The 144,179-nt window shown below is 43.1% G+C and overlaps 3 protein-coding genes across 12 annotated transcripts; 1 reads left to right on the top strand and 2 right to left on the bottom strand.

Annotated features, from left to right (window-relative positions):
• Positions 1–17,099: 17,099 nt before the first annotated feature.
• p2ry1 (purinergic receptor P2Y1) lies at positions 17,100–20,197 on the bottom strand. The gene is made up of 2 exons (XM_047595101.1): positions 19,732–20,197; positions 17,100–19,534 (listed from the first exon to the last, which is right to left on the bottom strand). Exon 2 carries the CDS (start codon positions 19,503–19,505, stop codon positions 18,438–18,440), a length of 1,068 nt encoding a protein of 355 aa, XP_047451057.1. The 5' UTR covers positions 19,506–19,534; positions 19,732–20,197; the 3' UTR covers positions 17,100–18,437.
• Positions 20,198–46,754: 26,557 nt separating this feature from the next.
• LOC125013304 (muscleblind-like protein 1) lies at positions 46,755–107,865 on the bottom strand. 10 transcript variants are annotated; one of them, XM_047593835.1, is made up of 11 exons: positions 107,674–107,865; positions 88,220–89,237; positions 64,014–64,184; positions 59,905–60,123; positions 56,745–56,984; positions 54,681–54,734; positions 53,754–53,904; positions 52,969–53,004; positions 52,210–52,301; positions 51,789–51,862; positions 46,755–50,594 (listed from the first exon to the last, which is right to left on the bottom strand). In XM_047593835.1, the coding sequence occupies exons 2-10, from the start codon at positions 88,391–88,393 to the stop codon at positions 51,806–51,808; spliced, it is 1,194 nt and encodes a 397-aa protein (XP_047449791.1). In that variant the 5' UTR covers positions 88,394–89,237; positions 107,674–107,865; the 3' UTR covers positions 46,755–50,594; positions 51,789–51,805. The 10 variants fall into 10 exon arrangements, with proteins under 10 accessions (XP_047449791.1, XP_047449790.1, XP_047449792.1 ...); XM_047593834.1 differs by lacking the exon at positions 107,674–107,865 and adding an exon at positions 102,189–102,343; XM_047593836.1 differs by lacking the exon at positions 107,674–107,865 and adding an exon at positions 93,563–93,847.
• Positions 107,866–137,136: 29,271 nt separating this feature from the next.
• On the top strand, positions 137,137–139,713 carry LOC125013804 (succinate receptor 1-like). The gene is made up of 3 exons (XM_047594705.1): positions 137,137–137,296; positions 137,881–137,960; positions 138,191–139,713. The coding sequence occupies exons 2-3, from the start codon at positions 137,958–137,960 to the stop codon at positions 139,139–139,141; spliced, it is 954 nt and encodes a 317-aa protein (XP_047450661.1). The 5' UTR covers positions 137,137–137,296; positions 137,881–137,957; the 3' UTR covers positions 139,142–139,713.
• Positions 139,714–144,179: the final 4,466 nt, after the last annotated feature.

Below are 144,179 nucleotides of genomic sequence, written 5' to 3' on the forward strand. Positions count from 1 at the left end.
CCACAGCGGTGACTTCGTCACCAAGAGGGATAGCTGGGAAAACCGTGTTGGATCAATAGTGGTTTAATTCAGCAACAAATCTCCACCACAGATACAACCCACAGATGAAGTTAATCTGTGACTCATATGCTCACACGCCAGCAGACAGATGGAAGCACGGGCAGATGCAAAGTCATGGGAGGGTTTTTGCCACAGGTTAGATTTTAGGTGACATGTGGATTGGTCTGCCATGAGGACTGTAGTGCCCTGCAGCCAGCCCCTCCCCAAATCCCATTAAGAAACAACAAGTCAAAGACTAGACAATCAGCACTCTGCCCCATGGGGAGTGGAGGGTAATGTGACCTAAAGCCTTGTGATGTGGATTGTCACATCTGTGAGAGTGATCACCCTGACTTTAATAACCAGGACGTCCTGTCAGAGAGTTTATTTTCACACACTACTGATAATTAGATAGACATGGCCACTTTAACAGTTAATGCTATGCCAGAGCCCCGGGTTAATTCTCAACAAGAAACTATCAAAGAGTTGGATAATGGCTCCCTTCTGCCCTGACTGCATCTCGTCTGCTTGAACAAGGATCATTTTTCTAAAAAAAAATGTAGGTGCCCCCTTGTGCACATACCACCTCCCCCAAATGACAATCAAAACCAGGTAAGAAACAAAACAAAACCAAAGACAACATAAATTTACACTATTTCAACAAATTAAAATACATTACATTTTAAAGGTGAAAGGCCGGCATGACAGTAAATTAGCCTCAATTAATAGTATTCAAGAAATGAAGAACACCTCGTGCACACATGTACCACTGGAAAAATACCTTCACACGGAAAGAGAAAAACAAAAAAAAAGGAAAGAAAACTGAACAGGGTGAGTGGAATCAAACCAGGAGGCCTTTGTCATTTTACTCCATATCAGTTGATTTATTTTATCTACATGTTCCATAAATTCTGAAATGTATCATGAAAATGAGTTTTATTGCCACATGATCTCCAGCAAGATGTGCATCCTCTTTGAGTCATCCTTTGAGCCGGGGCTCTAAAAAGCCGAATTATATTTTTCCACCCAAATTCTCTCCAAGAAAAAGATGATGTGCTTCTCCATTGTTGTGAAATTATTTTTTCACACATCTGAAGCTGCATCGTTATGCTACTGTCTTTCTCCCATTTCTATATATACATTTAGTGTCTCCCCCTTCTAGCTCTTGTAACACCTGAACAAGGATAAATTTGACACAAATTTGTGTTAAAGTCATTGTTAGTAAAAACAAAGGTTCCAGAAAATACTGAAATAGTACTTAATTTTTATCTTCAATCAACAATTCAAATCCATACTATGTTACATCCGTTGCAAGTCATTCAGTTATTTATCTATTTTTTTATTTTATTTTTTCAAGTGAGTGTGGAACTTGACATTTCTTTTAAGGTAAACAATTTACTGGTGTCACAATGTAAAAAAAGTGTATATGGTCACCAGAAATCAAGGTATGTAAGAATACGTGTTTTATTTCAATAACACTATGCTGGGTGAACATTTTAGAAGAAGATCTTGCCATTTCATGTTTTAATTTATAGTGGTATTGCTAGGATAACAGGGCCAAAGTAACCTGATAGGGCTACTGTTGGGCTACAGGTTTACTTTGATGCTGGAGGTTTTCAGTGACAAGGGCCCTGTTAATGAAGATGTGCTTCAGGGTATTGATAGAAAATTCAGTGTATGTGCTTGAAGTAGATCATTTAAAAGCAGAGCCAGAACAATGATTTATCAGTTCTGTAAATACTGCAGCGAGTCACAATAACCTAAACTAAAATGTCTATATATGTAACGGGGACTTTCAGACTATTATTATTATTTTTTCTTTTATTTTATTTTTTTCTTTCTCTTTTCCCAAGCAAACATCACTTTCAGACTATTAAAGAACCACTGCACAGGATTTACTGGCACCTAGTGGTGAGACTGAAGATTGCAACAACATATAGGGGGAGCTGTGGAGTAGTGGTTAGAGCTTGGGGGCCAAAGAGTCACAGTTTCAGAGCCCTGTGACCACGGTCCATGGTCGTATTCCTGTATATATAAGCCTTTTCAATTATCTGCCATTTTTAAGACAAAAAAAATATGTAAAAGACTTACTCTCGTGCCATTGTTGAGTCTGCCTAATTTGGGCTACTGTAAAATCATGCTGAAATAAAATGGTAGAGTTGAAGAGGTCATGTTACCTTTTACGAAATTACTGCAATTTATAAAGGTGATTAATATACACTAATTAAAATATATTTAAAATACCATATTCTGCAATTTCAGTGGTCTAACACACTGGTCCTTTAAGTAACTTTAATAACATACCATGACTAAGGAAAATAACCCCTTTCGCAGCCTAACTCAGACTTCTGCTTGTTCTGAGGGTCATGTAGGTTTGTTGGTTTTCAGTATCGTGCTTTGTTTGCACTGCTAAAACTTTCCTAATCCACAGATATTTGCTTGTCCACAGATATTCACTCCTTGTAACTTCTACCAAGGGACCTGAGCTCACTGGCCCTTGCCTAATACCATCTTCATCTCATACTGTATCATCCACAGCATGCTCTAATTGAAAGAGCCTGAAATAGCCATAGGGCTGCCCTTGTGAAATCTATTCAGGAAAAGGTGAACATCTACAACAACACAATAAGATGCACTGTGACAGGTCTCTAATCCTCACTGGGGGTCCTCGGAGAGCGACAGTAGACTAATTAAAACGTCGGAGATCTCTGAGCTAATTAATGACAGAGAAGCTGCCTGCAGAGACCTTTCAAACAACAAGTTTCAGGCTATAATTTGAGAGGGAGAGAAGTGGTGTGGCAAAACTGTTATCACTCGGTTCTGATGTGCTCTTTATAGCCTCCTGACCTTGAAATAATTACTTTATTTTCATCGTTTGTGTTTCCACTCGACAGTCCTCCGTGGCGTGTGTTATGATTTATGAATTCAGATGGCAGAAGATGCTCATTCATCATTTCAGGGGCAACGGAGCAAAGCCAAAAGTCATTTTGTGATTAGACTTCACAGCTAACAGAAATAAAAAAGCCACGCCTGTGCTACAGTTTGCACCCCAGGTTGTATTACTCCTTTTCACTTAAAAGAAAGCAACGAAAATAATAATAATACTAATAAAAATACCCTGTGTGAGTCAGTCCAGCTGGCCAGACCACATGAGTGAGCCCATTTAGAGGGTCAGGATGTCAGCTGAAAAAAAAATTTGCAAAAAGTGAATTAAGACAGTGCTGAAAACCTGCAGGTAATTATGTAAAGTTTGGTGCCTCACAACTCTTACTTAGGTTGCACACAAAGCCGATCACTGAGCACAACCGGTTGTGACTCCATTTAACATCTTCCTGTGCTTTGTCATCAGCTATGCTGTGTCACCAAATATCTAAAAACAGCCTGAGCGGTGAAACGCCTTCCACAAAACTAGTCCAGTTGCTTTTGTTGTAGACATTTCGTCACTGAGATACTTTCCTGGTTCTGTTGTTGTTGTAATCGTTTAGGAAAAAAAAAAAAAACAGTTTTAGATGAAAGCCTTTTATTCTGAAGAGAGGCCAGAAATGGGAGAGAAAATCGCACGTTTAATCTTCTTAATACTTCAAGTGTTACCCGTTGCACCTATTAAGTAATGGCTATAAAAGGCTGTTATAAGCCGCTAATTCTTTTAATGGTTCCCGCTTCAAAAAGTTGATCACTTCCTGAGTATTTGTCTTGGCCAAGTCTATAAACCTGTTCATTGCTGTGCAAAAGAGAAAAGGGAAAGTGCACTCTTGACCTTGGAAATACCAGTTTGACAAAATGGGCTTAAGCCTAATGTTGTGTTTGGCATCCTGCGCACGCAGGCTCTGTTTAGCCGTTCCAAAATGCACTTGGTGTTGTTTCTTGGAGCTGTTTTATCAGGTTGATGCTTTTCCAAATTCCCAATAATTGCTGGGTAGTATGAACACACGTACCAGAAATTGGTTCTTTGTTTTTGAACCGTCCAAGTCTACTTACTTTGAAGCGTTCGCCATCTGTCTGTGAACAGACAGATTCTCCTGTGTTCTCTATCAGTGGAGCTCCGTGACATCTCAAATGAGTTTACTGAGATTTCTATTGGTGGAGTAACCAAAGTCAAAAAAAGAAAAACTTTGTCCTGTCTGCGATCTATTATTTACTTTTTGTACATCAGATCTTGTAGATTTTTTGATTATAGTATTGTTTTTTATTTATTTTATTGTTTTACTACGTTATGGTTTTCAAGAGTGTTTTTTTTATGTGCAACTGAGCTTCTGTGACCAGGCAATCTCTATTATGGAGTCTGATCTAATCTATCTGACCCCACACAAAAGAACCATTAGAATGAGATGAATCAGAAAAAGAAAAGAAAAAAGAAAAATCAAAAGAAAGAAAAACATTTATTTTTTTTATTATGACTATTGCACACATTACCAGGCTCAGTGGGATCCAAAATAATAGTTTCTTTGTCAGTTTTAACAAAACAAAGCACACATGTTAACTCATACCTCTTTCAAATTGAAAATACTGGGCTGACACAGGATTTTCAGACCTGCCTTTGGTGTGCTTTCACATTGCCAACAGTCCTGAGTCTGACCTCCCTCTGTGAGAGCTGCGTACCTGCTTTTTTCCTCCCGTTCATCATTGTGTCGACAACATCATCATTACACATTTAAGTGCGCTGAATCTCCTCTTCTCCACGGACAAAAATCTCTGCCCTTCAGAGATTGGTCTCTTATAGGAGTAGGCCAAAACTTTGCTCTGTTTTTGGGCTGCTCGCAGCCCTGGAGCTTCTACAATGACACAGTCTGACAGGCCGTCCAGAGACAAAATCAGAACAGTGACAGACAGGTACATCAACGTCATCGCGTAAATTAGCGGGTCAACGCGGCATGCCTTTTCCGAGCCCGATAAAATACTGGGTTGGCTTCCGAGTCGTTCGACCCTTTCACATCTAGTACTTGGGAGTTCACATGAACAGCAGACTGGAGGGTGATAGTGACAGTGATGCTGTGTATAAGAAGGGCCTGAGTAGACTCTACTTCCTAGGTCAGGTCTCAGGTCTTTTAATGTGTGCACCGAGTTGCTGGAGACTTTCTACCAGTCTGTTGTTGCAAGCGCCTTACACTTATGCAGTGGTTTGTTGGGGGAGCAGTAACAGCAAAAAGTAGGTCGACAAATTGATCTGAAAGACTGGACGTGTGATCGACAGAGAGCTGGAGACATGTGCCTCGGTGAGGGAGCTCCACTCCCACAGTGAACGCCTCAGGGCATCTTTCATACCATTCTCACAATTCACCTTTCTGTAACAGATGACTGCAAGTTATTCATGTTAATGCACATCATTGCACTTTATTAATCCTTCCTGCGTGTATAATATATATTTACTCCTGTACTCCATTTGTCCATATACTCATTGTGTGAATTTTTTGCTTATACTATTTTACATTATATTTTAATTTTAGATTTTTACTTGCATTGTATTTTCATTTTATTCTATCCTTATTTTTACATGTGTTTTTTTTTTATGTGGAGCCTTTTAGAGAATATTTTGGGGAAGTTTATAACTTCCATATTTGAGTACAATCTGTAACTGTTTTGTTTGAAGAAATATGGGAAAGATTAAAATACGTCTTGAGCCAGATTCAGATCGGGGATAACGGAGTAAAGAATGTGCAGGGTTTGCTCTGTGAAGTATATTTTTTAAGCTAATAATTTTCTTAGTCTGTTTGTGTATATAGTATGTTCCACAGCATTTTCCCTCTGCATTTTTATATACTGTACATTGGCGCAGCAATTCACAAAATATTAAGCTATTTAAATTAAATAACTGGAGAGAAGGAAGCCTTTCCGTCACATACAATAGCTAAACTTTGCTTTAAACAGTCAGGAGCTTCAAAGATAAAAGGACCAGAGAGGATATATGACGCTTTTGTGTAGTGTGTCACCGTGTCCAGTGGAGGGCAGCAGACTATCATCCAACCAGCCAATGTCTCCTGCCTGAGTTCAGATGCTGTTTAAGGCCCAGGTGAGCGCGTGGCTCCACACTGTGGTGCGAGTGCTGCGAAATATGCAGCGTGAGTGTCATTTTACACAGACAGAATAAAATTACCCCCGGGGGGAGACGTACTGATGGAGCGTTCACGTGAAGAAAAACAACCACTAATGTGCTATTTTTGATTATAAAATATGTGCCGCAGCTTTTTACAGTTTCAAAAAGAGACAGAAATAAACAGAGATAGCACAGAGAGGATCATGTGTTGGTCGCCTCGCGTGATAAGAATTCAGCATTGTTCACAAAGAATGAAGACAAAAGGCCGTTGTGTCGGGTGAAATGCCATTATTGCCATTCACCAACTAAACCGGAGCAGTCTGGAGAGCGTTGCCGACCGTGTGACGTGCAACGTTTCGACCAAAGCGATCAGGAAATGGACGAGAAAACAGAAGGGACGAGACTGTGCGATGTAAGGCGAGGCAAAGGGTATAAAACAGAAGGAAGCAGGGCGACACAGAGAGTGATAGAGTAGACACAGGGTCTTTCATCCGGGGCCACAAAGCTGGCCTTTCATGTGCGGAATTTGCCCATCATTAATAATACATATCCAGTTCAGTGCAGTTGACGGCTGGGGGTTAAAGTTTAGGCTTGAGAGTCCCAGCAACCATCATCATCACAGAGAAGAGTCTGACATTCTCGCTTCCCTCGCTGAAGCCAGTGGGGGAAGTTCACAATAATGAGAAACGTTCTGAGCGAGTGTGTCCATTTCATGGTGTGGCGCTCCAAGGTTGCCTCGGGAGACTGCAGCAGTTTTTGTAAAAAGTCCTCAGGCGGATGCGAATATTCTCGTCATAACCAGATGTCATTCTGGGGGGGGGTGAAGTCTGTTGGGTTCGGTGTTGCGGCCAAAAAAAAAAAAGAAACGGCTGCAATGTAATTACTGCCGCTGCCAACACAATGGGAGCAATTCATCTATTAAAATAGGAGGTGAGTGTTATGTGTGCGTGCTTCCTCCACACCCACAATCTCCAACACAGGAATTGGAATTGGAAAGGTTCCACTGGGGTTCAAAAGAACGCTTAAAATAGACGAGAATGGAATGACTGCCTTCTTACCTCATAATTATAATTCTACCTACTGCCTAGTGCTGGAATGGCATTCAAGACATGTCCACACTAATAAGAAAAATATTCCAATGTTGAAGGATGACACTTTTAGATTGTTCCCTTTGTCATTCCGTACGTGAAACGCTGCCGCATACGTCTTAGAATTGCCCCTTTTTCCCGTTCCTTCCCGCATTTTAAATTAAATGTCATTTCTGGGAAATATTTACCCTCCTGCAGAGAGTTAGATTGTCTCTGTGTTTCTAAATTAAACTACACCTTCAGGGGACGACTGTATTAGCTTTGTGTAAAGACTGTAGGAGGAGGAGGAGGGGGAGAGGGTCTCTGTGAAATAGGAAAAACAATCGAGCCAACAGCTGAAACGCTCACCAGTAACTAGTAAACCACAACCTTGACTCGACCATAATCACGAGGCATGCTCTTCATCAGCAGATTTAGAGAAGTCATTTGAATCTGCTGACACTGGATGTTCAGTAGATGTTTCAGTTTTATCTACTTTCAGGATTTCTCACTGCAAGTCCAAGATGTTTTTTTGCAACTACTACTGCGCAGCTACTGTGACCTAGCAATGTCCCTTGTGGATCAAATGAAAGTCTAAGTCTTACATGACAACTTGTACCGATATACAGTAATGCCACTGTGGTGATGTATGTAAATAAAGAAGAAAATGGTAATAAAGGTAGACAAAGAGTTTACTGAAAAAACAGGGTTCTTCCCTTCTCATGTCTGCTTTGCATACATCAACACAAACAACGGGAGGAATTATACGCGACACTACTATTTCCACTTATATTCGGTAATTTAATATGTTAATTCTTGTGATTTATTAGGGCAGCATTTTTTCTTTCTAAAAACAAAGCTCTTTTCTTGCAGCAGGTCTTTTCTCTTCAGGTGCCGTTTCGGGTTACGTGCTGTCTTTTTTTAATCTATAATTTCAAAGTAAGATGTGAAATTGTAGAATGCTCCACTGCAGCATAATGGATGAGGTATGTGTCCTAAGTGGAGGATGACGGCCCGACAATTTGGCACGTGTGGTGAAGGTGACTGCTAACGAATTTCAAACTTTTCAAACTCATTGTTTCAGTACGGGAACACAAATGTTTCACTGACACAAATGTTTCAAGTGTTATTTACCTGCATCTGCACCAATAACAACGTCCTGACTGAGGGGTTAACGCATGTAATCAAATATTGTCATTTTGAAGAAGAAGAAGAAAAAAAAAAGACATTTTGACTTGTCATAGCAAGAAATCATTGTTGTGAAAGTTAACAACACTGATTAGCGGCACTGCCAAGCAGATCTAAAAGTGAAATGAAAATGCAATAATGAGCCAACACGCTCAACGCCATGATCCTGAAAGAGCTGCTAACTGGAATCCAGCCATCCATAATGACTTCTGTGGAAATCGAAATCAAGCAATCTAAAGAGAAACGTGACAGTGTTTTCGTACAGTGGAAAGACAGGATGAGTGAAGGGATAGCCATGTTGTAACCAAGGTCAGGTTCCCCCGTTCAGGATTGGATTTTGAACTCTCCAGAACGTATACTAGATGCGCTGCCAAAAAAATTTTTTTTTTTAAAAATGGACTGCATTTAAAACGTATACGCATTAGAGTAGATATGACCTTAAAGCCCAGCTCCAGCCTCTGTGACTCACGGTGCAGCCGCCCCCTGCTCTCCCCATCTGGATCGATACTCATTTTTTATCAGTTGCTTCGTGCGGTGTGAGATCAGCAGGCTGAAGCAACAGGTACCTGGGGTACATTAGACAAAAGTGGCTGGCCTCTGCCAAAGCCTGCAGCTGAATGGACCCTCACGATGACCACTCGGTCATGATAGCAGCCCCTCGGCTAAGTTTAGCAGGGAATCCAGGACAAGTGGATCGTCTTACGCACGTCCACACACACACACACACACACACACACACACACACACACACACACACACACACACACACACACACACATACACAGCATACACACATGGCATGAGCCCAGATGGGAGCACAGCGAACATCTTTTGTGCATATACTGAAAAAAAGTGTAAAGCTTAAGACGTTTCTTTCTGTTTCGTGCAATCGTCTCTTAACAGTCGTTTTAAGCTATTTTCATGAACAGCAGTTTCACAACTTTATTCCTCTTTAACGGCGCACAGCTCCCTTTAAATCACATCACTTCCACTTCTTTCGCTCTACATCCCCATTTCACTTCCCTCCATGAAACGACCTTGCTCTGGAATCTGTTTTTTGCCCAGACACATGACCCCCCCTCCCCAGACGAGATGCTAACCGGACACTTGCATAAAGAATCCGGTTGTGTGTGTATGTATGCATGTGTGTGGGTCCACTCAAGCGTCTGCTGCCATTTTTCACCTCGCTTAACCCAGACCATTAATCATCCGCGGGACGTTCGGTGGCCACTACACTCTCACACTGGCACCGCTTATAGCCAACGCAGGCATCTGTGAACGCGCGCAAACGCGCACACACATACACACACACACATGCTGAAATGCTGCGATTAATAGGGTGAGGCAGTCAAGCAGCACAGGATAATAGAATCTAAACAGCAAGGCTGGACGGGGAAGGGGGGGAAAAAAGGAAATAAGAAATAAGACGGGGAGGCATGTGGAAAGGGACCGAATCACCAGAGGAGGTCGGAAAGGGGAGAGAAGAATTTGTGATTGAATCGAGGAGGTCAGGGGTGAAATTGACAGCATAATAATAATAATATATACAATAATAATGTTGAATATATACATAAATGCAAATTTCATTCCTGTTTTGTGTCTGTCTTTGCTTAACTCTCGCTCTTCAGATGTGTGTGCGGCACTTTCACAGGGGCAAACTGTTCCGTCAGCTGTTTTCGCCGCAGCAGACTGCACTCTTCAGTGGATTTTAGGCTAATGGATAATGGAGGAGTGTGTGCATATTTAATGTGTGGATGCGCCAGTGAGTGGGCTTGTTAAGATTTGCAAACACATTTGTGTGTCCGTCAGGAGGACTGAAATGTTCACACGGAGAGAAGAGGATTAGCAAGAACTAATTCAAGGAAGTTAATTGATTTTTTTTTTTTTTTTAAAGAGTTTAATTTGGGTTGTTTTGTGTGACTGGCCAGGAAGCGTCTTAATTTGCGTTTAATGGAGAATAACACGACCGTCCCTTGGTACATTTCGCGAGTAAAACACACCCAAACCAATACTGCAGACGTAACAAAAGTAATAAAAGAACACCTGAGAGTCACCTGCTAAGCATGCAAGGTGTATCTTTGTCTCAGGAGCTGGGTGAAAACAAACCTCCCATGATAGGCCAGATGCCTGACAATGCAGCGTTATCTGTGGTGGATTATTAACACCCAAGGACCAGAATAGGAAGTAGGACACATGACGTGACGTGGCGGCAAGAACACTCTCTCAATGTGCATGCAAATCAACGGCAGCACACCTACTGCATGGAGAACAGGGCGGGGCAAATAAACGGAGGGACAGGATTGAAAGCAACCTTGTGGAGATTTACTGTGAGAAGGTGAATCCAGAATACAAAGCTAATTGCCGCCACGTGACAACTTCAAAGGAGACCTACGGCCACTGCGTTTTCACGAGGATGTTCAAAGGCGCAGATGTTAATGGGATTGAGTTTTTTCAGATGTTCAAAATATCAGGAAGCTTCTTTTATGCTAAGCTCGGAGCGTTTAATTTTTTTCCCATATATGGGGTGGGTTAAGACAAGGGCACAGACGCAAAAATGTTATGCCTCACAGGAAGTGGTACATTTTTTTTGGTCTGTTTGTGTGCTTTTAATGAACTGGAGAATAACACCATGAGCCGCAAGCACCAGGAAACCGTCCGCTGTCACCAAAGTGACTGCAGCTGTGGATTCTGACCTCCAGATAAAAATGACATTATTTAATAAAACGCAGTATTATGCACTCTTAAATGTGCATGCCACACATTTTTAATCCTCGCCTACCAGATCGTTTCGGCCCTTGTGTTCTTAAAATATTTGGAGACAGAAAATATCTGTATGCTTGAAACTGTTTGCAGCTGTGTAGCTTTTCCTGCTCATCGGTCGGGGAAATAAGAGATGAAGTATGAACGCGCTGTGTTTTTCTGGAATGATAATAGAGCTACATTTTTACCATCATTATCATTTATTCAGTATTTCTAACACATATCGCTCATTACAGGCAACTATGTATGATTAGTGAGAATGAGGATGAGAAGAGGTCATCTAGAAATATGGCACATTCAAGTGTGTTTTTGTAACAAAAACTGTTTTTTTTTCTTATTATTATCATTAAAACCTGTTAATTTTGACTGCTTGAAGCAATTCACATGGTATAATTCAATCATGTATCTCCTTCTATTGTGGCATGTAAGACATTAAAGGTGAAATATTTAAGTATTCAAAATATCTTTTACTGCTGTGTCCAGGTTCCCTTTTCTGTGTCTGTTTCAAGTCTCATCGAAACCACTTTCATAATGATGTGCCGCGTTATGAGGCACTCATATTTGTGTTTCAGTACCGACTAATGAGTATTTAAAGGAGTGTAGCACATGGAGACAATTAACCATAAAGCTAACATCCGCTAACAAATGGCAGGGCAAAAATGCGGCGGTTTAGTGTCTCGACTCAACTTTCTATCATTTCCGCGCTGACGTCTGAGCGCATACCGTCACCAGACACAGCATAAAAATCATCCTGCAACCAACGTGCACGATGATCCGCAATATAAGCCACATGAGCTCAGCTAGCTGAAGGGACCAGGCCTCGAGCCAGACGCTGGCAGCCGAAGGAGGGGATGTTGGAAGTTGTGATTGTTCTAATTCTTCTAAACTTGAGAGGTATGATGTACAGCGCTCAAGTCTAATCTAAACAAACATTAATCTTTGTGGTAGGCTGTAAAAACAGGGTGTGTAGACGTCTCCTAATCCGTCACAGAAACACGGTGTCTCCTCCACTGCACACACAGCCCCAGTTTGACAGGAAACCAAAAGAATGGACCTTTAAAAGCGAACAAGACCCTTCCCCTTACTCTCCGATGGCGACACAGTTAAGTTTGTTCAGCATTTCCATTATTCACCTGCTGTATATGCAGCAGTGTCTACAAACAGCTCGCTGCAAAGCCCTTTGCTTTTTATACAGGCCTTCTCCTCTCTGCGACACACGCTGCAAATACGGCGAAGCGAATGAGATCTGCCGGTACGTAAACTTTGGTCCTGAGAGATTTATTCCCTCCACCTTACAGCAGGGCACCGAGCAGACTGACAGGTTGCCAGCTAATAAAAGCATTGCATCCCCGGTGGAGTGCATAGCTCATCACCCTTTACGGCCGTTTCACGATTCTACGGAGGAGCTGCTGGCTGCAGAGAAGCTTGCTTAATACTTTTTGAGAAATGTCTTCCTCCTTCTTAGTTACGCTCGTCTGCGCGGCAGCGGGTCTTCCAGTTAGGCCCTTGGTATTCATTTTAGACTGAATTAGTTTGGGTTGAATCTGGATTTATGGTTTTATTAAAAGTATTTCTTGAAACTTTTTCCCTATAACTTTATGGGTGGCCCATTTTTTTTCTTTAATTATATTTCACTAGGATTTTAGTGGACACAGAAAAAGAGAACCAGACATTAAGACAAAGAGATGGATGATATGACTTAATCGCCAGAGGAGGAGAACATCCGTAAGCCTGTGTAGTTATTGAAGTGATTGATCTAACCTACACCTTCATCCTTTATATTCTGTATACTATATTCCACTAATAACCATAGTCTAACATCACTCCTACCTCTCCTTTTTCTATCTTAATGCTTTTTTCTCTCTCTATGCCTACAGCACATTGTGTTATCGCCTTAGTTCTCAGCTTCTTGTTCTCACACCTTACCTCATCTTATCTCCTCTCTGTTCTCCCCGAGCAGCTGGAGCCCTTTAATTTAACCTCAGTTCATTTCAGAACTACGCTTCCTATCTCATAACTCTTATCAGACGGCCCGGCTCATTTCTGCTCCGTCTGACGACGCTCTCATCACCCGGGCCTGCCGCGCTGTTTGCAAATCTCCCCCCTCTCCGTGAAATCCTCTGAAACGGAGTCGGCCCAGCACCGGCCACTCCGCAGGCATTTTAGACATTCAGACACCCTCCCCGCAGTTGGGATTAAACAGCTTGATGGGATCCTTTTGTACGAAAGACGAAAGGTTTGCGGATGACAGCCAGCGAGGCGATCGTTTAAGTTGATCGATGACGACGCCAGGAGGAGGCAGAAAATCAACACGAAGCCAGACGAGAGTGGTTGCAGTGATATTGATCATAAACCTCATGACCGCCAAAATATGACAGCCCCTCCTCCGTCTCACACGCTCTCTCATACCTGCTCTCCTAGCCCCATTTAGTCCTTTTACACATTACATACATTATATGCAGTACCAGTTTGCCATTGTTGTTACTGGCAGCAGTCCAAGCCTGAAGCATGACTTTACAGGAGAGTTCAAATTTATGACAATTACAGCTGTGCTCCGTCTGTACATTAACACAGGAGGGAGGGTTATTGTTTGCTTGTCCACACACGTCTTAGATAAATAACCTGAACATCATGTCTGGCAGCATGATAAAGTCATTCCATCGGGTCAAAGTAGGCCAACACCGGAGGGAACAGCAAACACTTTGGCCCAAAGACACTCATCACTGTTTCATTTCAAATAGCTTTCAACATCAGAAACAGCTGCACTGCACAGGCCTCTGGTTCTGCTGATAACTTGTCACTCAGCGCCGCTTCGCTCGGTAAAGGTTTATCTGCTGGGGACAGTCCCTCTGACGATGCAGACGCATGAAGGCAACGAAACAGATGGGTTCACGGACCAAGATGGATGATCAATATTAATATAAAAACCCTCGGGATATTCAAAAAAAGAAAGAAAAAAAAGTACGCTTTGAGCTATTTAAAAAAAAATGCAAATATTGAATATTGTACTGCAAAATACATTACCAAAATGTATGTATGTAGGCCAAAAATCAATAAATAAACCACTAAATAAATAAATAAGGGGGGCCTTTTTTGGGATGGGTGGTGCATATTACACAGTATATCACGATATTATTTTTACTGATGCATTCATATGAAGCTGGAACCTATGATGGAATCGATTTTTATAAACTGTTGGGTGGTTTAATTGGTTGCTTAGCCTTGCATTTTATGGGCTCGTAAGAAAATAATCATAGCATTCACATAGAGATAGTGGACTATAAACAGGAAGCTGCATAAAAATCGAATCAGACTCCACAGTAAAGTCCTCATATAAATAAAGTTATTATAATTCAAGTTTGGGAACTGCGCCTCATATAATTATATTTGAGTGTAACATTTTCCACAATGCCTGTGCAATGTATAATGTAGTATTTAGACTCAACATTTTCATCCCATCCCCTCTGACTCAGTTCATCCCATCCCCTCAACCATTTTCATCCCCTCTGACTCAGTTCATCCCATCCCCTCCAACATTTTCATCCATCCCCTCAACACTTTTCATCCCATTCCCTTCGACCATTCTGATTCCTCCATCCATTTCTCTCGCATCCTTTTTATCAAAGCATCCAATAAGGCATAGTCCTTGTTAGTCAAATGGAATAAATGCAGTTTGTTGAGGTCACTGGTTGGACAGGCACATTAAGAATGTAACACATCTCGTTCCTCCAGTTGAAGAGTTTAGTGAAGAAAAAAAATGTGCCAAATAAGCATCATAACACAGAGAGACAGATCATAGGTTTAGTTTTGTTAATACCGCGTATTTAGTGACACAGTAAATCAGATCACTTCTTCCAAGTTAAAATTCCTGCTAACAGACTTACTACCTACAAAGAAATTCCTCCAGGCAAATGAACACCAGGCAGACAGGTTTGAGAACACATTCCTGCGTTACGGCTTTTAATCCTGCGTAACTTGTCATTTTAACTTCTGGCTGAGCAGCGGCCATGTGACGGTTTAGTCTCTCTCAAGCCGAGAGTGAAGTTGTGCTTTTGCTACAACGAGAAACTGCATGTGTGGCCTATCCTAGTTGCGTACGGCATTTCACTGTCCAGCAACTGTCAGTAGGCAAGCTGAGCAATGCCCTGCAGATTCTGTGAAGTCTGGTTCCATAAAAATACGCATACATGGGCACACTAGTTTGCATTTGGGCATGCATCAACAGCCTCTATCCTTTCACAAATATTTTCACTGTCAGTGAGGTGTGAACTCTCCTTCGGTGGCTGCCGGCGTTCGGTCATGTAATGAATTTGGGATCCACTTTCTCAAGCTGGCGGCCAGTTGACGAAGGCGTGGCCAGTGGAGAAGAAGTTCACATGCTTCTGCACTCACGGTCAAAGTTTTCAGTATCGTTTCTCATTACCATATAAGTGCAGCAGCAGTTGCCGGTGTCGGCCGGCGTGCTGATGCCTGACAGAAGCAAGTAAACACATGTTAACGCCGAAGCGCCACAGCGGCGCAGTGTTGTAACCAGGAGTCACTGAGCAAAATATTTTTATAACACGTTTACTCAGATGCGGCAGCTCCAAAACACGCCACCGTTTGAGTGACTTCTCTCGAAAATCGGCACCGTGTTGTGTACAAACCGACACTGTTACGAATGGCTCTCGGTGCCCCGCGAAGCCGTAACCGTGCATAGCGCATTTCCTCGTGATGTCACCATGATGTAATAAGTCAAAAACAACGTGGGAATTAACATGAAAACACACTGACGTGTGTGGTTTTTGCTGCAGTCACACGGTGCAGACGGAAACACTAGAATTAGCAGGCTAAGCACATCACTGCATCCGTCTCGTGATGTTTGTGTCACGGGTTACTCACCGGGGACCACACACTGACATTTTGATCATGCTCGTTTTTGTTTTTTTTGTGTGTGTGGTAGTTGAGATGGTGCCCCTGTGATGGAAAGAGATGTTGTGCCAAGGCGCGCTGTAAATCCCCAAGAACAAAGCTCAGTATTTTAGCTTGGTTGTCCGGACTGTGAGCACCCGAGGGGGCCCCCCCCACCTCAATCCTACCAACAACAGTCACCCCATACAAAACTATGCCCCTCGCAACCGCCATTACTCTTCGCACTCGACTCTTCCTTCTTTCGTCCTTTGAGCTACTGAACAGCAGCCTCTCTACCAAGGATTATTTGAACAGTTTTCCCCCTCTGGGTTGACGCAGTGCACGGAAGGATCGTTTCTGATTCTACATCAAAATAGAGAAAGAGGAGGATGTGAGGGAAAAGAGGTGAAAGGTGTCTGAAAAAAAAAAAAAGGAGGGAGGAGATGCTGGCAAGCATCCCAACCCTCTGCATGTCAAGGCTCAAAAGCACTCATGTAAGCTTGAAATTTGGCTTCGGTTGAATATAACTTCAAGATCAAATGCAAGCGCAGAGCATGAAGTGTGCGTTCCACAAATAAAAATATAATATATGTGTGCATCAATAGGTCAACAAAGAGAAACAACAGCTACCTACTGCAAGAAGGCCCCCGCTGCCTTCAGGCTCTCTGACAAAGAGAAACACACACACACGTTTGCCAAGGCCAGATATGCAGTGTGCGCCTCAAAGCCAGGAAATCAAAAGCCATTTGTATTCATGGGCCCCATTCGAAGGGAGGAGGATGGCCGGCTTCCTGTGCCCACGGCACCCCGTGAGGCCCGCCGGCTCCTGGCAACACACCTCGCACCCCTGTCTGCATCAATAACTCCGCGCCATTGTGACAGAAACAAAAGGCGGTCTGAGGATAAGCCGGGAGTAAAAGGTGCCACTCTTTATTCCTCCCTCGTTCTCTTTACTTCCTCCCGCCTGTGCTGGAAGAGACAGGCAGCGGCAGTGCGGAGAGCGAGGAGGTGGAGCCGCGGGGAGGCATGGACGTCTCCAAAACCAACAGTTTGTCTCGCTGGCAACGGTGGCGGGCGCTTTACCTTCGAACCGGGGCAAGAACAGCGCGAGCCTCAATCCGTCGTCTGTTTTAAATACAAAAATTTATTGACAAAGATACACGCGGCCTCGAACATCCTGTACAGCTGATTTACTTCCTTTCTTGACACTCACAGCTGACCACATTACAGATTTACAAAGGAATTAGTACGGACATCAAACATCTAGAGTAAAAGATATACAGAGAGACAAGAGAGAGCTCCACGATCAGTTCTCCAGAATGTTCACAACAGATACAAAGCAGAAATTATTATCTGCCTAAACACAGACACAGTGCACTTATTTACTTTGAGGTATCTCATAAAAACAAATCTTCAATATGTAGGTGGAGTCACATAGCAGGTGATTGAGTGTGTGTGTGTCTGGTCTGCCCCTTTACAAGCTAATATTCTCTATGCTGCAATAAACACTCGAGTGCTCTGATGAGTCAGTGTTTCTAGATTTCCTACTGGACTCATGCACTAGAGGTCTGAGGATTAGTGATACTGACGGTTAACAGCACAAACTAATCTGGAACGTCACAATATCCTGTACAGTACACCTAAAAAATAATAGTTCATCGTGGTATTATATACACAAAAATACTGCAAATATTATCTTCTTGGTTTGTTTTTTGTTTTTTTTTCTACGTCTGTAACAAACAGGTTAAGGAGAGAAAAAAGGTTGTGGCGACAAAGCCGTCACGGACCGCCACCTCACAGCTGTCAGAATGGAGAAGGAGTCAACCACATTCCTCACGCAGTCAGTAGTAGTTGGAGAAAGAAACGAGGAGTGATAGGTAGCTGTCGGAGCAGAGAGGGAGCCCCGGTCATAGTGCATCACGACGTCTGCACGGCAAATCCATGCAGCACTCTCAGGTTCAGTGCATTTACTTTTCCCTCTAAAAAGCCATCCCAGGTACACTTCCTTAAGCACAAGCTCTCACGCGCTTAACGACTATTGATTAAACATCAGCCCGTGGCCGGAGAAGGCGCCATCCATTCTCAGTCCTATTTTGGCTGAACGAATTGATGAAGATGGTATTAACGCCCGCATCTCCCGCAGTCTGGCTCGGCATTAATGTTCATTTTGTCCGAAGTGTAAGCAACACTAACTGCTTGACAAGGAAGAGGATCGATGGCTCGTGTACGTTTCGAGGACAATACGGGACAATACAGTACAATAGCTTATCAACATCGACAGGCTGCAAGCGAGCGATGGTTATCACAGGGTTAGGTGGAGTATTCGTGTTAAAACATCGTCCAGTAACTTCTACATACAGTCTTCAGTCCGCACAGTGCATTTCTTCTCTTTATTCCATCGTGGTTCCAAAAAGCTAAAAGAGATCCACAATCACGAGCGGGCACACAGAGGATGTGACCCGTCACAGCCTCCGGTCCCCATTCTCTACATACTCGGCCAAGCTGTTGAGCGCCGTCTCCTCGCTCTTGGACTGAAGGACATTGTCCCCCTTCCTGGAGGGCTTTTTAGTGGCCCGCGACAGCTTCCTCCTGAACGTGTCTCCAGCCAAGAAGTAAAGAATAGGGTCCACGCAGCTATTGAGGCTGGCCAGCCCCCGGGTCACCTGGTAAGTCGCGTAGACGCGGTTGTTGAACTCGCACATGTCGGGGCTCTGGAAGTACAGCCTGGCCCTCATGTTGAGGTTTTTCATCACGTGGAAGGGCAGGTATGAGACGGCAAATACTGCGAGGACTATGATGACCAGGTGGATGGATTTCTGCCGCAGGTGCGCATTGTTCATGTCGTTGTAGATCAACGCTTTGACGATCATACCGTAGCAGCAGAATATGATAATAAAAGGGATGCAGAAGCCAAACACAGTCAAAGTCATGCTGTAGATGAAATAGCCTGGCAACTCATCCTCGGTGGTGGTGTCGTAACAGGTGGTTGCGTTACGCTTCAAGCCGGTCCTGGAATAATAAAGGATGGGAGAGATGGCTATGATAACCACTATCCACACCAGGGCGCTCGTAATGACGGCGTTTTTCTTCTTCAGCCGACCCAGAGACTTGAGCGGGTGCACCACGCCGGTGTACCTGTGGACGCTGATGCAGGTCAGAAACAGAATACTCCCGTACAGGTTCACGTGGAATATGAAACGCTGCAGCCGACACAGGACATCCCCGAATATCCAGTCGGTTTTGTTAAAGTAGTAGAAGATGAGGAACGGCAGAGAGAGGACGTAGCAGAAGTCAGCCAGGGCCAGGTTGAACATGTAGACCGAGATGCTGCTCCACGGCCGCATGTGGCACACGAACATCCAAATGGCCAGGCTGTTGCCCACCAGCCCGGTGATGAACACCATGATGTAAACAGTGGGCAAGTAATAGAACTGGAAACCTGTCTTGGTGAGGGAACATCCTCTTGTGTGGTTGTGGAGGTCGGTTTCTGTTACATTCAGCAGAGAGGTCAGGTTCAAGTCTGTGGTCATGGTGTCAAGGGCAGAGGCAGGTCCTTTTTCTGCACAAGAGGGATGGACAGATAAGAAAATGTTTGATGATGGCAGCAGACACACAACACGGCAGGTTAAAAACACATAGCATGCTGTCTATATCCGACCGTTCCTTTGGTTTCACTTTAAATTCACCCGTGAGATCGGGCACCGAATTAATTGTGCAGAATGCGTATGTGCAACCCACACTTATTTCAACACTCACCGCTGAGATCGACTTGTGTTCCACATTCCTATAGCCTTTCACAGTTGCAAAGATTTCAGTGAAAGGGCGGACGTAACAAGCGTGTCAAGTCGGTCTTCCTTCAGTCTCCTACCAGAGTTGTAAATTGTTAAAAAAAAAAAAAAAAAAAAAAAGTTGCGATACACTTCAGGTCTGCGCTGACACTCCAAGGTTGAAAAAAAAAAGTCCGCCGTCGTTTTGGTCATGCGGGGCGACGGTTTTCCCACAACAGCGGCAGCGGGACGCAACAGAGACAGCTGCAGGCTCTGGCACGAAGAGCAGGAATTACAAACAGGCTCCGTAAAGCGAGAGGAGGCTCTCTCCGCGCAATGGAGAGGGGAGGTGCGCAGCACTCGCACTAAACCTCTGAACAGCTTCCCGTCTCCAAACGCGCAGTTTCTGTTCCTCCCTGCTGCAGTTGGACCCTTATCAGATCGGACCCGCCTGGTCAGGCACATTATTGATAAAGAAATATGGGTACTTTGTGGTCAAGCTAAGGGACTTTTTTTTAATTTCACGTTACTGACAGAAAAGATTATTAGAAGCTCGCATTGTTTTGCAATCGGCACCTGTTTTCACATTCCAGACATAAGTCATGCAGATAATAATGGTGCGCAGCTTGATGTATTGATATCATTACTGCTGCTTCAGTTTGACATTTAAAGGAAATGTGAAACAGCATTAGAATGAGAAAATGTATTCAAAATGTGAAGGTCTTATTACAGAATATTATCATTTATTTATTTTTTCTCTCGTCCCTGATGCATCCTAATTTTGCGCCTGCTCTGCATCCTATCATGTACAGTCGAATGGCAATAAAATGAAAACGAATTGGAAGAAATCATATATCATTCACGTGGGAAGTGAGCACAACCATAATGGACTCCAGTGATACGTCATGGTTATGGCTTTGCCAGTGCAATTGACATTTTGCATGTAATAATCGTCCACAATCACTGTCAATCCAGAGGAGTTATGAGCCCATGCAATCAACGAAGGCCACTCGGGCCGGAGGAGTGAGAACATAAAAACAAATTCCTGATTTCCACGCCAAGGTGGTCATTTTGAATCCCAAGAAAAGCCAAGACCGAGAGCAGGATGTGCGTGGCACAGCCAAGGACAAAGCAGTCACTGGCACGCCAGCGGCAGACAAGAGGATGGCGGAGAATAGTGAAGGGACCCGGAGGGGTATGTGGAGCTATGGAGCCAAAGGTTAAGTTAATTATGGTGTGATGCCAAACGTCTTAAAAATGGTGGAAGGTGGACTGAGCCAAGACTGGAGCAATAATCTAATGGATGTTATTAATAAGAAAGAGAATAAATGTCCGCCATGAACGTGGGAGGTGTACGTCACGGACCATCAGTGGACATTCGGTAGGTTATAAGGTAGCTATTTCATTTAGTCATGAACCACTCCTTCACAATGATCTCTGAAAATGTTATTATATACACAGAAAATGTCATCATATAATGTACTGTACATGTGCATACAATGAAATCTAATACAGCTGGATAAGCTGCTACACAAAATAGACAAAAACAAATGATGCAACTTTTCGCTTCTTCTGTTCTTAAATTTCCCATTAATTTCTAGCAACAAAGAAAAAGGAAAACAGAGCAGGGCGCCATAAATCGACTTTTAATTCCACTGTACAGCCCTATTCTGAGAGTCTTAATTATTCTTTCAAGCTATTTAAGCTAATACTAGAATAATCCATGATAATATTTCATGATTTCTCAACAGATATTTGCTTGAACTCATTAAGAGGAGGCCATTAATTCCCAGGAAATCCATAAGGAAACAGAATGGTAATTTTTAGATGTCCTTTATCCACGGGAAATTATCATCTTAACACGCAGTGTAACAACTAGTCATAAGGAGGCTATTTCGCCAAGTTATTTAGCACGGCCACGTAATCACAGTAACTTAGCCGTGTAATTGCGCCTTTCCCATAAATGTGACACTTGATTTCAGATGATTACACATGAGACATGCAATATTACTGCAGCAGAAGTATTAAACCGAAAGAACGGCCGAGAAGTCCCAATTAGAGGCCCCATATTTGCGTGGGGACATTAGAGGCGGATATTATTCGAAGGGAATTAAGTAGAAATGAGCACATGTGGCCGCAATTACGCTTCGTCTGTGCTAATTTGCACTGACGTGGACGTCTATGTAAAGACCTATTTAAGTGTCTGCTTTGGGAACTTGCATCAAAAACTCTCTGAAGGTACATAATCGGTTCAAGATATTTTACACTGTACATCTGCCAAGAGTGGTAATGTACCCTTTGTGGTTTATCTGTATTGCGCAGAGCAAACACAGCAGCGAGTGAGCTGTTGCCACATCAGCGAGGACTTCAATCAAAGCAGATTTCTGCAGAAATCGGGCAGGTTAATTCCTGAAACACAGCTGACATGCAAATTTGACGTGTGACATTCAAGGTGTATCTGTTTATTCAGTTAGATCCTTGCAGAACCGTTGTTTTCTACTAAGCAGCGTGAGTCAAAAGATGTCATATTCAAAGCTTGAAGGCAGGGTGAGCAAATTTAAGAAAGGCTCTCTGCACTTGCCACTAAATTTCCTGCCAAGGACCCTATCCGATTTGGCTCTGACCTCCATTTTCTTCCCCCAGAGGCCGACAGGGACAGTGACATATTGGACATGGCTGGGTGCACACTGTAAGATTAATTTAAATGTATTAACCACCAGCGCCGGTGAGGTCAATGCACCTACACGTGTTCTTGCAGTGTATTTAATTCCATTCCTTCTTGCATTCATACACTGCTGTGTTTGCAGAATCCGTGCTGTTCCTGATCTTCTGAATGAACACTGTTGCACAGGCAGGTGTTTCTTGGCAAAGCAAAGACCGCGACAAGAAAAAACATGTTCGTGCTCAAGTCGAGGTTGCAGCAACCAATGGAAATAGAAAGCCAAAAGTCAATAACTGACAAAGGTGATACATAAACAAGACAATGCGACCAAATCGTCGGTCGTCTTCAGCAAACAGAGTTGTGGATGTTTACATTTTTCCCTGAAGACCCCCTGAGCCATGTCTCTGAAAAGTTATTTTACTTAATTTTGGACATAGCAGCTAGCAAAACTATTTTACATCAAGCTCCCTTTACTTAGTGTTTTGGAGATTCTGATCCCACATACTTACTTAGCTAATGCTAATGCTTTCATGAAGTAAATATGAAATACACCGTATAGTACAAATAAAAATCATTAATGTTTATTTTTAAAAAAAAAAGTTCAAATATACAAGAAAAATAGAAGTCAGCCAAGTGACATTTGCATCCCTCAAAAGAGAAACATCGGAATCTGCCTCCTTTAAACTGAGAAGTTTGAATCAATAAACTGTTGCAGCTATAGCCCTAATAGCTCTAATATGACCAGTTCATTATACAGATTTATTAGCTAATGTTGGCAGACTAAACCAATATTGTTGTATGCCTGTACTGGTGCATTGTATTTATATGTAAAATGTCTCTTTATACATGTATAATCTGTCTAGTGACAGAGACTACATGACCTCCTGCAGCATGCATGTCGTCCTTATTAATAATGGGAATGAAGAACTGTAACAGTGCTGCACTTATTTACAGATAAACAAGGCGTGACTTTCGTTTTCTCCGCTTGCATTGTCACAGATTTTTGGTGAGTCAGGTGTTCTCGGTCAGAACCAATCCCATGTGCGAGGAAGCAGCGTTACCCTGCTCATGCTTCCAGGTGTGAAGCCAGATACAGTGGGGGAAATAAGTATTTGATCCCCTGCTGAATTTGTAAGTTTGCCCACTTCCATAGAATTGATCAGACTCTGGTTTTTATGGTTGTTTACTGGTTATGGGTATAGACAGAATATCAGTCGAAAATGCATAAAAAACACACAATCTAAAAGTTATAAATTGTTATGTATTTTATTAAGGGAAATAAGTATTTGATCCCCAAGCACAACACAAGTCAGTACTTTGTAGAGAAACCTTTGTTGGCAAGCACAGCGATGAGACGTTTCTTGTAGTTGGTCACCAGGTTTGCACACAGTGCAGGAGGGATTTTGGCCCATTCATCTTTACAGACAGTCTCTAAATCCTTCAAGTTTCTTGGCTGCCTCTTGGAAACTCGGAGCTTCAGCTCCCTCCACAGGTTTTCGATCAGGTTAAGGTCTGGAGACTGACTAGGCCACTCCATGACCTTAATATGCTTCTTCTTGAGCCACTCCTTTGTTGTCCTGGCAGTATGTTTTGGGTCATTGTCATGTTGGAAAACCCACCCACGAGGCATCTTCAGTGTTCTTGCTGAGGAAAGAAGGTTTTTGTCCAAGATGTTACAGTACATGGCTGCATTCATTGGCCCCATAATGCGGTGAAGTTGCCCTGTACCCTTTGCTGAAAAACAGCCCCAAAACATGATGTTTCCACCTCCATGCTTAACCGTGGGTATGGTGTTCTTTGGGTCATACTCACGTTTTTTCATCCTCCAAACACGGCGGGTCGAGTTAATGCCAAATAGCTCAACTTTGGTTTCGTCAGACCACAGCACTTTCTCCCAAGCCTTCTCTGAGTCATTTAGATGTTCACTGGCAAACTTAAGGCGGGCCTGTACATGTGCCTTCTTGAGCAGGGGGACCTTGCGGGCACTGCAAGAGTTCAATCCATAACGGCGCAGTGTGTTGCCAACTGTTTTCTTGGTGACGGAGGTCCCAACTGCTTCCAGATCATTAACAAGCTCCTGCCGTGTTGTTTTAGGCTGCTCCCTCAGCTTTCTCATCATCATCCTCACTCCATGAGGCGAGATTTTGCGGGGAGCTCCAGACCGAGGACAGTTGATGGTCCTTTTATGGGTCTTCCACTTGCGAATAATGGCACCAATAGTTGTCACCTTCTCACCAAGCCTTTTGCTGATGGTTTTGTAACCTATACCAGCCTTGTGCAGGTCTACAATCTTGTCCCTGACATCTTTTGACAGCTCTTTGGTCTTGCCCATGGTGCTGTAGAAGTTGGAATGTAAGAAACTGATTCTTAGAGCAGGTGTGCTTTATATACATGACGAGTTAAGATCAGGAGTATTGGTAATTAGTTGACTGAGCACAGCTGTGTGCCACATGCGCACCAGCCAATCTGTAGGAGCCTGAATTCTAAGTGAATTGTTGGGGATCAAATACTTATTTCCCTTAATAAAATACATAACAATTTATAACTTTTAGATTGTGTGTTTTTTATGCATTTTCGACTGATATTCTGTCTATACCCATAACCAGTAAACAACCATAAAAACCAGAGTCTGATCATTTCTATGGAAGTGGGCAAACTTACAAATTCAGCAGGGGATCAAATACTTATTTCCCCCACTGTAAGCACGAAGTTGAAATTACCTCCCGCAGCTCTCAGTGTAACTTATGGCTCACCGCCTTCCGGTCCAAAACACCCCGACCATTCTGCTCCATTTGGTCTGAAGCACGGAAAAGAAAAATCATGTGGCCCAAGAAGCATGACTTTTTTTGCAGACTGTTTAAAGCAGGTTGTTACTTTAAGGACAGAGTTGAGATAGAGAACACATTCTTGACTTTAAAAAAGCCCAGTGGGTTGTGTCTCAGTTGCACCGGCGGATTTAGTCCCATTGGCAGAAGTCTCTAAACTGCTTGACCATAATAAAACTTGTCCCAGAGGAAATCATAATGACAGGCGGAAGGTGCAGAAGGGAAACTCTATTTGTCTCAGGTTCTGACCCGCATTTCTTTACATCCTGCTTCGCTGGCTCCCCTGACAACCCAATCACCGCCATAGTGGAGATGGTTAACAGCGTTTCCTGCCTCCCGTTTAAATGTGGTGAAACTCGACATCTCCACCAGGAGACAAAAATACCTAGGATGACCAGGATGTATTTGTCTCTGTAGGAATTGTGACAAATTAGATTTGCGAGGGAAAAAAAAAACAAAAACTCTTTGCTTTTCATTCCTTCATATCTCCGCACCGGCCCCAATTTTACTCTTGTATGTTTCCTTCCCCCACATTCATCTTTTTTTTTTCTTTTCTTTGTCTTTGCACATATATAATTTCTATTAATTGAATTGTTTTTTCTCTCATCCACTTCCAGCTCATCCCCAGCAGACACATGATTCTGATCTCAGCTGGTATTGATGTCTCTTATCAGCTTTCCAGCAGACTAGGCTTGAAAATAATGAATTCTTCTTTTTTTCTCGCCGTCTTCTTCTGTCGGGCTGAAGCACTCCTCCATTGTGCCTTTTTTTGCGGTCCCTGTTTTATGTTCCTCTTGCTCTCTCCGTTCCATTTATACTTATTTGTTTCTGTTGAACATCACATTCGTTACCTGTCTCCCTGAGACATGACTTGAGTTTAACAAAGAGATTTACCAACGCGGGAACCCGTCTGTATTTTCTGATGTTTGTTCAGTGTTTCGAGGCCAAACCCCACAGAGCATTTATGTTGATGGTCTGGAAGACTGAAGACTGACTGGAAGTCCATGTGATAGCCCCGGTTAACTCTTTTCCCGTGAGACTCCGAACCCGTCAGCAGTCAGAAATGTTGTGTTCAAAGTCGTAAGTAGCAGTGCAGCAGGGCTCGTGGTCACAGCGTTTCCTTTTTTGGGGCACATTCTTGACATCACAGGCTTTTAAACTCATGATATTTAAGAAATGGCTGAAAAAACTGTGTAAAGAGCAGAATAAACTAAACATGCAAGTCAAGCTATTCCACATGAACACAAACTCATTTATTACCCATGTGTTTTTGTAAACAAGTTTGTCTACACTGTAGCACGGAATGAAAACTTAAGTGTGTTTACTCTACAAGATTATAGGTTCCATATGGAGATACTGTGTAATTGATTCAGTTCAATATTAATTAGTGATAGGTGTGTTCGTTGCCTTATTTTAATTGCATTTAAAAATATGAATGTCTTACATGATTATAATTTAATTCATGTTTTCATTATTATTATTGACGTAGTAGTAGTTTTGTCCCGCACTTTTGACATTATTCTAACCCCCACAGGCAAACATAACATAAACATACACACATATACTATATTGTATAAAAGTGGGCTACCACTTTGCAAACTATAGCGCAAGAAAAGAAACAGAAGTAACAAAAGCAGGCAAACGCTCATCTCATTTTTCATCAAAACGTTGACACTGAAGAATATTATTAAAGGAAATATTATAAAAGGACTTCTTCATCTGAAATGAAGAAGGAGTTGTAGACCGACTCCAGCATGATGCAGCTCCTCTGATTTCCACTTTCTGAATGAGAACACAGACTGCTGCCACCGGCTGGTACTGAGAGTTATATCTCTCCCTTCAGGTTCATGTGTACTAGATGACTTGTAACTTTTGACCCAGACCCTGTTATGTGAGGTTGCTGCAAATTCTTTGAGGTCATTTTCGTGTATCTGGGCCTTCATTTCAGTTTTTTACGGCCGTAGCAACCGACTCCGTGTTAAACTCCGAAAGCTAATTGTAATTGCTTCCAGCCACGGCCGCTTTCAGCAAAAAATAACCCCAAAACCCACGTGTGTGCTGCACAGACGCAGTTCGAGAATAGCCGGCAGTGGAGTATTTAGCTCCTGAAGCTATTTCTTGAGCAAGGAGGAGATTCTGGCCATAAAACACAATTCTAAATTAATGTACAGCTGACCATATGAACTGTTTGTAAAAGGTGATGCTAGCTAAGTTATGTCTGGACAGACATAATTACATAAAGTTTCATTGGTATCTGTAACTCATATAAAGTGTCAAGCTCTCCTGCTCACCTGTTATGTTTACCCAATATTCTAGCATTCACAGTAGCTGGACCTCAAAAGAAAGGTCAGGAAAGTCAGGCGCACTCTTTAGTTTTCAGTAAACAGCTCAGGTGTGTTCCCACACACACAGACACACGCACACACACGTATGCTCACACAAAGGTCAGCTGCTCCCTAGGGCTCCTCTGACTGCAGCTGTGATCAGCAGGCGAAACCTTATGACCAACCCCACATGTGACCTCTGCTCAACCTGCTCATCTTTTTTCATTTCCACTTTTCCTTTAGCTCTGTCTGCAATTCTTCCAACCACCATCTGTCTATCTTAACCAAATGACAATGTATCGTTTACCTTTGCCGGACCACATTGAATAACTGCCTTTTTTTATGGTCTGATCAATTCAGCTGAATGTCATGGAGGCTTTCCATCAAGTGTAGAGAAGGTCAGTGTGTCTGTCCTGTGGAAATAGCACAGTAATGCAGCTCCCAGACAGACCACCTGTCTGCCAGGGGCTTTTTCAGTGGAGAAAGTCGAAACGTGGTTATCTTTGTGTAGTAAGACAACTGTGATGCGAACGCAGTCTGATGACACGAACATCTAGTGTGAGTTAATCGAATGAAAGGTCTTCGCAAAGGTTGTTGGTGATGTGTGTAATGGTGTTGATGAATCACGGCTAAATACGGGACTTATCACATTATTATATTATTATCACATTATTATACACATTTCTTTACATTCACAAAGACCAAACATAAGACAAAAACACAAAAACCTTGCTCTAAAGCACATTTCTGACAGTTCAGGTTTAGACTTGTGTATTTTCTCTTAAGTATAGTTACAGTGGATTGTGTACCCTAATACTAACACTAGGTCCGAACAAAGTTATTCTTAAACTGTTATGTTTAAGTCTGATTCCAATCTCTGGATCTATGCAAACCTATTTTAGGACACTCTGTGAACAACATGGTGCTTCCTTCCTATAACAGTTTCTCCACCTCTGTAAGTCTTGGTAAAGCCATTGTGGCATTTAGGTTCCATCTCAGAAAGGACCTTAACTGAAGATAACAAATGTTTTGTGGAGCAGATCACACTTTATATTCCTCTTTAGTTCAAAGAATCAATTCAAAGTCGCATCACAACCTGGCGATCCACCGTTCCCTTTCACTAGCAGCACATTTAAATTCTTCATGAAGAATCCCAAGGTGTTCCCAGACCAGTCAATATATGTATATGTCATTCCTCCAGCCATTCTGGGCCTACCCTGGGATGACCTCCCAACTGACAATGCCGGGTAAACCTCCAAGGGTTGGCACCCAGGAGGCATGCCAGACTTGCCAGATGCCCAAACCACCTTAACTACACCCTTTTGCAGCAGCTGTACTCTAAACTTCCTCCAGATATGTGACTGAGCTCAGCCACCCTAGAGAGAGAACTAATTTAAGCCTTTCTGTGATGCCATTCTTTCAGTCTCTACCCAAAGTTCATAACCATCGGTGAGGTTTGGATCTCTTCAACATACTTGAACATGTGTCCTCCGCTTGGGGCGGCAACTCAAGGAGTCTGTGAGTCACTTAGTTTGGTGGATTTACCAATCACAGTCTTGTTTCATAAACAGTTCATTCCAAAGACTCTGCCTATTTCTTCTTGTTTATTTTCCTGCCGTATTTTGGGGAACAGTTTCTGCCCTAACTATATTCATATGTTAAATTACACCGTTCTGGACCTCAAACAACCTGAACATCGGTATGTGTTTACATCACCGAGTCAACAATCATTCATCACAGTGGATACAAATGCTCAATAAAATAAATGCACACATTTCTTTTTCAGTTTTCTGTGTCTTTACCATAGACTTTATAAATATGGACAATGTCTCCCCACCTTTTGCATTGGCCAAATTTTGTATTGTATTTTATCTTATTTTATTTGTAATTTTATTACATTGTCCTGAGCTGCATTCAATGAAATTTCATTCTGTATACACCCTGTGCATACAAAATTACCATTAAGTTAGTCTCAGTCAAATTGGCGCTATTTTAATGCGGCATCTTATGTAGAGTACAGTCCAAGACTGGAGCCACGATATCGATGGCCCAACCACAATTCCGCCAGACTCAGTCACATTTTCGTTTAATTAATACTTCATCTGCTCTACCTCCACCATTTACAAGGAAACAACCCTCACAATCCCACAGGATCGCTTTAGGCATGTTGGCATGGCAACTAGTAGTCGCCATTATGTCACATCCTGTTTCCATAGCATCAAATAACTAGCCTAAACAAAACGTATCCAAAAAATTAACACTTGAACATGCATCCACATTATATTAACTACCTAAAATGACAAGGGGGATAGGTTTCGGTTGTGGGGCTTTCCTTGTGATCCCCCTCTGAGTTCAAGTTCCTCCATTCTCAAGTAACACAAAGCCACGCGGAACAGTAGATGTTGATTCCAAGAGATGAGAGAATGTCTTCTAGCAATTAAGACAGTGGACGCTCTAATGGTGATGGCTGCTGGTGCAATTTAGTTAATGCAAAAATTGGGTTTGTATTGAAATCTTGACACATTGTTGTGGTAGCAGTAGGGAGATTAACGAGAAACCAATTTGCACTCAAGACACTATATCGTTAGCCTTTAGCAAGCAGATTGGTATTTTTATGAACAAGTCAAAAAACAACCTTAGGCTAATGATATTCACCATGGTTTTTAACAAAAGTGAAACACTTCAGCACTTCAGGTCTCTTGCATGACCCTTTATTCATGTAATGACCCGGCTTTTTTGATGCAAGTTGTCAGAGTTAAGTGAAAAAAACAATTTGTAGGAAATAAAGAAAATTTAGACCAGAGAGCTTCAGCAGCAAAAGAGTGATGACTTCCTGCCAGACTCTCCACCTAGGTATGACGAAGTAAGCCAATCGAGCCAATGCACCACCCATAGACTGTTCTCTGGGGGTGCGGAGACGCATTAAAGCAGCATTATCTAAATGGATGCATCAATCTGCAGACCATGACTGGCATTAAGACAGAAATTACTTTATGAGGTAACGTATCACCTCCCATTGATCAGTTTATCTTCAGGATTGGTTTCCCCACATCTAATGTGCTTCATACTGTCCATTATTTTTAGTGGCGTGTATTGTATGATGAAAATATTAGCTAAATGTAAAAATAGCAAATTAAACTGCGTCATAGTCTTAAAGTGATAGTCTGACTTATTATAAATAAATAATAAGAAGTTATTCTCAGTAATATTGACAAATAAATCTAAGTTTAAGGTAGAGCCTTCCAAAACTTTTATGCTTTGAATGAGAACTTGTCAATTTAAATGACCATAAACTTTCAATGACTTTGAGACTGTAAGTTTAGAAACTGCAGCCGAGCTATCGTCATCCTTGTTTGCCCCTTCCGTGAGGAACAACAGCCTCTACCTAGATGGCAAAACAAGCTCATTTTTTAAAACTCAATGTGCAGAGCTGTAAAACAACACACTTAAACTGATTTATGAGAGGAGCTGGGTCAAAGTGAAGGGTTTTAAATGTCAAATGTGAGGAATGTGGAGGGATGTATGTAGACGATTACAGGGGAGAGAGATTTTTTTTTTTAATGGAGAGGGTTCTGTGATACAATAATTTGTTGGGCCAATGGCTGGAGAAAAGGATTCTGAGATGCTTTAAGCAAAGTGGCAGTGAAAGGGACTAATGGGGCGCATTAGCGTAAAGTTCCGTGTGCAGCCATATAGTGAGGCTAATGCTGACTTGCAAAGACTGAGGAGCTTACTGGTACATACAGGATGTACATTATCGTGTTTTCAGGAGAGCCCCACATCGATCTAACACCACCCCCCACCAACCCTCCCCCATCCCATGCCGGAACTAATATTAGTATAATCAAATCTTTCCTTCCATTCCAGTACAACATAGTTACATGTCTGTGGTAGCAAGCATGATCTGTAATCGTGCTCATGCTTCTGTGTGTAAGCGAAGTATTATGTCAAAGAAGATTATAAGTAAACTGATGGCGCCATGGTGAATTTACCATATACTAGAATTAGCATTGCTGTCCTGACGGTGAACCATAATAAGTAAGACAATAATTCACTAAATCTTTAATGGAATAAAGCAAACTGATAAAACACAGATGGAAGGATGGTGAAAAAAAATTATCTTATCAATTCTTTTACTCTTTATGGGCCAAGCTTGGGTATAAATTCCTGAATATTTGGACTGAGGAAGGTAAACGCTGAGGCACGATTTATGAGCAATTTGAAAAGTAACACACAAATTATTATGCTATATTTGACACAAAGGATCACACGTGAGCGGCAGGTTGTTTTGAAGAACTCAGATCTACTGTACTGTGTGTAAAACAGCGTGCCTAAACATGCCAACGAGCGTTGCTGCACTTTCAGCAGCAATTTTAAAAGCGAGGGGGAGGAAGGACAAAAGCAAGAGAGGGCAACAATGGCAATGACATGATGCAACAAGTACACATGCTTACTCACATACTGTGCGTTAGTGTGTGTCTGCCTCTCTCTCTTTCACACACACACACTTGTTTAGGCACGCAAACTGTTAATGTGAGTTAGCACTTAGCGTTACTCACAGAAAAAGACTGATCCCATTCCAATCTGCGGTTCACTCACTTAAAATTATTTTTTAATTAGTTTGAATGCATACCACCACCGTGACACAGTGAAAAAGAAACAACACTTAATGGTTGTGGTTGCGCACACACACACACACACACACAAATGGTTTATAAAATGCCATGTTTGCATGAGACCACAAGGCTGTGAGCCAATTTAAATGGCGAACACAAAGAACACGTTATCTTACAGTATGTGGAGGTTTTACAGGAGTGTCGGTTCCCAGTTATCAATATTCTGCACAGCAACAGCAGAGGTGTGCAGATGGATGAAGCACAGGAGGAAGGAGGACTTAAAAGGTGGATGAAGGGACAGCACGCAGAGTGAAGAGATGTGAGAACAGGAAGCATTAGTGACAGAGAAGGGGGACTAAAGGGTGAGTGAATAAAAGAGATGAAGCAAAGAGAAAAAGAGAGGGGGCGAGGCACACAGAGTACAACACAGAGGGAAAACTGACAGCTATGAAAAGAGAAAGGAAGCAACAGTGTACTACATCTGGAAAGTAGGGAGTGCCAAGAAGCGAAACAATTCATCCTTTCTTGTTACTGGAGGCAAAGAAAGGGGCAGGAAGGCAGTGGTGTACCATGGGATTTCTAAAGCATATAACTGGAGATGAAGACTAGCAGGCTAAGTGCCAGGTTCAAATTGAGTAACACTGAAGGAAATAATCTGAGGTGGAGGATGAACCTTCAACTGACAAAAAGGCTACACCCACGACTGGGATATAAAGTTAATGTGAAAGTGCCAGATGCTGCAGTTCCTCAAAAGCGTCTGTTCCTGTATGTCCCAATGTTACAATGCTTAACGTACAATGAGACATAAACCGGGTGCCGTCACAGATTGCTAACTGTCGGCTTAGGCATCATCAACCTCAGCTCCACTCAAGCACCAACCCTTTGCTCGTTTTAGTAATCAGTCCAGAATTTGGTGGAGTCAGAGTCTGCCAAGATAGCAATGGGCCACCAGACCAAGCTTCATGATCAGCCTTCAGGAAATCTATTGGGTTAAACACATACAGGTAAAAGGGCAACCTTACCTTTGGTAAATAATTTAACTGATAATGACTGAGCTGGTCCACCACTACCTGAACGAGCAGCCGCAGTTTGTGAGATTGCAGAACGGGGTCTCGGACGCAGTTGTGAGCAGCCGTTCCTCTTCACCTTGTACACGTCCGACTTCCAGTACCACTCCGGTTCCTGCCACGTACAGAAGTACTCGGATGACACCGCCATCATGGCCTGTATTAGGAGTCGGGGGGAGGCGAGTACAGGGAAGTGGTTGGGGCCTTCAGCAGTTCCAGGGACCACTTGCAGCACCACCAAGACCAAGAAAATGGTCATCGATTTCCGCAGGTCCATGTCCAACCCCCCCCCCTTGCCAGTCAACATTGATGGGGTTGACATTGAGGTGGTTGAGACTAACAGGTACTTGGGGATGACACCTCGATGACAAACTGGACTGGACAAAGAACCGTGATGCCTTGTTCAAAAAGACACTTTATTGAACAAACACTGAGACACTTTGGATCCGGACTGAGATTATTTTATTTTTATCTTATTCTATTTTTTCTATTTGACTCGTTTTCTTATGTCTATGTCTGGTCACATTTATGTTCTCTGTTATCTTGAGACTCTTGGACAAAACAATTTCCCTGCGGGGATCAATAAAGTGATCTTGAATCTCGAATCTTGAATCATTTTAGGGACCAACTAAAAAAATCAATAACAACCATTGGACAGATTGTAAAAGGCGCTTTTAGAGTACCTAAACCTAGACCTTAACACTGTATCTTACGGTATGCAGTCTGCATCAGTGCGAGTCATTCAGTATGTTTACATGCACATGCAAAAATGTTATTATTGCCTTAATCCGACTCTAACTGGACAATTTAAGCATATGTAAATGCGTTACTCCAACTAATATAGTTGTCCTTATCCGACATGTATACACCTCGTCATATATACACCTTAATTGGAGTAAAACTAGAGAACACGTGTGCACATGCTCCACAACCGCTGCCCTGGCCAGTGACCCCAAAACAAAAACATCCAAGAAAGCCGTTTGCGGAGGAAGATAAACAGAGCCGGTAGAAGAACCACCTGAGGGATAGCACGCATGTTATTTGCATAATAAGCAGCGCACAAACTACGTACGTGTCACAATTCTGATTCTGTGTCTTTTTTCATGAGCTTGTTTTGAGTTTCTCGTTTCATTTTGTGAAGTTTCTTGGATTCCTGTTTGGTGTTGCTCCCTGTGTTCTTCCCTTTATTGCTTATTGGTTTCTCCTTGTGTGCTCTGCCGTCATCAGTTTCACCCATGTCTCGCCATCCCTCAGTCCTCTTGTGTGTATATATAGCACTGCCTGTCCTTTTGTTCCTCCTAGCGTCATTTTTCGTCTCCATGTTTTAAGTCTCCTTGTTCCATGTCCCCATGCTTCATTTTTGCCTTCATATTTCATGTCCATGATTCCTCATCTCCATCTGTCCTCCACCTGGGTCCGTCCGCAAAACTCACTTTCTCGACAGTGCGAGATTAAAAAAAGCTGTAATATTATCAATCTTGCTGTTTGAAATAACGGTCTGCTGTATGAACAACTTCAGCTGTTTATTATATGATGCAATAGGTCAACGGAAAAGGGGGTAGTATTAACCTGCTGAAAAGACACCTACAGGAGGACATATTCCCGTCAGTTATTGGATTTTCTCCATTGCATGTAAACCTGGACAAGGACCGCATTCCAAAAAGTCGAATTTCGAACATAGCTTGATTAAGCTGTGCATGTAAACACACTGATTTACACTTGTGAACTCATCAGTCTGGCTCGCCCTGTAACACCATCCTAAACACTAGTCATGTCTTTTTTCCCCAGTCAGGTTAATATTTGTTTCTACTTCCTGCATGAGTCACACGAACGTTTGTATCTCAAAACCTTCTCGATGTGTTCCATCTGTATTGATCCAAAGCAATCAATTTGAAATTGCGGAGATGGAGAAGTAGATGCAAATACGCAACAACCAAGCGGACCAATCTTACTCAGCTCTTCAGGTACGGTGCTAGCATCTGCGCTGCAGCTTCTGCGCCAGCTTAACGCAAAACTCAAAACCGCCTGTTACTGCTATCATAATTCTCTAAACTTTAGCTGATCCTAAGACTCAAGCCTAAGGGACGGTAGAGAAGCCACTTTTAAATGAGACATGTTACAATACTAGTGAGACAAAACGGGAAATATAGAAAGAAAACTTGTGCAAACCTGTGGAAGTATTAGTATCAGTTTGCCCAAAGGTAACCTGCGTGCAAAGTCAAACTTGCTCTCTATAAAGTCTGAGCCTTAAAATGGCTTTAATAGTTAATCCCAGATTTTATCCCAAAGCTATATTCTTATACAACTGCTACATTCTGAATAATATTCATAGCTTGTACCTTATTACTGGGTTAATTTTACACTTGCTGCTATTTGTACTTCTGGTTAAACGGCAAACTGAATTTCGTACCCGTATAATCTAATTCTACCATTATTTACAGTGTCATTTGTACTCATAGTGAACTGCTGAACTTCCTTCTCTTTTGCCTTTTTGCCCCCCTTCTCCATAATCTGTATTTGTTTGTCCTGCTTTCTCAGTGCCATTAACCGAAAGAGCAGTTATGCTTCACTTTAACTTCATATTAGCTAGCTGCATGGTCTGGTGAACACCAGTTTTCCAAGCCTATTAAGGTTATAGAAAGGATTACAAAAAGAGGTCAGTGCAACTTCAGAGACTGTTGGTTTAATCTAATCTACTGCCGCTGGTTTTTGCTAATGAACATTGATTTAACAAATACACAGTTTACTCTAAATATGATTAACTCCATAAATGGATCCAATCCTAACTCAGTCCAACGGTGGCTTAGATAAAAATAGAGCATCTTGAGCAGCTGTTTGTTCCGGTTTGATAAAGTGCCTCCTGAGTCACAGTGCTGCTGAGAATTATTCACACCCAGGTTCATGAGAAAAAGTGCCTGCCTAAGGTTTGGCTGCCTTCATAAATATATTCAAGCTGAAGGTCACACCAAGGAGCACGGTGGCGGAGTGGGCCCAGAAGCAGGAAATAGCTGAGAGATTAAACTGACAGACTCTAAATGAAACAGCAATTTCCTATTTTTCTTTACCCTAGTAGGTTTTATTAAACATATTCCAAGGCCATGATTGCTTGACCTGATCAGATTTCATTTCAGGGACGAAAGCAATGTGTGTCGTGTGAAGCTGGGGGTGGGGGTAAAAGATAAAAAAAAAAAAAGAAGAAGAAGAAGAAAATATAAGCAACAGAGACTGTGGCTGAGAAATAGTTTCTCTACAGTGATCACTATCTTTCGTATACACGGGAAAAAATGTTTCCTGTTTCCTGTTTGGTGCCAAGTAGTGAATTTAGGAACTACACGCAAACAGATGCGCATGTGTCGCAAGATGTTGCTGGGGCTGAATGCGCAGAAAGGTGGAAAAAGGAGGAAAAAATAAGAAATCCACTTTTTTTCTCAGAAAAAATAAATAAATAAGAATGTAAGTCTCTTATGTCCATCCACTGAACACTGTATCTTACTAAATGTGTCTCTCTGTTACGTCCAAAAGGAGTTTGCATGGTGTCTGCGTGGGTACTCTGGCTTCCTCCTACCGTCCAAACACGTAGGTTAGGTTAACTGGATTCTGAATTGGCTGTAGGTGTGAGTGTGAATGGTTGTCTGTCTTTCTGTGTTAGCCCTGCGGTAGACTGTCCAGAGACCTGCCCAGAGTATATCCCGCCTCTCGCCAGCTGGGATAGGCTCCAGCACCCCCGCGGCCCTCCAGAGGACAAGCGGTTACAGAAAACGAATGAATGAGTGTCATGTCCAAATAAATAAATAAAGGAAGGAAACACACAAGACCAGCAGCCCTCCATTCCTTTGCCGACTAAAGGCTCATTTAAATTACTGTGGGATGCTGTATCCTACACACACAGCCTTAAACTTGGAAACCCTGGATTCAATATTTACACACTGTTGAGCAATACAAAGGTTTCTGGTGACGTGGGACCCAAACAAAGGACCGCAAAACCACTTTAACTCTCTGGGGTCCAGAGTATAAGTGGCTGTTTCTGACTACTTTTGGTTTTACCTTTATATTTTATCTTAAAAACGGTTTACATCACCTTGTTGGATATCATTCTTTTCATTCTTGTCATTTTATAACTATTTTTTCATTTTGACAAACTGCATTAACATATTGGAACTAAAACCACATTAGAACCATAAAATCAGAGTAGGAAAAAGATTTTTCTCTGTGACAACCATGAACATGTTTAACGAAACATTTTTCATAACTTAGAATGTAAAGCTAAAGTGTAAACAACAAAGCTATTTATAAACATTTGGTCTGGTAAAATGCAGGAAATGCATCACACATTTTTCTATTTACAACCATTTACAAAACTATCCTTAGCAACCACTGACACATAATTTCCTTATTTGTTGGTGGGATTTATTTTTCCCACCAATAGGTGATTAGCTGTCATTTTTAACATTTTTTTTTTTTTCACTCAAAATCCAGAACTTAAGGCACTACAGGGCATGTAGGGAAAATACAAGATCTCAACCCAAAAAAGATCACCTGAAGACCAAAACAAGGAGACACAAGGAACTGAACAGCAAGAAGACAAGAGAGAGAGACCTAAGGGAAAGGCAGGGCTGTGTGTGCACATGGGCAGAGGGGCTAACGAGACACAGGTGAAACTAATGAGAGTGAAGCACGCCAGGAGAAACCAATCAAACAATTAAAGAGGGAAAACACAGGAAGTAAAGCAAGCCAAGAAATACCAAGAACTTTACAAGATAAAATCAGGAAACACAAGGAAAAATGATCAGACGTGACAGAAGTCTTTTCTACATTTTCATCATAATGGTCAACACAGAAGATTTGAATCTTTTACCTCTTGGTTTGCAACCTCTGCCTCTCCTATCACATGAAATGTACAGTCTGTTTGCACTAATATACAACCAGTATATTCACTTGCTAGTTATGCAGAAACACGACTCTTGGAAGCCACGTTTCTACACTATAAATAAGGTAAGATTTCTGATTTCCATTCTGGTGTTGTCAGTGTGTCTTCACTTCACTACATCAAAAGTCAAAGAGGTTTTTATTTTCATTTCAACCCTGTGTAGCAGGTGCAGTACACAGTGAGATGAGATGATGTTCCTCCAGGACCATGGAGCTACTTGAAGACACAGGGTTACATACAATGCACAGGACTGACCATAAAGTGCGTGTGTGCAAGTTTATGCAGACAATACAAAATGTTGCAAACTGTGCAAACACTGCATACGTTTATTTTTATATGTGTGTATGTTCAGTCCAAGCAATTAAGAGATAGCTTGACGGAAAACACTGTTACACAGTCTGGTTGTTTGGGCACAAATGTTCCAGTACCTTCTCCCAGATGGACAAAGGGAGAAGATTGTGTGTGTGTGAGGGGGTGTGAGAGACCATAAGATTAGCCTCATGCTGTTGTAAACTTCCAAGTTGAATTTACAGCCATGCAATCATGGCCTTTGATACTGTGAGCTTTTAATAAACGGTAGATGATAATGTCTACAGTTTAGTCACAAAAAATTAAAAAAAAACTTAGCCAAGCATAAAAACGGGAAACAACGGGAAACGCTTACTTGATAGTTTTCTCCCTCACATTACACATTAAATCTCATTAAATGTTTATTGCATTCTTCAAAACATATTTTAAGACCATGCCAGGCTAGCTGTTGTCATCCGTTTCAAGAGTTAATAGGCGTAAATTGAAGAAAACCTTCTAAAAAGACGATGAAGCTGATCTGTTTTGGATTTTTTTTCCTGAAAGTTGGGAGCGACCGATTCACTGCCATATTCATTAATTTGAAGCTGATGTGAGGGATGGGATCTGGGTAAAAAAGTTGAGATAAAACATCTGAGATTGGATACAAAGAGAAAAGTGCCTGTCTCAGCAATGGGCCCCTCTCACTTCTTAAATCTCAGCGAATTAATTACAGAAGCGGTGATTTAGGTGCCAGCTGCCTCTGAGCCGATAGCCTCGGCGGACTGGCTGCTTTATGAGCTAAACAAGCATGGCAGCGATGGACTTGATAAGAAAGAGTGAAGGAGGAAAAGACAGAAGGAGCTGACGAGGAAAGCCATTAATAAGAGGGATGGATTAGGGTTATTACGCATCCATGCACACGTAACAAGAGTGGCATGCTGATTTACAGTCTGTCTTAATCAGTGCAAATTTGTATTAAAGCAGCATGATCCCCGGCGCCCCTCTCCTCGGCCTCCCTGCCTTCACAAGCGAGACAGTTGACTTGGATCCATTTTGGCTTCTAACACATCTTCATTTCATCCTCTTAGCTGTCCACAGAGTCCTGTCATGAAGGCATTTAGCCTACACTGCAGCTGTTAAAACAGATTTTCTTCTTTCTTCCTGTGGGTTCTGGTGTCACAGTGGGATCTTTCTTTAGGGTCCGTCTCTCTCTGTCAAGTTCCCTTCCCATCTGCTCGCTTCAGTTGTCTTCAAATAAGACTGTAGCTCTGTAAAGAAAAATGAATTACAATAGAGGATGTCCTACAATGTGCTTATAGGACCTACAACGTGCCTTCCGTGACCTCCTCTCTCCTCCCTTTATTACTGCCTTTGTGCGCTACACGTAACGCAGAGGGACATCCTGCCACCAAGTGAATGGCGGCTGTTCATCTCTGGGTACAGCTGTGCCCTCAGTACCCTCTTTGTATGACCCATATTCTGTCCAGCAGCATGCCCTGCCAACTGGCATGTACCCCCTCACTTCGTCTTCTTCCTCCATTAACTAAGAGCTAAAATATTCAGAAAACTTCAAATTCTGTCTCAAGGCTCGATGTCAAACTATACAGCAGAAGTTTTTTTATTTTTGTGAACGTTATTTGCTTTAGCTGACGCGGGACAAATTCAACTAATGATAAACACACTTTTCCCCCTACTTTAAGGACAAGTAGAAACCCTTTGCCTACCTGTCTTTGAGCAAGACACTGAACACCAAGTTGTTGCCAGTGCAATTAACTGGTGTGTGAATTTGTGTGTCCTTGTGTAAACAGGTGGGTAAAAGTGCTTTGAGTATCAATAGGCAGAAAAGCTCCGCACAAATATAAACTGTTTACGACAGAAAGAATTATTCCTGGGAGCTGCTATCTTCCCATTCCTTTTTGAAGGATGTAGTTTGTAGTTTTATGTCTCATTTTACTCTGAAATGAAAGCATAGACCATATAAACAACTGAAGTTCCTCCCAGTTTTGTTGCAGAAGTTCTCAGAAATGTGTGTCACTTGTAGGGTGCTTTGCTTTCACTCTTCTGTCCAATTAATCACAAACCAGCTCCATGGGGTTAACGTTTAGATACTGGGCCATGGTCCACTCCATGTTTCCAAGCTTTCCATTTTGTTTTCATCCTGAGCTAGTTCTGGTGTAGCTTGGACTAAAGTTTTGGGTCATTATCTTGCTGCAGGATGAAACCCTGACCAACTATACCAGACGATACTGGTGCTGTTCTAAAACAAAAACTATTGAAAAGCTATACGTCAATTCACTGCATTCCAAACTGATCAAGTATCTTTGGGATGCACTGGAACAAGCCTGATCCACTGAGATCCCTCACTGCAACCCATAGGACCCAAAGGCCCCCATTAGCAGCATCCTGTTACCAGACACCACAGGAAACACCCAGAAGGCCGATGTCTGTTCTCTGATGAGTCACAACTGTTTTGGACACACGAGGGAGTAATACACAGAACATTAGGAAGTTGGTCATAATGTTATGCCTGATGCAGATTTTATCTCAGCTAAATAGTTACGGAATTGGTTACGGAAATTTATATTTATCATAGCAACAGTGTAACAACCTCAAATGTGTGCCAAAAAAAAGAAGTAAGTACTAGACATATAACATTTGATTTTGACTATTTTATTGCAACTGAACATATAAGAAACATAAAATAATGAACATGGAATTGTGTGTTAAGAGTTTCTAAAGTAGCCACCATATTAAAGCAGGAATCGCTTAGTAAGTCAGTAGACAGAAACAGCGGTTCATCTTTACTTTAAGACATGAACAACATCATTCAGACTAAAGTGGTTCACAAACTGTGAAAAGCGTTCTCTCCAAAATCATCCAACACAGACTCAGAAGACTGAGGGGCTGTTTCAATTGACTGGGCCTGCACAATGACCCGACCTAAACCCTGCAGGGACGGTTTGGAATGAGCTGGACTGAAGAGCGAAGGACACACCGCCAGCAAGTGCTCAGCGTACGAGTGAACTCCTTCAGGACTGGAAACGTTCCAGGTGAAAATCTCCTGAAGCTGTTTCAGAGTACTGAGGAAGTCCAAAGCTGCTATTAAAAAAAAAGGGGGGGTTGGGTGGGCATTAAATTTTGCTTTTGTAATGGGTCCTGCATATACTGCATCTAAATGTATTGGTTTCATAGTTTTGATGTCGGTGTTAAACTATAATCAACAAATAATTCAACATTGATTGATTAGTTTTCCTGAATAAAATATGCTCCAACAAATCAAAGGTTCTCATCAGATTTCAGTGATAACATATTTGGGTCATCATGATCAAAGTACTGCAGAGTTGAGGATAGAAACAAATCATTGACCTAATTTTTGATGCATCTTGGATATCGAAGGGTCAATAAATGCTATGTAGCGATGCCCTAGCAAAGGAGCTAGGACCGGATTTAAATAAGGCCAAGATCCATTTAGATTTAAGTAACTGCAAGTTAGGTTTCTTCTGCTGTGTTCAGGGCGTCTCTCAGCTGCAACATATAGCATAGCATAGGGTGTGTATCCCGGAGCCAGTCATCACCTATTGTGTACGTATAATGAACTTCAGGTTTGTGTGTACTGTTTGACGGATGGCCAGGCTGACGCAGGGGCAACAGTTGACAAAATGAAGCATGTCCTTCGCCCGCGTTGCCTTAAGTCTGCCAATTCAGCAGCTTCAGAGGTGAGTGTATGGGTTTTTGTGTGTTTTAGAACATAGCTGTGGTGAAACCATCAGATAATCAGGTTTAATCTCACCAACGCCGCTCCCTCTCTTCATTCACTTCCTAGCTTGCTTTCTTTCCTGGTCGTTGAGCTGGGGAGGAAAGTCTGAATGTTGTGTTTGTAAAGAGCGACCACAAATGGTGCCTATTATACCTCTAACATTAGATGCAGGCACAGTCATTTGCAGCACTTGTAGTAATGCATTGAACTGGAGCCAGGTACTTGCTGATAGCGTAAGTACAACTAAAAGCTAATGGTGATTTAGGTAGTTGAGTTGAGTTTTTCTGAAATTGGCAGCAATTCCAGAGGCCATTTTGGGACACAACTCAACAGTTACCAACTTTAAATGGTTGGCCCGAGATATAAAAGCAAACTAGGTTGTAGCCAAGCTTAAACTAGCTAAGTGTCTTTGGACAGGCTTCTGTTACACGATTCCATCAAAGCGCAACCAGATCATAGGAACCTTGTTGGCAGTGCAGCTGCTGTTAAATTCTGTGATGGACTTCAATCAGCTGGATCAATACCTCTCCTCTTCCAGGAGGAGATCAGATTAAGCTTAACCTGCTACAACTCCTCCACTGTCCTTTTTTCCCCACCAATGCAGGGGAAACACTCACAGACACTTACTGTAAACATATACACACTTACTATAATCACACACACACACTCTCTCCCTGAAAGAGAAAATTGGATGTTTGAGCTGTGTTCCAAGCAGCACTCAGAGGAAGTCAAGTGGTGACTCAGCAGTAAGATAACGGTGAGACAGAGAGAGAGAGAGAGGGGGGAGGGGGGGGGAAGAGACAGCAATAAGGTTTGAGTAAAGGTGGAGCGGGCGGCGCATAAAAAATAATGAAACAATTATTTGTAAGGAAATGTGTCAGGATGAGGAATACGGTAATCAAGCTGTCTGTCCCTTTAATCAACTTTCGTCACCCCTTTAAAATAACTCTTTTTCTGCATATCAAGTGCCTTATGCTCCGTGTTTTCTCCGCTCTTAAAGGAAACGTCCTCATTATTCTTTTATATATTACACCTCAGTGCTGCTGCCACAGCTGGCACTCAGTGATTTAAAGACTCACACCTCATCTTCATTTTTCACTTTGGCTTCACTTGTTGTTTTTCTTCCCTCGGAGTCACACTCAACCCCCCCTTCCCCTTTTCTCATTATTGTCTTCATAATGAGGTCAGAGCTTTAGTCCATTATGGGGTCATTGTTATAAAAGGAAAAAAAGGCGAAAAAAGCTTTCGAGTCATCTCCTTATCCGACCCCACAGTGGAGCAGACACGACACTTTTCCAGGTATCCATAACTCAAAAATAGATGTGTTTAAATTTATGCTTCTGGGTATTTTCCTCCCCTGAGCGATAATTCATTAGGCGACGTTTATTGTGTATCAATGGGCTTGTGCGGCTCAGCGCTCAAAGTGCAGCTCGTCCGTTTCCACCTCTTCTCCCGTGACAGCCAGGCTGCGTGTTCAGTCTCCTTACACTCCTTTTACGCACCATTATTGAGCCACCCTCGTTGTTTAAGAGGGGAACCTAATTGAAAAACCAGGCATGTTGAGGGGGCAGCGGTAAGTGAGATTTGCGCTGCGTTGCGGACACGAGGTCGTACATCACACTTTGTGAGGCGGGCGACAGAAGCTGCCATTATTGGATCAGCACTGCTTCATTAAGTCTCCACACGACACAGTCTGCCGCTAACGCCCGTGGACAGAGAGACGGGAGAATTAAGGGGGAGGGAGATGAGAGGGAGATTTGAGGAGGAAAGCGAGGATTTGAAGCTGGGAGGGGAGGGAAGTGAAGGAGGGGAGAGAACCAGTATAGTTGAGTTAAATGGAGCGGAAAGGGGGATTGAAAAGGAAACAACACAGCAGTCATCCACAATTTTCTGCAATTTAAGGTCATTTTAATGATTTCTTGTTCAGGCAGATAAAATTTGTCAATTGGGAGTGAAGCTATGATGCAGTGTGAGTAATGACCTGCAGCTTCCTCCCTTCCATCACAATTTAATTCAATTTAAGGCATTGGCAGCCCCCTCCAACCCTGGATAAAAGTTAGAGAAACTCCATCCGTCCATCCTGGGGATCACACGAAGGTTAAGTACAAGATCAGTAAGGTTTCATTCACGCATGGCTCCACAAAGGGACCGACAGGTGTTTCCTACATTGTACAGCATATTCAGTGGTTGACTGGGAGGCCCTGATTCACATAGAGAGGGTGCCATCTGGTGACGTGGCTGTGAATCACACATTTGAACAAGAGGCTTGGTCTATGTTATCTCTCATTGGATAAATCAAACATGCTCCTGAATCACACACAGAGTTATTACTATTATTCAGGCAGTGTTGGCTCATATACAGGACTAACTTACAGTCTAACCAGTAATATTTAACCTTAAAATGAATCCTGGCTCAGACTTTATAATATTTCTCATGCAAAAATGATGACACAAGCCTCACTGCGCACCATGGCCAGGAGACACCACAGTATGAGGTAATCTCGGAAAATTTATTGAATGGACTATTATCTTTGGATTTTACAGCTTTTTTTTTTTTTTTTAAAAGACTTCATCTGAAGTTTTGTCACGTAGAGATTTTATCAGCGGTACACGTTTCACGGAGAAAGAAGAAATGAGCCACACATCTCTATCGCAATTACGATCATTGCTCGTAATTAGAAGCTTCACTGGGCAGAACAAAGTGATTCATCATGTGTAGAGATATCTAAAATAACGTTTTAATGAGTGGAGCATCTGAGTGCTTTGGAAATATTAAAAAGATAATGGTTTTTAATGAAATAATTACACTTGTTATGTGCGTAAATGATGGGAAACCTTTAGCTAGTACTGACTTTATTCACCCACAGTGGTGACTTTGATTGTGTTGTCATGAGATGCTGATGGTCCACATGATCATATGACCCTACTGATTAGGTTTTTATTTGGGTTTGCACTTGAAAAAATACTTGCTTTTCTTCTTGGGTAATTACATTCATTTCCTTTCCTTGCTTAGAGAAGTCGTTTTCAGTGATAACACTTAAAACACATGAATAGGATTAACGGGAGAAATAAAAAATGCTTTTTTGAAGAATTTCAGTTGGGAGTCAATTTGGAGTCATTTATAAGAAAGAGGAGAAGAGTTTGTTAATGGGATCTTTTTTTGTTGTTGTTGCCACTGGGGGGTAGCTCAGTTACTTGTGCTACTTAATCCTGTATATGCTCAAATTAAATCACAGCCGTGCAAAGAGAAACCTCCATAAAATGAACACCTGCAGCTTAATGACAATGCTCCTATTCCTAACAGCCACGGTAGCCAAAATGTGTGCAAAAATAAATGAGAAGGAAAGGTTGTAGTGGCGTGCTTTCTTTGAATCATGAACTGAGGCCACAGCATAGTGCTATTTTTTTTAGAAGGCATACAATTTGTTGAGAAGTGAAAAGTAACATTTGTCAGGTATTTCTATGCAGGCAGAGCGGACACACACACACACACACACATATATACATATATGTGTGTGTGTGTATATGACAGGAAAGACCTAGAAAAAAAGTCTAAGCAATCTCAAAGACAGTATCACACACTCACTACTAGGGTTAGACATCAATAAGATTTTATCGATGCTAATATCGATTCTGCTTACTGATCCGATTCTTTATCGATACCCTTATCAACTCCTGTGAATTTTTGGTTTGGAAAAAGTGTGCATTCGTGGTTTCATGTAAACAACAGCAATTCTATTGAGTTTCTAAACAAGAAACTTGTGCAAGAAAACAAACAGGGAATTGGTGACGGGAACCTCACTAGCTCTGCTCTGGTGAGACTTCGCGGCAAATGCCCTCGTTGACTACCTCGTTGAGAACTACGGCTCTCTCGGTATTAATGCCGTGCGTCGTCAACAAAGTGCTTAAACATGTTGGTGGTGTTGCCACCCTTGCTTGCCTGCACCATTGCGCTGTTGGAGTCCCTGCTGGTGAAGTGAAGCCACACTTTCAGCCTCTCTGCCATCTCTTCGTCCTTGTAGTGATGTATTGTGAATGATGTGCTTCGAGTCAAGTCTTCTTCTTCTTTCGTTTTATCGCGGTTGACAAACAACATTTAGGTGCATTACCGCCACCGTCTGGACAGAGATGTAAAGGTTTGGCACGAAAACGATAGAAAAGGCGAATCGATAAGCACGAAGGATAATTATATTGATAAATTGAAACAGTTTGGGACATACAAGGAATCTGTTCTCTGTATTTAACCCAGACAAGTCGAAGAATGGGCAGCATTGGAGCATCTTAGGTGTTTACACAAGGCACCTCATTGATGAACATGGAGGGGATCGAACCATCCAAAGCTTCTCTGAACACTAACCCACAACACAAAGGCTAAACATTTCCCTCTCCTCCTCTAAGTGGCTGCCATTTGTCTGTGAGCGATTTATTTTCTAAACTTTCTAAAATAAAGCCAGTTGTGATATTTAAGACGGTGTCGAACTATTGCTTAAATCACACAGAGCAGCAACCACTATATGAATGAAATCACACTTAAATTTGTCTTTACTTGAGTTCATTTGTAAATTTTTATTAGATTTTTTTTAAATTCATAACAGCAAGAATCAAATATAGCAATGCAAGCCCCGTGAAAAAAAAAACAAACAAACAATGTGTCAAGAACTACACACATCCATCAAAAGTTGGCACAGCACACCACCAGGTATATTAACCACATTCATGACTTGAATTATTGCATGATGTTGCGGTTAATAAAACCAAGGCAAATACATTCTTATCAGCTCCCGAAGGTACCATCTCCCACCTCTCTGTCATTTCCGGTTTTCTTCTCATATTTCATTCGGATGAGATTATATTTTATGGCTTTAGACTGTTGCAATCAATGGTTTCGAGATACGAGCGCTTTCCAGACGAGGTGGCCGGCGTTTGCAAAAAAAAATGACACATTCTTTCTTTCAGGGGGCCTGGAACAGTAAAAACAAGCAGAAACAAACCGCAGCAGAAGACAGAATACATCATATTAGCACTACGAGCAGAGAAAACAAACGGTAAGAAAGGAAAAAAAAAAAAGAGTTCAGTTTACATTGTATCATAAACGCAAGCATGCGTGCTGGTAGAAGATGAGAGATGACTGAAATTATCAGGACAAAATTTCGAACGAGTGACCAAACTACAAAGCGGTATTTCAACCTGCAGTTAAACTTAAATTCTGCCTGATGTTGAACTACGTTCTTCTCGTTTGGTCAGTTTCATCTACTAGAAGCACAGCTTACATAAACAGAAAGAACGTACTTATAGCCATGGTGTTTGTGTTGCATGTATGTTAACTCTCCAAGTGGTGAAACTTTAGTGAGTATAGTCTCAGGAATCTTTTTTTTTTTCTTTTTTCTTTTTAAATAAACCACTATTCTATTTTTGTATTTTTTTATATATATTTTATTCCATTACATTGATAGAATATTGTATACTGTAAATACATCTTTCGTTGTAAATGTTTTCTTATTCAATATTACTGTGTTGTGATTTTTTATTATTTTTTTTAAAACGGTATATGTATTTCCTTTAACATGCATTCCTCTCTGAGTAAAGTAAAGAGACAGGACGTGTTGTGATTGGTTGGGCCTGGGAGGGCGTGGCCATGACACACACACCTGTGAGCACAGGCAGGTTAGGGGACCAGACAAACCCAGTCAGGCCCTCACGCTGGAGGGTATAGTGGACGCCTCCTCCGGAAGGTTACCTGGCAAACTACAAGCTGCTGACAAAAAAGAAGAGCAACACTTGGCCTTTTTTTCTGAAAGGGGTAGAAGAGTTAGAACTCAGTGCCCTTTTGTATGCAAGCAATTTTGTTCAGCCTTTCATAAGAGTTTTTTTTTTTTAGTTATCCTAGCAAAATTCCTTAATGTGTTTTTTTTTTATTCAAAATAAGATCTCAATATACATGATTCTCTCTTTTTTGACTATGTACAGAAGTGCAAAAAAGTCAACCTTTATCACCTTTATCGCCTCCAGATTTCCCCCACCCCGCCCCTCGGTTGTTTGCAGCTGACTGAGTGAGAGACGAGTGTACGGACTCCGTTCCCCACTCGCCACGTTCACCTGACCCCGCCAGCAACGCCCCCTAAAAGTGATCAAATATGCAGCTTGTTTTCCAACATGGCCCAATTTCCAGGGAGAGTAAAAATATTAAAACAATAGTTACTATTTGAAATGGATACAGTAGAAAATAACATCTTTACTCTAAACATCTAAGAACTAGATTTTTTTTTTATAATACTCTTTTTTTTTCTTATATGACTAGTTACAAACCTTACAATCATTAAAATATTACTCGGTTTATTGGCGACGGTTGCCACAGTGACAACTCAGCCTCTCTGTTCTATTATTTCATCACTGTTTAGATACTCATATAAAACATCTTTGTTCAAAGAACACAAAAAAGGACTAGAGAAATGAACAATATGCATACAGTTCAACAATATGCATAACGTAGAAAATATTGAGTTTACAATCATAATCATACTAAAATGAACATTACATGGAATTTCAGGAAACTGTGCATGAGGAACACACGAACACACACTGTACCTTATATTCATTATAAGAAAGATAAATAGAATCTTAACTAATACCAAAAACGTCATCCAAACAAAATGAAACACTCCTCATCTAAGAAAGAAGGAAAACAACAACAACAACAACAACAAAATGACAAGGAATCTAAGAAACAAAAATTAAAAAAAAGGAAAGTGACTATTACATAGTGCTCTGTGTGTGTTAATATGGCGTGGATTAGGCAACTGGATGGTTCAAAATGGCATGTTGCATTGTGCTGACCCGATGGTACATTCTAAGGCTTTGGATGAGTAATACAATCGTTTTTATTCTTGTCACTTTCCCTGTACTATCCACCATTTAAATATGCCTGAAGAACACCCAGAACACACACACACAAAAAACAACAACAAAAAAAAAAAAAATACTCTAAACACCCGATCCTTCTTTGGGCTGCTTTCAAATTTTTAAGCCCCGCTACTTTACCCACAATACCAGTGACACGGAAACAAAAAAAAAAAAAGTACTTTGGCTGACTATCTGAAAAGAAAACAGTTCTCGGGTATTAAAACGAATTCTCTTAAATACGTCAGACTATATATACACACACTACGCTGAATCTACTTTTGACAACCTGCCTTTAAAATATGCATAACCATACAAAACGAAAGACAAATCACTTATCCATCACCAGTTGCACTGTAGATTTTGACTTCCGTCTCACAGCAGTTTGGACACCGACTCATCGCGCCTGTTTCAAAAGCTATTCGCATTCGTCGTCGTCGCCGTCGTCGTTGTTGTTCTCGTCTTCCGAGAGAGAGGCTTCGGTCTTCCCCGGCGGGTCAAGACCCCTTCGCTTACAACCCAGCCGACCTTTAGAGTCAACGGACGCCATGACCGCGGAAAGATCTGTGTCAGTTCAGATCCACTGACATCAGCAACAAAGGCAGAAAACAAAAGCTTCAGTAGGAGATTTAAATAAAGCAGACAAACCGGAGAGGGGGGAGGAGGAGGGGGGATCTAATCAGCAGTGGTGCTATTGGGAATCACGGGTGATGACAGGTGAAGACGCTGGACACAACATGCTGTCCAAGAGAGACATATTAAAGGGAGTTGTTGAGTTTATCACTTCGTAACACGGCTTAGATACCATTCATGTATTTTGAGATGTATGGCACTTTACAGGGACGCCTGCAAGGTTAAAGACATGTGCTTAAGAGATAGAAAGGTAGGCTACAAAGGTTTGAAAGACACCTCACAGACATTCAGTTGCTTATTCTGCCTCTGAGGGCACTCATGTAATTTCCCTTATATCGCCGGTTTTTAACGAAACGAAATCACAAACGAAAATCCTTGTGCATGCATATGTGATTCAGTCAGATTATCAGTTTCTTTTACCTCAACGGAAATACAAGGTGCACCTTGGTGTAAACAAATGAACACATTTCGGGCCAAAGGCCGACAGCCGATGATTAACTAACAACTCAAGTCATGATTCTTGGTCAATGGACGTACCACGTATCAGTCGACTTCTCCGATGACCGCTCCGCACGCTTTACATCATGTTAACATTCAAAGTGTGTCTGGTGAATAAAGGTTAGTCGCCTCTACGGAACGAAAGGCAGTCTTTAATGCGATGATGCTTCTTTTCTGTTGTCGTGTAATAGTGTGCATGAAAGTACACATGAAAACACCCCTAACAAACTGTGCCTCCTTTTGTTAACATGCAGATTCGCTCCAAACCAGATTCAGATTTTCCGTCTCGCTCTTGATGTGACGGGCATGATGGGTGACCGCTAATCTTGGACTCGACACCAGCACGCTTCAGTTCCATCTGGAAGGAAGTTTACAGAGAACAGAGCAAAGTTAGATGGAAAACTGGGACGAGCGGTATCAAAGCTTGGCTGAGATTCTGGAGTTTCTTACTGCCTTGGCATCGGTTATAAATCTGCCAAATTCTTGTTTTTTTGTTGTTTTGTTTTTTTTTTACGGTGAATAAAACTCTGTTTGCTTCCCACTTTGGCAATGAACCCCCCCTTTTAATATTTTACACTCTACTTCACCACAGAACTGATTTCAAGCACATTTTTATTACAGCTGAAAAAAAAGCGTAGAAAGCATGTAAACTATGAGTAGGTCTAATCAGCCTTGCCTTGAAACTAAATCTCAGGAATTCTGAACACAACTTCTATCAGACAGGTTGGATCTCTGGTGGCACTGTGATAATGTATCATGTGCACGTTTGCATCGTATAGTTTGGTATTTTGGGAGGTACGGTTATTACTGCAAGGCCATGCAACCAGTGCAGACTCAAAGGGAGACTTGTATTACGTCCAAAATTCAATAACAAGTACAATTTTGTACTTACTAAAACAATAGTTTTTCTTTGTGTGTGTTGCATACTATTTAAATTATTTCAGATATCACAGTATGCAGACATTGGACACTACTCCAGCATACACAGCCATCAGTGCGATGCATTAGAGATGCAGCGGGCAGGTTACTACAGAAGTGACATTCCAAAAGACACACAATAATAATATTCATTCACACAAAAGTCGAACAACAGATACACACACTGAGGAGGTAGTTTGTGTGATTTAGGGTGGAGCTACAGCGTTGAGAATCCCAAAAAGGTTTACGTAAAAACACAGCTTGTCATTTTTTTGCTTTACTATTTTTCTTTTTTTTTTTTTGTTGTGCGCGAATTTCCCTAAATAAATCTAAAATATGTAAATGAGTGCAGTGCAGGTGTCAGTATGCATATTTGTGTTTCTAGGCTTGACGCTGATCAAAGCAGCTGCTGACTGCAGCACCGCACACTGAGGTATTAATCTCGTCTAACAGCAAAAGCAAGTGGATTTAAAAAAAAAAAAAAAAAAACTTTCCCACAACTTTTCCCTCCACATCTACATTATCGGCTGCGAAGGAGTTCCTGCAACTGTGTCAACTTTTCACCCCGAAAGCTACTGGCTGTTTTGTCCGCAGGAAGTGTGTGTGAGATGCTGGAACGAGGTGCAGTACATACTGTTCTGATTGAGACTCCTACATCTGGGTCACATACTTGTGACTAGTCAGATGGTCTGCAGAAATTATTGGAATCTGATTGAGAAGGGTTGAGGGGGAGGGAGGGAAGAGAAATAGAAGAGGGGAAAGGAGGGGGGTGGGAGGTGAAAAAGACAGAGGGAAATAAACAGACAGATCAGCTGATATGAGGACTTCGACTAAAACCGATAATAAAGATATGCATGGTGATTATGTTTATAATCACAGTATCAGAGGCTAAAACTGGCAGAGATCGGAGATGAGCCTTGAGCACTATTCATGCATTATTTTTTTTTCTCTCCATTGAGAAGTCACAAGATTAAAAATAAATAAATAAATGAAAAAAGTCAAAGCTGACACCAGGAGAGTGAAAGAAGGTGAGAGGAGGAAGGAGAGAAGCAAACCTGATTGGCTGTTGCTGTTGCAAAGGGAACACTTGTGGCAGATGTGGTGGCTGCAGACACAGTGGCTGGAGTAGCACCGTGCATCATGGGTACTTGGAGGGAAAGATCACACAGGCAGTTGAACCAGAGCAGATTTAAAGCTTTTTATGCTTCATTTTTTTTCCTTACGCAGAATGCTGATAAACATGAGAATACATCATACTTTTATATAGCTAGAAATATTCAGAATTTTCTTGTGATTTTCTTCTGTTCTTGCAGCAGCACTGAAAGGTGGCTAATGTAATTCGAAGAGCAAACACGAATATTGGATTTCAGCGTGTTTTATTTTAACACCACTTCAACCACTTATTCAGCCCATGATAATGATGATAACTCCTCATGTTTATTTGGCATTCCCAAGCAGACGGTATAATGAAGTGCTCAGAGGTTAGAGAGCTTGGGATGGAAGTATAATGAAGCAGGTTTTTCTGGAAATTTGGAACTGCAACAAGCATTAGGTGACAGACAGCAAAAAAAGGGGATTGGGGGGGGGGGTTCATTCCATACTTCGAAGATGAATCGCAGAGTGCGGTAAAACACGTAACCTCCAATTGAAATCACACATTTAAATTAAAGAATTTTTTTTGCAGTTGACCGTACAAAAAGATCCTTTTTTCGGAAAATGTCACACAATGGAGAATGTGCTCACGTCATGTGGTGAGTTGAATGAATGGCTACAATGGGCTCAAAGGTAAATCAGTAAGGAAAGCTGGCACCTACCAACACTTGTTGCAGGTGTCATGCACAATATCGAGCCTGCCCATCATGCATTGCAACAGGGAGTGGAGTGAATAAGAGGGGAGGGGGAGAAGAAATCAAGAAAACCCATTACAAGTGTTATAAAGTCAGACAATATTGGATTTAATGTGGATACGAACAAACTGTGATCTGAACATGTAAACCCGCCGGCTTCAATACAGTGAGGTTAAATAACGTGACTGGTCGCAGTTGCTGCAACCTCACACATGGTAACACGGCAAAGAAAGCGGGGAGCAGAGTTGTGGAAAACTGAAAAACTTCCCCCGGCCAGCCCCAGTTTACTCTTCAACTGCCCCATTAAACGGAAAGGGCAAATTAAACATTACCAGTGGCCCCATTTTCCTGTCAGCTGGATGGCGGCTGTTTGCTCTGTGAAAGGTTTAAGTGACCTGCTTTTCGAATCCTCAAAGTGCGCCGCGGTGACCTGACAGTCCGGTAGCGCGGGACATATGAGGATCTGAGCGTCCGAATCTCCCACAGAAGGGAATCGATGGCAGGCTATTCTTAGGCTGTCAGACGAGAATATGGGACGCGGTGTAAGATGACTACGCAGAGGAGCGGTTCAGCCGAGCCGTGAGCGCGCGAATGATACTTCCGCCGGTCCTTCTCACTTTTCAAAGACTTTCCAGCTGATTTACTAAATCACATGCATTCGAAAGCCAAAACCGAATCAGGAAGCGATACGCTGAAAGACACCGTCAACGGGATTAACTGCCTCGGACGTGGGTGCAAAAGAAGACTCTTACCTGATGGTATGAAGGCAGCCTGCTGCTGAAACTGCATGTTGGCCAGGGCCTGTTGGTACTGGAACACGCCAGCATTGAACATAGTGGTGGCACCGTTGGCTTTTTCAAGTGCAGGTCTCTTTGGTAAAGGAGGCAAGACGGGAGGGAGCCCCTGATGAGGGGACAGCACCAAAAAAAAGGGACGGGAGTGAGGGAAATCAAAAGGATGGTGGCAGTGACATTCAGGACAGAGAGAAGAAAGAATTTCATTAGAAGATAAAGTTGCCCTTTCAAACAGCTATCACAAACATTGGCAAGCAAGCAGTGAACAACACTACGTATGTCGGAGCCAGACAGGACAGTGGTGCTAGCTAGACATCTAACAACAAAATATGCCTTCAGAACATTGCTATAAACCGTATTTTTTTTTTGGACAATACAATAATTACATATAACAATTACTCTGCGGGTTTAACTCGTAACTGTAGCTATTTGTACTGGTTGTTGGGCCGTCAGCAGAAAGGATGTAGTCAGGGAAAGCTGCGCCGCCAGCTCCACGATAATAATACACTAATAAGCCATGTTAAGACTGTCATGACAACTCTTCAACAATTACACATGCGGTATGGGAAGTGACACAGTCATGCAAAGAGCACCACATCCTGTTTAAAATATTGCACGTTCATGCATCCAATTAATTAAGCTTTGGAGGTTCACTTGAGGTGATGAACTGATGCTGACAAATCCGCTTTGCACTTGACAGCTCGCATTAAGATTCAAACGGGAAACCAGGTTTTAAGATTTTGCGCTCCGGAACTGGAGGCTGCGGTCAGCTCATCACCCCACTCAGTGTTTCCCTCAGTTTTTTTTTATTGAAATACATAGCTTTAACGTATATCTATCACACCACAGCCACATGCCAAGCTAAAAGGTGAAAGGTCATAGTACCAGGTCAAAAGTTGCGTCGAGGGGTCGCTTCAGTGATTTGACAGCCGACTGAGTCTTAATTAGCAGGCAGCGAGCACATGATGGCAATGGGCCAATGGGGTTCAAGCGCATTAACATAAACCAGCAAGCGGAGGTGCGTCATGGGGGCAGCAGTGCAGTGTGGGTTGGTGAGAAAAAAACAAACAAACAAAAAAAAACAAAAAAAACAAACAAACAAATAAAAAAATCAAATCATTGGAATGCAATATACAACAATTACAGGACTTGGACATGCACATTAATGGCTGTTGGGTTACTGGAAAGAATTACGGCCTTTGAGTTGAATTTACTGTCAATTGCAGAGGGGTTCTGGTCCAGAATGGAGCATTAGCCAATTAATCAGACTGGTTCAAATGCATGAATTACTCCTGTGAACAGTATGTAACATAACCCTGACTCCTGCTCCAGAGACTAGTGGCAACCAGCTACTTTAATGGCACTTGTTCCTGTCGATTTTTTTTTTTTTTTAAGTTTTCAGCTCTTGTGCTATGGGTGCAATTGCTGTTAACATCATCTGAACAGAATGTAACACCGTGTTTTCCTCTTGCCTGGCGCACCATTGCTTCAAGTGAGTGTCAGTGCTCCTCTTATTCACACGTTAAATGAGCGTTTTGTCCGCAAGACTATAGGATGCTTGAGGTATTTGCTGATTTATTTTATTCAAGTTTCAATTCAGTTAACGGAGTTAAACCTGGCTGAACAATCTGAAAGTGAGACGCCTTTAGTTCTCAGCAAAGAAAAATATCCCTAAATAATTTCTCTTGGTTCTACTTTTAGAGTGTCACAGAAACAAAGCTCCTCTGCATCACAGGCCTCTATGACCACTTCCCCCTCAGGCTATGAATCTACACTAGTCTTTGGTGTGTGGTGAAGTGAAGGTTAGATCGGATTCGGCTTTTGAAGCCCTGTTTTGCCATCATCTGACGGTAGCAGGTATCACCGGCGTTGTGTGGCCCATTTAAAGCACCGCTGAACATCTTTATCTCATTTTAGACTGACGGCAAATCAGTTATTTAACGTCACGGCATCTAAGCTGTCGTCTAAACTAGTGTTCACGGCCCACGTGGCATCAACTAAAACTATTTTGTAGCATTTTTTTTTAATTTATATTGATATATTTGAACACAGCAGATAAATAATCACATATACTTGTTTTTATGATAGGTCTCTTTTCCTAAACTGAGATGTAAGCAAAAATAAAATAAGAATAGAGATCATTTCACTTCTTCATAAATTAGCATTTTTCCAATGATATGGGAAAAAAAGGCAGATACTGCTGATACTGTGGTTTAAATTTAAAGGAGGCCGGCCGGATCACGCTGTGCTTAATTTGGCTTTGTGAAGTAATTGAAATGTGAAAGGTTAACTGAAAGCCGAGCCTCCATTCTGGATTACTGCACAATGTCATCCGCGGATCTCGCCCGGGCAACACCTTACTGTGTCCCTTCGGAGAAAATGATCTCTGCATTGCGGAAATGAGATCGAAACGAAACGCTAGTCTGCATAGTTGTCCTCTCAGCAAAAATTTAACATACCCATTGACTGTGAATAGCAGAATATATACAACTAACCAAGCAGCAAAACAAGGACGAGCAGGAGATGGGGGGTAGGGAGGAGGAGGTAAGGAGGGGTGGGGCGCAGAGTGCTCATTCGCATATTGGCATGATCCCTACAGCCTGCTGCTAATAAAGCACACTGTATCTTATTTAGTGCATACTAAGGGAGAGCTGGACGGAGGGGAGCAACGGAGGCTTGAACGTATAGAAAGTAGAAGGTGTTTGCTCAAATAGCTCTGTAAGTATCTTTAATTAAGAGTGTTTGCGGTGTACGGTTTTTGCCAATAAGAAACCAACCCTGGCTTGTCCATTATTTCTAGATGAGCTATTAGCTATTGCACTCGAGGTTACGTTTCATTTGTTCTAATTGCGACTGTTTCCGCTGGCTGCGCTGGGCTGAGGACGTTCCACTGCTTAAGATGTTCCTGAGCCTTTTTTTAAACTGTGTAATCTGCGGACAGATACCTACCATGGCTGCGGCAGCCGCGGCCTGGTTGACTTGATGCTGGGCGGCTTTGATTTTGGCCTGCAGGTGAGCCGGAGGGTGAAAGTATTTGCACTTCTCCCTAGAGCAGCGGCCCTTAATGTAGTCCATGCACACAGTGACCGTGTTGTCGTTGGTGTCGATCATAGTGCTGTCTGACGGGTGAGCGAAGCGGCAGTCGTTCTCCCCGCGCGTACAGTTGCCCCGCTGGTACTCCCGACACACCTAGGGCACGGACACAGCAGTGCATATTTAAACCTCAGACAATGCGCACAAACACCCACGCCCACGCCCGCAGGCACGTTATGAAGTTACTTTTGACTTTACTTCACATCTGATGAAGTAATCAATCAGTTCAGTCGCTTCAGAACTTGACAATCACTTTACCAGACAGAGCAAACCAATCTTAATGACAGGCTCGGCCATTACTCTTGATTGATAAGCAGAACAGATTGTAACCAGCGTTTACAGACCCATCAATCTTACGGCGTTTATCCATTATTCAAAACAGCCGTGTGCCGTTGTCCGCCCTCAGAGGGACAGAAGGGGGCAGCACCTGCATGAGCACGGCGCGGCTGCCGTGCGGCGTCAATGTATGTGCTCAATGAGGCTCATGGGAAATATGAGCCTGGTTGCCCTCGAGGGAGGCTGAAGCTGACGTAATCACCAGCCCACAGATAATATGACACGCGCACGTACGCACGCACAACAAGTGAATTATGAGGCAGCGTTTTCTGTTTTTTTTTTTGTTTTTTTTTTCCCCCCTAGGAGCGAATTTTGACACTTAAAGGGCCGTGCAATAAGTTAGGATCTCTGCAGGAGCACCGTCAGCCACCACTGAGCCTGAATTGCGTTCCAAAGACTATCCCCCCCCCCAAACGAAATGTAATTTCATGGTGCATCGTATTGATCTATCAGTTATTGTGATAGAACATGCCATTTGCAGAGTCTGTTTACCAATCTCACTGTCTGCATGCGTAAAGGATTTGATTTGCGGCTGCCAGACAAAAGGCCACCAGCGCCGTTATCTACAAAACTAACCCTGCTCTGTCTCCTGTCATGACAGCTCATCATCCACAATCACAGATCGCTGGGAGGGGGATCTGTCCGTCTGCCTGTCTGTCTGTCTGCCTGCCTCCCATTTACCTTCATGTGTCTCTCTCACACGCAGACGCCATCGCACACAAATCTACGCCTACGCGCACACATTAATTCCCCGCCACTGCCACCATCACTACTACTACTGCTGCTGCTCTTATTTAAAAACACAGAGACGCTGCCTTGTTGTCAGGCAGATGTTGGAGAGGTGGGTGCGGGAGGAGGCAGCACGGGAGAGAAGGGAAATCTAAGCGCGGCTGATGAATAGAATAAAGGACAGATAGATGGGAATCGAGCAAGAGCCTTTAAGGACGATGGGGGGGGGGGAGCGGCTGGCGCAGAAGAAATTGGAGACCAAATGGTGGCAATTTAATGTTCTCACCAGGTGTGCTTCTCTTAACAGTGGTTAATTATGCGCTGGAAGAAGCTAAACCTGGTGAAAGCGCCCAGTTGGACAAACAAATAAACGTCCGGTTAATCATATTTCTGTCCCCATGGTAACCGTCCCTCTAGGACATTTACATCACCGCGGTTGCGGGTAAGCTTACACGACGAATTTGTCGAAAACGCGGCCGCTCTCCGGAGCTCCTGCGGAGAAAGCGACCGAGAGACTACCGGAACATATTTTCTCAGGAGAGCGGTTCAGAGGATTGCCTTCTAAAATAGGAATTTCTCTCGACCCAATCTGTAGCACATCTACTGACTGGTATGTGTATGTGTGTGTGTTGGTCCACAGAATTCCAGCTATGTTTATTTTGAATGAGCGGCTGAAATATGGCTGGCCTTTTTCTCCGAGATATTTTTAGCAAACCCAGTTCCTGACAAAATAGGCTGTGACACGAATTCTCTCAATCAAAATGCTTCACTGGGCCCTGAAGGCGCCGTTGACCACTACGCCCGATTGTTTTAGTGAAGTGATTTGTACGAGTACTTTTATCAGATTATCACTACAAACTGGTGAATAAATATGTCATCTCGTCGTCTGTTTACTGGACTAGATTGGGGTCAAACGCGATCAGTCTTTTGCCAAGCAACTGTTCCAGTCCTCCAGAAAAAGACCTGCACGTCCTCCCTCCACTGAGGACAACTTGCCCGCAGTTATCTGCATAACTTCTCCTAACTCCTCTATGAAATTCAATCACCGCTCTCTCCCGGGGTTTCCGTTATCTTTGTCTCTTCTTGCCCCGGCCCTTCTCCTGATGACCACAACAGGTCCACAGATTGATTTCCTATCTCCCCTTCCATCTCTCTTTCCTGTCATTGACCCATTCCCTCGCTCCGCATGTCGTCTCCGCTCCTTCACTGGGTCCGGAGACTTACTCAGCCGCAACCCCATTAATTACCCACCCACCGAACATCACATCTTAAATGTAACCTTCCTAACGTTCTCGCCCGCCTCCTGCCTGCCTCCAACGATTTCCCCATTATTCCGCTGCAAGTGTTTCTCGGGCGGGGCTGCATAATGGATAAGATCGACTTACTGTCCAATTAATGATTATCCGAACACAGCTACAGGAGGGGCGCTCATCTGGTTTCAAGTGACTAATTGCTTTCATAGGAGAAGTAAAGATTTTTCTGAAAAATGAGATATTTGTACAGTGTAACTCGGGCTTGTTACAAACGATATCGTCTCCTGCCTGCTGATGGGGGTGACAACGGTAATGTTTGTGGAGAGATACTCTCATTACCGTCTGTTCCTCTTTGCTTAAGTCAGGGTAATGACTGTATTATGGTAATGGGATTGTAGTTACTGTAAGAGAAACTGTGTACCAGATACATAATTAAAGTCTACAAACAGACACTGTTGAGGCAAGACTTTCCAACCCATGTTCACCGTTCAGTATTCAAATATATTTCGAAGCCCATTCTGTTTGGGTAGCTGAGGGAAGGATCCTCAACCGGTATTTACTAGAGTTTTGTTAATCTGTTTTTTAGTATGTGACTGATGGGGCACGGTAATTAAGCAAATCCTCTCGTATGATCAGTTGTGCATGCACTTAAACACTTCAGCATATTTATCCCGTGTGCGTGTGCAGTTGTTTCTCACCTCCAGTCTGTCCGTCCTCATGAGTTTCTGCGCAGCGGCGGCGGCAGCGGCAGGTACGGGGACGTTGGGGTTGCTGGTGACCAGTACGGGGGCACTGGGCAGGATGTCAGCGGGCATCAGGCCGGGCGACACGGGGCCAAGGTACGGGTTGAACGCGGCCGCCGCCGCCGCAGCAGCATTGGCGTTGGTTGCAAGGCTCGGCGTGACTGAAAACATGGGCTGCGGGGCACAAGCAGAACGGGACGGCAGGTCAAAACTGAGCGACCCACAATCGTTTCTCACAACGTCTATATATATATACAAACACTGAATATTTAATTACAACTACCGAGCACGGTGCAGTCCTTCCTTACTCCTCAAATTACCCCCTCCAAGAGAGGAGGGTGAAATAAAAGATATATGCAAATGTCAATCGTAAACCTAAGGATAGGAATTACAACTGTGGATGTGGAGAGAAACAAGACAGCAAAGTTAGATAATTAATGGGCTCACATCCGAGGAACAAGAATATTCTTTTATGGCTGCTCCTCTTTCATTTGCACTCACATAGAAAAGAGGCTTAGAGCCAGCGTGTGGTGTCACCTACTTACACTGATCAGGTGGAATCACATGCTTCACGCTCATGTCACACATATAGTAGAAATAATGATGGTGGATGTCAAGCTGTGTGTGCGCGCGTGTGTGTGTGTGTGTGTGTGTGAGGGGCTGCATAATAACGTAATGACTGTATGCATTGTGCTGGAGCCTGATATAGAAGTCTGCTACATTTTCTGCTGCCGCTCTATAAAAACAGGGCTGAGGAGAGCGCTAGCTGACGTAGCACACTGCAAGTTTTCCCTGCACGTTCCTGACCTCGGCCCCAGTCTGAGGATTGTCTCTTGAGCCCCAGCCAACAGGACACAGTGAGTAATAGAGCAGCAAAGGTTGGCCAGCAACATTTTTTTCCCGGACCCTCCTCGCCGGGATGACTCAGAAAACCAGGAATGATGCCGTGGACTCTCCAATTCTTCCATCGTTGCTCCTCAGGAATGTCTGGGAAGCTAAGTCCTATCACAAGGTGCGCAAGGTTGGGGATGAGATCGGCATGATGTCATCGTAAAACGCTCACAGTCAGGAGGTTTTAACAACACGGTGATTTCATCCCGCAAAAAGTTTCTGGCCTCGCTAATGACCTTTTATGGAACATCTCTCACTTTAGCGCCGAATCATTTGCATTATTGACAGTTCATATTCTTCAGGTTCAGGTTTCGAGCTGTTAAAATTGAGCGCGCGAGCTGCGTTACCTTGAAATGTTGACAAAGTAAGAGGAGACAAACATCGCAGCAGTGACGGGCTGCTTGTTCTACACGAAATGAATTAAATATTTATGTATTTATTTTTGGGGGTGCACATATTTTGAGCTTAATTATGAGGATTTTATTATTTATAGTGTGTTTGCCTTCTATTGTACAATACTGGATAATGTGGATGCAAATATTTCGAGACTGCGACTCAAATTGAAGCAAGTCCGTGTAAATTTTTGAACATCCCCCTCAGCAATCATAATCACGACTACGGTAAAATGCAGCAGCGCAAGTGACGGCATGTCGCACGATCCCAATACAATTCAATAACGCCACTGCACATCTTGATCTATCTATGAGGAGTTTGCAAAGGTTTCTAATAATCCATCACGCCAGTCGTGCCAGACACATATTTAGCACCGAGCCTGACCTCACCAGGAAAAAAACATCAGCAGCGGTGGCTGACCTGAAATGACTGGCGGGCGGTTGACGTTTGCGCCCTCGGGTGGTTTTATGTGAAGAATCCCGACCGAGGAAGGACCCGTCATGGTAGTGAAAATGAATTCAGAGGAGCTTGTTACAGACGGGGAGAATATGCCTTGTGACAACCATTGATTCTTGTGTCTTCTAAGCCAAATCACGATCGTTTTCTAAACCTTACCAAGTAGTTTTTGACAAAAATGAAACATAAAGAAACTAGAATAACCAGTCAACTACGTGAAAACGAAATGGTACGTTCCATACAAACATCTGTCTTCTTGCTGAGATTGCTGCAACTGACCCACGCCAGCGTGCGCACTGCGCATTTCTGCAGACAATCATACGTGATGCGTGTTTCAGAAGTCACTGGTAATCTCTCTATTCTTTCGTTCACCTACGAGGACACTTAAGTAAAGAGATCTGAAGACTGATCCACCGAGACCCGTCCCGTCAAGTGGTTTTATTTCTCATATCTTATACAGCGCCTGTAAAAACACGTGCGCGAAATTTCCTCCGCCGAAGTTTACGTGGATGAGTGAATTAGCGAGTGATAGAGCGCCGCAGATAAATATGATTGTAATGTGGAAAGCCTGCTGACGTTGATGCCCTAATAAAAAGTATCGTGGGTGCCATCATTCACAGCCAGACGAAATTACCTGGCCCTCTGAACAGTTTCATGCGTGAAATGAAAGCACTTCTTTCTACACGAGTAGGGGGAGGAGGGACGGCAGTAGATGAGGAGATTAAATGGTGGTGGAGACACGGGGAGGACGGGGGCAGGAAACGAAGCTTTAGACATAAGAGAGTGTTGGAGGAAGAAGAAAGTCCTGGAAAAAAGTGTCCCGTCATACTCTTTGTTCCCTTTGTGCACACCAGCCTCTGTTTTCCTGACTTCTCCTTTGTGGAGCCGGTCTAAAGCCATCTCTCTCCACTGCTGTTGTCCTATCTCCCTCACTTTGCCCACCTGTCTTTACCCTGTCCATTTATCTCTTCTAGCGGCATCGGGGCCCTCCCTTTCTTCTGCGCCTGTGTCCTTCTCTGTCAGCCTGTCTTCCTCCTCCTCTCTTCTCCTAACTCCTCTCTCCCCATGACACAAACAGAAAGGGGGAGGCTCTGCGGCCCGAGGGAGATCTATTGCTCCTTTCAACCCTTTCACGGTCGCTCTCTGTTCCTCTCAATGGGCCCTTCGACTCCCAGGTACGGGTGATAAGCCATCGGCCAAAGTGTGCGCGAGCGCATGTGCGCCCAAGCGTCTTTTGAATAGTGCCACTCCGTTGCTCTCACTTAAACATGAAGGGAAAGAGGAGATGACAGAGGAATTGCTTCAAGCCTGACTGGCAGGTCTCGTTGGATCTGCGAGGAACCCATGAACCGGGGACGCAAGGTTTCATGTGAACTGGCTCAGTGGGGCTCCAGTTATCACCTTGAAGATCCTCGGAGCATTCAGTGGGGTCTCAAGGATATTATCTGATGTAATATGCTGCGTGTGTGGGTACGTGTGTGTGTGTGTGTGTGGGCATGGGCTCGGGGTGAGTGCGATCACTAGCGCTCTCATAGCTGGCCTATATCTCTTCAAACAAAGCTTATTTAATCCGGTCTTGCAGATATTAGTTTTTTAGTTTTCACGTTCACCACCGGCTGAAAAGGAAGCTCACGCCAGGAAGAGGCTGAAAAGTGGATCACAGGTTAACGCTCTGTTTCTGAACGGCTGCTTTTAAGTTTGAGGACGCACTTTCACCCACAGGGTTCATTTGAATTTTAAAAAACAAACATACAGTCACAGCCTTTGGCAGTGCTGTGACCACATGATATCTTACATGCTATTGGCCGGTGCTGGATAAATGTCGGACAACAAATGCTTAGTAAATTTAAAGCCGAACAATCTTCGTACTTTTAACATATTCGGTGAAATGAAATCCTGCCGCATATAAAGCCGATTACGGGTAAACCAGAGATTAAGCTGCATATCGCATTTCCAGCAAGTTCAAGAGTTCAGGATTTAATCTTTGTCCAAATATCATGATGAAAAGGAAGGTGTTTGACCTGTTGAAAACAGAAAGTGTATACTGTTTCTATTGCTTCTGCCGCCTTTATTCTAATTATAAAAGTAAATGTCTGTGACTTTGTCTCGTTTTGATTATAATGCTTACTTATGTTACTCTATACCGCAAAATTGAAATGTCAGTATCTGGTGGAATGTGACTAGACTTTCAGCTTAAGAACTAATTCTTATTGCCATATCTGTTTGATCGGATAAGATTTGAGTTCTGAGAATGCAGTGGCATCCCTAAATCCAACGTGTAAAACATTCAGACACTCGTGAACCACTGTTTTCTGTCTACTCACCACTGGCTGTAGCTGCGTGCCGGGCATCATGGCGTTGGCAAGCTGCATTTGCTGAGCCAGCATGGCCATGTTTTTCTGCTGGATGAGGTTGTTCCTTCCATTGATCTCCAGCTGAGTCTTTAGGTGAGGTGGAGGATGCAGGTACTTACAGTTCTCCCTGGAACAGCGGCCCTGATAGAGAAAGTGGAGGGGGAGGAGGGGGGGGGCACAAGAAGGGCAAAGGCAAGGGGGAGTGACGAGCGGGAGGATAGAGACACGGAGAACGGGGGTGGATTAGAATAGCGTTTCCTTTAACGGCGGCCTAATGTAAAGAAGTAATGAGCCTTGACTCGACTCGCTGCCCTCCCATTTAACAGCCGCTGACCTAACATCCCTGACATCTGGGCCTGCCACTGCGTTCGTCGTAAAGAAGAGCGATCAGTTCTGCTTTTCTTTCCCTCTCGTGACCCAAGCTGCGCGCCCGCTACCGTGCCTATTTTCTCAAGGTCCCGCCGAGAGACAAATTAGCTCCAAGTGCAGAGATAAAGAGGATTAGCAATCTATCTGCTTCTGCTAACAGATTGCATTACACAGAGTGAAAGGTAGACAATCCTTCTGTGTTTCTGTGATGATAGGGACACTGTTTTATTATGCATTTGTCAGGCAGTCATTTCTTTGGATTAATCTGTTAAGTATTTATGGGAAAAACACACATTTCATGATTTTAATTGCTTGTTTTGTGGCACCCGTAACGCCAGTGCACTAAACCGTTCTATTTCCCCCCTTTTTTTTCTCCTCGAGACTCAAGAGGTTCAAGTTCGAAAAGGTCAAAAAATTATAACTTTGCGAAGAAAAGACAGAGAGAGAGAGAGAGAGAGAGAGAAAAGAGCCCAGCTTCTTTGCCAACCATCTGAATTGCTGCTGCATTATTGCTCCAACCCCAGAGATGAATTGCTTTGTGAATCTTAAATGAGATGAGCTGCAGGGTCTCCTCCGTCCTACCCGCCACCTCTAGAAGCCGTCTAGCTTGATGCTGGATGTTTTACAAAGCGCCCGCAAATCACCATCGACCTATTCCCAATTGAGACAAATGAGTTACGTGTCAATATTTGACATAATTTCAGAAAAGAACAAGCTGGAGAGCTGATGCGGGATCGATACATGATTGGAGACTTCTGTAACGGTAAACACACACACACACATACACGCGTCGCAGCAATCTAATATTATGCTAGTGTGTACAGACAGTGTGTCTTGGTGCACGCTGCTGTGGGTGAATATATTCATCCGACAGCCCGAGGGGAGAAAGAAAGAATGTAATTTACGCTCTCATAATGCCTGCTCCACTGAACACTCCCCTGGATAGGTGTAATATCTTAGATATCTCCTCCTCTTTTTAACTGAGTCCCTTTCCTTTCGCCTCAATCCCCCGTTCTTCCCGATCCCCGTGCCGATATTTGCTCTCCTCATCATGAATACAGAGCAGTAAAGGTGCAGAGGTGCCGCTGTGATCTGTGCATGTGCACGTATGTGCGAGGAATGTGCAAAAACAGGAGCGCCGCTCCCTCCCCGCCTTTCGTCGGCCTCTCCCTTTCTTTTCCCCTAATGCCTCAAATGCACCACATCAAAATGCATCCCCTGTCCATCTCTCCCCATTACCGCATTGTGTAAATCTATTTCCAGGGGGACTGGGAGAGCAACCCTGCGGCAGCTCCGCAGCACCACCTCCCATGAGGAATTAAAGGTTGGCTGTCATGCTACTGCTTATCTCGGCGAGATTACCGGCTGCTCACCGCGGCCCACTGTGACACCTGCTTTCACAGCCTTACACGTACACTCCCCCCAGTCTGCCTTTATGCCTCGCACACCCCTTTTCCTCCTCCTCCTCCTTCGGTCTCCTCGGTAGCCTCAGCCCGTTCTGCCTAGCTACAGCGGCGGAGGTACTTTGCATTGGAGAGCGGCAGAATGTCAAGAGTTCTCCCGGCATTTTCATTGGCTGAGAGCTGAGAGGAACCGTATTCCCAGTCTGACGATTGGCCTAGAGGCACACATTAACAGTGTTCCCAGTCTGGCTCATCCCTGTGTGGTTGCGACTATTGATCAGTCCTAATTAGTTAATGTCTTTTGATTTTCAGGGTCCATTCCCTCCGGGTGACTAGACTCAAGCATGTCAAATCCAGCCCATTCACCCACGTGTGTGATCAGCTGTTTACATTTTACCACTGCAAATCCTACACGTATGAGGAAAGAACCCAAGATATAAATGATGTAAAATTATGTAAAAGAAGTGGGGGCGGTCTGCAAATTTTCCTAGGTGAATTGTGGCACATACACCGATCAGTCACAACATTAAAACCACCATGAGGCGGTGATGTGAATAAACGTTTTGTGACAATACAATGTTACGCTGAGAAACATTTGGACCTGGCATTTGTGTGGGCGTACCACCCGCCCAGACCAGACCAGACCAGACCAGGCCAGGCCAGGCACCCTCACCCCACAGCAATGACACCGCCTTGATGGCAGCAGACATCCACAGCAGGATGCAGCTTGATACAGGATACAGGCACACGCACAAAAATGGTTTAGGAACAGCTCAAAAAAATCATGAAAAACTGAACAAGGTGTCTAATTCTGTCGATCTTAAACCGATCAAGTAACTGTGGGATGCAGTGGAACAAGCCTGCTCCACAGAGGCCTCATCTCTCAACATATAGGACCCGAAGGCATTCTTTTGCCAGATACACTTTTCATGTATTTTGTGTCTAATGCCATGCTTAATAAAAGCAGTGTTTCTGCTGCGGTATCAGCAGATGGTGTGCCGGGGAGCAACTGAAAGGTTTTAAGGAAAAGAAACACTATGACGGATCAAAAAAGCTTTGTTGGTAGATGCTTGTCTGATGTTCTCTTCCTGCCATCTCCTGAATGGCAGTCGTAGGAACACTGTAAAAAACGCTGGTGCAGTGTTACTGGATAAGTCTCAGATCATCAGCAGGTTCTCCGTCACGTTTTTTGAGCATATCAAAGCGGACACTAATGTAATTAAATTATGTGGATCAGCGCAAAGATGGAACTAGAATAATCAGATATCGAGCGCGTTCAGAAAAGGTCAGCGCCCCGACATGTTCCTACTCCTCTGCTTTCACCGGCAGCCCCATTATCTGTTGCCGCTGTTGCCCGGACAATGCAATCCCGCTGGAAGTCGCTGCCAATCACTGCCTGCGATGCTAATGTCCTGGCTTCTCCCCCCTGCCTCTTTTTTTTTTTTTTCTCGGCTATTTTCTCCACTGTCTAAACAGTGTCAGTACGGGTTAATGGCGAGCCTGTCTGATCCAGAGCAGTCCTCCCTCTGGCGAGAGCGCGCGACTACCAGACTCAAGTTGTTCCTTCACCTGTCTGCCTGTCCTCCGCTCAGACGTTAATGCGCTAACAGACTACACGCATCTTCTCGTCCCCTCGTTTCCCCTTTTCTCAAATCTTTCCGCAAACACTCGCAAATGGTTCCCTCTTCATTTAAAGCGACAGCTCGGGGTACGGTTTGGTAAACACATGAAGTTCTCTTCGCCAAATTTAGACTCTGACACATGAGCTGATTTACTTTTGCCAGAACATGGCTGTGATTTTCCTTAACTTGGCAAGCAATTAAAAGAACCAGATGTCACAGTCACATTTTCAAGTGTGTTGGGAATAGAGTGCACTTATAAATCACCTTGGCCTCGTTAAACCGGATATCTTTCCACCATATTTCAGCTCCTGGACACACACGTTCACTACGACTAGAAAAAAATTAACCAGCAGGTTGGGAAGAAAATTATTTATGCTTATTCATCCTTACTGGAGGAGTGGAGCGAGAACAACAGGCAAATCGTGGCACTTCTGCTGCAGGAGTATACAAGCACACACATACTGTACGCATATGCAGTACATATGTTGAACATATGCCTCTTAACCTTGACCTAGTTCAATTACCGCTGCAGAACTTCCAGAGCATTTTGCCGTATCACACATGTTGCCGGTTATGACTTCGGTAACATGTTTTCGATCAACATTACATCGTCCTCCGAGACAAGGCTAACATCAACACGGCTACACGCAAGAATAACAGTGAGTCTGGTTAGTGGTGCTTTTTTTTTTCAAACATGCTTTAAAGCTGCTCTAATCGATATATTTTTAGATCAACGCTGAATAACGTGACAAATTTTAATGAGGCTGCTGGTAGGGACAAATGTGCCGTCCCTCCCTTGGTTTTGCAGTCTCCTTCAGCTCTCAACCAAAGAGCACCTCATTGATTTCGCTTCACGGACCGTGGCTCTACTTTTATGGTTCAATCTCCCTTCTCTCATCAGCCTTATTTCCAGCCGGCAGCCGGCAACTAATATCAAAAAAAAAAAAAAAAAAAAAGGCACCTGCACGCTATCACCAGCGTATGTGGAAAAAGTCTATAATATTGTGCAGAGTTATTAGACACATCTCTAAATGTTAATGACACTCGTTATCCGATACGTGCGACAACTTTCTAAGGCTGAAAATATGCTGGCTTTTTTTTTTCCCTATATAACGTTATCACTAGCTGTCTAGTCGAATGCCGCTCCAATTCAAAGTACGGATCTCATCAAGTGCAGTGTACTTGTCCCACTTGTTCTATCAAGGACGCTTTGGGAGGTACCTTGCGTGGACACGGGGCAGCCAAGTATCTCAGAATGCATTTTGCGGGGGACCTTCAAGAAGACTGCCAATCCAATTATAGAATGACCGTACTGCGTCCTAGCCTCAGTACTTTAGATGTGAGCGTGCCAAGTCTGATCCACCAAGTACGAATGTCCGATGTTCCTGTACGTGGTATTGATAAACCACGTAACTGTCCCATAATTGATGGTCGAGAAATGTTATCATCCCAAATATACAGTATGGCTTCATTCATGTATGTCTTTATTGAACTTGCAGGGCACTGATAGAGGTTAGGAGCCATTAAATAATGATACAGCATTAGCATAAGCACAGAGATTATTGTATACTTTTGTGTCAACTTGCATCAACTTTTTGTGATTTGTATTAAAGAAAACATTGTACCTTCTATTGCTGCTATCTACTTATTACTGTATGTCACCAGCAGCCTTACTAACTACTAAGATACCTTCTATTGCTGCTACTCTGCTCCCCATTTCCATCCTGTTCATTTTTCCCCCAAGCCCTTATTTTCATCTGTTTGATACAAGTTGTTCAAATGAGGGATTGCGGAATCGATGCGTGCTCCCGTTAATTATCGCCAAACGCAATCTCCTCTTGCAACAATGACCGTCAAGCGCGATTTTGGTGCGGTTATTAGAGACAGATTCACTTTTAATTTCTATCCGTGTGAGCGTCATGGGACTGCACGAGCAAAATGTCACGCTGTTGGCTGAACTTGTTGCGTGTGCTGCTTCGGCAGCTCTCCTAAAGGACACGTCTGAGGAATCCCAGCAAATAAAAACCCGTGCGCAGAGCTCCTCCGACAGATCGTCAACAGAACAAAAGGATGGGAGCTGAAGGTGGGCAATGAAAGAGAGAGAGGTTCAAAAACAGAGAGAGGAAGTGAGACACAGATGCGGAGTGTGCTTTTCCTATTAATAAAATCAAAGCGGTCTGTGCAAGTGATTTCGGCAGCGTCTTTTCTGGTGTGTGTCTGTATTGTCCAAAGAGGCTGCATGGCTGTTTGCCATGTGCATGTTCACTTCTGTAATCACCCATTGATCTTAAATGATCTTTTAATCTACCCATCCAGAATGACTCGTTCAAACTTAACCACACATAATCCAGCAGCCTCTGATTTTTTTTTTTCCCGCATCCTTTCTCTGCGCTCTCGGCAAACGGTGGCTGCTCTGCTGCTGCTGCAGAGTGAACACCGTGACCAGTGTGACCACTGTAGAGCTTAAGTCTGGACCGCCACCGTCCCAAACCTGCGTGCATTATTAATTCCCCTCCCTCCCGCTCGCAAAGACAACCATCAATCCAGAAAGCGCTGTCTGGATGAAGGGGTCGTGAGGAGAATGCGCGAGCACACCCATACGCGCATTTGCGGACGTGGTCTTTCTTGACCAAAGGTTCCTGTTGGCAAGCATAAGTCAGGCAAATTATGACATCAGACGAGGCACAAAGAACAGCCTGTCTGAGGACGGAGAGTGCTGCCAGACGAGCCAATAACACGCACACTCTCACACGTACACAAAAAAAACACACTGTTTAATACAGAATTTTTATTAAGTAATACACTCCAGCTGTGAACCAGTGGCCAATCATGTGGCCACGTCAGGAAGTAAATCTGCAGCCAGACGTGTTTCTTTTGTTGTTGTCGTTTTTTTAAAGGGAGAGAAAAACATCCCGTGGTCCCCTTCCCTTTCTCCAGCTCTCCATGCACAACAGCTAATGCTACATGTCTGTATAACGCTCATTATCTCTCTGCAATCATTCATCAAATGTGGAACACCCCTGGTGCATTAGTATAATAGCCCAGATCAGTTAATGACCTTAAAATCTCATTTAACTGGGCAGAGGGATGAGCTTTTGAGACGTCAGCAAAGACAGATGTGTGAACGCGGGGGTGGGTGGGTGGCGCGACGCGGCTCGTAGAAAATACAGTCGGAATAGAACAGCTGAGGAGCTCACACGGCGTCACGACTGACGCAGAGTCCAGGGAAAGCTTTTAGCTGCGGCGCTCAATTAGCCAAAACATAAATTACAGCCCTCAATAGTGCTACTTAGCCCGGCAGAGTGTTAGCATGTTTGGGATGAGTGCGGGTACAAAATCGTTAGCACCGGAAGCTAATGATGGGGCAAAAATCATTTAGCCGTCATGGCTAATGACAGCAGTCTGCCGCGGTTGGACCGAAGCGTTCAGAGTTTGCGATCCGGCATTGTACACGGCTGCACCGTCGGGCTCAAACACTCTTTGACATTTAACTGCTTGATTCATTTCTGCTTATCAGCGTTTTTTGTCATTATCAGTGGTGTGTTGACAATTAAACAAATGTCTTCTTTATGACCTAAGACCTTTAGCGGTTTTGCACGTAATCCACGCTGTCGCCGCGCTCGTGAAAAGGATACGAAACATCTGCCCAAGCAGCCTTTGAATCCGACTAGGTTTATCGCTGCTAGTTTGATTCTAAACATAATGAAAAATGTCTACTGGCAGTTCCAAGAGCCCCAGATGTAACAGGGAGAGGGAAGGTTTTTTTCCATGTTAAAGGACGTGTAAGGTAGTTAAAATGGAAATTCCATGCTTCCTTAATTTCTTGCAGCTGTGTACGTCTTCGTGGATAACTGAATGTAAGCCGCTATACCATTTTGCAAAGTTGTATGAACTCGCAAAGGCAGTAAATCCTACACGCAGCTGTTGACTTTAATTGACGTCACCTGTGTGATCACAACAAATGCAGAGCGGGGAGGGTGCTGCACAACCTCCCGAGCAAAATCATGAATAAGTGATTTTGACCAGCGGTTCACCTTTCGTTGACATTTTCAAACTGGAACATAACGAGGGACGGCGCAAACAAACAGCAAACAAAACGTACGTGAACACACATCCAGACGTGATGGTGTGTTCAGTGCTTACAGACTTTTACACCGTACGCTCATTAAAAATGTGTTCTGCACTGGTTGTTCTTATCTGCACCTTGTAAGTCTACACACACACACACCAATTCAAATACGATAAATGTGCAGCCAACTTGAACTGGCTTTTCAAACATTATCACTAAGACTATCAGCAGAGGCCCGGGCTTGATTCCCAGCCAGTGGTCCATGTGTTAATTTTGTGGTAAATGTGGTTAATTTTTAGGTTGCGATAACTTTTATATGACGTGGTTCCTTAAATTGTGTTGGTGACACAGACGACTACACTGACGCTGATTACAGTTTATCAACCGGTCTATATTAGTCGATCATTGGCTGTTTTTTCCTCCCCATGCTGCCGCCCTTGAATGAATGGTGTTTAAAAAGCACACGGGAAGAAAGATACGCCACCTCCTGAGTTCACCTGAGCCGACACCTTTGAGGTACTTCAGTGTCACTGCTGTTTTAACGCCTCGACTACTGACGCCTTGAGAGAACTCAGAGGCAACGCCGGGGCAGACGCTGGAACCGGGCCACGTAATGTAGGGCTGTATATCATGTGATCATTAGACTCCGCTTGTTCTGCCGGACAGATCCGGATCAGACGTAACGTGTACTGCTGACTCCTCTGAAAGCGAACATCCTTGCGGTGAGGAAAAAGTCAGCATTAGCATTTGAGGATGTAAAAAAAAAAAAAGAAGGCGGTGATAAAAGGGATTAAATATAATGTCACCGGCAGAGAATCCTTTTCATCATGACCTGGCTGCAGTCACACGGCTACATTTTTCACTTGCTTGTAAAATCTTGTAAAATCCTCCTTCTTTAAAAAAGAAGGAGGATGAAAAAGTTCAAATGAAATGAGTCCCTGCAGAATACCCGTGTCTGACTCTCCGGAGGCTGCAATATAGGTGGAAAGTGTTGTCCTGGCTCCTATGGGAATGTCACTGTAGAGTTGTGCAAGGCAAAGTCTCTAATTAGCTTTGTTCTCATTAGGTCTACAACACTATCTCCCCTCAGACTGACAAACACACACATTCACCAGCCCACACACACACGCACACACACACACACACACACACACACACACACATATAGATAGTGGTGTAGAGAGAGAGGCCACCCCACAGCCCCTGAGATATGGCCCTTCTTTTTTATTTCTCTTTCAATTAACCCCCTTCCTCCAGAATCCTTTTCTTTCCGCCTCCATCTCTCCTTCAATCCAAGCCTAAACGCTGTCTTTTTTTTTTTTTTTGCAATCTCTAAAGTTTAGTCTAATTCAGTTTTTATCTCCCATTCAGTCTGCCAAGGAGGCAGGCACAGAGCAGACCCATTAAAACATCTTAATGGAAGGCTGGTGAACAGGCACACAGGATTCAACAGCTTTTAGGCCTAATTATTTTCTGCCCGTCTTTGTAGCGCTCATTCTGCAGATATATGGGCCTCCCTCGCTGCTGGGAATAGACCTCCTTTTTAAACATCTAAACCTCTCCACTTATTTCATAACTCGCGCTCCACCTAGAAAAAAAAGAGAGAAGATAAAGTTGTCCTTGTAAGTGAACAAAAGATGCTCGTTCGACAGAGACCGGCAGCCCGCTTCACTTTGTGATCACAAAGTGGGCCGCGAAGCGAAAAGCAAAAGGTGCGGTCGGGCAGCCCCCCCCCCCCGGCCGGGGGACAGCTGCACCTCTGGACATAAACAACGACCACTCCGGAGCACAGACGCTGTTAATGCGCCGCCTCCGTGCAACGACCTCAGGAAGACTTCAGTATCAAATAACTGCTATTTTCCCTTTGCCCTCCTGATGAAACGAGTCAGGATCAGATGCAATATAGAGTCAGAGGGCTGGAATGTTCTATTCAGCTCTACTTCTGATGAGTCATGGGGGACGTGGCAGATAATCACAAGACCACACCCTGGAGCTTCCGAGAAACAGTGTGAAAGACGGAGAGAAAGTTGTCAGAAAGCAGAGCAGAGACATCTTTCCTTACATGCGCGTGTGGTACATCTTCATTCGCACACCGCACACACACACACACACACACACACACACACACACACCTATTCTCCTCCAACAAAGGGTGTCACTGTACTGGCATCAGCAGTTAGTGTCATTGCCTTGAGGTTAAAGCAGATAAGAGAGGATTAGCATTCATTACTACACAGAGGGGTGATATACCCAACGCAGGCTCGCACAAGACGAAGCGCAGACGCCCGCACACAGAAACGACTTCTGCGAAGCTCCTCTTTGTGACGACTACACTAATAATCAAAGACAAATACGAGGGGAAATAACTGAAAACCTAAAAAACTGCGGAGTTGGAAATGATCCAACTGAAGCTTTGGGTATTCGTGGCGATTTGACAACGCTGGGAGGGGAAATAAAAAGATAAGGACAACAATAGATAGGAAATATTTTTATTCTTTTTGATCCTTTCCCACGCTAAAGGACCATCCAGCCTATAAGGCGCAGCGTCCTGCTTCTACGGAGAGCCACGGCGGAAGAGACGCCGAAAAAAAAAAAAAAAAAAAGGGAGACAGAGTCATTTATAGGTTAAGTGTATGTTTCGTGAAAGCCAAATAGAAAAGCATGACGTGCTGTGTCTTAATTCCCTCCCACACACACACACACACACACACACACACAGTGTGCGATAGAGCTGAGGGCCATCACCCCTCCTCCTCCTCCTCCTCCTCCTCCTCCTCCACGTAGCGCCTTCCGGCTGCACACTCATCCACATCGATCCACATTGATCAAAGTCGGCTTGTACCACTTCAGCAAAGAGCGGGGAAACAGTGGGAAGGGTGATCACCTTCTCTAAGCCTCACTCGCTGTGGACTCATCTGCTGTGAGAGTTGCTGCCGCTGCTGCTGCTGCTGCTGCTGCCACGTATTGTGTCTGCTGTAGTCAGTACTGTTGGAAGTCAAGATCCAATTAAAAAGGACGCATGAAAATGGGAACAAATTTGGCACGAAAAAAGTTACAGAGGCTTAGTTCTTCTTCTTCTTCTTCTATAAACAATACCACACTGTGTGCCACTAAGATATATATGTGCGTGTATTTGTGAGTATGTCTACTCCGGTCTAGACTTAGATCATCAGAGGGGAAGTTGCAGTGACAGACAGCGTGGTGACAGACAACAAGCTGTCAGCAGACCCAACACAACACAGCTGCTGTAGCCCTACTGATGGCTGAGCCTGATACCACTGTAATCCAGTTAAAGCCTCTTGAAGAATCGCAACGTCCAACAGCGAGCAGCGCAACATGCACTATAACAATAAAGGGATATTACAGACATTCTTCAATCCCGCGCACGCCGACCGAACAGCCGACACGACTACCGTTCACGCTCCCCCCTTCCGTCACTGCTCTCTCTCTCCATCCGTACCCCATCTATCTGCAGTTCCTTCCCCCCGCCATCTGTCCATCACTGTCCGCGTTACAACATTTGATTTCTATGCAGCCATCCGTCACTCGTTCAATCTCTTCCACTCCATTTCACCGCCGCCGCACGGTCCCTCTTCCTGTCTGGCGCTAATCTGCTCGCTTGACACCACCCTCCTGCCCGCCCGTCTCCGCGGAGATCCCGTTCTTTGCCTCATATTTAGTGTCAGGTTGATGCAATTACAGACGGAGGCATTTCCGCACAGAAAAAAAAACTGGCCCACTGAGTTTGGCTATGTGCAGTTTTTTTCCTTTCTTTTGGATGCAGACTTGCATGACTTGCACATTTTAGAGCGGTACAAAAGAGTGGGTTTTACAGGTGATTCAGAGTTGATGCATTAGCTTTTTTTTAAAAAAAGAAACACAAGGAAAAATCTCCACCGAAAGCAGCAGAAAACATCCTTTCCACAATGGTCATGGAGGATCAATATTGCATGGAGACAAAGTGCTGCTAAACAGTGTGGTTTCTGTTAATTAGCACTTCTCTAATGATCTTTTCCTCTTCTCTTTTCCCGACTCATTCACATTTTTATACTTCCCTCCCATTTTCTCACTTCATTCCCTTCCATTAAATCCCTGTCCTCCCTTGGCTTCATTGCTTGGTCCTGTCCTCTGTCAGCTGATGCTGTCCTCCCCAGGCAGAGAAAAACAAAGGTGAGAGGAGGGATCTGAGTTCTTTTCATAAGCGTGATAAATATCATGCTCCTGTGTTCGTGGCTGATGGCTCTCAAGGATGAGATTTAATGAAGCCCTCATCCAACTCTGATTATTTTCTAATTAAAGGAGTGAGTGATGGGGGCAATGAGTATATTCATAAATGTATGTTTACGACTGGAGGGAGAAGAAAGGAAGAGAAAACAACAAACACGCAGATGACAATGACGCAAAGACAGCAATCACACTCTGACGGGGCTTGTTTACCGCACCCCCTCAGGAGCAAAGGTTGTTAGGTTGAAATAAACGCTGGCAACACTTAAACAAATTACAGATCTTACACGAAACTTTGTTTAATATGTATGATAATAAATGCATGCATCGAGCGCAGATACATTATTATTTTTTAGCTGCATTAATCAAGTCAGGCTTAACAACTAAATAATTGCATATCTGCAAGGCTATTTTTTATTATGCGTGTTGTAGCAGGAGGTTTTAGAACCAAGACATTTCGCAGTGATTTATTTTTCTCATGGTGACTCTGGCACGCTGTTTACTTTGTTTTGCCAATCATTTTTGCTTGTTAGCAACAAAAAGAGAAGAAATAGACTCCTAGTAAAGCTAAAGTTGTCTTACTTAAAACCCGCGTGTCCTTAGCTAGCTTCCTAACACGCTAACACGCACTTCGTTTTCAGCAAAATGCAATTTATTACTTACAAAGAGTTGATATTTTTGGCTTTTTCAGTAGTTACCTAAGTTACCAATTATCCCTGAAAATAAAGTAGCTGTATTTTATTTCGTTAGTTACTACGTTGCAGTCCAAACTGGTGGTGAAGCTAACTAGCTTTCACTGGACTGGAAAAGAAATATGTTGGAAAGCAGTTTATTAGTAACAAAGACGTTTTACTTTTTCAGTAGTTAGCCGAGATCCTGATCATTCCTGCAAATGCAATTAGTCTGTAAACATACCCGGCCAAGCTAAATGCTTGATGGGTAATAGGTAAAGTAATGCCTTTCAATGAAATGTAATTAATCACTGACAAGTAGCTGTCACTGTTACTCATTATTAACATCCTGGTGTTTAAGTCATTTTCTTGTGTTGTTCAGCCGAGACTCTGATCATTCTTTAATCCCAAGCAAACGGGGATAGTTCCTAAGCACAACCAGACAGACGCTTTGGGCTAAATGTTCACGCAGCATGCTAACACGCCTACCACAACAATGTTAAAATGTTGTTGTTTGGCATGCTTTTCAAGCATCTGCCGCAGCATAATTCCGTCTGAATCGCGGTGCGAGATGAAAGGGGGGATCTGCGGAGTTACAGCGGTTTATCCAGTGGGGACATTAATTTAATTGAAATCCATCCAATTTCACACGTTTTACTCAAAACTCCAACTTTTAACCTCTTGGCGGCACAAGTGGCGTCGCTTGCCTCCGCATCGCTTCTCCTTACGTCAAGTTCACTCCGAACCAGTAACACATCTGCCTTTTGTTTCCTCTTTGATCATGCAAACTCTCCCCCGACCCATTTTAATTTCCCTGTGCCATTACGTCTGGATTTAGGAGCTATTGTGCCGTTGCTTCCATAACGACGCATGCATACACAATCAATTCAAAACCTGAAATGATACAGCAGAGACTTGCCCAGCCTCCAACTTTCTGTCTGTTGTAGACTGCAATACCATTATCCAGGCACCAAAGCCACTCTAGCGTGATTACCTACCTGAGGTGAATACTCATGATGGTACGAAACTCTTTCTGCTTTAGTAGGATCAGCGTGTCTGTGCCACAGTGTGCGTCTGTTTGTGTGTGTTTCCTGTTTGCGTCGATTTGTGCGTTGATGTGTCCGCAGTGAGTGATAACAGGGGCGACTGCATCAAGCCCCAACTCCTGAGATCAGATGAAGAGCGGGAGAGGGTCAGTGGCAGGCGGAGGGAAGAGGAGACGGAGGAAAGACAGAATTACGGCGCTTCTAAATAGACGGCTCCTCCGTCCCGCTGTGAATTAATGTTCTGTTGCTCCCACTCTCCATTTACTTCACCCTCCGCCCACGTACACCTTACTTGTCCACAGTCTAATTTAAATGTTTGTTTTACTGCGTCGCCCTGAAAGATTTACAAATGGCGTGCTTTAAAAGCAGTCAGAGGATGGTGAGGTAAAGGTGGAACGGAGGAGGATGAGAAGAAGAGGGAGGGGGAATCAGTATACACAGAGAGAGAAGAGGAGTTAGTTCGTTGAAGTGGGGAGACGGGGGGGAGGGAGGCTGACAGACTTACAGGAATGGATCAGACCATAACTGATTATATATTCCGTTCACAACAGCAGTAGCAGCAGGAGCAGCAGTAGCAATGGGACATCACGACTCAGCACGCAGAGATGCTGATATTACCTCCACACTCTCTAAACGTTCAGGGCCCTACGGCTTGGTAAACAAAAAACACATGCAGAGGTTTGCGGCGCAGAGAGAACCGACTCAGTCCAGAAGTGGGTGACATTAAGATTAAAAGTTGAAGAATGGAGGGTGCCAAAAGGTGAAAGAGAGACGCCTGCGCGGGGGTGGGAGGCTATTCCTGAATGCCCTTGTATGTGTTTTGGCTCCGGTGCTGTTGTGTCATGTCTCCATGCTGATGCAGCATGTTTAAAGATGGATGCGTGTGTGTTTGTGTGCGCGCGTGTCTGTGCTGATGCAGCGTATCCACAGATGGATGTAGAAATGGTGGCCTCTCTGAGGACAGAGAGACATTTAGAGGAGACGTTTTAAGGATGGTGGTGGTGGTGGAATGGGGGGAGGGGCTGCTCATGAATAGAGTCAGACAAAGTTAATAGCTGCTGGCTGTGTGTTGGCTGCTTATTTTCTGTGTTGCTAATAAAAAGCTTCTTTTCATAATGTCATGTGTAGGATGGGTGAGAAAATCAAATATAGTATATCCTGTTTAGTTTGACCAAAAATATAGATTGTATAAAAATATAGATTCTCAATGGAGGAAGGAGAACACCCACAGACATTTATGTTTTGAAGCATCCCTTAGATAGCAACCCCTATTTCCAAATATATAGCATTTTTTTCTGCAGCATGACAGCATGACAAAGTCCAAGTGGAAAATGGTGCTAATATTAGGCTAGGCTAGGCTAGGCTAGGCCAACTAGATCGGACTGGAATAGAAACTTAGCTAACAGTTGGAAGAACTAATACCACATATTCCGCAAAAGTAATAAATGCCACATGCTGTTATTTACATTTAAAAATGAGTGCTTATCCCAGCTTGTATTGTATGAAGGAAGGGGTACACCTTGGGCACGTCGCCAGTCTATCAGTGCGTTTACATGCACAGAAATTCAACATTCTGAATGCGGTCCTCGTCCCAGTTTACATGCAGTGGAGAAAATCGAATAACTGACGGGAACATGTCCTCCTCCTCCACACTAGGTGGCGATATTTGTCTTTTTAGCAGGTTAATACATGTTAATACGACCCCCTTTCCGGTTGACCTATCACGTCGTATAATAAACAAGTGTCGTTCATGTGGCATTTCAAACAACAACCAGATGGATAATAGTACACTTTTTTTAATCTCGTATGTAATGTGCGTGCTACTTCTGGTTCAGATAAGATGGCCCTATCCCTCAGACGATTCTTCTACCTGCTCTGTTTACCTTCTTCTTCTGTGACCGGATTTTTTGGATGTTTTTGTTCCAGGGTCACATGCCAGCGCAGCAATTCTGGAGCATGCGCACACGTGTTATCCTGTCGTAGTCCGATTAAGCTTATACATGCCGGAGAAAACTGAATTCCAATAACATTATTTTAATTGGATAAGGAGAACTCTGATTTTAGTTTGAGTAATGTGTTTACATGCACTTAAGTTGTTCAGTTAGAGTCCAATTAAGGGAATATTTTTTTTTTTTTCACGTGCATGTAAACGTAATGTATGACAGGTTAAAAGGCATCAGTCTGGAGTGCCATGGATCTCACACAGAGAGACAAACAACCAATCACATGCACACTTAGGCCCAATTAAAACCCAATTAACCTAGCATGTCTTTGCACTGTGGTAGAAAACCTGCAGCACCCAGAGAGAACCACTCTGCAAACATGCAATCTCCAAACAGAAAAGGCAAACGTGAACCAAGACCTTAGTTGCCATGAGGCAATAACTAAAAGTTAAGGACATTCTATCACATTGTGCATTATCAGATACTGAAAAACATAGTGACCATCCTCGGGTGTATCAATTAAATGTGCATATACCTTATGACGTTACATTCAAAAACATTTAACATTTTGGGAAAAGAAGGGATGGGAGTTTTCAAAAATTAAAATACTTGGAATTCGAAAGACATTACAATTCACACTAGGTTGACTCATTTTGAAAACACATCCTTTTTTTCTTCCAAGCCAGCACCGTTCACACCCAAAAAAAACCAACAAAACAAAACAAACAAAAAAAAAAGCTTTTATCAAACAGGCGCCAAACTGTGGCTCAAAATTAAGACTTAAAAAGCCTGTCGCACATCGCTTTTTTAAATGCACACTTAGTCCAAACCCAGATGCCCCGCAGACCGAAGTGTGAGGACACGGCGGAGACACGTAAGCAGTGTCTGTCATGGAAGCATGATTAATTTCTTCCTGATGGCTGGCCACATTGAAAAAAAGAACAAATCCCCAGACAAACAAATGTCTCCCCAAAATATGATGAAAAGCGATAAAAGATAAAAATCACTGTGTGTGAAATGAAAGTGTCTGGGACGCTTGGAAGAGAAGAGAGGGAGAGGAGAGGAGAGGAGAGGAGGGAAGGAAGGGGGAGGCGGGTTGTAGGATGGGTTGAGTAGAGACAGATTAACAGAGGTAATGAGAGGAGAGGATGAGAGCGGGGAGCATGACAGTAGAATACAGATACGGAGCAGATTAACACTGCTGGAGAACGTCTCCTTTTCAAAGGGCTCCTTTCCAATACGCCGCGTCCCTCTGTGCACACACAGGCACTCACACACACTCACAACTCTACGTCTCTTTTCTGCATACATCCCGCCTTACCTATTCTCCTATTATCTCTCTGCCTTCCTCTCTCCTTCTCTTTCTTGCACTCACTCCTTACATTTATTTATTTTTTTTTTTTGTGCCGTTCCAAGGACTCTGAAGTACGCTGCATATATAGGTCACCATACGTTCCCAAGGCTGCTTAGCTTTGGGTTTTAGACGCTCTGTCGGTGAATTGTGACTATATACAGGCATAACATTATGACCACTTTCCTGATATTGTGTAGGTCTCCCCTGTGCCTGTAAAACAGTCGTGACTCATCAGAGAATGGACATTGGCTTTCTGTGTAGGGGCGTCCTGTGGTGTCTGGTAACAGAATGCTGTTAGTGTGGTCCTTTGGGTCCTATGGGTTGAAGAAGGGGGCCTCTGTGGGTCATGATCAATTTGTTATCTAGGGAAAATCTGTTATTAAAATGTCTCTGTGTAACGATGCTACTGGAAGCTGAATTCCCCATGGGATAAATAAAGTATCTATATGTCTGTCTATTAGCTTTTTCTTTTTTCTTTTTTTTGCATCCACTGAGTGTGTGCTTCATACATATGTAACGTTAAGAAAATAATTTGAAAACCCTTCTGGCACCGACTCGGCTCTATAAAACCTAATATACACTTTAACAGGCTGCTTAAAGTAATTATAGGGGCGCTATGTACAGCAGTATCACAGAGATTATAGTGAGCGAGGCCCCTTGTAATAATAACACATTCACCAGTTCTCATGGACGTGGAATTGCGAGCGTAATCTTCCTCTCATATAATGCCTAATGAAACCCAAAACGCCGTAGTAGCATTAATACACAACACCAAATTTTCATCACACTCCCGTTAGACCTATGTAGGCACATTTTTTTTTTTGCCGTTTCGGTATGAGCTTAGCGAACCGGCCCATGAGAACTGATGACAGTGAAATAAGTTGAAAGGTCACAAAGAATCTCATCAGATCATTCAAACAAAGTAAAGTTTCTTTATGTATACATGTAAACTAATTAGCATAATTAAGGAGAGGCCAGATTTGAAGCTATTTCTGGCTTTCCAGTTAAGAGTAGGTCGTAGGTTTTCCCCTTTTGGATTCCAGGCGTTACCAAGCTTTTTCTGGCTCCCGTTTCACGTCTTTGAACGATGTTAGCCGTGTAAACATTAGGTCTAAACTAGGAGAAGTGGGCCGACAGCGAATTCCAGGCTTTATTAAGCAGGACTAAGTGACGTTGCTAAACCTATATCTGTGTTACTACTGGCGGTGCTAATGCAACAAACCTCCGGAGGCATGAGGTTCTTGGGGCCGAGCTCCCCCACAGAGAGACGTCTGCAGAGAGTTTCCAGAACAGATCACCTTTTTACCCTAAGTAAGTTTAAGGTTTGTTAAATGGCCAGGAAGAAGCAACAGCTGTCTGGTCAACTGAACACTTTCCAGTTCTCCAGTCTTGTTTTCATAGATTTAAGCCTGGTCCACCGAGAGTGTAATAAACACTAGTGAATTGCCAAATATGAATTCATCTTCGGTAAATAATTGTCAAGGCATACACTGTCCAGAAATCATGCGACTAAAGAATTTCATTACTTCAGCTGCAAAGAATTTCGGTTGGGTCTTTGTTGAACTTTCTCTTTGTCGGCATTGGCCTTGGTCTGTGGATTACTTTTTCATTTGACAATCTGTGGCAATGAGCCAGTGCAATTAAATCAAACCAATGCCTTCCTCATGAACACATTTTTTTTTTTTTTTTTTGTTACATTCTTGTTTGTCTCCATTCAAAGAGAGAGGCCCCTACTGTGTAATTAGTATAAATCAACTAACAGTTAATTGGTAATGATACGTCAGAAACGTGAGCTGACACTACAATGGTGGCACACTGAATGAAAGCTACCAAGAAAAGACTAACAGACAGACACAGTACTGATATACGATTCGTTTCTTAAAGTACCAAGTTCGTGCGATATATCTGCCACATTTGTTCACAACATGGATTAATTCTCAGCTTTTCATTTCACCTCTTTTTTTGGTTTTGTTTGATTAAAGTAACATACATGCGGGTAAATATTTTTTGCAGGAGACCACACGTTACTCTAGAACAAACAATAAAGCCCAGTCCGGGCTTAACAAACACACCAGACAGTGGGGATATCATATTCCTTCATGTGAGCACTGCAAATTAAAGCGCAGCATAATGAGTTACAGGAAAGGTTATCTTAACATAACAGCTGGAGGCAATAACAATAATAAAAAGAATTAGGTGGTGGTTAAAGTTCAGGGTTTCTATAAGAGTTTAAGCGTTAACATCTCATAATAATAATAATGCAGCCATGGAAATGTAAAGCTTTTAATTACTTTGTATTTTCATGTGAAAAATGTATGTGCTGGAGGGACATGAAACTGACATTTTTCATGTATTCTGTTAAAAAAAAAATTCAGAGCTCTAGTTCTAAGAGATGCACAGAAAATGCATCTCGAGCACAACCAGCTTTCAGTGTCACAGGCAATTTTCCCTTAACAGCATAAGGCAATTACTACCAATGTATACATGTATATCTATGACCACTTTGCAGTTTTTTTTATGTAACACTGTTTTCTGTTAAACCATTGAGCCTGTGAATTCTGAGTTTGTTTTTGCATGTAAATGCTGATCAACAAACTGTTTAGGTCTTTTAGGGAAACTACAAAACCAAGACTTGCAATCGCGTCTATTTCTGACACATTTTCAATATTAAAAAGAAAACAAATTTTTCACGTAATGCACCATTCGGCAGCTTCAAAATAAGAGAACGTGGCTGTTAAAAAGACGCCTGTTCTAACGTTTTCACGGAAAACAGCAGCTTCTGAAAGTTAGATCGGATTCCAACAATAACACCATTTTAGCGTTTAGTGTGAAAAACAAAGAACAAAAAAATCTAAATGAAAATCCTAATAAGAAGGAATTACCAAGTCATCCGTATCCACTTCGTCATACTGCACCGGAGCCCCTGAAGCTTCTTGGCCCGCTCCCACCTGTTTCCCATCAAATCCCAATGGTAAGTTTATTGTATTTCGTCAGTCTAAATACCCCCAGATTTGCTTTTTATTCACTTGCAGAGAACCAAGCTTTGTCTCCAGCCACTAATGGCAACAAGCTGCTGATGTCTTTCAGCGGTAGCCAAAAGAAAAAGTACATATCAGCTTCTTTTATATATATATATATATATTTCTCTCAAGGACTGGTTGTTTGTTGTCTTTTTCTTGTTTTGCAGATTATTTTCTAATCTGGTGGTCCGAGGTTTGCTAAAAAAAATAGCCGATTGACTATTTTTGCTATGCTAAAAGAAACAAGTTTCAGCAGCAGATAGATCAGATGATCAACATCTACCGCAACCTTCTTCTCACATGTCGGGCTGACTCGGGGTCACCGGACAAATGTGCAAACATGAATCAGTGTTGAACCTCTCAGTTAATCAATGAAAAGCAAAGTGCTGCGGATGAAATGTCTGAACAACGCAGCACAAAGTAGCGGTAGTCCAATAACCATTAGAGTTACATGTTTTTCTCCCAGAATGATTCACCGTAACTGTGAAGTGCATCAGGGTTTCAGTCAAGCTGGGCAGGTGTCAAAATGATGGATGATGTGAAGTCTTTGGACTGACTTCCAGGTCACTAGAAAACACTGCAAATATTAAATATGAAGATTAAACTCCTCCCTGGTTCAGGTTTTATAAGTTCCTATTTTTAGTTTGAGCACAGAGGCAAAATAAATGTTGATGATTCTCAGCTGCACATCAAACGAAGAAAATGACGACCTGCAAGCGTGCTGATGAAATAAAGAACTTTTTTTCACGCTGCAAGATCGATGAAGCAGCTGTGTCACAACACAGAGGATGAGCTATCTCTTGCATCCCGCCATATTCATCGGGATTCCCACTGAATTAGCACGATGCGAAATTCTCCTTGAGCCTCTGTGAAGATTTTCTCGGTTATTTTTGTGATTCCAGGCCGAGAGGGTCAGCCTCTCCGTAATATCGGTCAGTCCTTTCAGAGTTTGTGCTCTGACTCATTTCCTGTCCGCCTCTATCCCTGCACATCTCTCCTGCTACACCGCCCATCAGATGGAACTTTCCACCGCATTCACCACTGACAAACACCTTTTTTTTTTTGTTTGACACGTCTCTGGATGACCGAATGCAGCGTACGAGGGAAAGGCATTTGTTTAAACGGTCCGGCCGGTGAGAGTGCGAGAGGGGCTGTTTGAATGCGAGGGGAAAAGATGGAAAAAGTAAGACAGATTCCTGTGTGCATTTCTGTTCCTCCTGCTACGAGCCCTCCCTTCTGTTGCTGGCCTGCTTTTCAAAAGCAACGAAGGGCGGGTTGGTATGACAAATTGTCCAGTAGCGGGAAGCCACGTTTACCACCATCCATCCCTTTACTCTCTTATTTTTCCCCCTTCACATCCTCCTGCCTGTCCTTCCCTTATCCCCTTGCCCCTCTCCTCATGCCTAGCTATGTATTATGAATTCGTCTGCAGATAAAGTAGATCTATCATCCTGTCATGGAGGCAGGGAAGGGAGGTAGACTGTGGAATGCCCTGGCACTGCGAGCAGGGAAGGGCTCCGTGCGTTGCGCTGTGCTTCCGCGCACATTCCCTGCTGCGCCCGCTCTTGCCCTCTCCGGCTCAGTCTGCCTGTCTGTTTTCATGATCCGTGCAATGCCCCGGCAACTCCCCCCCTCATCCGCTCCCGTCTCACCTGCAACCGACCGAACCAGCGCGAGCTCCAACCAAACAGCCCATAACTCTAATAACACAGTGCCAGGCTTAACGCGAGATCCACCCTAGGCATATACCGAGATAAGCCGCGGGCCCAGGCGGCTTGATTGACTTCCAGCTCTGCTCTCCGGTTACAGCGAATAACACAGCGCTCGCCGATCAGATAGGAGACAAATTACAGGACAAGTGCACAACACAGCAGGCGAAACTCTATGATCCAGAATCAGCGGGCCCCGCCGCGGCCAAAACACCCAGATTGGCTTTACTGATATCACTGGCTGCGACGTATTAACACAGTCTGAAATAATTGGGCGGCAGCGCGCGTGAGCGCATGTGTGAACCGTACTCAGCATGCGCCGAACATGTAATTTATATACAAAACAGTATATTACAGGAGGCCGGTATTTACATCTGGCTCTCAGCCACGACACATGCTGCCATTTGTCACCCTTTCCACACTCTCTCGCTGTTGCTGGCAAACTAGACGTCACCAGATGTAGTGCAAACTCACCGAGTACGGGCTTTCACAGCGGTGTACTGTTTCCACAGGGATTACGAGTGTTACTTACTGAAGAGATCTTTTAATATTTTTTTACTGCCTCATTGTTTTTGCTTTGCCCTGACAGTTTCTATTTTGGCAGAAATGTCCGGAAAGGCCATCTGGATTAGGTCACGTCATCAGCTTCCATCCAATGACACTGATACTGGACACATGCATTAACGTTTTCAGTGACATGATATTATTATTTGTTCTATCTACACCTTGTGTTCCAGGCAACCAAAGCGGTATTAAAATCTTTATGGTTGTATTTTGGTCTGTACCCTCTCTTGGCTGAGGTTGTGGCTTAGCTAAGGTTTGGTTTTTAGCCTCACCTATGTCCCCATCCTGATCAAGACTGAAAAGAAATTATTGACTGGACTCTCTTTTGGACTCTCCAGAGGATAAATCGGTTTGACGGTTCCAAGTGAACGTCTGTTCAAAGGCATCGACTGCCTTGAAATACGGTGCAGAAATTCTTGAGGGTTGCCTCAAAATAACAACTTTGGTTCTCTGTTCATTTTTCAAATAAAGCCATCATTGGGCCAATGTTTTTCCTTGTCCAGCAGTTTGACTTTAGACCAAATCATCTCAGCTAATAACGTTAGAGTGATCTACCTTTCCCTTTTCACATCAGGCTATTCTTGGTCAACTTTCATTTTCTACAGGCTTCAAAATAGAACAAGGAGCTAGTGTTCGCTGCCAGTATAATTCCTACGATATTATCCTAAAGTCTGTGCCGAATTGGTAAAAGTATGCTGTTCCCTCCGCTTGAAATCCTTCGCAAAATGACTTAAAACTTACATAGTTGGCATCACCTGATGAAGCTATGAGTAATTTTAAGTGACTTGGAAGCGGCCGCATCTGGTTGTACATATTTCGACGGCTTTGATGAATGTTCTTGTGATTCTGTAACTAGATCTTTATTTCCATGTAAATTATATTATGGATGCCTGTAATCTTGTACGCGGCCTCATAATTACTGACACTGCCTGTCTTGACCGGAGCAGATTTTTAATCTCAGCGAGGTTTTCCTGCTTAAAGAAAGGTTGTGATACAATGATTAAAAAATATTCTCATTAGCCTCATCAGCCCCCTGTACTTTGCGTTTCATCGTCATTAGCAAATGTTTGTGTGCCCCAGCTCAAACTATGACGTGATCCAAGTATTTAACAACTGTGAGAACACGGTTGTTATGGTGAAACTTCCACAAAAGAACCGTTTTTGTCGCAGTCCTCGGTTGCTAGAGTCAAACATCTGTACTAAGTCTGCCAACCGTCTCTACAAAGTCTGGCAGTGTAAGACTGTTAGGGCAAAACATATCCAGCAAATTGAATTCAAGTGGCAATTTGTGTTTCTTTCATAATCTGTTAAGCAAAACAGCTGTAGCGCATTTACAGTGTTCACGGCAGAGGCAGGGGCTGTTGACGTACACTTTGACATTAATGATTGCTAGCACAAAAATTAAACCGAATTCTGAAAGTTTTAACCGAAGCTAAGCACGAACGCTTCGGTTACGGACCGGAGACTTTGCGATCGCTTCTGAGAGTCAGATAAACAATTCCCACCACGCTTAATACATAGTATTCTGTAATGAATGCCTTGATTTATGTGTTTTTATTTTCCTCATAACTTCTTGGCCCCGTCCGTTGTGTTTTGCTCGGCCTTTTCCATCCCCTCCGCCGTCTGATTTTTCTTCCCCTTCGTCTCTGTGAGAGGAGCTGCATAGTGGGAGTGTGTTGTCTCGGTGCCAGGGCAAAAATAGACAGTAAATTACAGAGCCTTTTGAGAACACCCCGCTGTGCAGCGTGACCTCAAAATAACACACAGACATATACTCGCAAGGCTCACATGCAAAACACAGAGTATGCCGTCCTACTTCTTTATTTCCCATTCAGCCTGTTGATGTGACGATCACACAGAATCTTTCGCAACGTGCCAGCCGACAGTCTTGCACAAAAGTTATTCGCCTGTGAAGGAAACTCTGAGTCTGATTCACAGATGTTAATGCGATTACGACCTCATCTCGGCTTACCAAGACACGCCGTCCCAGTTCGAGAGCTCAACCTCGCAGTACTTGTTAGAAGCTCGACGGGGAAAAGCGCTCCCGTTTCCTTTCATATCAAAACTGAATCTTTTTCTAAGTTCTGCACCGACGCCTGATTATACTTTTCCCCCTGAACTAAATTACAGACGGCGCTGCAAACAAAAGAGAGGAAACATGATTGATGCGTGTCATACTCACCTTGAGTGAGTCAAAACAGGCGATGACTCTGCCATTCTCCACTTGACAGCTCTTGGCAGGGTGGGCGAACTTGCACTCGCTGTCCGGCCGCGAACAAGTTCCTCTTTGGAATTCCCGACAAACCTCCAACGTCAGCCACTTTGTGTCCCGGATCGGCGTCACGTTCACCGCCATCTCAAACCAGACAGGTGAAGTCGGGTGGAGCGAGGAGATATCCAGCGAGCCCTCTTAAGTGCCTGTGCGTATTTTGGAAATAAGTGTCGAGAAGGGAAAGGTAACGATCATGGGAAAAAAAGCCGGACTTTTATTTTCCCTAGAGTCTGATTCAGAAGTGATGCCCGTGAGGCCTTGGACTCGCCTACCACCTGCGGCCCATCCTAAGAGTCTGTTTGTGGCTCAAATAGGAATCCTTCAGTGCCTGTCACCCAGGGCCTGGGCTGGTGATGGCCACAGAGGTCTGCTTTGTAATCTCCCTCTTTCAAACGCACACACCGGTTCTCTCCCTCACTTGCCTGCTCTTGGGCTGAACTGTCAGATGAGACGAATGGCAAAACACATTATCGACCGAGTTGGCCCATGATGAAAAGATGCGGGGCTGGAGGAGGAAGAGGAAGAGAAGGTGGAGGAGGAGGAGGAGGAGGAGGAGGAGGAAGAGAAGGAGGTTGTGGGAGGGGACGGCAAAGAGGCGATCTCCTAGCCGAGCCGATAAAAGCCGCGAATCCTCACTATCGGGCTCTGTCTGCAGAGGAGAAGGGGGAAGGCGTTCGACTTCCACAGAGGAGGGCTGAGTGGCATGGATGGAGGGACGTCTGGCTGGCAGACAGAGGCGGGAGTCGGAGGGGAGGAGGGAGGTGTCAGCGGCGCGGAGACGGCCTCAGTGGACAGCGTTGGCAGCCATGGCGGTCCTGGTGCTCCTGGTGTGGCTGGCAGCTCCCGCGGACGTGGACAGGCACAGAGGCACGGGCGGCTTCAGTGGAGCCAAACAGCCACAGGGGTCGGCAAATGAAGGCACTTCTCCCTGTGGAGGAGGAGGAGGAGGAGGAGGAGGAGGAGGAGGAGGGAAGAGTGTCAGTGGAGCGGGGTATAACAGGACACACACACACACACACACACACACACACACACACACACACACGTGTCTCCAACACGAGGTTAATAGGCTCACACGACAACACAATTGGATTCGTACACGTTGCTTCATTTGAACGTACGTCCTCTCTAGTAGCGAGCTCTCGACTGGAAATTCAAACAGCGTATCGCTAACAGTGAAGCTGAAGCGTTCAGCCACAGACAATTTATTTCAAAGGATGACAGTGAGGAAGAACAGAGGGAGGAGAGACAAAGAAAAACGAGGAAGTATTTGTAGAGAATTACGTGTGTAAGTCTTTGTGTGTAGTGTGCCATGATATACATTCATCGATCAGCCACAACATTAAAACCACTGACAGGTCAAGTAAGTAGCACTGACCGTCTTGTGACAGTTCAATGTTCTGCCGGAAATTTTTGGACTTGGCATTCATTCACATTACATGCACCCCATGTAGAGGCACACCTAGACCAGACCAGCCCCCCCCCCCCACCCTCACCCCACCCCATAGCAATGACACTCCTTGATAGCAGCAGCCATCCCCAGCAGGATGCAGCGTGACGCAGACGCACAGACAAAAACGGTTTAAGAACAACTAAAAGAACGGCACAAGGTGTTAACCTGGCCTCCAAATTCATTAGATCCCAAACTGATCAAGTATGTGTGGGATGAACCACAGAGGCCCCTCCCCTCAACCCAAACACAGATTCTGATGAGTCACAACTGTTTTGGAGGCGCAAGGGAGTCCTACACGCGACATTAGGAAGGCGGTCATAATGTTATGCTTGATCGGTGTCATGATACTGTAATAACTTAATCACAACAAATGCAACAAATCGGTCACAGATACATATGTCCCATATATATGCTGTTCCTCAGCCATCATCACAAAACAATCAGAACTCAGAATGGCGTTTCACGTGAAAAATGCCTAATCAATACTTTTTCATAGCTACCAGTAACAAGCGGTGAGTGTCTGCGTGCCCGTATTGTATTGATTAGGGAGTTATTAATCTACTCATCCCTGGTGAGATTGGAAACGGCCACTCAGCTAGTTAGGTGGGTCCGTCGACGTCGTCGTCGTTTCTGGCAAGCGGCCAGGAAAGACAAGCGGAATAATGACCAGATGAGGTCATTATGAAAGAGAGAGAAGGGAGGGGAGGGAGGGGAGGGGGGGCGTGGGTCATATTTTCCTCTTTAATGGTATTGTACTCTTTCCTGCGCGCTCCTTAAACCCACTCATCCAAACACACTCCGGATGCTGACAAAAAAAAATAATAATTAAAAAAACTCCTACAGCTGCTACGCTCACAATAAGTGCCCCCAAACCTACAGCCCACATGTGGTTATATCACTCCTAGGTCCCCCACACTCTAACAGACGCATTGTTTTTATGAATATGCTAAAGTGTGACACTGGTTTACATAAAGCAGCCGTCCGGGCCAAAACGTGTGGACAACTTCAAAATCATGAACGACTTACAGTACCTGGAGTTGATCGATGATTCATACAGTAGTTTTGTGTATTTACGGCGGCGTCAAAGTAAACTTTGAAGTCTGGTAGTAGTCAGTCAGTAGCGTTTCAAAAACTGAATGCAGGCAAACTGTATGCACACTTTCACACAATCAGCTGCAAAACACTTCTGTCAAAAAAAAAGCCACAAAATCAATCAGCAACAAATGTTTGTGGAAGGTTATCAGAACCGCAGCCAAAGAAACCAAAGTGTTTAGGTGAAAATATTAATGTGTTTCCCTGAGCTTCTGTACTTGACTGGGAGAACTTTCACTCTTGCTGGATGCATCAAATCCAAGCATCCTTCTGCCTGGGCTGTCACATTGCATGATGGGAACTGAAAGTAATCGTAAACCGAAACAGGAGATGAGTCAGGTTACAAGTTGCTATATATACATATACCACAAGTCATTTTGACGCCTGCAATACAAATGGTCATTTTTAATCCTTTAAAAAGGAAAATGATTTAAAATGCATTGGTCAAACATTGCTTATGGTTCGTGCTCTCTTCTCGTATTTGGGCCACTCACTGTGGTGAACTACTTTTCCAGCCCAGATATTTTAAGCAGTGCATGTGGACACAAGCAAGAGGCCAGGGCAGCCCGCTGTATCTGGCAGGACAACTGTGGCGAGCAGAGAGAATACAGTGAGGACTTCCGTTACCAATGCATTAAATATGGAGTGACAAAATTAGTCTTCTGCATCGTCTATTCTCATTTCCTGACCTCGCCTAGTGCCTCTTTCTTTTTATGTCTACATCACACAAGTGAAGCCCAGATGTTGGGCTGGTGGGTGGTATTTCTCGCGCGCAGTTAAAAGAGGCAGGTCTGCATAAAAATGCAAATTAGTCCGAGAATATTAACGTTTATTTATGGAAAGTATTCATATATTTTTTCAAATGCAGTTTATTCTTTTTGTAATGAAAGTGTTTCAAATTCCCAGTCAGTAATTTATGCCCTACAGTCAACTCGGGCATCCATCCATCCCTCTCCTTCATCTATCCGAAGTCAGGTCACAGTGGGAATAAGTCGCTAAGGATGGTATTCCAGATGTCCGGCTAGCAGCGCATTGCAATCCCTCATGGGAAATCCCCAAGGCATTCCCAGGCCAGTCGACATTTATAATCCCTCCAGTGTATTATGGGGTCTACCCTGAAGAGGTGACTCCAGGAGGCATCCTCAGCAAATATCTCCTTTTCGACACACAGGAGCTCCACATCTCATTTCTAAGGCGGAGCACAGAAACACTACAGAGGGACCTCACTTCAGCAGCTTGTATCCACGATGTTATTCCTTCGGTCAACACTTCCTTATCTATGGTCCCTGCCTGTGACCATAGGTGAAGGTTGTAACTTAGACTGACTGGAAAAGCAAAAGCCCTAACCCCGTGATGGACCAAACTGCTTCCTGTCCAGCACCTCAACATATTGTATCGTGTAACACCTTCACGTTGGGCAACAATTCACCCTAACATACACTGTTTTCTGCTAGAGAACCATGGCACCAGACTTGAGGGTACTGACTCTCATCCTGGCATGGTCCAGCGATGCCAACAGCACCTTCGTCACGACGATTATTAAATAATTCACTTTACCAACTATCGGTACCATTAAGTCAGTACTTTTCAGTGCCACAGATTTACGGTCTCATCTTACCCTCCAATTAAAAAATCATCAACATTTTGTGAGACATCTAAAGTTAACGTTTATTGACGTTGAGTGTTGGAGTATTGTCAGATCTACTTTTAATTAAGGCTGTGGAGCCCAGAAAGTCCCGACCCCAAAAGAACGGGGGAAGTATCTGAAGTATTTAAACTAAAGCTCAGTTAATTTTAAATGAATTTAAATGAACCGGCCAGCTAGTCAAACGGTACTGCATGTAGTAGCAGACATCACTATCACAGATGTTAGGTTAACTCAACACAAAAGCAGTACTAATGGACCTGCATTTCAAATGTGGGAGTGACTGATGGTAAGCAAAGAGACAAGAGCAAATATGTCATGAAAACGTCAAACTTGCACACTCGAGCTACAGTTCTGCCACTGCGGCTTCAGGGGTCACGGGTCAAAGCGGAGAGAAAATGTGAGATCAGAGCGGGAAAAAAAATCCACTAAGTATCCTGGTAGTTCTAGCACGCACCGACATAAAAGGGAGTATGCCACATTTCCAGTGACTGCGCAAATGAAAAGGAAGCAAACAGCTGGAGAATGTCCATAGATTAGATTAGACAAAGTTACCCTTGAGTCCAAAGGCAATGACATGCTGGTTTCCTCAAAGGAGTTATGTTTTCAGCTCAAAGCAGATGTTTAAAACTAAAGGGTAACAAATATTGAGGAATAGCTCCGGCATTGAGGAAATATATAAATGAAGGAGTCATCAATAAACATCTTAGCACGTGTGAATAATGCATGTGGCCATTTCCCATAGCCAGCGGCATAAGATATTATAACACCATCATACCATCTAGCCAAGGTAATAAGTTGGGAAGGAGATGGAGGTGGAGGGGGACGGGAATAAAACGCACCCACAAACACCCCCTAACATTCGCACATACACCAGCGGTCAAACGTTTGGACAAACTTTCTCATTGAATTCAATGGGAAAGTGTGTCCAAACTCTTGACTGGTAGTGTACACACACACACACACACACACACACATATACACACGCATGCTGCGAAGACTCTTCACTAAATGTATACAGAGTAAAATTCTGGCTAAACATTTTGTCTCAGTCCTGACCGACCTCAGCTGTTGACGTGCGATCCGTACAAAGCAGAATGGAGTAGAGTATCAGCGCGGGTCACACATCTCCACATTTAAGGGAGGTCATCGGATCTCATGGTGCCGCCCGTTTGGACGCACTCTCGATCATTTCGTGCCCCTGACAACTCTCCACCAAAAAAAAAAAAAAAAAAAAAGAAAAAAAAAGAAACCACAGTCTTGATTTAGACCGGTGAGACACCTCACCGGTTGTCAATAACCAATTTCACACACAGGCTCACCGAGGCTAAGTTGCATCAATCCTACAATATTCAACAGCAGTTTGGTCGGTTCATTACTGATAATTGGAATAATTATCTTTTCAAACACATTCCTTTTTTTTTTTGGCAATCCTAAGTCTACTCATCAGTTATATGTTTGGAAGAAATGGATGAATAAAAGTTAGTGAAGATATACACAATGTCACGCTGTCAACTTTATGGGCAACAGTATATAAATAGGACTCTTATAAGGTCTGTTATAAGCTGAGCTTTGAGCAAAATACACCTCGATACAACGACGCAAAGCATTTGTAACGTGTGTCGTGGTCACCACCTGTAAACTCTAAATCCTCCCAAGTGGCGTCGGCGTCCTAATAATTGTCGTGACATTTCACTTAAAAACCCACAAATGTCAACCTGTTGGAGGAACCACAGAAAACATCAGGAGATCAGTATGACAGCAGGATTCATTCTCCGGGCACCATAAATGTCCCTACAAAATGTCAGAGGAATCGATTAAGTAGTTGCTTTGAACAAAGTGGAACAAATTGGACGGCCAACCAAGAGACAGACCAATAGACGCACTAATATTGGCATCTCGTAGCACCATGTGTTTTCGGGGTAATGACTCGATATTAACGTGCGATATTTAGTGTAACCCGCGCGGGATCTTAACTCAAGCCACAACGAGCATCTGAGAGCAACGCACGGCCAGAAAAAAAAAAAAGAAAAAGAAGAAGAAGGAATGAGGAAAAAAAAAACGGCGCCAGAGATCTGAGGCATTTATTCACCTTGAATGACTTCCAGAGAAAAAAGGAAAATGAAGAAGGTGGAGAGAAGAAAGCAGTCTCCTCCATGTTTGATTTCCTATGCCTGATATGTGAAAACGGGGCGTTCAGAGACTTGTTGAAAAGTAAGAGGAAACACTTTTCTTAACAACAAAAAAAAAAAAGAAAAAAGAAAGAGAATAGAAATTTCCCAAGAGAACCGTGGTGTAAACTGGGATCTGTTAAAGAGTCCTCAGATTCGCAGTCGAGCAATCAGAACGACTTGTTTGTTTAGGCGGTAAGCTGATGGTTCAGACATTCCTCAAGTGTTACAAATTCAGTGGATGGCTCGGAATCAAAAATGTGTGAGGTTTTTTCTTTCTCTGGGAAATATTGTCAATTAGAAACACAGATTGCTGTAATGAAGCTAAAATGCAATCGTCGCACAGAAGGTTGGAGGTCGGTCGAGTACGAGGCACGAAGAGGGGAAGAAAGGACGGAGGAAGGCACGGGAAACTCGGTAACGTGAGAGGTTAAAGGGCGCTGACTACAGCAGCAAAGCGACGGCGCTGGATGCCTCGTATTACACCACATCACCGCCCGGCCGGGATATCATCTCCAAACGACCTGAGCTGCCCTTTAGACTGATAGAAGCGTCAGGGAGACGGGGATGGGGATGGGGATGGGGATGGTGGAGCTGGGAGAGACGAATGAAGCAAAGGAGACCAGAGGTGGTGACGGAAAAATGATAAGAGGCTAAGGAGGAGAGTGATGTGAGGCAAACAGGAGCAATTAGCACGAGTTAGTGAGAGACTGGCAGCGAGAGAGGGAAATCGAGGTGAGTTCGGGGAGGGATAAATGGGGTGGGGGTGGGAGGTGGGGGCAGAGTTTTGCACCATTCCAAGGCACTGCTGGCGCTCTGCCGTGATACCATCTTGACATGTCTCATCCCTCTTCATTTATCTTTGTCTGATCCCCACCTGTTCTCCCTTTTCTATTTTTCTCCACGCACATGCTTCTGCGTTTTCTGACTTTTCCCTTCTCTCCCCATCTTTTTCTTCTGAGAAATCCGCTCGCCTTCTGCTAAGTTGAACTCAGAGTATCATGTGACATAAACAACTTTGTGAGTGTGGCTCGTCTTTTAATAGTAGCTGTCCTCATTTTATGCCCCCCCCCACCCCCAACACACACACACACCCCACGACCCCCATATCTCTCCTCCTCACTTGTCTCTCCTCTCGCTCCTTGTTCACACAACACCTTATGCTGCAGTACCACGGTTACGTGCTGCAAGGTCATCATCGCCACGGCAACTAGATAAACCACGTTTGGAGAAAGTACAAAGTAGTTTACGTTGCCTCGTCACCCGCCCGTAATCAGAGTTTTCAAATGAACGCTAAGGCATCGTGACATGATACCACAGACTTGTCCCCACTTCCTTACATTGGTCAAACTGATGGTATTTTCCTCGGGATACGGGCAGCGCCATCGTGCGACTTTGCAAGCCACGTGGAGCCGCAGTAATGATGACCCGACAACACTTCCGCCAGACTCAACCACGTTTTGTTTAATTCATACTAAGCTCTGCTCTACCTCCAGCCGTTTTAAGGAAATACTGGATTATACACTTATTTTTAAAAATAGCTCACAGTCCCATGGGGCCACTTTATGCGGTTGGCATGACAACTGGTGGTCACCATGATGTCACATCCTGTATCTATAGGGTCAAATAACTAACTAAATTTATACAATAAATTGACCCTTGATCATGCATCAACATTATATTAACTACCGGAAATGACTGCAACCAAAAAAATGAATAAATTGACTTGTATTTTAGCGTTTTAGTTTGGCCCAAGTCCCATCCGCTAACATGGAGGGGGTGGAGCTTATCACCTATACTACAGCCAGCCACCAGGGGGAGCTCTACTTGGTTTCCTTTTGAGGAGCGGTTTCTCCATCCTAGATGTGTTGGAGGTGTAGCAATACAAAGAGTTAGGCTTAATACAGAAGCTAGACAGTCTCCATTAAAGGCATATTTAGCATTATTATTAATTATTATCCAAATGTTTAACAGAATGCTTCTTATTGGGCATTGTACGCTCTCATTTCTGGCTCCAAAATTGGTAATAAAAAAAGCATTAATTAAGTTTAAGGCATTCTGTTTGAAAACAAAATTAGAAATTTTGCTCTGTGGATTTATATGTGAAAAAAAAAACAGATGATAATTAACCCGAACAATGTCAGTTTGGCCACAAAAACAGAAAACTTTGGTGGACAAGAGAAATTGCTTGGTCATAGCAGCTCACCTGCAAATAAATCAATATATAAATAAATAAAAATCTTGATTAGTGCTAGTAAAATGAAAAAATAGATGTAAGACGGTCTAAAAATCAATGAATAAAAGTGAAAACAAAATAACATAAATACATAAGATTTGCATACTGCATGTAGAAATATACAGGATATAGAATTACAAGTAAATGCACTTGTTTAAATGTATAGGATGGATGGAAAAGCACTGATGTGAAAAAGGAGTTTTAATTCTACTTTCATGGGAACTAGTGTTGGCCACATTACAGTTATGTCGCCATTCATTAAAAGACACTCAAATGTGAAACAAACACATGATTGGGATGCTGAAAAGTGCTGAGGCCAGATCAGCGTTGCAGATGTCGAGCATCAGTTAGCCGCTCCATAATCAACTTGCTTTTTTGCGGCACAATGTGAAGACCAAATGACAACCGCTAGAACTTTCAGCAGCTCATCCATCATTTTGAGTTTATTGTTCTCTTCATCAAAACACATTAATGGAAATATTACCAATGTTCTTATCGTTTCTCGCTTGGGCCATATTTTAATAAAGCTGTATCCTCACAATCCTAATATACCCATTAGCACTGATAATTTTGTCAATAAACATAACCGAATAACATAGAAAAGAATACTTCTATCACTAAGATCAGTGTATTTTCCCAATGCTTTGGCCAAAAATCATCCAGTTAGTCACGAATTGTAGCAGGAGAGCCAATATAAATGATATTTTGAATACTGTATTAACAGGAGACTAACAGTGTTGAGCATTAAAAGATAAGCCGTATTTAATCATGGTTAATGAGCTATGTTGGGATTTGTAGTATTGCATGATGAACTGCCAGAACTTTGTTCTTAAAGTTATATTCACGATTTACAGTCCTCATTTCTGAAGGAGATTAATTTCTATTTATGAAAACTTAATAATAATGGCTGGTGCATAAGCTTCTTCTTTTACTTTAGGTAAAGACGTTGCATCTGGGCTACAGTATCAAGTCTTATCCTGGGCCCTGTCAAACAAATGCTCTCGCTCCCACCCATGCAATCCTTGAGCTATGACCCGGCAGTCTCGGTCAGGCTGTGATGTGTTGGTCATTCTGCAGTGATAGCCCATAATGATGATGTTTCCACAGATTGTACCATCAGGGTAATCTTACACCTATTGCCTGGCTTGTGACGCGCACATTAGTATTGACCCGAAACCATGAGGCAGCAGATCTGCATCACCTATAGAGGATACGCGGCCACAGATGAGCGGAAGGTCAGCGGATGCATTGGCATTCAGGACGCCGCCATACGAGCAGCATGTACGCATATGCACTACATCAACTGCTCGCTCTCGCTCTGTACCTCGCGCACGCATGCACACAATCTGCGACTCCCTCCTTCAGCTGTAAGACAAACAGAGGGGAGGGGAGGCGACGGGGGCAGTCAAGTGGCACGTGTGCAAGCTGTCGTCTGCGCTGTGATATCAGCGCGAGTGTTTAAAGAGCCTAACATGAGCGCAGAGACGGGGAGGGGGGCGAGGCAGTTATATTGGACACCCGGACGACGAGAAGCGTGAGGTCATTCACATTTAAAGGCGCGCTCGGGTTTCGGTGCGTTAAAGATGAGGCGTTTTTTTCCGCAAACGCGCGTGCATTGCGTCCACCTGCACATCTGCATTTCGCTCCCGCCGTCACTGCAGTGTGGCTACCTGGGCTGGTGGCGTTGCCAGGGCGGTGTAATGCAGCGGCAGCGAGGGTGTCATTGAGTTCATGGACATAAACCAACCCACTGCCAGACCAGTCTGCTCCTCTCAGGAATAGCAATGGAGGAGGTGCGTGAGTATGTGTGCTCAAGGGTGTGTGGGTGGGAGGGGAGATTGAGAAAGATTGAAAAACAGCACAAAAAAAAAAAAATGAGAGGAAGAGTCAGACACAGAAAGACAGAGAGGGTGGGAAAGAGACAGTGAGAGATGGAAGGAGACGTCCGGGGGATATAGATGTGAGAAAGTGGAGGGGGAAAGCGGACAGATGCCAGTGAATGACTGACCCCAAGAAAGCTCCCCTGTGTAAATTTACCACCTCGGCATGTGGCATTTCAAGCGCAGGGCCATTATCACACATCAAAAAAAAAAAAAAAAAGAAAGAAAAAAAAAAGAGGCAAACACGCACACGTCCACAGAGGCTCTTCTTTTAATGTCTTTCTTTCCCAGACACATGTCAACCTGGGAAGACAATGCAGGCGGGCAGGTGAATAAGGGGATTGCAAAAACAAAAGCGGAGACAGAAACAATGTCAGACAGATGGACGGACAGGCAGGCAGAAGGGAGGTACAGGTGGCACGGCCCGAGAAGAGCACTGCGCGGACGTATTGGGCCAGTAATGAGACGGGAGCACAGAGACGGAGAAGAGAGAGAGGTTTCATGAGGAGAGACGCACAATAAGTTCAGCAAGATGATGATAATTTATGACTTGGGCTGTGGAAAATCCGTGAAAGGAGACGGTTCGGTGACAGCAAGATAGTCACTGATTAGAGGCTGAAAAGCTTAATGGCACAATTGTTGAAAACATCACAGAGTTTAGTGGATGGGAGATTATTAACACTAATGATTTGCCCTTCAGTGAATTTTTCACATTGCAGAGTCTGGTATTTTAGATCAAATCAGGAAATACCAAAATAGTGGGAGCGAATATCTCCAGTCGGTTTTCCAAATAAAGCAACCGCGCACACAAACGCTCACAAACATGGATCCCTTACTTGTCACCGGACCAGCAATCGGCCCAAACAGGGGATAATCCATACTCCTCAGCTGTCTACGACCAGAGATTCAGTTTGACACCTTAATCTGTGGAAATCACAGAGGGCTCCTCCACGGAGGCGACTGTATTTACTATAGATTACATCTTCCACTCGTGCGCATTAGTCCAGTGACAGCTTTGCAGACTGCAGGGAAAACAGCAATCATACACCATTGACTGACTCACTGTGATTTTGCCACTCGCCAAACGGCCTCGTAGGACTCTTCCCCAAACCATTTGTCTGAGCGACTGCCTATCTGCCACTTCTCTGCATGCTCTGTGTCCAATTCCTGAGACTCGGGGACCCAATGTCATCTCCACTCACACTCTCCCGCTGTCACCTTCGACAGAAGATTCTGTTTTCTTTTTCTTTTTTTTCCCCCCTCCCCTTGATAAGTGAATAATGCAAATGCATGCACACGCGCTAATTTTTCACACAAACACGCGCCACTCATCTGCATTCGACAGACTGCCCCACGACCGCCGAGGACAGCAGGGAGATGACATCACTTTGTAAAGGACAGATTAGTTGGGGGATGAAACCAGAAGGTGGGGGAGGATAAGAAACGAAGACAAATTTGCAGGAGAGTTCCTCATTTTTTAAAATCAGCACGGTCAAATTTTCGACCCCCCCCCCCATCCCCACCCCCACCCCATCCCCCCTCAGCTTCTCTTCTCACACGCAGTAGTTTAGTCAGAGTCATGCGCTCCGTGAAATTCGGTATGTATCCGAGCGCCTCCGCGCTCTCGCTCTCCTATACCCTAATGACCTTGTAGATCCGCCTGCTCTGATCTGCAGAGAAGTTGTTTTTTTCTTTTTTTTTCAACCAACCCGAGGCAGCCCCTGAAAGCGCAGAGTGAGCCATAAAAAAAAAAAAAGAAAAGAATCTGAAAGACAGAGAAGTAGACAAAAAGCTGCAGAGAGAAAGAGACAGGGGGAGGAAGCAGAAGTGTGAAAGCGAGCGGGAGGTGTTCAGATTAGGCAGTGAGAAGGGCGTGTGCGCAAAACGACGGGGAAAACATAGCCAGAGTCAACGCGCATCTCGTCTCGTCCGGGTGCTCCATTCCTTTGCAAAAGGTGACAAACTGCAGCGCTGCTACCTGGTATTAATTGCTAAGCCGCCCACAAAGTTCCAACAAGATTCAGGCAACATGTCTGACATCCTGTTTTGCAAATTCAAAGCTTTCTGAGTCACTCTTCATTGCCGCGAGTCAGCGGGGCAGTCATTGCAGAGGTAGGGTGAATGCAAATCCCGGCTCTCGCAGGAACAAAAGTTTTTCAAAAGTGAACCACTGCACAGGCTTTTTACTTTGCAATGCGCAGCTTCTTTCCGCGTAAAGATTAGCAACTGTGTTAACCGGCGCCACTTTTAAATGCCTTCAAACATAAGGGACGAGGGCCGGTTGTCACTACAGTCCACTACAGTCTCGGTGAACCTGTCGTCATGTCAGCATGGAGACACCAACCGCCGCACCCGCCGGTGTGTAAACTGTGTGTGGAATGATGGCAAGCGAGCTGTGTGAGCAGTGGAGATTTATTGGAAGGTGATGCCAAAGTTAATGCGTTCCAGACATGTTAACCTACTCAGCTTGCAGTGCAAGACATATATGTAAACTATGTAAATAAATGAACATTTAAAATAAGGAAAGTAAGCTTTTAAAAAAAAAAAAATCCTCATGCTTTTGCCCTGCTGTTCCAAATACTTGCCCAAACTTTATCGAACCATATTAAGTAGGTTATTTCTTTTATGTATTTCTACATAATAAATAGGTTTTTCTTTACGTGCAAAGGTGTTTATGTGTCAGATTAGCACAGACGGCCCGGGTAACGCTGGATTCTGAATCATTTCCTGAGGGCAGCTGTAGTGTAAACACCAACCCTGCCATCGTGAGAGTTTAGGGCTGTTCATATACGTGTGAGCCGGCATGTGTGCGTGTGTGTGTGTGTGTGCGTGTGTGTGTTTTGAATTCATTCATCCATAAACCTGAGCGCATACTTAGCTTAAACACTGGTAGTCACACAACGGGGACTTCAGCGCAGTCCAAGGAGAGAGAGAAACAGAGAGACAGAGCGTAGGGTGCCAGAATGAAAAAAAAAAAAAAAAGGGGGAATGTGTGTCAGTGTGTGTGTGTGTGTGTGTGTGTGTGTGCTAACTACTCTGCGGAACATTAAACACCAGTGTTACCCATTCTTTTGTCTGCTCGGCTCTTTTCCACATTTAAAAGCGTCCTGCCTCGAACCACCGCACATTAGCAGTGAAGCGTGGTGGCGCTCTGAATATGCGAGCCCACGCTTACAAACAGTGCTATAACTCAGTGAAACACGCATCCGCACATCACACTCAGCGACCAGATGGTGTACGACAAAAAAAAAAAAAGAAGAAGAAGGAGAAGAAAAAGAAAGCAAAAATGTGATATGGCAGAATAAAGCAGGGGAAAAAAGTAAGCGCGGACAGCTCAATCTTGTGTCAAAACAAACGCAAAGTAACACATGGACACACACAGAGCGAACAGCAAAGACTTACTGTATCTCTGCAAGGACTCATCTGACTGCTGCTGAGGGGAGAATGAAAAGCGAAAACCTCATGCTTGCTTCGCGGCACTCCTCTCTTTCACTCCCTCTGTCACTGCCCCCTCCTCCTCCTCCTCCTCCTCCTCCTCCTTCTCCTTCCTTTTTCCTTTCTCCCTCCCCTGCCTCTTTTCCTTCCTCCTCCTTCTCCTCCTCCCTCCCTTTCTTCCTTCCCTCCCTCCCTCCCTGTCCCTCACTCCTTCCCTCACCCTCCTTCCCTCTTGGCAGAGCTGTACTGTATTCAGACACGCCAGTCTCCATATAAGGCGGCCCAGCTAAACATGTCACACATAATTTATCCACAGCGGGCTGCGAGTTCACCTTTCGCAGCTTGGACCGTATGCAAAAGAGGGAGGAGAGCTCAGAGGAGGAGGAGGAGGGCTGGGAGACGCGCGCAAACTTCTGCCGTCGAGCGGCCACGTTCCCACAATTTCACGCTGCGTGAGGGGGAATGTTTGTATGTTAACAAACGCTGGCAATCAGACCGTGAAAATACTACCAAAGAGACCGAAATGCGATTCACCTGCACCGTTCCCTCCCTCCCTCCTTCTCCGTCTCTCCACCATCTGTATCTGCAGGCAGTAAATCTCACACAGATGCTGTTTGTGGAACCCGTCCACCTGCACGCCCCCTTATCTGTGCTGCCACAGTTATAAAACATGACTGACGAGTCTGACGGGAGCAGAGAAAAAGGAGCGGGAGGCCAAGCCGCAAGGACAGTCGGATTTTTTTTTTTTTTTAAAAAAAGGGGGTTACGCGGAAGCTTAGGGAAGAGTTGCACTGTTTTGTTGTGCGACTGGAGGATGCGGCGAGCCAGAGTGCGAGGAGGGGGTGGGGGGCGCGAGATAAAAATAAAATGTCAACAAATGGGAGCGCAGTCTGGTTGCGGCAACTGGAATCAGCGCAGTTCCCCTTCTGATGATGTGTCGGGTTTTTGCACTTATCGATGGCTTTAAAAACACACGGCTGCTGACCTCTCCTCTGCCTCCTCAGCCGCTCCCCGTCGTTGAGTGTTTAGTCTTTTAACCCGCAGCCTTTATTGGGCTCTTGAAGAAAAAAACAAATTCGCAGACAGGGGCTGGGCTGAAGAGAAGGCAAAAGAAAGAATTAAAGAGAGATATCGGGAATAATATTAGCTGCACATGGGCAGCAGAGCTGGCGGGTAGCTCTCTCCTCCCTCCTCCACAGCTTCAGTCCACTCACAGGACAGCAGGAGTCACAGCTCTGTTGCCATGGCGTCTAACTCCATCAAACACTACGTCAGGTGCATGTGTGTGTTTTGCGTTGTGTTTGCAGAGGTGTGTGTCTGTGTGTGTGTGTGTGTGTGTGTGTGTGTGTGCATGTCAGGTGGGTGTTACCGAGTGACTCAGAGCCACATCACTGACTTGTGGCTGTAATATATCAGGGTGTTTGGAATTTATCACTGCGTTGGCCTGTGTGCGTTTTCGTCCCCGCGCATGTGTGCGTGCGTGCACGAGCGCAAGGCAAAGGTGTTGATTGAACAGCAGCCTGCAGCCTACCCTCAAAAGCACTTATGATGGATGTCTGCGCTGCTCTAAGTGTTAATGTTGAGCCCCAGCTTCTATAAATATTTATCAATTTGATCATAGAGTCAAAGTGACAGACTACAGATGCCGGTAATATGGAATTTTGATTTTAGAGCAGGCAAGTCGCCGTCCTTTGCCCAAAAAAGGCGTGCACTTGCCGCCCAGGATGCAGCATCTCCAAGTTTGCGCGAGTTGCACTGCAATCGTCGAGAAATCAGATGGGCTCTAAAACTACAGGAAGGTTATGTTAAATCTCTCAAAAAATTTAACTCGATTTAGAGTTTTTTAGGCAAAAATCATTGTAACAGCTTGAGATTAATCAAAGCTATTACCCCATAAACTTAACCATATCCCCAGCAGTTGCACATTTACTATTGTTCTTTTGTTGCTGCCGATGTGGCAGAAATTCAAATATCCCTTTTACCTCTGATTTGGTTTACACCCAGTGGCCTGCAAAAATATTTTGCTTAGGCAGTTAATGGTGTGAGTTCACCAGCGGCACTCGAGCTTCTAATGCCATGTTCACACTACGTGGGAAAACGTTACTAAGCGGGTACACTGTCGGCGAGGTGCTCTCATTGAAATCGCTGAATAAAAAAATAAAATCAAACTCGAGAACAAACACAGAGGAGTGGGTGGCGCTTCCCACGTCATTGGAACTGAATGCAGCCGACATTTTATCTGTAGCACATCACAAAGCAACAAGTGCTGTCCGTCAGTCTGTAGCGTTTTATAAATATATGTATATATACTCCACCTACGAAACATTCGCGGCTAGAGTGAACCGCGATGGCTAATGATGAGAATTTTGTTTTGTAGCTGAAAATGTACAAGTGATCATTTTGTGGTGATTGTGTGTGTGTGTGTGTGTGTGTGTGTGTGTGTGTATATATATATAGTTCTTGCTGACATTTTTGAAATTATGTTTAGTGCAGCATAAAAAGCTTCACTGAGTTTAATGTGATGTATTGAAAACGCTAACTAGGTGGGATCACATGTAATGCAAAAAGATTTAAATCTTGACGAGGCATTTAATAAATGATGTAGACCGAATCATAAACAACATAATTCGTTTAAAAATTAAAACATTGAAATTATAAGTGGCTTTTTGAATCTTTAAGATGACTGAAATTGAGCTAACTTAAGCTAACTGTTTTCACAGATGTTTCTCTTACTTTAACACTGCATATATATCTGCACTGTACCGTCATATATATATATATAATCTATTTTAAATGCTAGGTGGAATGTTTAAAGGTATCAGTCTTCAAGTATTTTTTTCCCCCAGCAAATAGCAAAATTAGTAGATGTACTTTCCACTGGCAGTCTTTAAGTGTAAAACGAGAGGTGCAGTGACAAAGAAACAAGACACACTGAAAGGTTTTGGACTTGCAGATAATTGCTGCAATTGCAGATAATTTAATGCACACTAAGGTTCCTGCTCGCTGCTCTGCTGATGTCTGCGTAGGGAGGTGAGAACGAAAGGGGACTTTTGAGTCACTGCTTTTAAATGCAAGCCAGTCACGTCTCTCATTTGGATCATATCCAAAAGGAGGTCGTGGACCCTTGACCATGTGTCCCTCATGTCCCGGATCGCTAAAGGTAAGAACGAGAAAAACTCCTGAGTGAAACAACAGAGGCTGGATGAGTTAACGCTGGGCAAGAAGATCTGGATCCATATATCACCTCTGATCCACGCTGCTAAGCAAAACCAGAGCTGGACTGGGAGCAAAACAACAGGAGAACTTCACCGAACTTACTGAATGGAAAATCCAGCAGAGCAACCTTTTGTGAGTCAGACAGGTCTTTAACATTTATTGCAATAAGCCACTGTTCTTTTGCTGAAAAATCTAAGGTCCAACCAGAAACGTATGACCTTGCAGAGATTCTCCGTCTTTCTCCTAAATCTTAACAGCTCTGGTGTGCCGGTACCGGCAGATTCTGGGACATCGGTGGAAAATGAGGGAACCTGTCAACACATTGCTTTATAACAGACCAGTAGCCGAATATATGGATGTGCATTGTTAAAAAAAAGACTCCTAAACTCCAGAATCCACCACTGAAATAGTTCTGGTATGACCACAGTTACTCAGAGAAATGCTGGATTTACTCTCATGATCGGTTAGAGACAGTATTAGGAAAAAAAAAAATAATCAAAAAACAAACAAACCGCTTTTGTCTGTTTTGTCTCCAAACCTTTAACTAAAGACAGACATAAATTCTTTTTACAGCATCTCCAACATACACAAGAACACACACAATGCAAGCGTGGTCGCATGCATGCCTATACTTTTATATGGCTGCTTTGAGACTGCACGCTGAATTATTACTGAGCAGAGACAGGGATATAGATACTACTGTCACATAGGTGTCTGGAGGACAATTCTATCAGTCGACAGCACAGATAGCGGAGGGAGGCTCTTAATGAAAGGAACCATGATGAAAAAGAGGAGCCTCTCCATTTTGAGTTTTGACAGGTGGATTTCTGCAGGGGGAGAGCAGAAAGAAGTGGCGCACTGTCAGTGCTAAATGGAAGGGAACTGAATATTCAAAAGATTTTTTGTCTGATCTGCATTATGGCTTTTTTTTTTTTTTAGCATCTCCTTTCATTTCCCAGTCCGCAAAGGCTCTTTGCATAGTCTGTTACAGGGTTGCAGAATAAACAGCTCCTCATACCCCCATATCACACACTGTCAAAAAAAGTTCAAAAAGAACCGTCTCAAAGCTCCTTCGAGATGTCTTTGGGTTAAAGAGTAATATAAATGAAGCCACCTTGGGCTGTATTTTCTATGGAAGCGGGATTTTTACATAATTTAATTTGTGTTTTCGTCTTTTCTTCAAGGATCTCTACGCACCACTGATATGTAAATGGATGAAGGCTCAGTTTATCAATCATTAGCTTTATATAAAACCTCTTTTTCACTATGGGCTTTTTATTCTGTTCTTCTGAAACATTTAAAGATGGAGGGTCCCTGAAGAGAAACCTGAGGTTGGAGTGCTGAGGTAATAAAGTTTAAGAGTCCCTGCCCTAAGCTGCTGCAATCGCGTTTTCCAGCCTGTCTGTGTCTCTGGCGCAACAGATATGGTCACAATCCTCCTCAGTGGCCGTTAAACCACAAAATGACCCGTAACACAGACGCTGCGCTTTTACTTCTCCGTCAGCGTACACTGGTGTCATGTACACACCTCAAACGTTGGCAGGGGTTGTTTTTGCAACGTGGTGAAACCGGCTACTGAGAATGTAAACGTCAATTAAATCTAAATTAATGATGGTCTTCATAAAAATGTCACTTTGACCAGGCACATTCTTGCAATTAAACACTGACACATTTTTGTTTTATACGACTACAACTTTTTCTCTGAAATTAACACCTCAGGATGTTTTCCTGAAAAAGAAACTGTCCCGAAGACGCTGTTAAATTCAATTTCCCAAAAGTTACACTGCATTCACCAGCACTCCAAAAACAGATGCAGAGCCCTCCTAGTATTATTCAAATCGACTACAGTTAAACAGTATCTGCGAGACTGAAGAACAAAAGGCAGAAAAAAAAAACAAACAAACCCAGCAGACAAAAACCAACACACATATTTCAATTGCAGATCAGCTATTTACTCGCACTGCTTTAACATATTCTTGCTTTGAAATGAAAAAAAATCCCAGATATTCTCCAGGAAGACGAAGGCAAAAAGAAAATACAGCAGTAATCACTAGCAACAGGCGGGGAAGTTGTCGGAATCATAACATGTCAAATATTAATGACATCCTGGCGTCTGTACAGAGCCACTCTCCCCCTGTCCTCTTCTCGGGAGGCAGCGGCAGACAGAGAAACAGATCTTGTAATCATCTTGTAAAACCGGGAGCCCAGTCACACGGTCGGAACGAGGCTGTCTTACCTGCCTGGTTGTCCGTGTGTTTCTCTCGCGCTCGGTCTGGGTGTATGAGAGTGTGTGTGTGTGTGTGTGTGTGTGAGAGCTCACACACAACCCCTCGAACAGGAACTGATGAATCTGCACGACTTCAGCCCTGCAGCGTGCAGTGCATTATGGGGTTTCAGTCTCTCTCCCTCTGCTCTCTCTCTCTCTTCCTCTCTCTGTTGGCACGGTGTTAGAGGGGGATGTCCTCGCCTCCTGTCTGGAGAGAGGAGGGTGAACTCACACGCGCTGTGTCCACACACACTCTCGCACACACACACACACACACGCACACACATGCGATGCAGAAGAAGCCTCATGATGACGACTGCAGCGGCATCGGTTGCCATGGCAACAGCCTCCCTCCTCCTCCTCCTCCTCCTCCTCCCCCTCTCATGTAGTTCAGGCTCTCCCTGTGTATTCTGTTTTAATAGCGAAATAGAGTAGAACCAGAAAATATAACAAAAAATAATAATAATTTCATAAACTGCACTCATTCTGCTTCCCTCTGTTTAACATGTTCTACTTTGAGTGCGAGCTAACCAGCTGACACACAAATGAGGAGCGGCTCCTGTGGACATGCGATCGCTAACTGTTGCTTCTGCCTCCTGAGATAAAAAGAAGGGTAGTGTGTAGTGAGAGGGGATAGAAACAGAAAACAGATGCGTTTGTGTGTGTGTGTGTGTGTGTGTGCGCGCACATGCGCCCCTGTTATTGTGTACGTCGCTGAGTGTGTGGGTAGATGTGATGGTTCCTGGAAACGGGCTATGGTTCCTGTTTGTGGTTTCTTTCCTTTTCTCCATTGCTAGTGCCAGTGCGCTGAGGCCTGCAGCCCTTTGATAAAGCACATTCAGTCACATTACAAACAAGGGAAGTACGGCTGGGCTGGCCTCAAATGAATCCGCCATGCACACGTACGTATACAGGAAAGACTGACCCGTCATCGTCAGCTTTTCATCACTGCTCATCTTCCCGTAGGTTGGTTGTTGTTTTTTTTTTTTTGGGCGCAGATTCAGAACGATAATGGGTTAATCAAGGAAGAGGGGGCTGACAGAAAAAGAAGAGAACCAGGAGGAGAGATGGTACTGTAAAGCGGAGGGAACGATGGTGACGAAGGAAAAGAGACGAGACCTCCCCTTTACCGTCTCCAATGGCGACAGAGTGGGTGGAAGGCCGTGACTGTCCTTCAGGCCCTGCACATCAACAACTCACAGCTGAGTCCTGCGGCGCAGCCATCACACTGGTAACCCCCAGCACTCAATCTCTACACATCTAGCCTCGCTGTGTTTTATCCACAGCTACCACTGCTCTCTCTTCCTCTAACGGTTTCTCAGGCTTTGCAGAGCTCCAAATCAAATCTGACCCCTAAAGAATCTCTGCTGTCACTGAGACATGTATATTTCATGTAATATCTCCATGCTATTGGAGCCAAATACAAGCTGAGAAGTCAGACCATATATATATATATATATATATATATATATATATATATATATGTGCATCTCCACACTGTTCTTTCCAGTAGCCATGGGAACAGGTAGGAACTGGGATTCAATGAACATTGATTGTTGAAATTGTTGTTGATTAAATCAGTGAGCTTGGTAAAGGATGAAAAAGGAAACAGAGTAAAGTATGGGCAATAGGGCATCGAGGGGGGGGGCAACAGGTGGTAGTGAGTTTGAGAACACACAGACACTTTCACTTGTTCAGACTTGTCTCACACCAACTCTGCTTCTGTACAATTAAAATCTTTGTTTTTGTTGAATTAAATGCCACATTCACGAAGTGCATTCGAGTCAGCGAGCGGCGGCTGACATGCGCGGCAGGCGAGACAAGGATTTACATTCCACATTCCTGTCTGTGGTTGGATTTCGGCAGCAAGAGATCTTTGGTTTTGTTGCTGACATGTTGTCCTTAGAAAAGATCACTTAGTTTCAGCAAAACATTTGGCAGATGGTTGGACACGCATATCTGTCACCATCTAACTAATTTAAAACGCCTGTTGCTGCAAGCATTTCCTCTCAAGATGCTGCGACTGGAGACATACTGTGGGTTTGAAGATGAATTGTTGCATAACTTTATAATTCTAGCAAGGTAAACTTCGGTCAAGGTTAGGGGAAAAAAATGGTTGAATTCAAACAAACCTTAAGCGGTAAACCACTTGCTGACGCAATCAATACCAACATATTTGCATCTTTCGAAATACGTTAATTAACCATGTTTTCCCATGACATGAAATGGTCACAATCATGTTTCTGTTTTACGGGCAGGCTTAGCTTCTTTTTCCAAGTATGTTGTCACTTAATACTTCCTGCACAGCTTCATAGTTTATGTGTGCAGTGAAAGTGCTGCGAAGTGTAAGCTACTCCTCCAGGTGTTTGATGCTGCGAATGAGCGATAACTGAATTAAATCAATAAAGGGGGCTTTTCCTTGCTCCTCACTTCTATTATTTTTTTTGCCTCTGGAAGAAGCATATATCTGAACAAGCTGGCGTTATCACTGAACACTCATGTACTCCCTGTAATGAAAGGTCCTTGAATTTGAGGGACACTGAATAACCTGCTCCGATTTGAAAGCCGGGGTGATTAGTCTGCTCTCTGGGAGTAATGGCTGTAGCAGGTGTCCACAGGCTCCGTGTACCACATCTATTCATTAGCGACATTAACACTGAGAATTGGTGCGCGCGCACACACACACACACAGACACACAGAACTCACTGCTCATTGGAACCATTCATTAATAGCATTTCACTTCCCCTTAAGCGCAATGACCATTGATTAGGCTTATGTATAATGATGGTGGTGGAATTGCTAGTGTAATTATTTCTGCCCTCAGACTTTAGTTCACCTGAGTTTAGATTTTTCTAACGCATAACCGAACTGCAGACATTAAGCATTTTTCAAATACTGTATATTGACAGTCCTACATACAGTATCTTATCTTTGCTGAGTGTAACACTAACTGTATTCTGTGGGTTCTCCACAAGATTGAAACATTCTATGCAGACTTATTGTTAAGGTTTAAGTTCTGGGTGTTTAATCTAAAGCTGCTCAAAATAGTTGAACTAGAACAAAGAAAAATAAAACACAAAAGTCATTAAGTCACTTATTTTATAATCCATCTCTTGGGACAACACCACTCAGTATTTGCTCTCAGCCACTTGAGTTTCTGTCCCTCATGGCAATATCCCCTAATAAGGCTAACACAGCTGCAGCCTCGGCCTTTCTCCACTGAACTGCTCTCCTCTTCCTGTTTGCTGCTATCTCTTCTACTGCATACTGGCTGGTAAACACCCTGTAACTGATACCCTGTACGCCAATTACCCAAAACATTATGACCAATAAGAGGAGAAATCAATCACTGTTACCATCTTGTGTTTGGCTGGTTTTGCCGTCATCATAGAGCTGATGCCAATACAAACATAAGTAAATAACATTGACCACTTGTGACAATTCAATGTTCTACTGGGAAACTTTTGGATCTGGCAATTGTCCGAATGTTACTTAGACATGTAGCACCCATTTAGATCAGACCAGACACCCCCACCCCACCACACAATGACACTTTTGACAAAAAAAACTAAACAAAACATGAAGAACAGAACAAGGTGTTGATCTGGCCTCAAGATTCACTACATCCCAAACTGGTCAAGTATTTGTGGGACGCACTGGAAAAAGCCTGATCCACAGTGACCCCTCCCCTCAACCCCATAGGACCCCAAAGACCGTAGTTAGTTTACAGTTAAAACAGGAAGTGGATCTGGAGCGGCGTCTTGACCCCCCATATTTCCAATTCAACCTTAAACAAATTTTTAAAGGCAAGCCCCAGAGACAGAGAACAAAATAAACTACACTTATTGCTGATTCAGATAAATAAGAATGTGCTCTTTTGTTATTTCATCCTATTTTTCAGATTCCCCTTTGTTGTACATTTTCCTCACCAGTGATCCATATTGTGCTGTCCTCGTTTCAGCACAAGCAGTACCCTGCAGTACTCAGCAAGCAAAGGTCAGTGCAGCTTCAGCCACATATTTTAACTACGAGTACGGTGTGACTCTGAATAAGTCAGTGTATGGTGATCCTTAGTGAGAAAAAGGGCTGGTTGTTTATTAAGGACCTTTTTTGTCTTGATCCTTTCACAGCTATGGAAGGATGTAGTGCTGGGTTGAAATATGTGAGCTGTGCCTTGCAGTCCAGATATAATTTAATCTCTAGGGCACTTTGTCGCATTTCATACAAAGTGAAAGGAATTGTAAAACGGAGACAATGCTCTGTGCAATAGCTCTCGTTAGAATCCCGTTTAGAGGTGCATAAATGCAGATAGACAACCGGAAAAGTCTAAAAGGTTTGCATCAACTGTTGCACATCATCTCCAGTCGTTTAAGGCTCGAGATATTTCTAAAGGGTACGTTTTGTTGATGCAAGTACACAACCAGATCACAAATATTTTACACGGTGCATCTAAACAGCACTGCATTACAAGCCTGTTTAAATACTACATGTAATCTGTAAACACCAGAACTGCAGTATTAAAAGCTTCAGTTCCAGTTGTCAATGGCAGGTTGAACAGGGTAAATAATTATTTACCCACATACTCCCGCATCTCCAGTTGGGTCCACATATATTTGGACACCGAGAGAAGTTTTGTTATATTAGCTGTATACCAAAATATATTAAAGTTAAATACAGTTATATCATCAATATGGGCTTAAAGTGCAGACGCTGTAATTTGAGGGTATTTACATCCAAACTGGAGGAAGGGTTAAGGAATTAAATCTCTTTAATATGTAGCTGTGTCTTTTTCAAGGGACCAAAAGTAATTGGACACAAAATCTATTACATGGGCTGCATTGGCTATTTCTTCATTAATCCCCCATTGACTACACAGGTAAAAGCTCTGGAGTTGATTCCAGGTGTTCTAGGCTTTTGCATTTAGAAGAGGTTGCTGTGAACCCACAACATGTGGTCAAAGGAGATATCAATGAAAGTATAACAGACTATCCTCAGGCTGAAAATAAAAGGCGAAATCTGTCAGAGAGATAGATGAAATATTAGGTTTGGCCAAATTGTCTATTTGGTACATTCTGAAAAAAAAATAGCACATTGGTGAGCTCAGGAAATGAAGGCCTGGACGTCTACTGAAGACAACAGTGGTTGATGGTGAAGAAAAACCGCTTCCCAGCATCCCACCAAGTGAAGAAATCTCTCCAGGAAGTAGGTGTATCAGTATCTAAGTCGACAATAAACAGAAGACTTTGTGAGTGTAAATACAGAGGGTTCACCACAAGGTACAAACCATTAATCAGACTCAAAAATAGAAAGGCCAGGTTAGCCTTTTGTCAAAAAACATCAAAAGACACAAGCCCAGCTCTGGAACAGCATTCTTTGGACAAACGAATCCAAGATGAACCTGTACAAGACTGATAGGAAGAAGAAAGTATGCTTGGAACAGCAGATAATCCAAAGCACACCACATCTTCTGTAAAACATGGTGGTGGCAGTGTGATGGCATGGGCATGCAAGGCTTCCGATGGCACTGGGTCACTAATGGTTTATTGATCATTTGACAGAAGACAGAAGCAACCAGATCAATTCTGAGGCGTATAGGGATATGTTTTCTGCTCAAATTCAGCCAAATGCAGCAAAGTTTGTTGGACAATTTTTAAACTTTCACCAAGCGAGCATGCATTTCCCTTGCTTAAGACAAAACTTAAGGCAGGAAGACCCACAGACAAGCAACAACTGAAGTCAGCTTCAGTAAAGGCCCGGCAAAGCATCACAAAGGAAGAAACCCAGCATTTGGTGACATCCATTGGTTCCAGACTTAAAAAAATAACATTTTATTCATTGTAATGTTAATTTGTGCAGGTAACGTTTGATAGAATATGTTTGTTTAACCACTTGAATTGAAGCTGAAAGTGTTCTCTTCAATTGCATCTCAGTTGTTATATTTCAATTTCAGTGTGGTGGCATGCAAAATCATGACGATTTGCAAGAATATGTCAGCATCTGAGATACTCACACCAAACAGAATGGGAAAGCATCACAGGGCTGGATTCTTTTAAATTTTTTCTTCAGGTGCAGAGAAATCAACAGCCCCCTCAATATCCTCCAAACAATGTATGTGCCCGTTGCTATGGCAGTTCTCAAACCAATGTAAGTAAGGAGAAGACCGAATGCTTTCCTCTGAACAAATATACGTCACCTCTTTTGTCATTGCCAGTGGAATAACATTAACTCAACATATAATCTGCGAAGCCCATAAAAAAAATCCAATAACCATTGAAAAACAGCTCTGCACAAACACCATCCACTAATCTGCTTCCTGTTAAGGCTCAGAGGCTGGAAGTGAATTCCAAAACACTGTCATCAGCCGTAACTTACAAGTTGTTGATGTTTGAGGCCGAGTAGCTTCCACCACACAACACCAATGAAATGTCAAACACAGCTTCTACAACGATACGGGAAAGTCACTGAAGCAAACGGCAGCAACTCAAAGAGTTGGAAGGAGACATCAGAGATCAACACACTGTAAACCAATAAACCCTCCCAACCAAATAAAACATTTATATGAAAGCAGCCGTGACCCGTTGATGTGAAGCCCAGAGTAAGCAAATCAATGAATCATTTTAAAAATAGGTTAAATTGTAGTGCCCTAAATATGAGGCCTTAATGTTTAACCTTTTCCATGATGCATTGACTGCACAAAAAAGTAAAAACATACCTGCTAACACTCCCGGACAACCTCCAATTTTGTTTGGGGAAACTTTCATAATTCACTTGGTCCTCAGACTTCAGTGTAAATAATTGGCATGAATTGAAGTTTTGTAGGGCAGCACAGTAGTGTGGTAGTTAGCACTGATGCCTCACAGCAGAGAGTTCTGGGTTATGAATCCATTTGCTGACTGGGGCCTTTCCCTGTACTCTGGCTTCCTCCAAAGTCGTGCTTGTTAGGTTAATTGATTTTAAATTCGCCGCAGGTGCAAGTGTGAATAGTTGTCTGTCTCTGTGTCTTAGCCCTGTGATAGACTGGCGACCTGTCCAGAGAGTACACCGCCTCACTTAGACTTAGACTTAGACTGACTTTAATGATCCACGAGGGAAATTACTTTGTCACCATAGCTTTGTTCCACATAAAAGTAAACACTCTTAAAAAGCACAAGATAAAATCAAATAAAATAAGATTAGATTTAAAATAAAATAAACATAATTATTATCTAGTAAAATAAACAGTGTAATCAAGAAAATTTACAGAATTAGCATTATGAACAAATGTTCATAATGTGTCCAAGGTGATGTGGTTGTTTGGTTAGTTGCATAGCAACGGCGGCATGGCTCATGCTGCATGGTGTTTCCTTCTCACAGACGCACTGTGGTCGGTATGAACCGGGGCTCCAAAACACTTCTCATGACACACTCCCTCCGTGTCCCATCAATACAGTCCATCCATTCTGCCGCCAAAGACCTCATGGTCCCCGTGAATACAGACAGCACCGCCGACCCGAACCTCCTTCTCCGCTGCTCCATCTCCAACCCCAGCCTGGCATCCCTTGAAGTTCAGTGGGAGTCTCAGGCCTCAGGGGACACGGACGGCGCTAGCAGCTGATCTCTGGAATACACCAAGGGACACAATGGCCGCTCCGCCTAACGCCACAGCCAACGACACAGCCAAAAACAAAATAAAAACGGCAACAAAGACATCTGGGATAGGCACCTGCCCCTGGCCCCTGCGACCCCCCAGATGGCAAGTGGTTACAGAAAATGAGTGTATGAAATTTTGTTCAAGTGCAGTCGTAAGACATAATGCACACAATTTCGACCCATCTGTCACTATAGTTTGCTGACCTACTAACTCGATACAACTGGGTCTACTCTGTGACAGACAGGTCAGGTGAATGGTGAATGGATTTGCAATCTAGCCTTTTTTCAAAATGTCATGGCATAACCACAAAAAAATAAAAATAAAAATAAAATACATCTGAAAACTTTGGTATTGTTGGTATACGCTGATCAGGCGTAACATTGTGACATGGGCCTTCTGAGGATGTCCTGTGGTGTCTGGCAACAGCATGTTGTTAGTGGGAGGCTTTGAGGCCAGGTCAACACCTTGTTCTGTTCTGTGCCAGGCTGCCTCCTGCTGGGGATGGCTGCTGCCATCAAGGAGTGTCACTCACACATGTCCAAGCAACATCCACACGAAGGCCAGCTTCGGATGTTTCCCAGCGGAACAGTATATTGTCACAAAATGGTCAATGGTATTCACTTCTTCTGTCAGAGGTTTTAATGTTGTGGCTGATCTGTGTTTATATTGCCATCTGCTCTGTGTAGACAGTAGAACTCTACTGGTGCAGTATCTTGTGATCTAAATGTAGCATTACCAGAAGCAAATGCTCAACTGAGTGACCTTGCCTGACAGCCTGCTTTTGGTTACTCCAAGAACGCTTGCTGGAAATTGATATTCAAGATCTGAAGTTGTTTTGGTACAGGGTTCTCTGAGTCCTGACACCACACAGAGAACTGTTCAGGTTTCATTTTATCATCCATAACTGCAACTGCATTTCACCAAAACATTACTAACAGTGATGATAGAGTAACAGCTAGCATGTTGTAGGTTAAATAAGCAGTGGCCATGCTGTCCTGCAATCTGCTGGTAGATAATTTTACTCCTGCGCTGCCTCCAGAGAGCCTCGTCCAATATTAGTGACCACAGGGACCAGCAAACAAAACTGTCACTAACAGGCTACAATATGTTAACCATGCAGCCGGGGAGATAAGCATTCTGTAGACATATAATCTCCATTTGTTCCAGTTCCAAAGCAATTCAATCAAATCTGCGAAGCAATGCTGATTGTCCTGTGGCTGTCAGCCTGACAAGCGGTTCGGCACCGCTGCCCTTGAAAGCCCGCCACAGATGGATGTCACACTGTTGCTGAAACAATAATGTAAATTGTTTTAAAGAGTTCAATAGAGGAACATTTCTCTTTCGTGCCAGTCAAACAGAATGGTGCAATGTAGCTGTAACCTTGGCTGTTTGTAGCAGAGACGTCAGTAACATGCATTGTGTGCTTCCAGCTCAGCCAGTGCAGCGTGCAGACTGAGAGCTGTCAGTTACCTAACAATGCAGTGAGAAAAAAAACGTGGAAGCGAAGAACACCGACTCAACTTAACCTGAAGATAAATTATGATACGACGGGGCTAAAACTCTTTGCACATGAAGGCAGGACTCCGTATATGGGAGAGGTCTTAAGATCTCAGATGAAATCGGTTACTCTCGGGTTTGATCTAAATACCTGAGGCTGCCTAGAGGAGAGTCAGAATACTGAAAAATAAAACACACAGGGTCTGAATCCAAAAGAAATATGCATGCATACACATGAAACACGGTGGGAGTGAACACATCTCGGCACACTGCCCTTAGTAAGATGCTGCTGGAGAATATTCACGAGATGTGAAAAGGAATGATTGGGAGAGATGATGAATATTGAAGAGCGTGCTGAAGAAAGAGAGCAGATGCTTAGAGAGAGAGAGACAAAGGGGTGAAGTATAAGAGAGGAAACACCCAGCCACGGGTTGTTTGCTGGTTTAGACAGGACTGGAATACTCTGGTCAAAGAAATGCACATACTTTATCCACCTAATTGGCAATTATGCTTACAAATGCATAAACAAAAACTGAACTGCACTTTGTTTGTGTGGAGATTAATGTCTGAATTAGAGATGCATGACCAGAACTATCAGAGAACATTATGCAACATAACCGGATCACTGAGTTTCTGCGCTAATGGGGTTGAATTCAAAGGCCCAGATCACATTAACATTTTTTGAAATCAGATTCCAAGCGCACAATACATGACCGTGTGTACAGTTTGTTTTGCTTTGAAAATTAGCCGTAGCTTTTTTTTTCTTTCTCCAGCTGAGAAACTCTGGAAAAACTCACCTGCTGCAGCCCCCAGGCGATATGAAAGATTTTCTGTTTGACTGGACAAACAAATGCCTCGTGAAGTAATACCTGATAAATGTTGAGTTTTCAACACGCGCCGTGCATATTCGCCAGGTTGTGTGTTTCACCAAATGAGGTGCATTGTGTTTAATGATTTAGAACGCCTCTTGGTTTCTTATTTCATAATTCAGAGTCGGAATATCTTTCCCTGAAGGCCCACACGCCCGTCTCCAGCAGATGGTTTATAGCTATGGGGAAATCCTGGTGGGCAGTGCAGATCATGTCTACATGGCGCACTGCAAATACTCTGATCCTCCTGCTTGTCTTCCGTGGGTTCATTTTCAGCGGGGATATACAGTTACAGCTCGGCCTTCTGGGGAAGTCACCGTTTTATCACTCCTGCGAGAAAACAAGATGCTGACCTTTTGAAACTCTGTCCCGCTGTAATGTACAATCTGTACAGTGTGACCGCCACCCGATACGGACATATCCTCCAGCACATAAATGAATATAATATCTCCGCTGACCAGAGGACTAAGTTGTCACATGTGAGAAAAATGGAGCGTGCCGTACGCGCTGTGATTTTCCAGTCGCATCCCGCACAAGTTCCGAGACGAGCCCATCCGGCCGAACCTTTCGCTCCTGCTTTAATCTCTGCCCCTCTCTGGAAATAAAAATAAAATTAAATCACAACATATCTCTTTTTCTTCAGCTAGGAATAAGTCTGTTTCAAGGAGGTGCTGCCCAGCTTAATAGCATAATTAACTGAAATCCCTGGAGTACTGTAACAGTCAAATGAAATTAAAAAACAGCTCACACAACACTCTGCATCAGAGCCGCTGACTTGAGTCATGAGTATTTTGTTACCGCGCAATACTTTGCACAGACATCCTTTTTAGTCTCTCTCTTTTTCTGTCTAGTACGTGTAGGAACACACAAATCCCCGCCACGCACTTCTTCCCTGACGCGACGATTTTTCACTTTTCACACTCGTTTCCGCTTTTCCTTTGGAGACAGTAATCCCCGGCTGCAGCACTAATAGCATTAGTAGAGCATATCCAATCCCTTTAGTACCCCGACAGGGGAGCACAAAGCTCAGACCTACCCCGAGACAGACAGCTCCGTGGGACTACATTACCCATGCTGCCTCGGGAAATCCATGCACATTACTCAGCTCATTACGGAGGATAGGAAAATAAAACAAAGACTAACAAAACAAAGGGAAGCCATGTCACATGTTATCAATATTATCGCAGTCAAAGGAAGAGTTACAGCAGGAGGTGTTGGGTGTGAAAAGAGAACCAATGAAAGGAGCTACCTACACACCAAGGTGAAATCAAATACCCATATTTCATCAGTCAGCAGTGTGTAAGTGTGCAACAAGGAGAGATTTAAAGATATACTTCTTGGGATTGCACTGCTGGCCCTACACTTTGTCCACGGCTAAAATATCTCGAAAGCTATTGGATATTTTACAGACTGTAAATGTTTAAACGACTATTAGATGTACTACCATGAAACTTTGCACCGACATGAATTTCCCTCCCCGGTGATTATTGGGACAGTTTTTCACGAGCAAAAGGTGTCGGTAACATTTTTTAAAGCCCCGTCCACACATCAAGGGTCAGCTATTTCTTTGTAGTTGACGGTTGGTAGCTAGGTGGATTTTCATGGCTCTCGCTGTGTGTTTTCCTGACACTAATGTTCCATAGTGTTTCATATACAGCGATCAGGCATAACATTATGACCACTGACAGGAGAAGGCAGTAATGCTGAGCATCGTGTTGTGATGGGAAACCTTTGGGCCTGGCATTCATGTGGATGTTACTTAGACATGTACCATACACCTAAACCAGACCAAACACCTCCAACCTAGGACGCAGCCTGACACAGGCAGACACACAAGAATGCTTTGGGAACAACTATAAAACAAAAAATGAAAAACAGCACAAGGTGTTGACTTGGCCTCAAAATTCCCTTAATTGCAAACTGATCGAGTATCTGTGGGATGATCTGGAACAAGCCTGATCCATCCCTCAATCCATAGAATCCAAAAGCTTCCACTAACAACATCCTCTTTCCAGACACCACAGGTGTCTGAACGTATACTCTGTATGTATATGTCAACTCTATGTAGACTCAGATTCTCAGCAGGTCCACATTCTGACACGTCCATATTGCTTTACCAAAAAGGCAATGACATTCCAGCACATTGTGTTTATTGACAATTAGCAAATATTTGCCCGTGTCGGCTCATTTGTAACCCTAATTTGTCGATATAAACGAAACATAAATATTCTGACACTGTGCACCCCTTGTGCACGCATAACGGATCAACAAATACGGAAGCATTCTGAAAGACATATTCAAAAACATTATTTCATCGGTTTGTATGTCTTGAATGAGCAAACAACGTGAAACGGGTTCAGCGTAAGATTACAGATTGGAATTCACAGCAGCATCCTCGTGTGCTCAGAGTTTGCTGCATTGTTCCTGAATTATTCATTAACGCACAGAGCTGACATGCGTTTGTTGTTTGATTATGCAAACGAAACGTGCAGTGTTTGTATGCGTTTGTGCGCTTTTCTTTACATGAGTGTGTGTGCGCGCGTCTGTCAAGAAGGAAGGAGCAGGCGGACAAGAGGGAATACAGCATGTGCAGGCATCTCTGAATGGTCCATTAACCCCACAACTCAAACAAGGCTCGTTCTCAAACACAGCCATCTAAGGCAGAGCAGCACCGAACCAGTCGGCGGAGGACTTGTCTTCCTTCATCCCGGCCCCTGTAATCCAGCCTGCCAAGCGCTCTGCTTCCTGACTCCAGCTCCATCCCTCAGCTTTTATCCATTGCTCACAGTGAGTCATTGACTTGAAAACAGGCTGCAGTCTACCACAGCATCAGCTTATAAGTAATCATTCTACTATGCGAGTCAATATTTTTTTTCCCTTTTTTTTTTTTTTGCCATGTGAACAAGAGAGAGGCAGAGAAAATTAAGAGGAAAGCAAAAGGGGGAAAAAAAGAAACGCAGAAGGAGTTGTGTGTCAGGCCTAAGAATGAGCTGTAACCTAATGAGTGTAGATGAAAGTTGACTGTCTGAGCTAACTCAATTCTTTGCTCTGCTAGTCACAGTTCTTAGCTTAATGATGTTTGCTCCAGACTACTAATGCAACAGCCACTGCTGGATTGTCTTTTTTTGGTCATATGTTTTCCTGTGCACGGCGACCCTCCCTGCCTCTTGCATGTGTGGACTGTTGAACTTGGCTCATGCAGCACACGGTATGAAGTCACCCACACTGTGCAGCAGACATCCGTTAAAGACATGTTTACAGTGCTTAAAACCGCCGGCATGCCTCTATCCCCCCGCTCGTATAAACACAGAATGCGGCTGACCATGTGCACACTTGTACGTGTACGCAGTGTTTACACAGAACAGATAAAGAAATATAACCAGTGCAGGGGGGTGAGGCAGCAATCTGCGGGGCTGCGGTTCAAAATTCAGAACAGGGATGAAGCAACACAAGGGTGAGGATGTTCCAGGGAGGTCTTCGCAAAGGGTATCAGGGATTTTGAAGGGCAAGGTGTAGGGTGTACACAGGGGTGAGGAGGAGGCACTGCTCTTGCTCAGGAATGCTGTAAAGCTGTTTGTAGAGTCAGCAGACCAATGAAACGGCTTAGGCGTTGGAGCTCTGCCAACGCAGTGATGACAATTTTTTTTTTTTATCGTGGAATAAAAGAAAAGAATGGGATTCCCGAAAAGAAATCTCAGTTTCACGTTTCACATTCAGCGAGAATCTGGTTTCAATAAAATGAAATCTGAGAAGCTCTCCACACAATAAGATCAAAAGCCGACTGCACCATTTTCACCCTTTTATTATCAGCACATCTGTTTCGCACTTTAGTTTGATTCCAGTGCTGCTTTCTGTACCCAACTATCTGTGACTGCTTCAGTCCCACAACAAAGGGAAAGAAAATACACATTACAAAATAATAATCTAGTCAAACAACAATCAAACACATTCTTACATTCTACATTTTTCACGTTCATAGAAAACAGGGTCTAACGAGAATTAATCCTGTTTCTCACCTCTGTGTCATAGACAAATATAGATCAGTTCGTAGCAACTCAGCTGATATTTAACGGTTTATGGGTTTAGGTCGAAACACGCCCGCAGGCTGTCGTCTTTTCAGGTTTATATGTAATAGAGGTCAAGGAGGTTAATTCAGGAGTCAGGAAGGAGGCGTAATGTAATCACAAGGGTGGAATGAGGGTGTTGATAAAAAAAAAAAAAGCTAATGTGACAGTAGAAGCAAAAGAAACTGAAAATGAAGGAGTTAAGGGGTCAAGCAGCTGCTGCAATCGTGCTTTGCAAACTCACATGTGCTTTTGTAACTGTCCGCTACCTCTTGGTCGCAGCATTCAGATGACCTTTCAACGAATCACCTCCCATTGGCTGTTGGCTCTGTAAGAGGACTAGACCCAAGAGCTTCTCTGTCTTTGTGTTGGTTTGAGCTTTATGATCCTTTGCTGGGAAACTTCTGGGCCTGATAATCATGTGGATGTTATTTAGGCATGTACCACCCACCTAAACCAGACAAGGCTTTGGTCTCGGTCCAGCCTATACCTCCATGAAAAATGGTTTAGGAACAACACAAAGAACATGAAAAACAGCACAAGATGTTGACCTGGCCTCCAAATTACCTAGATCTCAAAAATGATCAAGTATCTGTTGGATACAGTGGAACAAGCCTGAACCACAGAGCCCCCTTCACTCAACCCATAGGACCCAAAGACCCCCCACTAACAACATCCTGTTACCACACACCACAGGACACCCACAGAGGGTCCATGTCCATTCTCTGATGTATCACAACCGTTCTGGAGGCACAAGGGAGACCTACACAATATTAGGAAGGTGGTCATAATGTTATGCTTGATCAGGGTGTATCACATACTTTAGTGTCAGCAGCATCCTAGCTACTATAAAGACGTCCTAGTTCGACCTAACATTGCTGCAAGAATCAGGGCATTTTAAGGTTGGAATTCATCCAGAGGGGCAACGTGAACCTCATGACAATACACTCAAATGTATCTCATATGTTTCACTCCAAACTGCATGTCAATCTCATTGCTGAAGCATAGTAACAACCAGCGGATTAAGAGATTAGGATTCATCCTATGAAGACCATTAATGTTTGTTCGTGACAATCCATTAAGCGGTTGCTAAAATATTTCAGCCTGGAGCAAAGTGGAGCCTTGAGGGAGAAGATGACAGGCTAATAGACTGACACCGATATCCACAGAGACACACTACTTACACGGCAGAAAAAAAGAAAAGAATTGTTAGATCTTCATAAAAAGACACGGTAGTGCCTTGAATCACAAAGCAAATGAGAAACTGCGGCATAGAGGGAGCAGAGAGTCTATGCAAGTTCATTTTAGATTTATCTCCATCTGAGCAAAAATCCAATTTAGATCCATCCCTCCTTGACCACATAACCATGCAGACTCCCCTTCGCAGCACAACATAACTCAAGGACAGTGAGTCAGCCAGCCAGCCAATATGAGCCTAATCTAATCTGTGGCGCTGAAACCCGAGCCGCCGCGAGACAAGCAGAGGGCTGTGATGTCACAGGGCGAGACCTTTGCCCCCGTCTACCTGCTGAGAGAGGAGATGAGAGTGGGGAATGGGAGTGGAAAAGGGAGAGACTGCTTCCCTTGGTCTAACATCGCCATTTTTTTCCCCTTGTCTCTGTGCATCAGAGCACGAAGCTGAGACATTAGGATCATGCCACTCATAATCGCCACCTGGGGAGTGAAAGGAGAAGGGGGCCGAGTGACTCAAATAGCAGAGACACAGAACAGAAACACAGAATCCCTTAGACGATGGCAACACTGGATCGCCTGCTTGCATGAACATGAAGACCAAATGCACAAAACTCGTCAAACGTATACATTTTAGACTTCTCACAGTATTTCAGTTACAGATCTCTCCATATAAGAAAACAACCAGGGTAAGTCATCCTGACCACAGCACAAACATCCAAAATCTTAGCAGTTCTTTAGTCCTACAAGCAACTCCAAACACTGAACTCTCCTTGTTTCCTCTCTTTATTTTCTTAAATCCAACCAGACCAAGACAAATTCCTGTGGGTGTACTATTTAGGAGAACTGTTGACCACTTCAACAATGGCTGGCAAAGTGAGCGTTGTCATTTGGTGCCAACACATACAAACCAGGAAGTCAAAGACCCCACAGAGATAATTCATCATTCTCCACCTCTGACACAGAGACCTGTTATAGAGACATATTTACATTTAAAGCTAACAGGGGTTACGTTCGTGTCAAGTAGTCCGTTACTTTATACTCACGAAACCTACAGAGGAATACAAATAATGTCAATGTTATTTCAAACTCGTTTTTTTTTTTCCCAGAGAGTGAAGACAGATTTCAGTGACGTCCACCGTGGTGCTATGAGATTTCCCAATCCCTCGACGCTGTGTGACACCAATTAGTAGGCTGCTGATGTGACAAGTCATTGGTCCAGACGATATAACTGACAGAAACAGCCTTCATAACTGTGTTTCTTTGTCACGGATATTATAGTGGGGGAGTAAGGGAGCAATAGGGAAGACGTTAAAAGAATTACATTTTGGAGGAGGTTGGGGGGAATCGGAACCCACACATAAAGGCAAAAGGAGAAACAAGAAACTGAGTTGAAGCTGAACAAACGCAGACCTACAGAAAAGATGTGACGAGAAAGCTGATGTGCTGTTGGAGCACTTCAGAGGTATGATACGTCCTTTGCTCCGTGCTATTTATGGCAAAGTATATTTCTTTTAAAAACCTCTGAACTCATTGTCCCCACTAACTCTGCTAAACCATTACAAGAAGCGTTACATAATGTAACCTGTTTCACAGCTCCCAGGTTCCCCATCAGCAGCAGCATGATGTCATCAAGTCGAGACACAGAACAGGAGGGCCATTATTTTCAGGGGGTGCGGTAATGTTTCGCATCCGTAAAACCTGGTAGTGCCAGCAAGTGGAACAAGGGAAGACTTTGAAAAGCCCCCGAGGTCTGTGCGGTGTATGAGTACGCATACGCTTGGAAATCAGCTCCTGCGCAAAAAAAATATACCACTGCCACCTGCCGAAGGAAGGATAAGGGTCCATGGGAAGTCAGGAGGAGGAGTACACACCTGTGTGTCACACGATTGCCCGTTTAATTTGGGAAACAAAATTCGTAGCTTGTGAAAAATGTGCACTCGGGCAGATGAAAGGCAGGCGGCCGCTTAGTAACCTCGTGCGCAGGATGCTTTGTTACACAGAAATATCCAAGAAGTTGTCCCTGGGAAGTCTTTGGAAAGGGCAGGCATTCAAAAAATACTTGGCAGGCAATTGGACAAACCATCTGTGTACCATGGGCTAACTTTAACAAATTGAGTGACCCCTCGAGGACAAATTGAACATTCTGAATTTGAAATTGAAATCAGAGCATGGAGCCATAACTTGTAGTTGGGTTTGTGCCAATGTGGAATCTGCTGTCTACGCTTTGAAATAACCTTAATAAGTTCAAGTCTTATCGGAATATGGGTTTGATAACACACCATTTCACCCTCACCATGGAACCAGCCAATCCGAGCCAATGTCGAATACCTATTCAATCCAGATGATGTAGGTAACTACATCCGTGTTACTATTCTGTCCATCACCATGTAAAGCCCATCCAAATGATTTGATAGAATCAGCAGATCTACACCGGTGCATAACCAGTTTCCAACAGAGAGGTTCCAGAACATCTTCCTGCAACGAAAACTTCATGGGTGCTGTAGGAGCCAAATTGTTAATTTTTTGTTTCTTGTGGGTGTTGTTCACATTTATGCCAGTAGGTGACAGTATCTTTAGACCTCTGGTTCGCTGTCTATATAATCAGGTGGGTTAATTGGCACAGGTGTACACCCTGGGGAAGCCATATGGTTTTTGACCGTGCCAAAGAGTGTAACGTGTAGACATGGGCCGAGGAATGTAATGTGTAGTGCTGTGACTTAAATAAAATGACATAAGGAAATCTTTGGACAATTTTGTAGGGTGTTTTTTGTTTTGGTGCACTTACACCTGCACTTATAGTCAGCACGTGTACAAACCCTTCATACCAGTATGTGGAGACCATGACAAAGGAAGCCACCATAGCTATAGAAGTACTGGCTTCCAGGCTAGTGTTTGTAGTGTGGTGCAGTAGGCCAGAAAATGGTTATAAGTTGTCATGTTTTAAAAATGTTTTATGTGTTTTTGTTTGTGTTTAAACTGTTGATATTCATCAGTGTCAGAAATAGCTGTTTCACCAATAGGTGGCAACGGCGCTATGTAGACGATTCGTGCGCAAGGAGCCTTTGTGACGTCTCGCGTGGGAAAGTGAGATTCTGTGTGCACAAGTATGGACAAGATGCTGTGTAGCGACTGTGCCTTATGACTGCATGTTTGTTTGTATTTCAGAAAATAAATGTGTAGCACCAGACTGATCAAGCCTTTATTCTGGACCCCGCTACATAGCAAGCTGCTGTATGTAGTCGTCTTTTAGGAAGGAAAATATCTGCAGCTGCCAGTAGTTCATAAAAAGGTATTGCTTGGTTAAACTACTCTTTCTGATCCACACAGACACAGATTTAAGTCTCACAATATAAATTACTAAACAGTCTTGCAATCTTGGAATTTGGTATGCCGCTTGTGGCTGTTTAGAGCTCCAACTCTTAGAAAATCTATTGCATCATGGAAACAAAAATACAACAGAAGAACAAATACATAAACTAAGCTCTGACTCAAAATAATCTAAAATTCCCACTGTCACACCATTTTCTGCCTGCGACCTACACAACCACAGCATCTCTGTCAGCCTGAGTGAAGGTTGTGCTAATGGTGCTACTAATCACTTGGCAGGGCAGATCACATCCTGTGTTGAGGTTGTTCAACATCCTGTGTTCTAAAAGTGTCCACCGAGCCTTTTAAGCCAACGCAATAGTATAGACTAATATGACGATGTGTCCGGTGGATGGTGTTTGAGTTGACACAGATAGCACAAAGTTGTTGACCAATAATTTGCGTGTGTTTTCCTTTTAACCATATTTAGAGAAGGGTATGGGGTTTTCATTGACATGTAAGAGGTAGACACAACAGGGGTTTGTTGTAGGTTGGTAGAGGTTTCTGTTTTGAATTTTTTGTCTTGATCTAGCAAGGTTGTTTCAGTAGAAGCTTTTTTTTTTTTTTTTTCATTTTACCTCCTCCTGAGGCAGCTTCACTGCTAAGGTAAGGAACTCTTTGGAAAAGGCTGACAGATTTAGTCTATGACACACATTTTTGAAGGCTTGTATATGTGCTTTGTTAATGTCAAATCATATGGCTATAGCTCTTTAGTTTGGTTAAACAGCATTTGAGTTCTAAAGTAAGAAAGCTGACGATTTAAACATAGCTAACCTGCTTCTGTAAGCACACTCTAACTTAATCCTGCTGACCTTTTTTGTAGTGGTAGTAGTAAAAGATAATGAAATGCTTAATTTCTCCTTTTGTACCCGTTTTCTAACCATTGCTAGTCATTCAATCATGGCCCATGTGTGAATACAAATATACAAAGCTACAAATATCTAAGCTGTGGCTTTTACACTTTTCGAGCTATAGCGCTTTTGAACAGTTGACCATAGCTCCTAAATATATATTATACAGCTTCAGTTTATAGTGTATCAATTTATACAGTTGTGTGAACGATTTTAATAATGATATGTCAAAATACTCAGTTCCCAGTGCACGCGATTAATACAAATTAAAAATTAATGACATTTAATCGTGATTAATCCTATTTCTTAGTGTGGAAGTCAAAGGGTTAAGGTATACACCAGGATGTACAGATGTACCCAGGATGGGTTAGCTGGCTTTCCATTTCATTTCCTGGATACAGAATCAATGTCGCACCCAACACTACAATTTTGACAGTTCACTGTGTGAATGTTTATGCATACCCTAACTAAGCATTATTTTTAGAACTGCTTTGGGCCACAAACACAGCCAACCTTAAAGCGTACAAGTTTAAAAGAGCTTGGACCCACAACAGTAAAGAGTCTCTGGATAAAGCTGCTGTTTGACATTAGTTGTGCTCGACTGACCCCAAGAGCTGGCTACCAGAGGCCGAAGTGAAAACATGGCAGGGTTAGAATATTAGCCCCCGTTGAAGCTGAGAGGTCTTAGTTCTGCAAGGTGTCCAGCAACTAGCGTAGCGGCTAGCGTAGCGATTAGCTGACGGTTAGCTGACCTGATGGTGGTTTTGAATTTATATGTCCCAGAAGACAGCAGAGGCAATCATATCAGTAACGCTGAGAAAGCCTGACACAGCATACACCACCGGCTTGTGTAAAACAAGCCTCTGGAGCTGCCATGGCTGAAAATGAAATAGATCCACAGTCAAGCAAAGAACACAAAAAAAGACACGGAGGCAGCAGCAGGTTCACGCTGAGGTGGCCTCCAGCTCCCAGACCTCCTATAACGTAGAGGAACATCACGGTCCCGGCTATTTAATTACATTTTCTGTCAGAATGAATGCCCTGACGTAACATGGATTCATCAGCTTGTCAGAGGGCTTGTCAACTTGTTTTCCACTGGGCTTTTAGGTAGGTAGTGTGGGACACTGAGCATGCATGACACATGGAAACACAGGAAACCAAAAATTATATTGAAAACTATTCTATTTATTCTGTGTTATGATTGAGGTAAAAATAAGGTGAGACAAGATAATATAAAGATTTTTAAAAAAAGTATTTATCCCATGGTGGAGCAGACAGTTAATAGACAGTAGCAACACAGGAGATAGGGTGGGACTTGTTTTCAATCCTCCAATCACTCATTGCCAACACTGGCTCAAGGGGGCGCCCCAGAATAGAGCTGACCTAGTCTGTTCAGTCTCCTCTTGTCTGGCTTTGAGATGCTGCTGCTCCAACAGGCCGCTCCCTTCAAGACGGCTGACGCCAGCACATAGTCAGACAAGGTCCTTAAGAGTGCACTCTGAAGGGGTTAAGTCTGCTTAGCAGGTAGAGTCTAAAGTGCATCTTTGTGGTCTGCCCAGTCCATTTTATTGTTTAGGTGAACGCTCAGGTACTTAGAGTCCACTATTTTAATGTCCTCACTGCATGTTGACAGAGGTGGGTACAGCTAGAATGTATAGTTTCAATTTTGAAAAAAAGAAAAAAAAAAGAAAGAAAGAAAAAATAGCCCAAATTTTTTTTACTTTCCACTGAAGTTTGACAATTACGTCTTTCGTTGGGGTTGAATCATATTTTCTTTCTGCTGCAGTCAGGAGTATGAGCGAGAGGAACCTAATTTGCCAGTGTCTCTGACACAGATAAAACAGCATGAGCCTAACTGGTTCTCTCACTGAAGTGAAAACTGTAAATTGGCACAAGAAGCTGCGTGGTTTTCTAGCTGTATATTTTCACAGCTAATGATAATGTTTCACTGGGACGGGATGACCACATACATCCGAAGGATGGAAAACAAGCGAGTGTCCTGGGGCTTTCGCACATCCGGTCATTGGCCGCTCCTCTCTGTGAACCCCCAACAAGAGGACAGTAGCAGGTGAAGCCCTTAATTTCACCTCTGTCTGCGAGTTTTACTGCTGCTCACTCAAACACAGGATGAATTATTGAAACACCGTCTGAGTCCGGCCTGTAAGAACAAACTGGGATTTGAGACAAGGTTGAAAAAGAATAAGATGGAAGGTTGATGGGTGATGGGGAATAAAAGAAAAGGGAGAATAATTTAGCATTGAGACGAAGTGTGGATATACCTCAGCAATCTTTATACCCCTCATCTCTTTTTTTAATACACACTAAAACAGTCGTACGGCTGCATGCTACATCGGACGGAGATCTAATTAACTGGCCGTCAAATGTGAACCATGTTGATAATTAGCACAGAGCTGTAGTGATAAAGCTCTAAGTGTGTCACCTTGCAGAACTAGGACAGCAGTCAAAGCTACAGGGGCTAATGGGAACACTCACTCACAATTGGCCGGCATGAAGAGTGCGAGCATGAGGCACCCGTCCGTTCACGCCTCACTCACGTGCCATCACGCCACTCTGCTAAAACCAACAGCTATGTATTGTTGTCAGACTAAATATTCTTATTTTATCGTCATAAATTATTTTTGGTTTCATGATTCGGCAAATACTCTTTTCTCTCTTTATCTGTTGTGCTGTTTGCTTGTGTGTGTCATATGTCAGCATCAATTTGCCTGATCTGATAGGAGTTAGTCACTTTTTATTTACTTTAATTTCAAACGCGGACCCACACAATCAGAAGTTATGAAAGATCTGTGACATGCCAGGGCAGATCCACTCTTTCACTAACTAATCCGTCATCTCTGTGTTCTAGTTATGTCTTACTGTGTTCCTCATTGTGTTTCCATTTTCGGTTTAATTTCTATGTAATTGACAGTTAACAGTTAGGATCTGCCCCCATGTCATCTTAGATTATCTTTCTGATACTTTATTTGTGTTCATTAATGCAAATCTCCACTTAAAATAGCAGGGGACACTTGTGGAGTTTAATCCTGCAACGGCAAAGTGTGAGCTGATGCTGCCCTCTGCTGGGTGAAAACAGCATCACATGATATGTACCTTAGCCACGTGCTGCTGTTAATCAATGTTAGTTATACAATTTATGTTTATTTTGCACGAAAAGCAGCCTTCACTAGTGCTTTCACTCACTTTTTTCGTATACTTCCTTGTCTGTCGCCCCTCGTAACACAATTACACCTTTTATGGACTCATTTTATAGTTGACCCACATATATACACACATACAACAAACAGGTGGGCAGAAGTTTTATGGCAGCCACTTTTTACAGTCGATTGCACACTCAGTGCAGCTCCCGTAAAACAGGATGGCGCTGTTGATATGATGAGATATGAGATGATAACAAGAGAGGCCACAAAAACATCACAAATTAAATCAATTAAATTTTATTTATATAGCGCCAATAACGATACAAATTGTCTCAAGGCGCTTCACAAAAACCGGCCTGCAACCTCCAGAGCAAGCCTGAGGGCGACGGTGGCAAAGAAAAACTCCCTTTTAACAGGAAGAAACCTTGAGCAGAACCCAGCTCATGTGGAGGGACCAATCTGCCAAAGGTCAGCCGGGTAGAAACGGAGAATGTAGAGAAAAAAGAAAAACAGGAGAAACAGATAAACAAACTTCTGTCATAGATTCATATATCAAGCTGAAGGAAACACGTGGAATCTAATAATACAACACATAGCTGAGTGTGTGTGTGTTTTTTTTTTGTTATTTTTATTGAAGAAATTCACTACTGGTTTTCCCATGAATTGTGGTTCTACTTCAAAACTTATAAGCCTTAGGAAAATAACTTAAATGTGACAATAAAGAAAATTGCTTTTTCTTTTGCAGTAGCTATATAATAAGAAGTTAAACACCGATCAGGCATAACATTATGACCACATTCCTAATAATTGTGTACGTCTCCCCTTTACCTCCAAAATCAGAATCAGCTTTATTGGCCATGTATGTGTGCACAAGCAAAGAATTTGACTCTGGTCACTTTCCTCAGTGGAACAAGAAATATAAGAACAACACTTAGATAAGCATAAAAATAAATATATATGCAAAATAGAAAAACTGTACAACACGAATAAGACTTTCAGAATAAACAGTAATAGAAGCAGATATGTACAATGAATCTGAACAGTAGTATGTACATGAAATGAGAGTTATTTGGGAATGGTCACATGCTCTGTGACAGTGACAGCCTGGGGGAAGAAACTGTTTTTGTTCCGGGTGGTTTTGGCGTACAGTGCTCTGTAACGCCAAAACAGTCGAGACTCATCAGAGAATGGATATGGGCCTTCTGAGGGTGTCCTGAGGGTGTCTGGCACAGGGGCTCCCCTCAACCCGTTGGACCCAAAGGTCCCACTAACAACAATCTGTTGATCATTCCACAGTAACTCGACTTTTTCATGTTTTTTTAGTTGTTCCTACATCGTTTTAGTGTTTGTACCTGTGTCAGGATGCATCCTGCTGGGGATGGTTGCGGCCATCAGTAGTGTAAATGCTATAGGGTGGAGGTAGCTGGTCTAATCTAGGTGAGTGGTTCATGTCTACGCAGCATCCAGAAGAATGCCAGGTCTAAAAGTTTCCCAGCAGAACACTGAATGGTCACGAGATGGTCAATGTTATTCACTTCTGTGGTCACAATGTTGTGGCTGATCACTGCATTCATCACCGATATGCTGCTGTGATGGATGCAGATCATTATAAATAGCAACTGAAGAGGGTTATGCTGCCAAATGGTATAAATATGCACACGGTATTTATACGTGACCTAAAAAACTGAGCTCCAGTCATTTACAGCAGCAGAACAGAACAGTCTGTATTCTCCAAAACAGCCGTTTAGACCTTTACACCTATGCTTGGTATGCTGCCACCAGAGAGCACTCTCGTTCAAGCAAATTAAACAACAAAAAATAGATTATTAGTGGACAGACAATAACAATCTACAAGACAGACAAGTAAAGGAAACCATTAGTTACATTGCGCCTAACATTCAGCGTCACAAGCCAAATGCGTATCTCCTGTTTAATAACAAAACAACATCGTAAGTCTACACTATGTCCTCACATGACCCGTGTTTTGCACCGCTTCTGAACCACAGAAACCCAGCTGAGAGCAGGCTCCGGAGAGAGCGGTGCCTGATGGGATAAGTGTTTTTTCCACGGCTCTTTGCGGACGGCCATTTGTCTTGTGTAATCTGGAAACGGGCCATTTAATCATTCAAAGACCATCACGCATGCTTTTGTAAGTCAAGTAAACTGAAGGATCCCATAACATAAAATATCCTGCGGTCAGTATTATAACAGACTGGTCATTTCCCCCGCCGCTGGCCTAACAAATCCGAACACTATGAAAGCACATGAATGCTGCGAGATTACTCCTGATCCCATAGAAACAAAACCAAACAAACCATTGTCAGTCCGGGCCGGGTTTCTTAAGGACACTTCGGTTTCATTATACCTAGCTCGCTTTCTTTGAAGGGCGATGTAGGGGGTAAAGCGAAACCCATCCTGACTTTTGTCTCACATGTCTCTCAGCAGTAGATCATGTGCTTTCTAAAGGTTGACAAACATTGTAAGCTATGTTTCCAAAATACACTGCAGGCCTTATCGGAAACAACGCGATCGAGATAAGGGAGTGTTTTGCAATCACAGGAAAGATGTTCGACACAAGTGATATTAGCAAACTAAAAACATTCCAGAGAAAAGCAAATGAGTCATAGTCAAAGACGAATGTTGCATTTTAACATTTCTCACATGCATTTAATCAGCATGTCCAGCTACCATATTCAATTTAAACTGATTTGATTTCAACACGCTTTTGCAAACATCAAAGACGGGGCGGTGAGGATTTGGGCTTCGTCGAGATACGGCCCACACGGCTACGCCTGACGAGCTACGTCAGCACTCACCACCGTCACGACCGACAGATCCCTCGAATGAGTCACTAAAGGTCAGTGAAAGCACACAGTTCGATAAACACAGCTTTACCTCAAACCTGCGTGAAACGAAGAATGGAGGTGCTGTCACTCACAGACAGAGAGTTCACGTAATGCAGTTCATACGAAAACGCTGCTAATCTGCTACAAAGTGCAGTAAAACATGGCCCCAATATCCAAGAAATAGCCTGGATGTAAATGTGTGGAAGAGGAGGCCAAACATAGTAATAAAGTGGTAAATATACTGATATAAAATGATTATATCAGTACAACCATAACATTAACGGGGGCCACTATTAGTGTAATACGTTCATAAGTCAACACTAATAATTACCATAACAAACTTAAACATATTCTCTCTTATGTTCTCCTCTTTGTTTCAATGTAATACTCTACCAATTATATTTTTATCACTTTGACGCAAGTTCCGCGTAATCACCATGATCTAGGGCTGCATGCTACCAGTTTGCCACCAGTTTCTGTTTCTGTTTATAATAACAGTAAAGCAGCATTATGGAACTTATCCTTCTGCCTGTGGTGTATATTACACAAATAATGTGGACATGTGCTTGTGATTTAGGCTGACCAGCTCGGGAAAACCCCAGGCTCAAACTCACAGAAATAGTTAAACAAGACAGCTTTGAACACAATCCTCTTCACTTAGGCTTTAGTTAGGCTTTAAATGTTATAGTTTCATAGCCTACAAATATTTTCTGAATCCCAACTTGTCTAAGAGTAGTAAAGGGAACATCTGTGTCTGCCCTCGGTTCATTGTCCTCTTTATTCTGCTTTATAAACTCTAATCCTTCCTCTGAACACTCAATTTCTTTTAAATCTGAAGCAACTTCTTGGACAGTTCCTGTGAAATACCAAGAGATTTACCCAACGCTGATAGTTGAGCCTCGCTGAGCTGCAGTGTAGCAGATGTGTTGCCACGGTTCCAAGAATTCTAGAAGGCAGCAACGCAAACTACAGTTGTTTTTATGAAAAAGTCTACTACCTGGGTTTGCAAACAGCAGGTCACAGTGGAAGGAGATGGTTACCTTGCACCTGCAGCTGCTCATCTAACAGCTCATCCTTGTTGACGCTATATAAACAAAATTTAATTGAATTCTATTTTTCCTTGCTATACAACTGGTAATCTGCCAAAAATGTACAGTTGTTTTGTTTTGTAGATGATTTTTTGATAAAATATGACAAAGCCATGCCCTGTGATTACTCAATGATTTTCAAAAAAAAAAAATGTTTTCATCAGGTGTTTGCTAGTGATTTAATGTGTTTAATATAAAGCTGCAGTAGAAAATGCTAGGTTTGCATTAGCAGGGGCCTTAAAACCCGCTGGCATGCATTCAACAATAACTTAGCATCCTGCATTCAAGCCAAGATAGTGCTTTATAGAGATCGCATTTAGATTAGCAGAAACTTAATAAAAGTCATATATTTTCCTGGAAATGTACACAAAGCAATCTCAGTCACCTCACGTCTCAGTAGACAATGACTTAACAGACATCTGTTTGAATGAAAATTTTCAGAACTGCAACTTTTAATTAGCTTGTAGTAAACTTTACTTGGCAAAGGTTTGAATGTAACAGGTGTTTCCCACGCTTCAGCTTCAGAGCTGAAAACCGTCTCCGTGTGCTGTTGTAATGTTCACTTCCAACTAAGCTTATTGTCAGACCAGGCCTCAGATCTTCTGTGGATTTAGTCTCAGTTACTTCACGTACAGTAATCTCACATCTGCTCTACAATGTCAGAGTCATGGCAGTGTTGGCTCAAAAGTTATTTTTGGCTTTTTTTTATATATATATTCATTATTTCAATACGATTGTACGACTTTCACACAGGGCAAGATGACACTTGCAAAATGCTCTGGGCTTTGTGAAATCACTTGCTCTTGTTGACGATTTAAGAATAAGTCACAACAATGAGGCAAGGTATTTCTTTTCAGATTAAGAAAAATGGATGTTTTCCAGTAAATGAATCATAGATTGAAACCACAAGAGCTCAAACAGCATGACATAAGGCTCCTGTTTTCATGTCGTCCACCCTCCTCAACGTGACTTCTTTAAAATGGACTGGTTATAGACATATATATTTTAAATGGGGGTGACACAGTGGCGACTGTCCAGAGGTTACAGGAATTCAGTTTCAGATGCAAGTTAATGTCTGTCGCTTGTTAACTAAAATAACGCAGGCGCGACAACAACTTCACACAACAGCTTCACACATGGAGGTCACGCTGTTAAAAAAAACGTTTCCAGTAAATCTAAACAACTGTTCGCTTAAAACAAGACTTCATGCTGTGATTGCCTCATACAATTTCATCCATCCCTTTTCAGTTCCCTCAATACTGGTTTAAAGGCAATCTATATACTCTGCCTTCTTATGGGAAAATAAAAAGCCCAGAATTACTCATAAAAGAATGTGTATGCCGAGGATCAAAGGAGGCGTGAGTGTGCCTGATATGTATTTATAATCTTCGGCTACAATGCTAGATTCCCTATTCTATGGGGGTATAGTGCCAAATATTGAAAGGGAAATGGGGATTGGCTAGAAGACAAGCAAAGCCTTACACAGGAGCCTTTCAGGGGCCTCCCGTCCTCCTTGTCCACTTTGGAAAAATCCACTTTTCTTATCTCCAACTAAAAGCTAAAATAACTTCAAAGGCCTCAAACATAGATTCTCATGAACACATCCTAAAGAAGTTTGGTGGTGGGAGCGGTCTGGCCTCTGGCTTATATAAATTATTAGTCCCTTCCTCCTCTAACAGCATCACCCAGACACAATTAAGCTGGGGACAAGAACAGGGTATATCTCTTTCCCAAAATGAGTGGGACAGAATTTGGCATCACTCTGTTTCCGTAACGAAATGTGGACGCTTTAGAATTATTAACTATAAATTTTGCCTAGGGCATAAATTATCCCCTCTAGGCTCAAGAAGATGGATAATTCTTTTTCAGGTCTTTGTTGGCATGGCTGTGGGAATGTAGGGACCCTGGCCCACTCCCTGTTGTCCTGTCCTGCTGTTAAAACCCTCTGGAACTCTGCTAGTGACATAGGGGCCAAAATCTTAAATACTGTATTGATATAAAGCTTTCCCCACATACTTGTTTGTTAGGTATCCAACCCACTGGCAGTAATTTTCTCGCACAGAAAATGGTTACATGATATGCCTTGCAACTAAACTTCTAATACTTACTAATCATCCCAACCCTACTCATGACTTTGTTCTGTCTTCGTATTTGTCCTCGTCATAACTGTCATCTGTATTGTGTTGTGTTGTTATTGATTTTCTGTTTGTTCTACAAAAAAAAGCTTTCATAAAAATACAAGTAAAAAGAAAATACTTGTCATAAAATAAAGACACTCGGCAGATGTCGCACACAATGAGTTACACTCTCTAATCAGAGGCAATTGTTCAATAATACGTACAGGTCATGACTTCCTCTGACAGTTCAAAGACATCCTGGGTTAATGGGTTAGTTTAAATGGGAGATAGGTGTGCATATGAAATCGAATGGTCCTTTGTTGCTCTGTGATTTGTCCAGGACCTACCGTACATCCTACCCAGTGGCAGAATAGGCCCCCCTAGCCTCCCTTGAAATTATGCAAAACTATTTATATGAAGCCTTTCTGTGAAGAATCTGAACATGTTCCGGTGAAGAAAATGCATCAATTTGAAACTATTGCACTTGACTCAAAATATACATTTAAGAGAGAAAGAGGAAATAAATGCGCTGCATCTAGAGATGAATCATTACAAAAACAGAAGTCAAAGTGTCTGCGGAGGGTTTCAAGAGAAGAGGTATGTAAAACCACAACTCAAGAAAAACGGAAATAAACTGGTGGTTGATGAGAAGAAAAAAAGTGTCAACACATTTAAATTTAGAGAACTACAGTAGTCAGACCATAAACTCACAGCAGAGGGGGGACGCTGTATTGCTCATAACTACAGGTATATCTAGGTTATTATATTGCTTTAAGAGGAGGAAGTGTTCCCTGATAAGGCTGGGAAAAAACAATGTTTTGATGACGGGTCTTGTTAATAGATTTTGTAATTTCAGCCGGGGTTGCAACAACAATTCAGAGACCACCTGTAATCTTCAGCTCATGCCGCACTGTAAGTACAATTTTTAATTGAAGTTAGGGATGAAACTGACAATTCTGTTATTATTTCATTTCACTTTTGTTTTTTGTTTTTTGTACATAAAATGTATGTATGCTGTCAGCTGTTATGGATGCTTTATAATATATATATATATAAATTTGGATTTCCAATAAAAATATGTGGAGGAAGGAAGGTGCAAAAGGATTATGTGGAATAAAGAACTCAACTTAATAACTATTTAATCCTAATATTGGTTATCCTCTCTCTATTCTTGCACTGTGTGATATTGGATCTACTGGATCCTGTTGAAACTTTTACATTATACAGAAGTACAGGCATACAATGTGTACATATCTGTAACACTGGAGAAGAGTTGGTCTGGACTAGTGGAACTTAAAATAAAGAACATAGTAAAATAAAGCAAACACTAACACTAATTATCATATGTGTTGTTTTTTTGATATCATCTGTACATATTGTAAATTGAAATGACTCAAAGTGCCACTGGGTTAAAACTGCACGTACAGTATGAAGGCTGCTGTGGTTGGATCATCCAGGCAGCAGGACCCACATTTGTCTGTGTTTACTGTTTCCAGTGAACAGATAGTGGCTGCACCTGTTCATGGTCGCTCTCCAGATTCACGCTACAAGTAACTACTAGAACAACTACACAATGGTAAGTCCTTTCCTGCTTCATACGTGTATATGTTATGGCTGATTGTGGTTAAGACTTCATTATATTAGTTCTGAGTCAATGTCGTAAATGTTTCAGAATGTTTCTGTCATTACTTACGGGATTGTTTCCTTTCACCGGTTTCCCTCAGCACATTATTCCCTCCCGCTTTCTCCCTCTTGCCCATATTTTTAATACACTGGTGCCTTTTCTTTGTTTCTTTCATATTTTAGGCGTCCAACTGCACAGAGATAAATACCGTGCTGGAGCACTACTACCTTTCACCATTTTACGGAATTGAGTTCTGCATTGGTTTCCCCGGCAACTTGTTGGTCGTACTCGGTTACATATTTTGTTTGACAGAGTGGCAGAGCTGCAATATTTACCTCTTCAACCTGGCAATGTCTGACCTTATTTTTCTCTGCACTCTGCCACGCCTTTCCTACCTCTATGCACACGACAAATCGGAAATCAGTCCCTATTGGTGCATTATCAACCGCTACATCCTGCACGTCAATCTTTACTCCACCATTCTCTTCATGGTGTGGCTCAGCATGGACCGCTTCCTGCTCATAAAACACCCAATGAGGAATCATGTTCTGCTGAGGTCACGTACAGCCATGATCATATCAGGGCTCAGTTGGCTAGTGGTAAACGTGGAAATTGCGCCAATGATAGCACTGATGGTGGACGATATCCACGGAGACAATTCAAGTCACTGCAAGGATTTTGCCAGCCTAGAAGGAAATTTCAACACGTTCGGCTACAGCATGGGGCTAACTGTGACTGGTTACATTGTCCCTATGATTGGACTTTGTGTTTTTTCCCACCAAATTGCAGATCTGCTCCACGCCCAGGAAAAGGCTTTACAGCGCAAGACAATCTCGTACAAGCGCCCTCTTAAGGTTGTTGCATCAGCCGCGATAATTTTTCTGGTTCTTTACACTCCCTACCATTTGCTGAGAAATATCAGAATTGCATCTCAACAATCCTGGGCAGTGATGTCAGAGTGTACCAAGATATACATAGAGGGCGCTTACATTGTGACCCGACCGCTTGCCTTCTTGCACAGTGTCATTAACCCCATCTTCTACTTCCTCATGGGTGACAAGTTCAGGGAGCTCTTACTTAATGGCCTCAGAAAGCTCTTCAGAATAAAAGATCCGCCAAGTGAACCAGCCTAACATCACAACAAGTTACACCCTCAATACAATACATCTGCAAAGGTGAATAAGCTTCATCTTTACATAAATATGTTTTTCTTTATTTTGAGCTTTTAATTTTGAGCTACGTCTAATGTGTATCTTATTTATGTGTCGCCTTTCTCCTCAGCAGAACATGTTACTTATACTAATGATATTCAGGTTATCTTTTGTTATAGGTACCATAGCATTTTATTTTTAGCAGAAGCACCCATTGTCTGTATTGTATGTGAACCTGAGCTGTTAATAATAATATATATATATATATTTTTTTTTTTTGAAAAGAAAATGGACAGGATAATTATAATGGTAACGAATATATTGGTGATGTCCGTGAATTGTAAATATTGTATGGAATTGTTTTTCTATGTAATAAAGTATAACTAAACTAATAATTAATTACTGGCTGTTCTAAATATCACTATCAAAAGGATTTGTGGATGTGTTTCATAATGTTTACTTTTATGTCACTGCGTGTCTGAATATCTAGACTGAACTCTAGTGCAATGTTCAGCTTTGACTGTGAGGACATTGAAAGATTTCTAAAATTAAAACAGCTTAATTGCTCTCTAGGGCTGACTCATGACATGTCAGCATTGTCGGAACTAGAGCTCTGGTGGTGGCTTTTCTTTCTTTTCTTTTTTTTGTTAAAGCTGATTCATGTAGAATCGACTGCTGAGGGAGATCACTCCAACTGGCTTATCAGCTTAGCAAACCCACGCTTGAGACTGGTGGTTTGTCGAATTTGCAGAATGCAACAACGACATTACTTACATAGTGACATTGTATCAGGATCAGAATACTTTATTATTCCTTCAAGGAAATTGTTTTCTTCTTTGGTTTCCTGTCTAATGATTGGTTTCCTCCCTTTTGCTTCAATGGTTTATCCTTGTGTGATTAGTTTCACCTGTCTCATCACCCCTGTGCTCACTGGTGTTTATATCATCCTGCCATGTTCTTGTCTTCTTACAGTTATTCTCTCTGTGTTTGGATTTACCTGCCATCCCTGCAGCGCATTATGTGTGGTGAAGTGGGTGGGAGGAGTTGCCCAGGATGGCATGGTGTTCACTCTTGTCATCATCCTCCTCTCACTCTATGCCCCTATGTCACTGTGACGTCACGATGTAAAGTGGAGGCAAAACAGAGGGAAGCTAGAGGCAAACACTGTAACTTTCAACCATGAACAGGTGATCTTGCTGTATTTTTTGGTGCCAAAACTGCAAAATCAAAAACACTAGCTTTAAGTTTTATCACTTATCAGCCACTTCCGGTCAACAACTTTGGTTTGGCTTTGGCGATTAAAAGAAAGGACTAGAGTGAGACAATCAACAACTGAATTATTTAACTTAAGATTAATATGTAATGCATTATGGGTAAGAATACATTGTGACTGAAATTATGTTAGGTTAATTCTTATTTAGGGGATTCTTGTTACATGCTCAAGCCAATGTTACGTGTTTCAGGGGTATCCAAGCAGAAGTTGCATTTGCTACATTATCCTCCACTTACAGTCCTGCTCATCATTATTGGCACCCCTTCATTTTTGCATAAACTCAACAATATCTTCAGAAATAAATGGGAATGTACCAAATTTATATTACCAGGATCTTTTAATTGGAGGTGCAAAGTAATTTAACAAAGAATTTTTTTTTTCAGCTTACATATTGTTATTTCAAAGAAGAAACAGAAAAAAACAGCATGTGCAGCAATAATGGCACCCCTCTTTAATATTTGGTTGCACACCCTTTGGCAGTGATGACAGCCTCCAAACGTTTCTTGTAGCCATCTATAAGCTTCTTGCAGTTCTCAGGTATTTTCTCCCACTCTTTCTTTGCACATTGTTCAAACTCCTGAACTTTTGCAGGTTTCTTTTCCCCAATGGCAGCTCATACCAAAGATTTTCAATCGGACTGAGATCAGGACTCATTGCTGGCCATTTTAAAACAGTCCATTTTTTCCTCTTCAACCATTCCTGCATGCTTTTGGATGTGTGCTTTGGGTCTTTGTCTTGCTGGAGGACCCATGATCTTCGACTCAAACCAAGTTTTCTTACACTTGGTAGGACATTTCCCTCTAAAATCTATTCATAATTCTCTGATTTCATGAGTCCTATGATACGTCCAAGGACTCCAGTACCAGTTGCAGCAAAGCAGCCCCACAACATTATGGATCCTCCACCATGCTTAACTGTTGGTAAGGTGTTCTTTTCCTTGTAGGCTTCATTACACCATCTGTAAACAAACTGTTGGTGTGCATTGCCAAAAAGCTCTATTTATGGTTCATCTGTCCACAGAACATTTTCCCAGAAGGATTGTGGTTTGTCCAGGTACTCTTTAGCAAAGATTAGTCGTTCCATTTTATGTCTTTTCCTCAGCAATCCTTACTTCCTTGGCCTTCGCCCATGAAGCCCTGTTATGTTTTAGTGTGCGGCATATGGTACTTGTTGAAACCATGACCCCAGACTGTTCCAGGTTGGCCTTCAGATCTGGGGATGTTTGACGTGGTGTTTTTTCCATCATCCAACCTTCGAAGACTTTTCTCGTCAACTTTTCACGTCCAGGGAGGTTCTTGACAGTTCCATGCTTGGCAAACTTCTTAATAACATTACGCACTGCTGAAACAGGGATACACCTTTGGTGATGGCCTTATACCCTTTGGAGGTCTTGTGTTTGCTAATTATCGCACTTCTGATGTCCTCAGACGGCTCCTTTGTCTTTGTCAGGGGATAACACGGCTTTTTAAAACAAGGACGTCATCATTCATTGGCTAATTCATGTCACATGGGCAAAGACAATTTATCACAGGTGATTCTCATTTGTGATTTACCACAGGTGAGTCGCAATGTGTTTCCATACTGATTTACAGCAAACGGTGCCAATACCAGTGACACAGCAAGCTTTAAGTTTTTCTATTTTTTCCTTCCATTGTTAATTGTTTTAAATTGTTGTTTATCATTTGCTCTTTTGTATCATACATGAGTTCTCTATAAAAAAGAAATGTTTCACATGATTAATTTTTTTCAGAAGATATTCCACAATAGGCTATGTACTTCATGGGTGCCACTAATGGTGAGCAGGACTGTACTTCTTGTAATATCTTTGTTGGAGAGGCTTCAATTGATAAAGACAAACCCTCTGTGTTAGTATGGACAAAAGTCATAGTTCAAATCCTCCAAATTCTTCTTTGTGCAAATCTTGCACATGTCCATTCAAGACATTATTATAGGCGTCTAACGATGTGTATCATCTTTTCTTTCTTGTAGATGCTGGGTTTCTCATTTAGGTACGTTTGTAAATGTCTGCCCATTGCATGGTGGGCTGTCCTGTCAAATCGTCCATCACTCATTGGACGGACGATTTGTCAAATTATGTTAAGTTACTCATTATTTAGGGGATTCTTGTTACATGCTAATGCTAACCGCGAGCTAACGCAGCGTTAATTGCTGTTTCAGGGGTGTCCGAGCAGTTGCCTGTTACCCTCCACAATGGTTCCACTTACTTCTTTAAATATCTTTGTTGGAGAGGCTTCACTTGATAAAGACAGACCGGACTTCGTCCCCTCTGTGTCCTCCTTTGGTTGAAACGTCCATCCAGTGGGTGAGAGTGTAGGGTTCGGTGAATGTATGACCCATCAGTCAGAGCTATCTTTTTAAAATAAAACTCACAGTCTCGTAAAATATGCGTTTTCCTCGTCCTTTTGTGCCAAAATGAAAAAAAGTCAATCAAGCTAACAGCCGTTTACAAGCTATAGTGTTTGAGATGTTTAGCATCCAGTTAAGCCCCGCCCCTCAAAAAACGTCACATTGTTTACAAGCTGTGAAGGGGTCCGTTAGCGTCTGTTAGCATCTCTTGGAAAGTGGAGTCAACTCTGGCTCTTCCTGTACAGGGTCTCGGTGTTGTTTCCCTAGTCCAATTTGTTGTCAGTGCCCATTCCTAGATACTCATAGTAATCTAGGATTAGTGACTTTTTAGGAGAACTTGCACAACTGTCCTTTCTAGAGATTTGTTAGACAAATCCATACAAACTGAAGCCGTGGACTGAGAAAATAAGAGACACTTTATCTGGGCATGTTTAACGTGGGTTAAATGCGTCAGGTGCGTGGTGATTTTGTTAGAAAATACTGCAACTGTAAAATTGGGGATTTTAACAGTACAGAGTAGCACTGTATCTGTTTGTCAACATGTAGTTGCTGCGCTGCGTTCACTGACCACAGACACTGACATGTAAATGAGATCGGCTGTGTTAAAATACCCAACGCCTGAGCACAGAGAGGACAGAAACACAGACAGACACCACATAAAATGCAAATATACAAAGTTCACATCGGGCTAAGTCAATTTGAGAACTCAGTATAAACTGTATACTATATGGGGCACGTAGGTAAGTCTCTGCTTGCACTACTGTTACATTCTTCCAGCTCTTGACATCATTTGATGAAAAAGGTAATGATCAGTTTAAGCTTATATGTGCAAATCAGAGCTTGTCCCGAATAGGTATATATAACAGGATTTGGAAATGGTTGGGGACTTCAGAAAATCTGTCACTACCAGGCCAAAGACCTTATTTGAAATTGACTTTGTTGGTGTTAGAGGTAAGGTGTCGGTGGTGGATGGTGCTATAAAGTTGGTGTGGATGTGAAAAATGTCTTCCCCCTGTCCATCATTTCTAACGGTTGGCCTGTGTCTGCACTGCTGCAGGGAACGAGTGAGAGGCTAGATAACAAATATCAGCTGCACTCTTTTGTATTCACCACACTATCTATAAAAACAGAAGTAGCCACAGTGACATGACACATTGTTTTGTAGGACTGATGTCAAAAACAACATTACGCTCAATGAAAACATCACACATGAAAAGGATGCAACTACATAAACATTTGAAGCTGTCAGTGCTAATGTTGATGTGGCCTGGAGCTTGACATTGGGTTGCGATCACCTGGGTGTTTTTGGTAGGGAGAAGAGACGTATTTGAATGAGAAGGCGGCGCTAGAGGTGGATCTGACAGGAAGCTATGCAACTGA

The sequence above is a fragment of the Mugil cephalus genome, chromosome 9, assembly GCF_022458985.1.
Source record: "Mugil cephalus isolate CIBA_MC_2020 chromosome 9, CIBA_Mcephalus_1.1, whole genome shotgun sequence".
Taxonomy (NCBI): domain Eukaryota; kingdom Metazoa; phylum Chordata; class Actinopteri; order Mugiliformes; family Mugilidae; genus Mugil; species Mugil cephalus.

Excerpts from the sequence above, each read along its gene's own strand:
- p2ry1 (XM_047595101.1), bottom strand. The coding sequence starts at position 19,505 with ATGACCACAGACTTGAACCTGACCTCTCTGCTGAATGTAACAGAAACC.
- LOC125013304 (XM_047593835.1), bottom strand. The coding sequence starts at position 88,393 with ATGGCGGTGAACGTGACGCCGATCCGGGACACAAAGTGGCTGACGTTG. Across the intron at positions 60,124-64,013 it reads GCACGCAGCTACAGCCAGTG|CCCATGTTTTCAGTCACGCC; the intron begins GTGAGTAGACAG and ends TGTGCCCCGCAG. Across the intron at positions 51,863-52,209 it reads CAACAGCAACAGCCAATCAG|ATTCCAATAATTTCTGCAGA; the intron begins GTTTGCTTCTCT and ends CTTCTCAATCAG.